At 32.2% G+C, this 144,179-nt stretch overlaps 8 protein-coding genes and 2 pseudogenes across 9 annotated transcripts in view; 4 read left to right on the forward strand and 6 right to left on the reverse strand.

The window, feature by feature from the left end:
* The first annotated feature begins 6,779 nt into the window (after positions 1–6,779).
* Positions 6,780–7,742, forward strand: LOC128158532 (forkhead box protein I1c-like). The gene has a single exon (XM_052821408.1). It carries the CDS (start codon positions 6,780–6,782, stop codon positions 7,740–7,742), a length of 963 nt encoding a protein of 320 aa, XP_052677368.1.
* Positions 7,743–8,512: 770 nt separating this feature from the next.
* LOC128161599 (deoxyribonuclease-1-like) lies at positions 8,513–19,420 on the forward strand. Its single transcript, XM_052824913.1, has 9 exons — positions 8,513–8,636; positions 9,693–9,873; positions 10,241–10,329; positions 11,054–11,131; positions 17,180–17,298; positions 17,601–17,710; positions 17,874–18,028; positions 19,018–19,114; positions 19,302–19,420. The coding sequence occupies exons 2-9, from the start codon at positions 9,694–9,696 to the stop codon at positions 19,350–19,352; spliced, it is 879 nt and encodes a 292-aa protein (XP_052680873.1). The 5' UTR covers positions 8,513–8,636; position 9,693; the 3' UTR covers positions 19,353–19,420.
* A 3,730-nt stretch (positions 19,421–23,150) lies between these two features.
* LOC128161384 (ficolin-1-like) lies at positions 23,151–27,241 on the reverse strand. Its single transcript, XM_052824665.1, has 6 exons — positions 26,878–27,241; positions 25,979–26,042; positions 25,616–25,731; positions 24,458–24,554; positions 23,856–24,017; positions 23,151–23,478 (listed from the first exon to the last, which is right to left on the reverse strand). The coding sequence occupies exons 1-6, from the start codon at positions 27,178–27,180 to the stop codon at positions 23,222–23,224; spliced, it is 999 nt and encodes a 332-aa protein (XP_052680625.1). The 5' UTR covers positions 27,181–27,241; the 3' UTR covers positions 23,151–23,221.
* Positions 27,242–36,088: 8,847 nt separating this feature from the next.
* On the reverse strand, positions 36,089–51,443 carry LOC128159657 (tenascin-R-like). Of its 2 annotated transcripts, XM_052822829.1 has the most exons (6): positions 51,144–51,443; positions 48,960–49,023; positions 45,349–45,464; positions 41,176–41,272; positions 37,436–37,597; positions 36,089–36,358 (listed from the first exon to the last, which is right to left on the reverse strand). In XM_052822829.1, the coding sequence occupies exons 1-6, from the start codon at positions 51,441–51,443 to the stop codon at positions 36,105–36,107; spliced, it is 993 nt and encodes a 330-aa protein (XP_052678789.1). In that variant the 3' UTR covers positions 36,089–36,104. The 2 variants fall into 2 exon arrangements, with proteins under 2 accessions (XP_052678789.1, XP_052678790.1); XM_052822830.1 differs by lacking the exons at positions 48,960–49,023; positions 51,144–51,443 and adding an exon at positions 45,846–45,905.
* Positions 51,444–62,368: 10,925 nt separating this feature from the next.
* On the reverse strand, positions 62,369–64,166 carry LOC128159178 (tenascin-R-like; annotated as a pseudogene).
* A 4,649-nt stretch (positions 64,167–68,815) lies between these two features.
* Positions 68,816–90,726, reverse strand: LOC128159656 (microfibril-associated glycoprotein 4-like). Its single transcript, XM_052822828.1, has 6 exons — positions 90,427–90,726; positions 88,745–88,808; positions 88,470–88,585; positions 80,248–80,344; positions 70,233–70,394; positions 68,816–69,653 (listed from the first exon to the last, which is right to left on the reverse strand). Exons 1-6 carry the CDS (start codon positions 90,724–90,726, stop codon positions 69,400–69,402), a joined length of 993 nt encoding a protein of 330 aa, XP_052678788.1. The 3' UTR covers positions 68,816–69,399.
* An 11,066-nt stretch (positions 90,727–101,792) lies between these two features.
* Positions 101,793–102,982, forward strand: LOC128158225 (collagen alpha-2(VIII) chain-like). The gene is made up of 2 exons (XM_052820981.1): positions 101,793–101,976; positions 102,195–102,982. Exons 1-2 carry the CDS (start codon positions 101,808–101,810, stop codon positions 102,611–102,613), a joined length of 588 nt encoding a protein of 195 aa, XP_052676941.1. The 5' UTR covers positions 101,793–101,807; the 3' UTR covers positions 102,614–102,982.
* Positions 102,983–112,526: 9,544 nt separating this feature from the next.
* On the reverse strand, positions 112,527–113,956 carry LOC128159179 (uncharacterized; annotated as a pseudogene).
* Positions 113,957–122,740: 8,784 nt separating this feature from the next.
* On the forward strand, positions 122,741–126,471 carry LOC128161656 (hibernation-associated plasma protein HP-20-like). Its single transcript, XM_052824978.1, has 2 exons — positions 122,741–122,951; positions 124,875–126,471. The coding sequence occupies exons 1-2, from the start codon at positions 122,741–122,743 to the stop codon at positions 125,294–125,296; spliced, it is 633 nt and encodes a 210-aa protein (XP_052680938.1). The 3' UTR covers positions 125,297–126,471.
* Positions 126,472–132,309: 5,838 nt separating this feature from the next.
* LOC128161556 (uncharacterized) overlaps positions 132,310–144,179 on the reverse strand; it is a 29,697-nt gene continuing 17,827 nt past the window's right edge. The window contains exons 10-15 of the mRNA XM_052824866.1: positions 143,645–143,856; positions 140,058–140,217; positions 137,745–137,921; positions 136,036–136,221; positions 135,774–135,956; positions 132,310–134,911 (exon numbers count right to left, since the gene is read on the reverse strand). Coding sequence (XP_052680826.1) covers positions 134,601–134,911; positions 135,774–135,956; positions 136,036–136,221; positions 137,745–137,921; positions 140,058–140,217; positions 143,645–143,856 — 1,229 coding nt within the window. The 3' untranslated portion in view covers positions 132,310–134,600. The remainder of the gene's footprint in view (positions 134,912–135,773; positions 135,957–136,035; positions 136,222–137,744; positions 137,922–140,057; positions 140,218–143,644; positions 143,857–144,179) is intronic.

Below are 144,179 nucleotides of genomic sequence, written 5' to 3' on the forward strand. Positions count from 1 at the left end.
GTTTGTTTTGAAGAGAAAGAAAGAGAGAGAGAGAAAGAGAGAGGGAGAGACTAAGAGAGTTTATATGACAGGTCCTTTAACATCGATATCATATTAATCATTGGACCCATTTTGTGTGAAAAATCGAATGTATTATTATAGAGCATGCTTTTAATTTAAAAGTAAAAGAAAGTACAAAAAATCAAGCAATCAAAGTCAAAAGACCTTTGTTTCAATGTACCCGGTAGGTGCTACTCCTCGCTGATCAATGCCTCCAACACAAAAGGGAAAGACATATTTTCATTCATAGACATATATAAAAATTCGTTTTCATTTTTTTAAAATTAATTTGATTTTTAAGAAATAATAAAGAAATTGGTTGGTGTTAACCTTTTTAAATGGTTATTTCATCCACTGTATAAAATTTAACCCCACCGGGCATGTATTTTTGTATTTTAAATCCTACAAAGAAGGTGTTGCAGTTCCTGTGCTATTATCCATAAAGCTGTTGCAGATATCTTCATATCATTTTTATAAAACCATTTTATACGCGGATCCAGAAAAAAAAATTTTCGGGGGGGGGGGGGGATTGCAATATGTATACTGAAGTTTGCCGAAGGAGTGGGGGGGGGGGGGGGGGTTCGAGGCAAATTTTTGGTAATTTCATGGGAATTTAAGAAATTTGAATTTTTCTGGGACATGTGTGCTGATTTTCTTCAACGTTACCGACTTTGTTCACATTTTGATTATAAACATGAATTGTAATCATTTGCTGCTGAACGAGGGGTTTTAAACCAAAGTAACGCATTAATCGATAAATTAATGTATCTTTTTGTAAAATATGTCGTTTTCAAAATATATGTACATATTGTTCGCATCGTTAAAAGCAAGCCGTGCAAAAATTTATGAATCAGCAAAATACGGATAAGTTTGTTCCAAGCGCCACGGTTTATATCGTTGCTATTAAAATTATTTTAAATAACAATCAAGAACAAAGTAACTTAATTTAAACGTTTTTGAATAGACAGAATTAGATTAGTTAATTACATGTAAGCTCCGAGGAATTACAAGTATATTTTAAACACGATAGCAAGTAGAAATCAAATTGTTCTATGTTAATATCAAGATACATAAAATGATCTACCTAACTGTATGTGCGGATCTAGAAGCAGAGGGGGGGGGGGGGTATTAAATTTCTACACAAAGTACAATCATTTTTTGAAATTTGTTTTACTTTTAAAATTTAACGCGTACTCTAATAAAAATTCATTCGATTTATCACACATCGATGTATCAAGAACAGAGAAACTCTCTCTCTCTCTCCCTCTCTCTCTCTCTCTCTCTCTCTCTCTCTCTCTCTCTCTCTCTCTCTCTCTCTCTCTCTCTCTCTCTCTCTCTCTCTCTCTCTCTCTCTCTTCAAAACAAACGACAAGTTGACCAGGAAATGTGCATCGTCACAATGAACGCGGCATCTTTTTAAAAATAAAACTGGACCTCCTCCCCATTAAAACTTTTCAGCGAGAACCAGTTTACAACCTCATCATAAAGAGTTACGACTGCATACAAAGAAGTTACCACTTAATATAATGCAATGATTGCATCATGTAAAGAACTGACCTCATAATATAATGACTCAACATAGCATATTATAAAATTGTCACATCATAGAAAGAATTTACAGTTGCATGTAAAGCTTTCACCACAATACATAAAGGTTTTACCACCATACATAATGGTTTTAATATACCATAACATGATGTTAGTACTGCATATAATGAACTTATCACCTAATGTCAAGAAGTTGCACTGCATAAAAGGATTTTGCAACTGCACATGAAGAGTGTACCATATAACATAACGATTGAACAATAGTTCATTATGAGTTTAGCTAGACCTTAATTTCTGATCTGATCCTTTATATCAAAGTGTAGCAATAATATACATACTTTTAAACTTTCATATTTTCCAACCCTTTCCAGTATGACTATGTCTGTACTGAGTTTACCTCTGACGATTTGTGTTTTTGTTTATTATGTATATTTATTCCTCCTGTACCAAATTATTGGTTTTAATTGATAAATTGAACTTGAAATAAAGTGTTTATACTAAATAAACTGTCTGTAGTCAGCATGATATTTTTTCTCCTCACTACTTTGACTTATCATTAAGTATGACCTAATAATCAATTACGTATTACGTTTTTTCTTTTGATTAGATCATGTCTCCCTAATTACATGTACTTGATACCCCAAACTTAGCTAGGAGGGGTAGGAGGCATATTTAAGATGTATATTTTAAATATTTGAAGTTTCCGGGACGGGGGGGGGGGGGTTAACACCCTCCCCTTCTCGACCCCACCCTCTACTGAATTGTTTCCTTGTATTATGGATATGTACTGTTCTATAGAAGTTGTTTTTTAATTCAGACTTCCCTCGGGATATGCGGTTCACAAGTCCAATACTTAACCATGGAGCTATGATAAGACTAATGTAAAAATGACAATAACAAACGGTCAATCGTTAGTAAAAATTTAACAAACATTAAAATCCCCATCTTGTGACGTAGTGTCTTAAAAAATATGTCTTGATGTAGTGAGGTATCTAAACGCACTATGACAACATGTTTCAATAGACAACCTTTGATTTACAAGTCATGTATAAATAGTTTCTGAAGACAGTTCTAGTTCTTGTCATTGGATTTGGCATTTGTTCTTGGCTGTGTTTTACAAAAGAACTTACGACTTACGACCAAATTAATGAGTGCTAATTAATCACAAACTAATCAATGTTTTATTCTCATGGCTGTAGAGTATTATTATGGCCATCAGAGGAGTTTATGAAAAGAGTTCTGTCTAAGTTCTGTATATATCATTTCTTGAGACTGAAAATATTTAATTATGACTTTGTCGTAAGTTCTTTTGTAAAACGCAGCCCTTGTTCTTATATCGCTTACCTTCGAAACTTAAAGAAAATTGTAATTTTTTACATCGGTTAATGCATAGGTGGTTTAAGAAGAAAAAACCCCGCTATGTGTTAATTGTGATTGTATTGATATGTGCATGCAATCTGTATTGATTGTCGACTGCATTGATTATCACAATGCATGCAGTTAATTAGGGAAATAATCTAGGAGACTACGAAAATCCCTTAACAGTACGCTCAATTCGCACAAAATGATTACTATTTTAAGTTTCTAAAACATGACAAACCACATAGAAAGACAATAAGTGTCAATCAAACGTTTAATTTGTTAAAGGGACGTGATTTCTGATATCAATAAACTTGTTTGTATACAAATATACATATGTAGTCATGTGCAGTTAAACAGTCCTGGGAGTATAGAGTTAAAAACATAACAGAGAAATATAATTTATTAATGATAGGTACTATAGTTGATTCAAATTATCATTATATCGAAGGAAAAACTTGTGCATATTAAGAAAATGCTATTTGAAATGAATGAAAAAGAGTGAACAGTTATATAATGATAAGAACAAACCAAATGGTAACAAATTAAGAACATATGGATTGTATAAAATAGTCTACTGGCACGTGTTTCTAAGCTGATAATGTACGTTGTACTACATCCAAAGTCAGTTAAAGTGCCCCAAAAATTTTCAAAAAACGGCTCAGAACAGATATCGCAAGAAATGTATAAATTTGGATAGAGCAATATCTAAATGACCAGAAAACACATATATGAGCTCTGGAAAATCAGATATTATATTTTTCAGACATATTTAACAAATCAAGTGTAAATTTAGAAGTGAATTACGTAACTTCATGGAATACTATACAAAATGTAAAATAAATTTTTATTGTAGCATTCAAAATAGTGTTTTGAGTAATAATACTTGATGCAGATAGAGTAACTATCCAATTAAAAACCATAGTTCAATGGAAAATTGACTATCAATTCTAAAATAGTCCATTTACCACATAGTATCTGTAAGGTAAAAAGTAAAAAAATGTTGTCTTATAAGAAACTTATTTTATTTATTCTTTTTTAAAACTTACATACTAAATTCAACAGAGAATTATGCATCTGCTTTCATTTGTATACCTTTTACGAAGAGATTTTTAAGTTTTTGTTATGTTGAAACTCAGAGGAAATATTTTTTTTAGACATTTTTTTTTTGGTCTTCTTTGTAACGTAATTCACATTAATTCTTTGAAGTGCAAATCAATACGTTTTTTTATGATTAAACAGCAGTATTTTTACAAATGAAACTATGGGAAATAAAAAAAAATATATTGCAATACCTATGCAAATGATAAAATATATCTCCAAAGTGTTATGATTGTTTCAAATCAGATTATGGCACATTTCACATATCTTGTTAAATATCAGGGAAATTCAAAAGCTGCATGTTCTTAAAGAACATAATAACTACTTACTTACAGATAATAAAGCAATATTTTCTTGTGTCCATATAAATTTGATGGGAATGGGCAATGAATTATATTTCAAAATAAGTCTGTAGAATAAAACAAGCAACGTAACGTAATTCACAAACGAAGTTGTAAGAGTCAATATGGAAATAAAAATAAAAAGTAAATAAAGTTAACTTATTGAAGGGATTTTAATAGTTAATCACACAAACTTTGAACTTTTCTTCATATATTTCAGAAAATTTAAGCATATTTCTAGTCTCTTCCTGCTATACTGGGTCGTTCAAAGAGCAAAGAATATCACTATTTCTCTGTACTAGGAATCCAAGTTTTGTCTGTCTGTTCGGGCATTTAAAGGACTTTTCCCCACCTATCATAAATGTGATATGATATCCCTGGTCTTATTCGATAATTATTTCAACATACAGTGTACTATAAACCATCGTACACGGTGGCAACATGCACGCATCTACTTGATACTTGCGTTCACCTAATCACCAACAATATAATTATATGTTCCAGTGCTTGCTTTCTGTAAAACTGTTGGTAGGGGTGTTACCCTCACTGCCTTGCCAAGGAACAGAGCTCATACAACAAGTTACCCACTCTTTGCAAGCCACATGGTACCAAATTGACGTTTTTGAAACTTGCGTCCCAGAAACATGATCTGCACGGCTATTACAACTCACACCCACCCCCCTCCCCCACCCCGTGAAATAACAGCATAATAACCTCTTTTTTGCGATAGTTTTCTCTAACCTTTGGTCTTTTTTGTTCCCAGGATTTCTTTTAAAGCTTTGCATATTTCATTCTAGTCATTATATTAAATTAAAACAGTAGTTATGTTTGTTCGTGAATTACGTTACACTGTTGTAAATTACGTTACACTCTAATATAGACTTATACCTCATTTAAACACCAAACGAATCAATGTTTCATATTTATGATATCAAAGTTTAACCTTTATTCTTCATTCTCAATATAAAATTCCAATAACATCATTAAAAACCAAAAAGTTTTCTTCAGTCACAAATAAGCATAATCACACTTCTGACGATTGCGTACACAACTGTAGTAGTCAAAATGGTTACCGCATGTAAACTTTCTTTCTACAAGTGCGTGTATGTTAAGCGGTGTCAATGAATAAAGATTCATGGTGATTTTGCCCCCCTTTAGGATTATTTTACAATATAAAGTAAATAGGTCATAACGTAATTCACTGTAACGTAGTTCACAGTCTTGACTTTTAATCAGAATACGAAATAAAACTGTGGCAGTTAGAAGCATTGTGTATGTAGTAACAATGATAGGCATCGGTGTGTACATCAGTCTGGATAGTTGAAGTTTGTAGCATTCAGGAACTGTTTGCAAGATTGCGTAACGTAATTCACAATTTAATGTAAATATGGAAATTTTTCGAAATTTGTTATTATTTTTTCAAAAATGGTATCTTTTGTTAGTGAGTCATAATTTTTTTCATATCTTTGTAACTTTGTGATCAGTTTTATCCATTTAACCTCACGGTAAACGCCTATTACAATTTCATTATTGATGCAAGAAAATCGTAACGTAATTCACAGCATTAAATGGGACACTCAAATTTTGGATTGTATTTTTTTCTTCGGCCAACAGGGAGAAATTTATGGACAAAAAATGTAAAGTCTATCCCCTGATCATTATAATATTCATCACTTTGCTTCCTATATTGGTGCTTTTAGATTATTTTTTTGTACCTAAATACGACCACTCTCGTTTGTGACATTTGGTTTTGATCAAATTTGGCTTATAAATTCTTTATTTTAGTACAGTAAATGGGATTAATACATCGTAATATCTTAATTCATAAGTCAGTCATACCTAGATATTAAATTTAATCCCCTTAACAATTAAAGATGGAGAATTTTGTTTTCAAAAATCGCTTGTGACAACGAAAACTGGTTTTGGGGCACTTTAACTGACTTTGGATGTGTAGAAAGAAGTATACGATCAAACTTTTGCAATGGTTCATTACCTTTAGAGATAGAAAACGGCAGATATACAAAGCCAGTAACTCCATTAGATCTTAGAACATGTAAATATTGTGCAGATAATATTTTAGAGGATGAATTTACTTTTTTTTTAATACATTGTGAGTTTTATAATGATTTGTGCTTTGATATTTATGCACAGTTCAAAACATTGAGGTAAACTTTAGAGATTTTAATGAATATGATAAGTTATACTTTTAATGATTGAATAAATCAAATGTAGAAGATGAATAAATATATTTTGGCCAAAACATTTTTATCAATCATTTACAGTATTTGCACATAACAAATAAAGATCCTATCAATGTCAAATTATGTTTTGTCTCACTAAGATTCGGTTTTGTTCTTTGTACCTAACTTCCCTTTCTTTGACCTTCAGATCATGTCATCCAGAGAAGCCACCCTCCCTCCCTACACCATGTCTTCCATGGTCATCTACGCCATCCAGTGCTCTCCGCAGAAAGCCTTGACCTTGTCAGAGATCTGCATGTCCCTAGAGGCCATGTTTCACGTCTATGGCGGCAACGACCAAGCTTGGTACAACAAGGTCCGTAACGTCCTCTCCAAGAACAACCACTTCGTCAAGATGAGGCATCCCAACAACAGCCGCAAGTGCTTGTGGACCGTCGACCTGTCCCTGGTTCCCCTCAGTTCGTTCCGGAAGCAGACGACACGTAAAGAAAGTCACAGCACCTGGCCTAACCTTCTTCATCATTACCTTGGAGTTCCGGAAATCGAGCTTCGCAGCGTCGTGTCATCGAGTGTAACTTCCGGAAGTGAATCCCCGAGTGTTGCGTCATCTCAGCTCAGCTTCGGCATTGACCGTATCCTCAGCATGTCTCCTAGGACGACGAGGACCCCGAAGACTCACACAGCAGACGATTCGGTTTTTCATGAAGATACCTGTTCCGGATGTGACTCATTTTGCAGTGTGTTCGATTCCACATACGACGACAGTGATTCAGTTCATAGCATTTGTTATTCCTCCATGGAAAGATTCCGAGGTTGTTCCGATGTGTCATCCTCCAAAGATATCCAAGAGTTTGGTCATTCCACCCGCATCTTCTCGGATTCTAGTTTTGTTTCCCTAGACGCTCCTTGTTCACCCATTGAGCCAGAGCTATCACAGGAAGACATTTTCGCGGGTGTTGAAGAACTCCAGTCCCTTTTGGAACCCGACGACGTCATCGACTTTGCCCCTTCAGACGATTCCGTCAACATTTCACCGGCCGACAGTTACAGTCTTTCGGCCCTTGATACTATCGCCGACTTTGTCATCTCTACACAATGCCCGGGAGATTTCTTCATGGAGTTTGAGCCTTACCTGCGGGACCTCAGTGACTGATGTGTGTGCTATACTTGTTGTATGACAATAGACATACCTCACTGGACTGGTATTTGATTTATCGTTTTGTTATGCATTTTTTTTGTATATATTCATTTCATGGCAATGAAATTATTTATAATTTATTCTTTTTTTGATTTTTTTTTCATATTTTTACAATTCTGATACACCCATTATGCCGACGTAAAATGATGTAAACGAATACCATACAATATAAGTAGCAAATCGGAATTTTACAAGAAAGAGGAAGAGTATTTTGTCATGTGCTACCTGTGAGTGGGCGGGGCCATAACGCCATTATTAGATATGCATCACTGATGAACTTGAATCTAATAACTTGTAAAAATACAGTAAAATGTAAAATGTACTTGCAACGATCGCTAAATCTTAATTTTCCGGAATTGTTGACATTTTGACCTAGTGAGTTGATAACAATATAAATAGAATGTTTCCTGGGTCAAAGAAGTTGTAAACACATTATCTTGACGTAAAATGATGTAAACGAATACCATACAATATAAGTAGCAAATCGGAATTTTACAAGACAGAGGAAGAGTATTTTGTCATGTGCTACCTGTGAGTGGGCGGGGCCATAACGCCATTATTAGATATGCATCACTGATGAACTTGAATCTAATAACTTGTAAAAATACAGTAAAATGTAAAATGTACTTGCAACGATCGCTAAATCTTAATTTTCCGGAATTGTTGACATTTTGACCTAGTGAGTTGATAACAATATAAATAGAATGTTTAGTGTTTTATTGGTCCTGGGTCAAAGAAGTTGTAAACACAAGGATTTGGGAACAAACCAGATGATTGTATTGGGTGATATAAACTACTGTACGATCATGACTTGTTCAGATCCTCTTAAGGAACACACACCACATTCAGGTATGTATGTTCGGTCAAAAGTTGTCCTAAATACATGTATAACATCAGTGTAATAATGCGATTCTAAAATGACATAAAATTCAATTGAGTTATATATTTTTAAAGCTATATTTTAAGAGTTACGCAAGTATTATTGTCTGGTACAAATCCAGAATTTAAAATGCAAGTATGATAATGTTATGTTTGATATAAACTTTAAACTAGAAATTGTTGCTGCAAACGTCAAACGTGAATATGTTTAGGTCACATGCAAAGATTTCTCGATATTTTACGAATTTCCCAATTCTTTACAAAAACTAAACCCAATAAGGCGACACAATTTAGAAGATATACTATTTTATTTGTTTATTTGTAAAAAAATTTATATGCATTTTAAATCATCAAAATCAATTATGAAAATTTATAAAAAAAATGAAATTTGATGTCAGTGGAAAAATTTCAGATTGAGACATACTGTACACAGGGATATATTTGCCCCTGTTTTATTTTCACCCTTTTGCCCTTGTCGGCGGGCGAATTTAAAGGGGCATGGTCACGATTTTTGTCAAATTCTATTTCTATCATTTATTATTTACAATGCTTTAGAAATGCATTTCGAATGATTAAAAATGTCAACAAACGGTTTGTTTACAAAGCAAAGAATTTCAAGCTCTGTAACTCGCTTAAAACTCAACAAATGACACTCAAATTTCGGTTGCATATCAAAAATGCCTTTCTGAAGCATTGTAATATTAAAATCGGAAAAATAATTGTTGACCAAAATCGTGACCATGTCCTTTTAAGACTGAACGAATTCCACTATCTTAAACAAAACATTGCCTGCGCGAAATGGAAACGTTTGTTGCAAAAGAAGAAGGGCAAAAATTACAGGGGGCGAAAATAACCCTGTATAGAGTAAATATAAAATATTTTTAATCAAAGTTTCCCTCATTAATGGAAGTTGTCTTGGGCATTAACAGTCTTCGTTGATTCAAAAGCGTCAATTACTTTATGTGTATTCAACTAAAACAGCTCACAAAATTCTTTCGAAGCTTCGTTTCATTTGTTTCATCTTAGGATGAGTTGGGTTGGGTATCTGGGCCTGCTGTCCGTTTTGGCTCTGACTGCTGTGTATTCAGCATCCGTATCCGGCAGAGCAACTAAAGCCAAGCGTGAGTTGTTGATCTGTGCCTTCAACATCAAGACATTTGGCAAGGCAAAAATGTCGGACGCTGAGATAGCGGAGTACATCAAGCAGGTATATCTAGGGAAAAAAATTCCTCAAAAAAGCAACATAAAACACGTAAAAACACTGACACACACATAAACTTAAACACATTAATTTATAATGCACACACACTCGTGCACAAAAAATTAACATTCATGTACAATTGTCTTTATTTCTCCTTTAAGAACCATTGATCAACTAATGGAAGTATTAATTGAAAGGTTTATATATGATTTAAAAAAACCGGTTCATAATGATATTAAAAATGGATATCAAAACTAAATATAACATTGTTTAAAGCTATATTATTTCAAAATTATTTTAAAGTCTATAAATGTTATCTTTAATTTGTTATCCATTTTTTCGCTGCACATTTGCTTTTTATTTTCAAAAACAGATTGTTTTGCGATATGACGTCATTTTGATTCAAGAGATCCGTGACATCAGCGGAGAGGCAATCCAGCAGCTATGGACCATGGTCAACGCGTGAGTCGCTACTGTATAAGATTATCACTGTTTATCAATGCGTTTGTCGGTTCTATATATCGAATATCACCTTTGGTCAACATGCAACTCGTTACTTTTCCAAGTATAACGACTGGTCAACACGTTAGTTTTTTTTAAATATCGAGTCAACGTTAGTTTATATATATATATATATATATATATATATATATATATATATATATATATATCTCGACTTGCACATGTCAATGCGTGGGTCATTACTTTATAACGAGTAACCACTGGTCAATGTGCGAATCGTTATTAGATAACAGCATCATCACTGCTGAACGCGTCATCAGGTCTTTACTGTATCAAGAACCACCATTTGTCAACGCGCGAGCAATTTCCATCCATCGAGTACTTCAAACATCAGTCAGTTGTACTTTCTAGTTTCACAATCGGTCAACGCGTTTATGACTGTTTATGGTGGCCTAATTCAAAGGGAGTTATACAATTAGCCACCAATTTAGTTCTGATAATGAATAAAAGAATAAACGTTTATCAAAGAGTACCCAATTTGTCGTCAATAAGCCAATCGGAGTATAAAAGAAACCAAAACGGTTATGGAGAACCTCACTGTAGAGATGAAAAATGGCTTACAAAAATGAAACGATTGGTCGCAAGTTTTAACCTAATAAAGGTAGATTTCAATTACTTACACATATTATGACTGTATTGATGCATTTCATACACCTGTGTACAGCACCCGACCATACGGAATGACGATCAGTGAACGACTCGGGCGCTCATCATACAAAGAACAGTACGCCTACTTCTACAGGTAAATGTGAACACTAATGTAAGAGGATTGGGTGGGCATGGCCATCTTAGACTGAATAAATCTCCTGGAGATGAAGAGGTCTTTATACACGTAAATGCATTGGAAACTACATGTACATGTATTTGACTTTTATAGTTAAAATATTCCGAATTGTCCTTTACTTAATAATTATTATAATTTACATGCAGATAAAAAAATCAAACCTAAAATCTGAGGGTATATTAAGAGCCATTCTCTTTAAGCATTTTAACACTTGTATAGGTGGTTCGTAGCTGCAGATCTGTAGCTCTCTGGTTGAAAAAATTCGGATAGACAAACCAGAGAGCTACAGTTCCAAGCGTTGTAAAAACCTCCGATTTACGCCGCCGTTTTTGTGTCGCTCGCTTCGGGAATTAAATCCGACTTAAAAAGCATTCAACCGCCTAAAAAATTGGATTTATTAATTAAACATATAGTTTACCCTAACTCTGCTAACCTTGTTTTCCTTTCAATGGTTCACAACGGCCATCCTTCGCCTTGGAATGTCATCGTTTTAAAAAAACTCGCCTTATGACAACCATGTTTACCTAGTAGCGAGATCTCGGGTGCGTCGATTTACCCAAATGGACCCAAATGGACCCAAATTCAAGCGGAAAACAATTATAATAAAATCCTCATAATTTAGGGAAATTTGGAAAAATAAAAGCCGAAGGTCCAAAACAATAATTAAAATTATTTCAGTATATCTTTAAAAATTGTTTTTGAAAAATAAAGATGAGCATTTTATCTCGATTTGTAAAAGTATATAATGTATGTAATTATATTCAAATAATATAAATACATATATGATATATTATATAGAAATAAAACAACTTTTTAAAAATAATTTTAATTATTGTTATGGACCTTTGGCTTTTATTTTTCCAAATTTCCCTAAATTATTAGGATTTTATTATAATTGTTTTCCGCTTGAATTTGGGTCCATTTGGGTCCATTTGGGTAAATCGACGCACCCGAGATCTCGCTACTAGGTAAACATGGTTGTCATAAGGCGAGTTTTTTAAAACGATGACATTCCAAGGCGAAGGATGGCCGTTGTGAACCATTGAAAGGAAAACAAAGTTAGCAGAGTTAGGGTAAACTATATGTTTAATTAATAAATCCAATTTTTTAGGCGGTTGAATGCTTTTAAAGTCGGATATAATTCCCGAAGCGAGCGACACAAAAACGGCGGCGTAAATCGGAGGTTTTTACAACGCTTGGAACTGTAGCTCTCTGGTTTGTCTATCCGAATTTTTTCAACCAGAGAGCTACAGATCTGCAGCTAAGGTGGTTCGGCAATCATAGTCACCGATTTTCCTCAAATTTTCATATGATGCATATTATCATATACCTATCATAAAAACACCAAAAGTTGGTTGCTAGGCAACTCCGTTACCATGGATACACATACCCATCATTCTTAGCAAAAAATGGTCTTGATTTTTACTGAAGAACACACTTTTCCAGCGTAAATTTTTATTTCAATTAGATTAGTTTGTGATAAATCTTCATCAAACTCTCAAAGCATCACATCTTAACTATTGAATAATACATTAATCAAATTAAATTATTTATTTTTCTTTATTGTACCAGGGGCTTAAAAGTACTTGGTTAACAACTTTGTAAAAAACCTAGAAATGAGGCATTTTTGGTGATGCCCTGTAAATTCTTGCGGACTGGTTGATGCAAACCGACACCAATCCTGAATTGACTGGGTCTTCTGTTATCAGAAACAATCAAAACATGATGGGGAAGTAACCTCAAAATTGTTGTTTCCATGGAAACAAAAGTGTACATTTTACAACTTTCAAACTTCATAAAACCCGTACTACGGTTCATAAATATGTGTAAATTATTTCCTTTTGAGAAAAAAAATGTGAATATGCAAATATGCAATACATTGAGGGTGTTTGTAATATTGGTTTACAAATTATCGAATCTAGGTAAGATATATAAACAATCGTTACCATGGAAACATGATAAACAATTTCTTTCAATTCTATGTATAATAGACAGTTTATGTCTTTGTATCTCATTTCATTATGTAACGATTATCAAATTTTGATGAAAAAAGGAGAGCATATTTTATCAAACTTATGTTTCTAGCTCATCTGAGCTAAAAGCTTTTTGGAGGCCATCCGTCTCTGTCTGTCCGTCCATCTGAAAACTTTCCACATTTTAGCTTTTTCTCCAGAACCACTAAGCTAATTCTAATCAAACTTAGCACAAATCATCCAGAAGTTTAAGGGGGTTCAAATTTGTTAGAATAAGGGCAACACCCTCTTTCAGGGGGAAGTGATAAAGGACTAAACATCTACTATGATCTTAACATTTGACCTTTAAATTGGTTCAAGGTCACTGCACACTTTTTACATAAAAAGTTCTGTTTATGAAAAGTAAGAGCAAGACGGAGCTTAAAGAAGGGTGTAAATGCTTAGAATTGTTTTTAAAGTAATTTGATATGACCTTCATTAGATGGACAGATGTTTGGATGGATGAATGTACAGACAAACAGATCACTATACGTCACATTCAGAGCACGACCCTTATTTATAATTATTAAAAAATTGTTGGCATTCTTTTAAAAATCTTCTCAAAAATCATTTGGCCAAAAAAGCTTAAACTTGTGTGGAAGCATCCTTGGGTAGCGTAGACTCAAGTCTGTTCAAATTATGATTCCTAGGAGTAGGGTGAGCCCACAATCAGAGGGGGTGAATTTTTACATAGAAATAAAAAGAAAAAAATCAAAATGTTCTTCTCAAAGAAAGAAAAATTTGACGTTTAAAATGAGAATATGCGCAGAAAATTTTAAAGATCTTTTCTAAACAAAAATTACTTTACTAACTTGTCAAGATACAGTGTTCTGATTTCATCAGAGTTTTGGCTACAGTTGATGAGGTGAGCCATGAGGCCTTCAGGCCTCTTGTTTGCATAAGTGATTGCTTTGGTAAAATTTTATTATATTGTAAGAAAGATCATAATGCCACATATACATGTATTCATTTAGTGCGAAAATTTTCATTCAAATAATTTAATGATTAAGGTATCATCATGGTAATTATTACTCATACCAGTTATAAATAGTATTCTAATATAAATTATCATGACATCCTTTGCCATCTTCTTTTTCAATCCCTCAAGTGATTGTTGCAGCACTAATACAATCATACATCTGTATTTTATTTATAATTATAACTTTAATGAATTAAAAAAAATGCATAAAGATGAGAATGCTGAAATTAATAAAAATTTTAAAATCAAGTGTACATATATGTAAAAATATAATCATGCAAATGTACTTGTAGGAAATGATCCATGTGTTGATTAAGTATAATTATACTATGTTTATGAATGCTTGCATTTTTCTTAGCTGCAAAATAAGAATAAAAGTACTTCTAATTATAAATATGCTGGTCAGAATCCCAATTGTTGTAGTTTCCATTTCTCCATTGCTTAAAATCCCAATTCACTCACTCAAACAACTTGAATTTTTAATTCATGGATGAACCCAAATGCTCATAACCATGCAGTTTGAAGAAAAGTTTAAAGAATTCTTTAAAATTTATCTGGAAACTGTTACTCGGCATACAAGGTTATTTTTCAGTTACCAGCTAATGGCAGATATACACTTTTAATACCAAATAAGTCCTTGTAATAGAACTGTATTTGAAATACTCTATTCCCCTTCGATCAAAGTATTTGCATGGCTGCTTATTTCATTCCATATTTCCTGTTTAACTGTAATCAAGGATCAAGAAATTTCAAATTATCTTCTTTAAAACTTCACAATCTATATTATACAAGTACCCGATATGATGTTATAACTATTAATTTACATGCATTATTTACAAAAATACAATTCCTGCAATTTACCAATGCAGAGAATTTTTAAACATGTTCATCCAAATAGCAAGTTTGTAATTAAAGTTATGTTTACATTCTTAATGCATAATATTTCATTCCTTTCATTGTTTCATACCAATTAACAGTTTTGGCTGAATCAGAATGGCTCATTTTTATAGAACTCAGCATAGGAGTTATGCATGAAATATATAATTTCTCAGCAGAAAAAAATATTACTTTCATCAAATAAGGTATAAATTCATTACTTATCCCAAATGTCATAAAATGTGATGCTGATTTCAAAAGTTTATAATAATTATAAATTTTAAGGTATGTGAATTAACTTCAATAGATAATAAAAGTAAATTAAGGTAACTCCTATCATAATACAATGGACCCCACAATACATTTTTATAAACATGATTTTTAAGTGTTTTTCTGGGTAGGCCGGATTCAGATTCATTTTTTAGTTCTCTTTTGTAATTCTAAATACTACAGGGGAAGTGACCCTGACTCCCGACACCCCTATAGATCAGTGTGTGTAATGGCAAATTATTTATACTCAAATTTTTGAAGAAATAAAAAGTTAAAAGATCTGCAAATCTGATATTTACAGTCCTATTCCTATATCCCAATGACAATTACTGGCATAAAGACCAGTAAACACAAGCCAATTTAAAACAATACCTTTCAATACATTATACCTACATGCATTTTTATTAATTGATGTGAGTATGCTTGGAAAAATAATCCCCTCAAACAGTATAACATTTGGTAACATTTTTCAACTTTCTTAACAGCTAGCAGGAAACTTAGAAGAAAGTAACAAAATTCTCTACTCCAAAAATTTAGAAACTACATGTACCTCTGACTGTTGATTGTATCCCCTACATATACATGACATGTATAAATGCATTCTACATAAATGTACATGCAACAAACAGTTGTAATACATGTATTTTAAAATGAATACATGTACATATAAGCATATGTGAAAAGTGTTTGGTTTTAACAATCAATTTTCTAACTTTCAAATGATACATATGTGATTTTGTGTGTATTTTCGAAGCTTTTATGGTGAGGGAGGGGATATTTTTCATATTGATAATAGAATACCAGAATATGTATGATAAAAGCTATATCTTTGCACACATTTTTTTTTTGCTTACAGATTTAATTAGTTTGGTTTTCTTGTGTGTATTGATTTTCTTGTTTGTTTTCATGCAGGATTGAAGGTACTAAAGGGGAAACAACTCATATATTTTAGATTGAAAGAAACATTAATAACACATGAATGTAAAATAAGTTCTAGTGGTATTGTAATTAATATAACTGGTATTTTTGATTTGTAATTTATGTTTTTTCTCAGTACCGGGTAATTCATATGAATAACATACCTGAAGAAACAAAGATCCATTAAATCCAACTGCACTACATTTACATGATAAGGCATTGGATGGGATTTCAGAAATACTAAAAGAGGTTCATGTTAGATGTGTAGTACAATATCTATGGGTCTTAACAAAAATAAGGATAAAATCTTCAAGATTTTGGGAAAAAACCACTTTGTTGACATGCTGTTTCAATGATTCTCTTTTTGAACTCTCAGCACAAAAGAGTTCTAAATTGCAAAGGGAGATAATTCATTTTCCAAAAATGTAATCATTTTGGAACTTATTATTTCACAACAATTAATAAGGATAGCTTCCCCATCATGTTTTTACATTTTTAGATAGATGAAGGATTGATGATTTTAATTCTATGCTTGTTAAACATTGAGCTTGCCGCATTTTTTTTATAACACTGCAGTAAAAATGGCCTATTTCGATAAAAAATGAAGTTAGGGTCGAGTTTCCATGGAAACTGGTCAGTATATAGACAATTTGGCATGTGCATTTTAGATAGTTTAATAAGGTCTACATTCTGGAAACTTTTCGACAAAAACCGTTTCTATGTGTGCCGAAAAAGTTTAAATGCTTACAGAGAATGGCTCTTAAACTGAAAGCCAAGGGTAATTTGTGGACTATACCGCCATCTTTACAACTCTTCAAAATATATCATTCACACAGTTGAAAATAAAATCTTTACCTTGATTTTTAAAAGGGAAACAAGAACTAGCTAATCAATATATGCAACCTCTTGTCATGGTCTCTAGAATTAAAACAGAGCGATCTCCCTGTATAGGTTGTCGAGCCTACAGTTGGTGGGGACCCACCAGTATGACGACGGCCCGGATGATTACACGGATATCTTTGAGAGGGAGCCGTACAGCGTGCTGCTGCAACCAATAGGCGGATCAATCGGTAACCCTCCATGGAGTGGCGTCATGTAGAGATCTATATAGGCCTTCATTTTAATGATGCCAGATGTTATGGCCGTGTTAACACTTCATTGTTGTGGCTGACTTGATAAATTCAGTGTTATGATTTTGTTCGCATCGTAACATTCTTTTTCTCTGGTACAGTAACAATTTCATGTGGGTTTTTGTTGGTTTTATGATAGTAAACGTAAGGAATAATTCATAGTGCCAAATGAAGGTTCATGAGGTTTTAAAAGACTTATTTAAAGTTTATTATGAAATGTCATATATCCATGTATTAATTAGGTGACGCCTTCGCTCTGACGGGCATCCACGCCAAACCCGATGACGCCGTGGCAGAAATAGGTCACCTCGAGACCGTGTACTATGATGTCTACAACCACTGGAGAATCCCGGTAATGTCGGCGAACGAAAAAAAAGGCAAACAAATTCGTTGAACTCATTTTTTGAATTGTCATATGCAGGCACGAAAGAACAGGGGGGGGGGTGCTATCAATTTTATTAAATGAATTGCTTTTCTATATACCATACAAGTTAATGTGACTTCATTCCACATAGAATATAATAGTGCTGGGTGACTTCAATGCCGACTGCTCCTACGCCTCGGAGGCCGAACTGTCCACCAAGGCTTTCTATACAAACCCGATGTATCAGTGGCTCATTGATAGCAATGCCGACACCACCACATCTACAACAGACTGCGCCTACGACAGGTCTCTGTCTGTCTGTCTGTCTCTATCTCTCTGTCTCTCTCTGTGTTTTGTGTAACCGATTTCTTGAATGTACATGCAAACTTAAACTATATCTTCTTCAAACTTAAAATATGTCTGCTATGATATTCTATTACAAGTAATGGTTGAAGAAGAAAAAGAAGCCAAAGGGCCACATCACTCACCTGCACTCAATAGCCACAACTGATAAGATCAGCATTACATTAATAAATTTCTAAACCATATAGAGCAGTAGATCTTGCTTACAAAGTAAATGATATCGTTAGAGCTTTATCCCTTTTGTATTTTCACTATTAAAGAGAATAATGGTTTTCAAAATGAAGATTTAAAGACCTTTACTCCTATACGAAAATTCAACCAATGTGGCCCACCCTACTCACCAGGGATAATGATTTGAAAAATACACGGAGATGCTTCAATACAAGCTACATGTTTTATGATCAATTATGTATAGTTTTGAAGAAGTTTAATTCTTTTTTTAAATTCTAGCAAATTTACAATGTTCCTTATTATTTCCCCTTTAAAGAGGGCCCGGGGTAGTCTTTTATTCAGAAAACTTGAATCCTCTTCAATTAAGAAAGCTTTGTACTAAGTTTAGTTGAACGCGACCCCATAGTTCTGGAACAGAAATCGATAATGTAAGAAGTTAATTATAGAGTCAGATGGACGCCGGCAAAAAGGGATCAGAATAGCCCACAAATAGTTAACGAAGAAATTCCACACACTTTCTCATTAAATAGTTATACACCAGGTGCCTTTCTTTGGAGTCTCATACTGTAACTACATTTGAAACTTTTAAAATACATTTAATAAAAACACAGCTATATTTTTAGAAGCTATGGGATGGGATTTAGAAATGAAAATATAAATTTCAATCAAATTTACCAAATCTTCCATTATGTAAACATTGCATTTCTACGACCTACACAAGTAAATCGAAGTCAATGGTTTCTTTTTCTTATGTATCAAAGGATTGTGGTGACCGGAAATAGAATGGTGACGTCAGTGATTCCTGGGACAGCAGAAGTTTATCGCTTTGATCAAGTCTTCAGCCTGAGCTATGACCGGGTAAGGGCCTTGCCTCTATAACTACCAAGAACTCGCTAACGTGCTCGAGGGGAGCTGGTATCTTACTGACTCCCTCAATGGCATACTTTAATTGTATAATGTTGCAGGTGAAACGTATCATTTATAAAATTCAATGATATTATAAGATTCAATAATGTTTAATAAGCAGTTATTATCTGGTTGACAGGCGTACGATCTCAGCGACCATTACCCCGTGGAGGTGACCTTGAGTTGGTGAGGTCAGCATAAATGTAAATCAACAACGCACTTATAATGTAGCGACATTAAAGCATTGGTGTCCTTGAACTCTGTAGTTGTTATTGTCCTATGATTAAAAGTAGACACTTAGCATTGAGTTTACCTCCCACCACAATACCTTCCATGACAATAAATACTTGAATCTTTGCGGTCAAACATTGATATTCTCGTTTGAACTAGGCATAATATAACAACAGAATATAGTAAGTTACATTTTACACGTGATTGATGTAGTTCAATAGAATTCAAACCACGTGACTCTGTTATGTATATATATATATTCCCTTTGTCTACGCATATATATATATAATATAATATAATATTCTAATAGAATAACACTATATACTCAATACAACACTTACAGTAACATAAAAATATCAGATTTTTATGACCCGAAATAGAAGATTTGGGGGTGTAATGTTAGTCACGTTATTCATTCCGTTACCAACCATAACTTTGCATAATACATATGAAGGAGATAAGTTTACATAACTGTATATTTGGTGAATAGAGGCATTGAAAAAAAATATTATTTTCAACGATGATTTATTTCTTCAAACTACAATATTTTCCACGATGATATATTTCTTCAATTTTGATGAGAAAAGCTTAACATGTTCTCATAGAATTTGCATAAAATGTACAAGTCTCTAGCTTAGTTTTTATGGAGATGCGTAGACAAAGGGAATTCTTAGATATGATTGAATGCAAATAGACATTCACATAAGACATAATCATTCCATGGAGACATGGACCAATGGCCACTAAATTATAGGTGATAACAAAGAAGAAGAATAAATAGAGCAAATCTTGCTGCAAAGCAAAGAGTGGGTCTTCTGTTGGTGTTGAAAGTTCCAGTTGGAAAAACAAAATTTTAAAATCAATGTCTAACAGGTATTTAAAAAAACAAAAACAAAAACCCGCTCAATTCTTGTAACAACTCAACAAATACGAAAAGCATCAGGTACGATTTAGGGAATAAATTGATAAAAACATGCTCGCCCACACAAACAGGTCCAAATGGTACAAGTACTTTTTCCAATAATTTCGATCCATTTTAGGGATGCGTAACTTTTACGATGCACTTTAAACTATTTTATGAACCACTGCTGCAACGTAAAATATAGCACAATTACATTTCATGATTGTCCGCCAATTTCGAGGAATGTGCATTTTTATTGCACCTAAACTAGTTTGAAACGCAAGGCTAATAAAATATAAAACAGAATGACTGAACATTATGGTAAATAATGACGACGTGGGTTATTTTAAAGGACAAGACAATAAATGTCTTTTTATCAATACAATGTCTAATGATTTTTTCCCCCAAAAATTAAGTTCAGTGTATAATTATAAAAACTCACTCATGTCTATAAATATGCAATTTTTATTGAACCTTACAGATTAAAAAGAACTTTAAAACACCAGAATAAATGCAGAACGAACGAAAAGGGACTGTGCACGTCATTAAAACAACTTAATAGGAAGTAAACAGAATAATTCCAATCACCGAACAATATTATAATTTGCATAACAAAAATGATATTGTTCTTGATAAATGACACAATCTGTTGTTAAATATCTTATAGGACGTCAAAATGCATGTGACGTTGGGAGACACTGCTATTAGAGTGACGTCATGGAAACGTCAATGATATGTTAATGTTTAAAAGTCAGTCAAGATAAACCAGTCAAAGTGTACAGACGTGTTTTCGTTTCTATCTGACTCAAAGAGTTTAACCACTATACAATCACGACATAATCACATATTAAGCTAAGAATACAAACTTGTTCGGTATGAACACAGTTCTTGGTGCAATCTTGATTCTGCAGCTATTGATTTTTACTCAACACTTTCGAAAATATGCTTATATTATAGATAAAATGTAATTTAAATATATTTATTTAAGTTTGAAAACATCATTACGTTTTTAGAATTTTAAACAAAATATTTGATAAAAATTATAAAGTTTGTTTCAAGAGTTGTATGCATTTTCGATGAACGTCTGGAGGCAATGACTGCTAGACAAGAACTTAAACACAATGTGAAACGTTTCAAATCTTTTCGGATGATCAGAGATAAACATTCAAACAACTTCGACCATGCAGGTATTAATGTATGACATTTTCAGACAAAACGTCTGTTTATTTTACACATTGAAAAGGTTCAGGTAAACAAACACCATTGACCTTTTACAAACTAACTTAAGTCAATATACGTTGGAACCCTTTGAAAGAATGAGATGTGATTTAGTGAAATCAACAGTCTGCATAAGTACATTCTTACTAGTGTTAAAATCTATTATTGATTTTGATGAAGATTAATCAAAATATATTTGAAAGTTTATCATGTTTTTGATCGTTTTGCAAATACAGATTAAAACCGAATTGTAGAAGTATTTTTTTCTAGGAAAATCATAATGGTCTTAAATCTAATTCTGCGATACTATTTTCTCAGAATATTCTCCAGTTACTCTGATTTCAATCGCTTTGTTTTAAAAATTCCAACCGCTCTGTCACTATCAACTTCAACGGAAAGAGCAATATTTCGACGAACTTGTATCGTTTTATTCAAATTTACGAGCGCATTTTCTTTAAAGATGTTGCCTTATTAAAAGAAGTGTTATATTTATTGATTATATTAGTCAAATACTTGCAACTGTGTTTTACTAAATTTTTTTTATCATCATTTTGATCGAAGCGGCTTTCCCGGTCAGCATGAAAAGAAAGTATAGAGCGATGTTATTGTTATACTTTGCCTCAAATGTAAATATGAGATAAGTTATCAGTTATAGAAGTTTATTAGAATATATATACGGGTTGGTTCAATGTACCTGGTCTAATCATCTATAGAGACCTTTAGGTTTCAAATTTGATTACATGACCATCCAGGGGGTCCAACATTGGGTTAGAAAATCAAACATTTATTTATAAAAAAAAAGATTGATAAAACCAAGATTCGTGGACCTGTAATTGGGACCAAAAAGGATAAAAATACGTATCACTCACAAAATCGCACATTTTTTAAATGAAAATTATATAATGTTTTTTTGTGTGCAGTTACAATATTATATTTACAGGGAATTGCTTCTTTATTTTGTTTTGTCAATTTTGTTTTACATTTTGATTTACGTAAAAGAATAAAATAAAAATAAAAAATAGGAATGGGTACCAAACAGGCTTATAGGACTCTTTAATTCATATTTAACTTAGAGATTGATATACCTTATACCAAAAAAAAAAATCAATAACCATTGATTTAACCTTTATTATAGTTACATAATCTACGAGCTTAAAGTACATGTTTGTGAAACAATTCAGATGTGGTTCAACAGATATTGTTGTAACATTTACAGAAGAAATTGTTCAAATATTTACTCTCTGTTATCTGAAGTAAAGTTAAAACGAAAACTGATTTTAAAAATTTTTCATTGCACATCTAGGAATGAAAAAATCAAAAAATGAAATGTAATAATCATTTATGGTCAGACGACACGTTATTTGGAAAATTATTATTTTTTAAACTTTTAATGGCCTGATAATATACCAAATAACATCATTATTTATTATCATTAACAGTAATAATTAGTAAATGTAGAACTACTATTTTTAAGTGGAGAGTGAAATAAATACTCAAACTTTGTTTATACTTCAAATAATACACTAATCACTAATAGGTAAGAATATTGTGCTATTTTGGTTAAGTTTACAACTTCGTAAACATGAGAGAGAGAGAGAGAGAGAGAGAGAGAGAGAGAGAGAGAGAGAGAGAGAGAGAGAGAGAGAGAGAGTGAGAGAGAGAGAGAGAGATATGAATTATATCTTAACAAAATCGTAACAAAAAAACGTTCAGTTTAAGCGAACCATCATTCTGACACCAGATAGTGAAACTGTCCACCCTTTGTAAGGGGTCCAAGTAACCCCCTGTCCGTGGTTGACATTTCCGTACTCCCCATTAAGGTTAGACATGTGACCAGTGTGGTACCACCAGGCCCCGAGCCAATTTGCGGCGTTATTTTGTGTTGGCGACCCGTCATTGTCATTGTCGAAGGTAGAAAAAGGAGCATTGTTGTTGCAAAACTGAGTTGAACACGATATGCCATCACCTAGAATAGCAAACTATAATTATCAATTTTTGGCAATAAAGTTATTTCTTTCGTATCATTAAACACTCTTTAACGCAATTCTCATATGGTAGTTTATAAAAGCGATGCACATATACCATGACTAATTATATCAATCATGGTTTTAAAATGTTATATCTTATCATAAAGAAGGTAAATTATAATAAAAACAAAATGAAAACTACGAAGCATGTTTAATTGTATTTGCATAAAACAAACCTAAGTAATTTTATTAATATGGGTACGGTCTTTCTTGAATAGCTTTATTGCTAACTTGTCGCTCACATACTTTTAAATGCTTGAAAATCTTTTATAAGTCATATCCTCACTACATGCAGCAGCTGTGTGTTTACATGTACCTGCAGTCCCGGAGTAACCATGTACAAGTATTCTATAGTTGTCCTCCTCCCCCGCAATGGAGAAACTGTTGTACTCAGCAAAAGCAGACGCCATTCCGTCCTCTAGTTCCACGCGCAAGACAGTATAGCCACTCTGAACGAGTCGGCGGATATTGTCAAGTCCTGTAGGAAATATTTACGAAAGAGTTTGATTTTTTTTAAAATTTCGGAAAAAGTACAATTTTCAATCCAGTCTGTGTCATAGGAGGGCGACCGTTCAGAAATGAATTGATATTGTGCAAAGATAATAATCATTTTATTTATTGATATGAGTCCTCTTATTTTTTCTTTGAATTTACAATAAGCTATTTCAGTGCAACCCGTCATATTAATCATCAAAGGAAAATATACTTTTAAATAACAGGGAATTATTTTTGCAAATTAAAACTTGTAATGTTTATTGTGATTTTATTGCTTGTCTCTGTAAAACTGAAAAAATGAAACTGTGCATTTAAAAATTTAAATGGTTGTCGTTCTTCACCGACCAAAGAGCATTTGACTAAAGTCCATGTTTTCGAATGAAATATTTGTAGAAAGCAAGCGACAAAAAAAAAACCACCTACCGATCCAAAACTCAGAATCAACGTCACCAAATCCATTTTTGTAATCATTCCACCCTCTGTAGAAGTTAACCGAACCATCCATCCTTCTCTGTATCATCTTAAAGAAGCACACAAACCATATAAAGCTTGGTAATATTCTAGACAAACTTTCTTTGATAAATGAGTAGTTCAATGTTCTATTAGAAACTGTAATTCCTTGAACATTTAATCTAATGAATCAATTAAAACAAAACGCAGATATACACTAAAATTAATATTTAAGGCTATTTGTTTCATAAGGAATTCTTCTATACATAATTCTGTTATCCTTCCCCCCCCCCCTTGCAAGCAAAACCTAAACTGAAATATTTTCACATACAATAGCCTTTCTGTTCGTAGCAGGGTTATAGAAGGTTATGTGTTCTGCTTCTTTGTATGATAACTTTTGAACTAATGATAGGACTCTCTTCTTGACCCCTGGAATCATTTATTTAATAAAAGTTAAACTTTTATGAACCAACTTAACAGCCCTTATCTCAAGGATGCTTTATGCCATGTTTGGTTAAAATTTGCCAAGTGTTTTGGAGAAGTTTCACCCCCCCCCCCCCCCCAAAAAAAAAAACACCAACCACCAAACAAAAAAAAACAAAAAAAAAACAAACAAAAACAAAACAAAATCAATCCCTATGTTAATTTGTTCCTTACAATATCTATTACAAAGAAGACAGGACCCGTCAATGAAACAAAAATATAAACCCTTTTTTACAAGTGTCTTTTATACCAAGTTTGGGTAAACACTTGAGTCAGTGGTGATGGTGAAGAACATGATAAAATGTTTACAAAAAAGAATACAAATCCGACAATTTGTCAATAAAGCTCTCTTGAACCTTTGAGATAAAAAGAGCAGAGAAAATGAACAGATAGTGTTGTTTGATGAATACCACATTTTTTCATTATTCAAATCTATGGATAAATTTTTGTAAAATTTCCTCTTCACCTCAACGTTTCCACATACATACTTTCAAGATGCATGCTTATAAAGTGAAAACACCATATAAAAATTTGATAAAATTTCATGTTTTAAATATCAGTTATAAATGTGTAGTTAAATCTAGACGAAATAAAAAGGATTTTTTTTTCACGATAAATACATGTATTTCATAAATATGTGTAACCTACCGTCCATACATGTCCACTTGTATTAATACAGTTCGTTAAGAACGTTTGTCCGTCGATGGTCACTGATTTTGATAAAACTTCTCCACTAGGTAGTACGGCGGCATCGCAATCACAGTCTTAAAGAAAATAAATAAAGAAGAAATGAAATTAATATTTTAGGGATTTTTCCGGTCGAATAAATGGAGAAACCTAAATAAATGAAAATTGAGCTTTTTTCTAAGATAGACATATACTCAGCATGTTATTATGAACCACATGTACCTGCAAGGCGTTTTGAGTTTATATATGCAGACAACCAGTTGAATAAATGTCTTATAATTAAGTAGTATATTACAATTATTTAACCTGTTCATGTGTACTAACCTATTGCGCATTGACATTTATTGGTCCGTCGATTGTAGAAAGAACCAACGTCACAATCATCTTTCTGTTAGGAAATAAAAAAATACCCTAACTGAATTATGAAGAACGTAATGTTATTTAAGAATATCAAACAAGGTTTAAAGTACGTATGTCTTGAAACTGTTGTTAAACTGTACATGCGGTTGAAAAAGCAATAAATATAGAATATATAATATATATATATATATATATATATATATATATATATATATATATATATATATATATATATATATATATATATATATATATATATATATATATATATTAGATAAGGATCCGGTTGAATATGAATTTTGAACATGCGTTTTCTTTTCGATAAGCCCGCCCCACGCCCCTTCCTCCCAATCAAATGCTGGCACCCCCATGTATCATTTTTTATAGCATCATGTACTGTCATTGCATTATTATATAACGGTCAAGATATTTACACGGTGTTTGTGTTGTCTTCATTATTATTTTACAAAAAAAATGACAAATCCAAACTGTCGACCATCTTATAAATCGATAAAACAAAGTACAAATTCAAAGCAAAGCAACACAGACCTCTAAAAAGATAGAGGTAGGATCTAACAATTAGTATGACAAACGTCAGTCAGTATGCGACCAAATGGAAGATTTCAATATCAAAATGTCACAGTAAAAGTATTTGTTCAGTAGCTGTTCAGATTTTCTTTAAAAAATCAGCAAATAGAAAAACCATAGTTTTAAATTCTTAGTTCAGATCTTTTAATTTTATATTAAGGAAAACTGAATTATATTTTCAAAAGATTATCAAAGCAAAAATTATTTCCAATATGTAACGATATTACTTTCAAGATTTAAATTTGCCGTTTACAACAAAGTTTTACAGAACATACCAATTCATGACGTGAACAAGTGCCCTGCCCAATTACAGTGGATGAGCTGATGCTTCTACTAAGTCGACAAACATGTTTTGTTGGAAAAGAACACAATTCCACAGCATTACAGTCTACGTTTTTGTAGCACTCTGAAGCACAATATCGTAGAGATACATCGTCAGGTCCAGTTTCTGATATCAACAGGGAGACATCAGAATAAGCTACATTCCCTCGATATTCGAATTCTCCACTGTGGCTGTTAGCAATAATGTGATTTAAAAATGTTAATAATAAGAATAAAATCAAAATACAAAAATTCATATTTCAGCTATTATTGTTAAATATTATTAAACTAACAATAATTGCGGCTTAACGTTTATCTCTAAACGCTAGATAGAGATAATTAAATCTCTGACGACACAGATTTATAAATTAACCAGAAAGTCCATTGGTAAATCATTGAACCCAAAATCAATTCTAACCTTTGTGGATGATATACAGACGTGACACGACTCTAACATTGTCTATCTGCTGTTTGTCAAGGTAATGAACTGACATTGAGTAAACACTCTATTGATTGGTAAGTTAACGATGCTTATGAACATTTTCGAAGTCTTTTCTAAAACCGTAACATTTAACCGTCTTGGAAAACTAACTTGAATAACCAAATAGCACAATTAATTATGTTAAGCATAAGAACTAGGAGCAACACAACTTTTTTAAAATCAATTTCATACCCCCTAAAAACATAATATATGACCTTGTCGGATCTTTTATTCAATGCAATTTAATTTCCAAGAATGTTGACTTTTTCGATGCCAATGACCCCTTGTTTTAACTGCAGGTTTTATGTTTTCTTCCATTATTCATCTATTACAAACAGTTTTAAAGAACAAAGAATTTTATGCGATAAGGTCTAATTTCTGCCCCGTGATTTATAAATTTAAAAAAAATCATATCATAAAGATATTTTGATAAAAACATAAAACTGAATATGCTAGTTATAGAATTTTTTAAAGAGTTTTACACCATCGAGTATTCCTTATTATGCTTCAATGACGTCACGTAAATAGGCCATTGCCCGCATTTTCTCAAAAGCTAGAAACTTTCATCAATTCTACTTTATATTCAAGAGTAGGAGGTATAGAGCGCAAGGTTGTCCCCCAAACCAATTTTACATGCATTCTTGTTCATATTATTTTGCACATCATATTAAAAATGGCTTTCTTAATAACTTTGAACTTTGGGGCATAAAAACACTTTACCCCGCACATAGTCCTTTTAACAGGATAAATTTGTGCCATTTATTCAACTTTAAATCAAACAATAAACACAAATATATATATAGGGGAGTTTAATACAAGTGAATAATCCATATAGCCATCATTGTATTATATGAAGAGTCAGAAAATAGCTCGGTCATCTGATTAGGAGTGGGCGTTCAATGATATTTACCGATGAGTGATGTTCAAATACAATAAAAAATGGTCGATAAAACTATTGATGCATTCACCAAAATAAACTACATCAAAAGTACAAAGTTTATGAAATACTATAAATCCTATAAGATACATATCAATGAGACAAAATGTCCATGTGGTATAGATGTAAAAAGAAGTCTATTAAGAGCTTTAGTGGTTTATATTAGAGCAAACAGCTCTGTAGAAAAAAGGCGGCATTATGATTTACAAACTCTAGTTCTAACGTATGCATATACCTTACACTTTAATGTTTCACTTTAATTTAAACATTTAACTCATACTAAAATTGATGAAGAAATATTTTCCATCAGATGTTGCCGTTTTTTGTTTCTTTAAATTGAAAAGATACTGCTTAACTCTTCCAGGCAAATACTTCGATAATGTAAATTCTTAAGTTTCAAAGGATCGTTTCCAAAAAGATATGTATCTGCAGCTTCTAAACCTAAATTGATTAATTCACAGAAAAATAATATTTTTTGAATACAGTGTTATTTGTAGCCCCTAAAAATCCTTATGTATATAATATATCTATTTTACTAAGTAGAAATACCCAGAGAAAAATTATATTACGGTAGATCACTTATTTTACGCGAGTACTTAATTCCCCGATCCATTCGTTTTCCAGCAAATCGAGAGAACATAAAATCGCAAATGCCGAATATTTATCAAAGTTTCATGTAGTTTTTGCATATCCGAAAAATAAAGGCGAGATATTAAAATCCATTTTTGTACTCATTCCAACCCCTAGAGAAGTTGATCAAGCTTCTTATCTAAATCTTCCAGAAGAATCATTACAATATAATTGCCATAAACCTAAGAGCATGCCCATAGGTATCCAATGCATATCTATGGAAGTAAGATTTTTACTAGGATTTTTTTCTCCGAGGTGGTTGTTTGAGAGGGTATGTAAGACTTATTAAAAGAAAACATAAGCTTTCACTGTCAATGTGGTCAAATTACTTTTTTTTTCAAATTTTCATTTTCCCGTGTATAAAACGTATTTATCGATATGTCTAAAAAATTACCTCAAACATACACCACATTCTCTGGTTAATGTAGTTTCTACGATAGAGGAAGTTCTTTGTACATTTAATTAAGTAGGAAATAATTTCAAAGACAGGAAAATGTAACAGCAGTTTGACTTCCGCCTGGTTCCCCAACTTTCACTCAACTTTTAAAAATGTCAGAAATACAATTTAAATTCTGATATAATAAAGAAACATTTATAAATGCAATGGTACATTGTTCAAATTATGAACACGGATGTATTTAAGTAATAAAAAAGAAAAATCTGACTTGAGAATGGATATCCCTTGATTTGATATTTACGCGATGGGGTTCTCTGAAAAATAAATATTGACCAAGCATCTTGCTGCTATTTATAAAAATTAAAACGCGTTCGCTCGAGTACAATAAATAACAAGATGAATTAAGAGCACGTGTCTTTGATAAAATCTAACGTCATTTCCATTAAACATATTCATTTTAAAATGATATAATAAACAATGCATTGTATTAAAGAGTGAAAACTTGTTTTCATCAAATTTCATATACATTGATTTTTCTTACTCTATATTTCATAGACTTCGCTTATTGAAACTTTCAACCAACGCTCTTAGCACATATGCAATAGTTATATGACTATTGTATTACGCCAACATTTTTAAACATATATTTCATTACAAAATGCATATAATAAAGATTTCCAATATGTCTTTAAATGCATTAAATACATCGTCCTATATGTATGTGTAATAAGCTTTGAATATACGTCAGAGCTGAATGATTAGTTCTTAGGAAAAATTGGTAGAAATATAAAGATACAGTATGTAACTTAATGTGTAAAAAGAAAACTGCTTATATATGAAGTATGATGAAATTAATCGATAAAATGACCTAATAACGACCTAGAATTTTTTATTGTACGTACCCTAAACAGGGTAATGGATAGGGGTTGTGGTCCTAAAACTGAATAGACTAAATGAATAATCCGAATGTATTTATCAACTTGTCGAGGAAAATAAAATTTTAAATTTCCTATCCAAACTTATTCGTGAATTTGTTTTCAATCGATACCAAACCAATGACGACCGATACATTTGCAAAAATTATTCATCTTGAAACAAACGCAAAGGACTGATCTTTTGTTGAGAGTTATTGTTAAATCTAATTTATGAAAAATTTGAGAATTTAGGCCAAAAAAAATTAATCAATAGTTTCTCGGGCCAAAATTTTGAAATATTGATGAGGCAGGCAGGTTTTTTTTTTTTTTTTTTTTTTTTTTTTTTTTTTTTTCTTTTTCCAAGGACAAAATTTACAGTGACAGTAACCCATATTTTATGATTTATTCATCAAGCTGATACATTGGCTAAGTTTAAATATTTCTTTTTATTTGTTCTTTAGTTTAAACTGTCTCTGTTTCCTTGCAGATGAACAAACAATGACAAATGGTTTGTGCCCCTGCTTCATTTTGCAGCCCATCCCCCCCCCCTCCCAGTAATAACACAAGTCTGAACTGAAATAGTGAAATAGGGGACTTCTTATGGCATTTCACTAGTTGAATTTGCCATATAAAAATTTATCAAATAAAGCATTCTTATTAATCTTCATTGCCTTGAGGTGAGAAATCAAGGAAAAGTAAATAAGTCATCAAAAAATTCTCAAACAATAGAATTGTCCTTTATTCCTGCTACTAGGCAATATCACAGAGTTTCAATATCTGAAGATAACAGAGAAATTTCAGTGGTAGTGTTAACAGGGACCAACATAGGGCAAATTTAGTTTAGGGAGACTTCACTTCTGAAATTTTCCCTCACAGAAAGATAGGGAGAAGTTTGAGAAATCAGGTGGACTTCCATTCTTTGACAATGGCATAATGCTAATACACAGATTCAACCTTAATTTAAATTGGATTAGAAGCAAGTCAATTAAGTATAAAAATAACTCCTAAAAAATCATATCCAATCTTTTAAATTGAATTTATTAGGTGTATTCATACATTTTGTAGATGAAATGTTTCGTAATTGTGTTGGCTAAATGACAAATAAAATCAGTCTATGTGTTTCAGTGTATTTTGGAGGTATTAGTCCAACCCTTTGACCCAATTACAACCGTCATATAGTTGGATCTTTTTAATTTTAAAGATAACTGTAGACAAACGGTTTTATGATTATTTTAGCATTAACTTGGCAAAGTTATTAACTAATTACAAGTTACCAACAAATTATAATATCAGCACCCAAAGTTATAAATTTGGTTGTAATTTTCAGTGCACAGTAAGCACATGGTTGCATCACACGTATTTATAACCTCTAAAGATAAGACAGTCGGCTAGTTATTAATTACAATAGGGATAAACATAGGCTATGAAAATGTCTTTTGAATTAGATGATTATCATTTTATTACATTTGGGGTTAATTTTCACGATCGTGAAATCAGAATACAGGGCAACTTCAACCTCACTTTCTGAGGAAATTCTGGCGAAGTTACCGACCACAAAGTATAGTACTTATATTTACATAAACTTGTATTTAGCCCAAGTAGCCCCCTAGGTTTGTCACTGGGTATATGTGACAAATAAAATAACGTTTTCACTGACAGAAACAAGCATTTATTCTCAGCGTTTGTTTACATTGATTCCATAATAGAGAAAACCGATAATGATAAGATATGAAAAATCCGGAAAAATAGCGATAAAAAAGTTTGATGCGGCGATAATTTTACTGATGCGGCGGTGCCTGAGAAACAAATCATTAATTTTTTTGGCCTTATCACTGATTTATTTTTTCCACTTATGTTTAATATTTAGTTCACTTTTAATCCCATTATTTTCTTAAAATATCTATTCTTTGTCATTTGCGGTCAATACATATCCAATAATATCAATGCAGTTCATGTAATTAATATCTGTTATATGTCAGTGTTCAAAGTCATTGGCAAAACTCCTCCAATACAGGGGGTGGGGGTTTCGACGTAACAGTCGAAATATTAAAGAAAGGGGAAAATATGTCAATTACATTAAAAATTGCAAAACAAAATTAACAATATCAAAAAAATACTTCATCATTATGAATATCTAATTACAAACTGATATCACACGCATTGTAAATGAGTGTCAATCACGGACATAATTCTAATGCTACGAACATTTCTAGGATACTGACTTGTCGTACATTGACGTTTAGCTGTTCTTCCGTTAAAGAAACACCAACCATCACAAGATGTGATTGTTGAGATACATTGCACAGGTACTTAGGCAGTGTCAAAAACTAAAGACAGATTTAATTGTGCAACTCATCATAGTTGCATCTTTATTGACATTTTGTGTTACCTGTATTATTCTTAAACTTTTGTTTACCTAATTAAAGTTTTGTAAAGAGAGAACAGGTTTACGATTTGGTGTTTTGTTAATCGAAACAATGCGTTATTTGCAGTTTTCGAAGTCATTCCTTCCGACTAATTAATTTTTAAAGATTTTGCTTTTGTCCTTTGATTTTTTTTCAGACTTAAAGAATATGTAAAAGAAAAGAAAATGCCATGGTTTCGTTTTCACACTATTAAGACCAACGAATGAAGCTCCAGACCAATAAATGCATAATCAGAACGAGGCTTAATGACACTGCGCACACTAATCTTCAGTGCTCTTAAGTCGGCACAGTGCTCGTAGTCGGCACATCGCTTATAAGTCGGTACATCGCTTGTAAGTTGGTACAGCGCTCATTGGTCACCTTTCCAGACCGACCATTAGGTCAATATTCAGCTTTCTGAATGGCCATCCTGTGAACTACAAAAACCACTAAAGTATGGAAAGGGCAAATCATTATTTGAGGAGACTATTACTCTCTCTGAATCATCAAGCGCTTTCTAGCCAAGACGGTTCTCCATAGCCGTAAAAGAAGCAAGTGCACGCAATCAAAGGTCCTAAAGTATGCATTATGATACTAGTATTGATCCTTGCACGGCAAGACATCACATGTAAGCCATACAACAGTTGGATTTGTTTTTTCCAAATGGTTACATTTTTTATTCAACGAAAGCAATTTAATTATTGAGTTTCTTGTGATCGGCTTCGGCCGATCACTATTGTGTCCATATGAGGCATCCGGCAAATGCTTCCACGTGCGCACACATTCCGCTTGCATTAGTAGTTCTTATAAAAACTTGAAGCTTTGGTTTAGTATTTATATAACATTTTACTCAGTTTTATTTCAATTCATTTACCTTAAGAGATGCAAACATACATTAAATACAGTTCGACCTGTTAATTCAAGAATGCACATTTTGTCTCACGCGTAAGAATTTTGATCGAAAGATTCATTCTGAATCAGTAATGCAGTTGACCTCGATGAACTGACCTCGATCATAAGATGCTCCATGAAATTACCTCGATCTATTGATGTTGCATAATAGTAGCTAGGAAGACGGCTTGATTATAAACAAGGTTACGTTATATTGCGACCTCAATAAGCAAGTTATGATGACATTCAATGTTTTTCAGTCGCATCAAATTATTTAAATACAACTCTTTCTTTGTATACTTGTTAATTTAATGCTCTTTGATGAGCCCTACTCAGTATTCTGAAGAAGAAGAAGATACATTAACATTTAATAATTACGTTAAAAATATAAAACTAGACAAAGAGTTTACGAACGGCTTTCCCCAAATTTATTTCAAAATTAAATTTGTTGACGGTTTATAATGATGAAATTATGGTGTAAAGATTCAAAATATTCTATATTTTGTAAAAATACAGTACTTTATTAAATTATTTTACATTAAACTGATCATGTTGATTGCTTCTAGCTATCTATATATCATTATTGCTGATCATACCTTTAAACGGAATACTTGTTTTCAGTTATGTTATTGTCATCTTAGATGACACAGTATTTTTTTTTTCAATTTTTTACCATAAAGGTTATGCTATCATCAAAACCAAAATCAATTACCAAGCTTTGTTGATGGTGTACAGACGTAACACGGCTCATACATCTCCTGTTTGTACAGTTAATTAACTAACACTGAGCAAACTCTCTAGTGCTATTGATTTGAAAATTTTTAGCGTTATGTAAATTTTAAAGCTCGTTACAAAACTATTACATTTGACCTTTGGGGATAACTAAATTGATAAAACAAATATCATAAAGTCTTGAAGCGAGACAACGTTTAAAAAAAATATTTATTATTTTTTTAAAATATTTCAATTGCCGCTTTGTCGGATCACTAGTTTATGGTAATATTATAGAAAAAGTGTGGGTTTTTTCAGAGAAATTTTAGGATCCTTCAATGTAGATGGCTCCTTAAGTATATCATCTTTGAATCTTCTAAACTTAATGCTGCTTTACATATTAATGTTATCCAAATAAGGAAGACATCATAACGTCGATGATACCAATTAAAGACCACGTCCACATCGCTACCTGTTCTGAAGGTGTATTCCGTTACATTTTATGCTCTTATATCTACATGTTCAGTGTCTTTGCGATAACACTCCGTATCGATTTGATACATTCTGTTCACTTAATTCCAATGGTGTGTTATTTGGGCGCAGGCGGGGGTTGCGCTAAACAAAACAATCCTGTTACAATCGTTTATAATAAATATTCCAACACACAAACAACAAGGAGATTTTTGGAATAAACATAAAGTTTATATGGTATTGGAAACCTACAAAAACTGCAGAAAAAAACCAACAACACTTAAAACGATGTTTGTATTTCAAAATTTTTATGTCCATCATTATTCATTTCTTATTACTTATCCAGAAAAATAAAATATCTGATATATTGACTCGCATTATGTTTTTTGCATAAATAAATCCAGAAACTGTAAATCCAGCTGGTATTTGATTTAAAAAAAAAATCTAAAATACATGTACAGTGTAGCTATCGCATTATTTATGACGGATCTTTGTTAATATACTAGCATTATTAGGTTAATAATATTTTCCCATAAATTCAATCGAAAAAGCCAACATTGTCTATTGTATGTTTGTTTTAAATTAGATTGAATACTTTGAACCATTATTTTTAGATAACCATTTTTAGATTTTTAAATAAAGACACAAATTACCCCTTCTTGTAATAATAGTAATAATAGTTAGGCTCGTGGAAAAAGAAAATATATACAACATTCAGTGTACATGCCCTCAAAATTAACGTTCTAAATAAAACTTTTAGTTTTTTTTAAAGAAAGATTCAACAATATAAACGAAAAAGGTAGTTTTTTCCCAAAAAATCCACTAAAATCTCATCAAAATATAAATACATGTGTACCATCTTGGTGTGTATACAGTACCAAATTAGTATGTATTTTTATTCTGTTCAAAAGATAAAAATGACTTTAGCATAATGTCATATTTCTAAGATGAAGTAAAAGTGATAAAAAATGCATTTTTAAATATTTGTAGGAACCACTTTAAAACACAGCAAAATATGACTAAACTGTACTTAGCTCTTCAAATATATACATGAAAAAATTAATTGTCTGATTGATGTCCTCAAAATATCAGTTATATTAATATTGATTGATAAAAGCAATATAGAACAAAAAAACAAAAACAAAACAAAACACAAAAAAACCCCACCAACCCCCCCCCCCTCCAAAAAAACAAAACAAAACAAAAAACCCCATATATATATATATATATATATATATATATATATATATATATATATATATATATATATATATATATATATATATATATATATAAATATATATATATATATATATATGTTTATTTATTGTAAACATCAACTGTTTATCCTAAACGAAGCATCATTCTTGTCCCTGACAGTGAATCGGCCCATCCCTTGAAATAGTACCAGCTGATTCCTTCTCCGTGGTTGTTGTTCCCGTACTCGCCATTCAGGCTAGACCGGTGTCCGTCATTGTACCACCACCCACCGCGCCACCTCAAAGCTTCATTTGTTGAGACCAAGTCATTGTCATTGTCGTGGGTGGAGAACTGAGCGTCGTTATTGCAGTGCATAGTAGTACACGATATGCCATCACCTGCAATATCAAATAATTAATTTTTAGTGTGCTGGTTTGTTTACTACAAAATTAAAGATACTTATTCGAGGACCTTTCCTAAATCACAGTAAGTCTAACGTCAAAAAAATCAATCCGTTTGATGTACTTTTGAATTTTGTACCATTAATTGTCATTTTTAAGGTAAATTGACTGTTTTTCCCGACAATATTAGAGCACAAACGTAAATTATAAAAAATGAATTCAATAGCTATCCAAATTATACTTATAAATTGGGTTGAGTCAGTTTAGTTTTTTTCAAATCACCTCTCGATGGCTGATATTCAATATTAATAAATAACAATTACCTGGGTGCTAATGAATGCATTCCTCAAATAAATATCTTCAACGTAATTCACTTTGTTTTTAAGGAGGCTCGTTACATTTTTCCTTGATATCAAGTCTTTTCGGTTGTTTACGTAAAATCTTATTGTTAATGAGGCATGGTGACACACAATCCCATGTTTCACCAAATACTGAGTCTTTACGCGATTTTCACATCTTATGTACCATATGAAATGGTAAAAAACTTACGATGTTCTAGAGTAAATAAATCAAACTTCAAAGAGGAGAAGAATTATATACTCGTTAAACCAAAACAAAGATTATAGTTTTTATTCCACTCTATAGCCACGCATGCGCATTAGAATGTTTATACTACAACCTGGCATATATTATGAGCGAGCGGCCTAATCTCTTCAAGAACTTTATATCTATTACTCTTTGTGAATGCATATTTCTTAAAACAAACATCGATTAACCCCAATCTCTAATACATTTTTTTTAGTGCTTCAGTCCGAATGATACTATTTTTTGACAGCAGCTGCAATCACGTAACATTCAAATCAATGCCCATAACCTCGGTTTGTTTATGTGTGTAAATATAAATATTAAGCTTTAATGACTAGTAAACTATTCTATAATAGGGGGAGGGGGACCATTCCGTGTGCTAAAATTTTGTATGCGTCTTGTATTTTCCGTTGTCATTAACATAATTTTGGTGACCGTGGCACATACTGAAATTTAATGTCACTACTAGTGCAAAAATTTTATGTTTACCAGCTGTCCCAGTATATCCAGACACGTGTATTCTATATTTGTCTGCCTCCCCCGCAATGTAAAAACTGCTGTACTCAGCAAAAGCAGTCTCGGCCCCTTCCTCTAATTCCACACGTAGGACAGTATAACCATTCTGAACGAGAACGCGTATGTTGTCGAGTCCTGAAAGAATGGTCCAAATATAGAATACTATCTTTTTCAAACAGTGTCATTAGTCACAAGGATGACTGGTACTTTATTTTGATATTATCAAACGTTAAATTGAAAGAAAGATAATCGATCATATCCGTACAATCATACTGTCAAAAAAAAGAAGAAGAAATTTGGTCACTTTATATTTAGTTGTCTAATTACCATGTATATGTTTGTACATATTTTTTACCGATTGAAATGAATGTTTCTGCCGAGAGGACCTTAATATGGTAAGGATGACATCAACATATGCACATAGTAAGTATATTTTCGAACGAAACATTAAGCTCTTTGGGATTTTATCTGTATTTCTTTCGGTCGGTTATAATCATGTAAAGATTATCTTATTGTCACAATCATGTTCCCAACATACTCTCATACTATTTGGTTGGTTTTTGAATTTAAATTTTGTTCAAAATGTATTTCCATACTTTTGTGGACAGGTTTGTATTCTCGCTGTGTGATCTTGGATGTTTCCAATGTAGACATCCCAGTGAGCGGTCTTACATTGATAATGACACGACATCGTGGTTAGTTACAAGGATAATGACACAATTTGTGGGTACACAACCAAGGACTCTTGAGTTGAAATGATGTGGGTATACTTATATACCAAGATAATGTTTAGCAGGAAGTCTTCTATTTAAAGTGTGTAGGGGGGGGGGGCTGTTTTACATATAGGTATGTCAGGTATATGTTATACGTAATATGTCATGCTTTAACTAGCTCTATTTCTAGTATCTTGATTCCATCGTACGGCAGAATGTACAATTTGCAATGAATGAAAAATAATGACAATAACAAACCGTCAACCATCTCAAAAATCTATAAAACGAAATACAAATTCAAAGCAGAGCAACACGGACCTCCACATAGATAGAGGTAGGGTCAGGGGCTCGTAACATTAAACATGCTAAGATTTTGACTTAACGAGGCCGGGTCTAATTTGTTCTGCCCTAGATTTTTTAATGACATTTTTTACATGAATTTCTGCTGATATAATTATTATTTTAAGATTAAAAAATTATAAAATTACCACACCGTTTGTTCAGGGGGTCATCTCAAAGTTTGTTAATTTTTAACATAGGACACTATGGGATTTTGCTTGAAATGTATCAATTTTACACATCTTTTACATTTTTGTTTAAACTTCTGCCCTAGGGATTTCTTTTTCTGTTCTACATATTAAAGTTATTGCTAAAAGGCATCAAATGGTCAAATAAATAAAAACCTTTTACCTCCTGGTTTGTTCCAGGGGTCTTATCAAAGTTGATTTTTGTATGCTCTATTTCCCAGATTTGTCAGATATTTGACAAAGGCGGAAATGGTGATCTTTATAGTATTATTAGTAGGGCTGGGACGATACTGTACTGAGCCGATTCGGTACATATCACGATACATGAGATGCGATACGATACATATCACGATACATTGCAATTAAATGAAAACATGAATAAAAGTTTAAAATTTATCCAACCTGCCGATGTATTACCGCATGTCCAAAGTTATTTTGTTATATTCATAATGAGCGTTGCACAATTTACAAATTACTTTAGTCTCGTGTACACTAGTTTTTCATAAACAAGTACTCCAAAAGTTTTCCACACTCCATATTTAGCTTCTTAACAGTTTTGACAACTTGACGAGGTTTTCCGCCATCTTTGTACTTTCATATTAGGCGCACGGACTAAAAATAGCCGATATATGAAGCTCGGATATTTTTGAAAAATTAAAAAAAGTTCGGTAAGGTATCGTTGTATTAATGGTAAATGTATCGATCCAAATATCGTCAAATTAAATACTGCGATGCACCGGTGCATCGGTGGATCGTCCCATCACTAATTATTAGAACATTCAGACATATTTAAGTAATAAATAAATATATAACATCACATATTAACATAAAATACATGGTTACTGTCTTGAAATATTTTATACTTCGAGACATTTATGTTTATTCCACAATATAACATCAATTTTACGCATCAAACGAGTTATTTTCAACAAATTTCGCTGAAAATCTGCAGTTGAAACTATCACGCCATGGCGTCAAACAAGCAAAAAGATGACGTCACAATACAAATGTAACGCTGCGCGAAAGCGTGCGTACTCGTTCTGTACTCGGCCTCGTTAAATAGGGTCATAAGGCGGAATCTTAAAACCTACATAAGTCCCACTAAAGTATGTCTTATACCGTAACATAAAGCAAACTTAGCAATGTTTTAGCAAAGTTATGCTTATGTTAAAATGTAAAAAAAGTATTTTTCATTTGTTTTGTTGAATTTGAATGTATTGGTAATAAAATTGTTATCTAAGGTTAATATATTGTTTATCTATAGATAAAATGTACACGTGCATGACATCTTCGATATGAGATGGGGGTAGATGTAAATGTACAGACACAAAATTCAAGGTGGTATGAGTATACAATACATACATATGTACCTAATAATTTATTAAAAGTTCAAAGCGATAGATCTCGGTCGATGTATTCAGTCTATTGCTGTTACTTCATTGTTTTGACGAATATTCACTATTTTAGTCGTTCTCGAAGAGTGTCTGTGGCATAATATAACGATGCCGTTAGATCCTGATATTATCAAATTGTGGATTTCTTTTTATCTTTTGTTCTACATCTTACCTCACCAATAAATTTACTTACTCTTAGTATAATTTCTTCATTAAGGTAATCGTCGATGTCTTTAAACAACACTGATGGTTTTTTATCTTCAAACATCCTTTTTTAATTTCTCAACTTCGCGAGTTTATATATAGAGTTACTTCTTGTAAACTGACCATTACGTGTTTACAACCTATTTAGCCGCCCACTTGCATACTACCGGTATATAGAAAATGTTACAGATCATTACGAACACTGTTAAAATTAATATCAATCATATAAAAGCTTTTACATTGGTGAATATTGATTCTGTATCTGATTAATACTCTGTAATCAAATGCTGAATTGAAATAATTAAAAAATTAATGAAATTTCTAAATGTGTGAAAACAATACTTAAGACATATTTAAGTCACCTCTGACGGCCGCCCAAGTTTTGGGTCAATTGTCCTATAGCTAAGCACCCTTCTAGTTACGGACTTAAATCTAAGAATGTACATAAGTCCTACTTAAGCACCGTCTTAGACTTAAGTACCCTTCATGTTACGAGCCCCAGGTGCCTAGGAGGAGTAAGCATCCTCTGCTGACCGGTCACACCCGAATGTATTTAGAAGAGAACAATTTTGTTTTCAATTACATTTCATTCTTTTGACATTTAGTTCAATAAAATATGTTCAAATCATTGTCTTGTATAAACAACTTAGGAACTTAGTGTTTGATATCTGTAGTATTAAAAATTAAAATATGCGGATTATGTTCATATGAGTAACTGTACGTTATCCATACATACCATCTTTAAAATCGTATTAAACGAAACCCAATAAGTCGTTGATCTTAACTTAAATTCATTAAACATGTACTCTTTGTTTCAATGGAAATGTTTCAGCTGAAAAAGAGAAGGGCATGCTACATTCCGAGGGGAAACATACCAATCCAGAACTCAGAGACAACGTCACCAAATCCATTCTTGTACTCTGTCCATCCCCTGTTGAAGTCAACAGAACCATCAGTCCTCCTCTGAATCATCTAGAAGAAGCATTATAATACAATTCATTTACCCTTATGTTACATGTGAACAGGTAGGTATATTTGCATACCCATTGTTCTTTCCCACTGTAAGTCCATACGGAGGAACTGCAATTATTTTTCTATAATCGCAATTGCTCTGTCTGTATACTATGACGTCATAAAGGCGTGACGTCATATGTTTTTCCATGACATTATAGATTTTAAAAACCACTATACGATACATCATGTGTTTTTCTTCAACTTCCTAAAATTGATGTGTTTAATTAAAACATGGCTTGTAATAACATTTTAAAGGAATTACTGTTATAACATATCATTAGTTCTGTAAACAAATCTATGTGAATTAAAAAGATACATTACAGTCTGAATGTTTATTTTTGATGCAATAGCTAAATGTCAAGATCTAGGCTAGTACAGGGTATTTGCGAGTGGTAAAATGCAAATATAAGTAATAAATAACAAGTATTTAGTGAACATGGCGTTATGAATAGCAACTGCTCTGCTGGCATATTTTCAATGATGCGCTAGCATAGGAATATGCCAACAGAGCAATTGCTATTCATAACGCCATGTTCACTAAATAACGTTGTTTATTTCTTAAATAATAGAACTGTAGTGTAAGAGTTTATTTTGATCGGAATGTCAGCAACTAATAGGGTAGGGATTTCAAAAGTTTAGTCATTTTTGTATACATTGACATATTCATTTTTACAATAATACATTGTATACAAAAACACTCAGTTTTGTATAAAAGTTCCTCTTCCATTGTAACTTCGAATATCAAATATAAAAATTATTTTTTTTGCCATGTGTTTCAGAATATCGTTTTGCATCGTTTACGTTTGCCAAATATTAAATATGTAACCAACGAAATCTTTAAATCAATGGTTAATGCAATAGTACGTGATGACTTAAGAATGACTAAGGCTAAGAATAGTTTCATAAGTGAATTCAAACAAAAAATTATATAAGACATATTCTCAATTTAGATAAATGAACCAGTTAACAAATAACTCATATTTTGTTGTATTTCCTTCACAAGTGCAACGATATGTCGAATTCCATTTATTTTTATTGCGACTCGGAATATAATGACAAAGGTATTAAACTGAATATGATGAGTTTTTTTAGCAAAATCATAATTGATTGCTTTTCGCCTTTTCAAAATCTTGACCCCAGCGTTTTGTTACTTTATGGAAAAAAATAAATAAAATGCATTCATACGAGTACAAATGAAGTAATTTTTTCTCCACAATCCTTAAATTATTCAAATTTTTAAAATGCAGTCCTACTTTGTTTACACCCCCCCCCCCCCAAAAAAAAAAACAAATCTCCGGGCGTTTTAAGAGCGCGTGTCTTTCATAATATGTTATGTTAGTTCAGTTTACCAATTTCAATTCAAAATGATGTAATAAATCATATCGATGTTACGAAGAATGAAAACCAATTTTCATCACGCTTCAAATACTAGTACATCACTTTGTAGTCTACATTTCAGAGTTTAATCAGTGAAACGTCCTACCAATATCATTAGCACTTATGCATAAAACATAACAACTATTTAAAGCAATAGTTCCATATATATTTTTAAAATTCATGGCAAAGATTTAAAGTAACAGTATAGATTTGTCCTGTCATTTCTAAGCAAGAATGAAAGAACGTTTTTATAAAAGCCGATCTGGTTTTGCGCATAACTTACAACAACAAATCTCTTTATTTTAAACCATACCAATGTAAAATGATTTGAATCGTGTTAAAATGTATAAATGTTTGGATCTGAAGACAAATGCAACAAAAAATGTTTCTTAGTACTGAACATGTAATTGAAGTAATTGAATTTTACATGACGGTGTCACTGCCTAGGTAAGAAAGTAGTGCGATTGAGGTGTGTCGTGCGCTGATAGTGAAATCTAGGCTGGATGTCTCATGTGGACAAAACAGTGATCGACCAAAACCGATCAAAATAAAAAACAATAAATTGTTAAGCATTAAAGTTTCTCTTCAGTAACAAGCACAATAGTGCATTTAAAACGGTTTATACAAAAAAATGCAAGTTGAGAACATATTCATTTACTTAAATTAACAATATATACGTTCTATTTCTAGCTTTGTTTTGTTGTGCTCCATTATTCTCATTCACTACTTTCATAAAATTAGTGTTGACAAAGAAATTATATTGTAAAAGTCACTTTACCGATTTTGTGTTGATGTTTTCATCGAAAAATGAATAATCGATGACAATTATGCTGAAGTAGAAGTTAGTATGTTTGCATAAGTTATTCACTCTAAAACGCTAACATTAATTTTGATATGTGCAGGAAATATTTTTTAATTCACCTGAGCCAAAGGCTCAAGTGAGCTTTTCTGATCACAATTTGTCCGTTGTCTGTCGTTGGCGTTGTCGTCGTTGTTGTTGTCGTCGTCGTTGTTGTAAACTTTTCACATTTTCATCTTCTTCTCAAGAACCACTGGGCAGATTTCAACCAAATTTGGCACAAAGCACCACTAGGTGAAGTGAAGGGGATTCAAGTTTGTTCAAATGAAGTGCCACGCCCTCTTTAAAGGGGAGATAATTGAGAATTATTGAAAATTTGTTGGTATTTTTCAAAAATCTTCTTCTCAAAAACTATTCGGCCTGAAAAGCTTAATCTTGTGTGGAGGCATCATCAGATAGTGTAGATTCAGGTTTGTTCAAATCATGGTCCCCGGGGGTAGGGAGGGGCCACAAGAGAGGGATCAAGTTTTACATAGGAATATATAGAGAAAATCTTTAAAAATCTTCTTCTCAAAAACTATTAGGCCAGAAAAGCTCAAATTGAAATGGGAGCATCCTCAGGTAGTGTAAATTCAAGTTTGTTCAAATCATGGTCCCCGGGGGTAGGGTGGGGCCACAATTGTGGGATAAATTTTTATATAGGAATATATAGAGAAAATCTTTAAAAATCTTCTTCTCAATAATTATCAGGCCAGAAAAGCTCAAGTTAAGATGGAAGCATCCTCAGGTAGTGTAGATTCAAGTTTGTTCAAATGATGATCCCCAGGGGTAGGGTGGGGCCACAATTGGGGGATCAAGTTTTACTTAGGAATATAAAGAGAAAATCTTAAATTACTTCTTCTCAAAAACTATTAGGCCAGGAAAGCTCAACTTTGAGTAGAAGCATCTTCAGATAGTGTAGATTCAAGTTTGTTCAAATCATGGTCCCCAGGGTTAGGGTGGGGCCACAATTGTGGGATAAATTTTTATATAGGAATATATAGAGAAAATCTGTTAAAAAATTTCTTTTAAAAACTATTAGGCCAAGAAAGCTCAAATTGGCGTGTAACTATCCTCAGGTAATGTAGATTCAAGTTTGTTCAAATCATGGTCCCTGGGGGTAGGGCGGGCCACAATGGGGGATAAATTTTTATATATAGAGAAAATCTTTAAAAGTCTTCTTCTCAAAACTATTAGGCCAGGAAAGCCCAAATTTGAGTGGAAGCATCCCCAGATCATATAGATTCAAGTTTGTTTAAATAATAGTCCAGTGGTAGGGTGAGGCCACAATGGGGGCTGAATTTTTACTTAGGAATATATAGAGAAAATCTTTAAAAATATTCTGGGAAAGTTTTCGGTCCAAAACCCAGTACTTAGTGTGAAAGCACGGGTTATGCAGATTTAAGTTTGATGAAACTATGATTCCCTAGAGAAAAGTGGGGCCACGAAATAGGGGTATATAGGAATAGAGAAAAATCTTCTTACAGGTACAACAACAAAAGGGGCTTGGTATTTACCAAAAAATAAGAGGTGGAAAATTGGCAGATTTTCATTTTTTTTTAGCAAGATCTACTGTACTTAGTTGTCAAGATATTTTGATACTCTAATGCTAATTTGATCAGAATTAAGGCAATTGTTGCACAGGTGAGCGATGTGGCCCCTGGGCCTCTTGTTTAAATATTTACATAAAATGGTTTTCATCAAATGCTGAACAAGTATTGAATTATATATTTAATTCATGTATACTATTTTGATTTTATGTGATTCAAAGATGATTTTAACTATTGACTTAAAGATTGAATAATCCATTTTATCTTACCGTCCACACGTGTCCACCTGTGTTGATGCAGTTGGTTAGAATCTCATAACCACCTAAGTTCACAGTCTTTGATAAAACTCCTCCGCTAGGTGGTGTTACCGCCTCACAGTTACAGTCTCAAAGGAATAAAAAAATTATTTAAAAAATGTAAATTTTAATAGACTTAACACACAGCAAGCTTATTTTAACCCATGAAAACTATATAAATATGCAAGCCTTTTATTAAAATTTTATATTTATTATCATGTCATACACAATGTTATTTTCGCCACATGTTTCTTCGTCTTTTAAACGTAGAAATGGTTTTGCACTTGCATTTATTCTCGTAATGGTTTTCAAAATAGATATAATTTGAGAAACATAAAATCTCTAAGTCTGAAATTGGCAGGCTGACGACAATAACAAAAGGGGCAAACAAATCAAAACGTTGGAAATACTTTCCTGCTTACAGAAACTTTGAATAAATTTGACATTTGTAAGATTTGTAGTTTACTGACCTACTACACATTGGCATTCAGCTGTTCGTCTATTAAAGAACCACCCATCACCACATTCATGTTTCTGTTGAAATGAATACAACATACATGTAGCTGTGTTAATTCTAGACAACACGTATTAAGAAGAAAGACTATCTTTCAAGCAAACTACAACATGTTTATTTTAAAGAAAAAAAATGTTAAGGATTACGTTTACTCAGGGTTTGAGATTTAAAAAAATATTTTTACAAAGTTCAATATCTGAAGTCCTAAGTTGGTTTAAAAACACAAAATAACACCGTTATTAACAAATATCGATATTGATATCCATGATTTGTTTATTTCAGGAAGATATACTCCGACAAAGGTAGATTAAAATTGAAACAGAGGAAATTCGGACTATTTTTTTCATTTTTCTTATTTTCTCTTAAAAACTTTCTGTTGCAGTGTAATTGCAAAAGTTGCAGTTTCTATGTGTTTTTATATCATTTTACACATTTTATGGTTGTATTTACTCGTCTATAAATTTATATTACTGGCTGGCACGCGATTGGAAAAAAAAAAATATATCTTGAAATTTTGATCATTGACCTTATATAATGTTAATGTCAAAATAATACAGACAACTAGACACGATCTCGTTGCGAGCAACGAGGAGGTCTTCCGTCCGATTTTTAGAATATGCAATGACCTTACTCTTGACCTTCATCAACGAAACGTAATCGGAAAAGGAGGCGGGATCTATGAGTAATGGGTGAAAGACTATCTATCCCTTTGGTGTCCCTTATTTGAGGGATCAGCTCCTTTTCATTCATTTTAGTCAAAAGGTATTTTTGTGTACCACTAATAAGTATTTAGAAATTGGTTACCGTTTTTGAGATATCTGGGAAAAATCGTTTTGATATCCGGTCCTAAAACTCCTTTTAGGGTCCAGATAAAAACAATATATATGGTTGTACATTGTTAAGCTCAATATTTTGAGCATCTTTTGTTAAATATTGCTTTCCAAAGTTTTCCTCTATTTTGAGATATTAAACATCAAAGCTTTAGACCTCTGGTCCCTTAAAATCCCTAATTACGTAACATAAGTGTAAATGATTGCCATGTACAGGTACATAACATTAGAATGAACATAATTGCTTCTATAACGTATCACCAAATATTTAACAGTAAAAAGTTATCATTAATAGACTTAAGAGCCCCCTCAGCCCCTTATTAGAAGGGCCAGCACCTTTTTCATGATTTCAAATGAAAGCTATTGTCAATTCTAACACTTTTTGTTCAACAAGTAATTACAAATTTTGTACCGTTCTCGAGATATCTTGAGAGGGTCGTGTTAGGGGCCAGCCCTGTATCTCCTTTTAGGGACCGCATAACAAAAAAATTATAGTTGATTATTGTTAAGCTCTATATTTTGAGCATCTTTTGTTAAATATTTCTTATCGAAATGTTTCTTCATTTTGAGATATTATGCATTAAAGTTTTGGACTTCTGGCCCCTTAAAAATTACTAATTACGTAACATAGGAGTAAATGATTGCCATGCCATGTAAATAACCTTAGAATGAACATAATTGCTTCTATAACGCACCACAAAATATTTCACGGTAAAAGGTTATCATTTAAAGACTTCAGAGCTCCCTCAGCCCCTAATTTGAAGGGCCAGCCCCTTTTTCTTGATTTCAAATGAAAGCTTTTGTCAATTCAAACACATTTTGTTCAAAATGTGTTTACAAATTATGTACCGTTCTCGAGATATCTTGAGAGGGTCGTTTTAGGGGCCGACCCTGTAACTCCTTTTAGGGACCGCATAACAAGGAAATTATGGTTTCAGGTTGTTAAGCTCTATATTTTAAGCATCTTTTGTTAAATATTGCTTATCCAAATGTTTCTTCATTTTGAGATATTGAGCATCAAAGTTTTGGACTTCTGGCCCCTTAAAATCCCTAATTACGTAACATAGAAGTAAATGATTGCCATGTATAGGTAAATAACCTAAGAATAAACATAATTGCTTTTATAACGCATCACAAAATATTTCATGGTAAAAAGTTATTATTAAAATACTTTAGAGCCCCCTCAGCCCCTTATTTGAAGGGCCAGCCCCTTTTTCATGATCTCAAATGAAAGCTCTTGATTGAATTAAGTTTTTTTGTTCTACATGTTTTAACAAAATGTTTTCATGAAAAGAGATATTCAAAGAAACCCAAGAAAAATCACGACGCCTTTTTTATCCTAATTTTCAAGCTCGGGCGAGCTTCGGCGCTCTTTGAGATAAAGATGATTAATGACCATTAGACACTATTTCAGTCTTTCGTCTATCAGCCCTGAAAAGTTCAACATCATATCTTAAATGGTAAAAGAGGAGTTCTCGTGACAAAATACCCCTATAAAAACCGATAAATCCATGATATCTCAAGACAGGAAGTGACGTCATAAACAAAAAAAAATTTCCAACAAGGTTCAGATCAATACCTATCAGAACTGAAAATTTGACGTAAATCAGTTGAGCCGTTTCCGAGAAATCGCGTGCACAAAATCGGTAAGAAAAAAAAAAATAATAATAATAATAGGGAAAAAGAAACCTAAGAAAAACAATAAGGTCTTCCGTTGGAAACGGAAGACCTTAATAAAAACAGTTTTAGGCAATCAATCGTTTGGAGCTCCTGTTAGTCAGTTTTTTGTAAAACTCGATCAAAAATGGGTAAAATTTTGGAAATTGATAGAGGAAATTCAGACTAAATTAAATTTAATATATGAGCTTAAAACGATTTATTCAACTATAAAATTAGTAAAGCTATTCGTATTTTATCATTTCCCAACCTTCAAATTGAAAACTATATAAATATGCAAGCCTTTTATTAAAATTTTATATTTATTATCATGTCATACACAATGTTATTTTCGCCACATGTTTCTTCGTCTTTTAAACGTAGAAATGGTTTTGCACTTGCATTTATTCTCGTAATGGTTTTCAAAATAGATATAATTTGAGAAACATAAAATCTCTAAGTCTGAAATTGGCAGGCTGACGACAATAACAAAAGGGGCAAACAAATCAAAACGTTGGAAATACTTTCCTGCTTACAGAAACTTTGAATAAATTTGACATTTGTAAGATTTGTAGTTTACTGACCTACTACACATTGGCATTCAGCTGTTCGTCTATTAAAGAACCACCCATCACCACATTCATGTTTCTGTTGAAATGAATACAACATACATGTAGCTGTGTTAATTCTAGACAACACGTATTAAGAAGAAAGACTATCTTTCAAGCAAACTACAACATGTTTATTTTAAAGAAAAAAAATGTTAAGGATTACGTTTACTCAGGGTTTGAGATTTAAAAAAATATTTTTACAAAGTTCAATATCTGAAGTCCTAAGTTGGTTTAAAAACACAAAATAACACCGTTATTAACAAATATCGATATTGATATCCATGATTTGTTTATTTCAGGAAGATATACTCCGACAAAGGTAGATTAAAATTGAAACAGAGGAAATTCGGACTATTTTTTTCATTTTTCTTATTTTCTCTTAAAAACTTTCTGTTGCAGTGTAATTGCAAAAGTTGCAGTTTCTATGTGTTTTATTATCATTTTACACATTTTATGGTTGTATTTACTCGTCTATAAATTTATATTACTGGCTGGCACGCGATTGGAAAAAAAAAAAATATCTTGAAATTTTGATCATTGACCTTATATAATGTTAATGTCAAAATAATACAGACAATAAAAACAGTTTTAGGCAATCAATCGTTTGGAGCTCCTGTTAGTCAGTTTTTTGTAAAACTCGATCAAAAATGGGTAAAATTTTGGAAATTGATAGAGGAAATTCAGACTAAATTAAATTTAATATATGAGCTTAAAACGATTTATTCAACTATAAAATTAGTAAAGCTATTCGTATTTTATCATTTCCCAACCTTCAAATTGTTTTAATATTCTTGATAATTAAAAAATATAGAAAACTTTGAAAATGGTGTAAAATTTTGACATTTATTTCAAAAAACATTTAAAGGTCAATAGCAGAAAAAGTAGGTAATTGACCTAGTTATTTGAAAGTGAAAATAGCACCACAAAAGTGGGGCTACAATGAACAAGAAGTAATTTTAAAAAAAACCCGGATGCTATAGGGAAAATTCAGCCTGCGCATGAGCTAGCCTGGTTCCTGTACGTAGCTCAGGGAACCAGGCTAGCACAAGTTTATCTGAATCGGGATCGGGATTCCGTGCCATATGACACATATAAGTTCAAAGGCGCTGTTATTGTAAAGTTGTCGGTAAACGGTACAGACAAGGTATTCCTTTTAAAGAAATGATTGGCATGTGATATGAACTATTAGTATTATGAAATAAGTTAATGTTATGCCGAAACTACAAACATGCATCAAAAAGCATAATTTGCAATGTTTTGTTGTTTTCCGAATACACATGTAACTTAACTTTACATTTATAGTAGGCGAGGCTAGAGAACTTCCCGATTAAATTTTTTAAGCATTAAAGTATGATTGAATAATTATGTCACTATAAAAGTTTAACTCTCAAGAAAAATGCATCAAATTATGAAATTTTTTAATTTACACAAAGCTGTCACTGCATAGTTAATTAAGTAAAGCGAATCGTAATGTGTGTACAAATAGCAGAATGCCTGATACCATACATGCAAACTTCATTCATAGATAAATCATAATTATTTTAGAAGTATGAATCCTTTAAATTCTGAGATAAAAAGGCAGGGCTATACATGCATGTATACGCAATACAACGTACAAATTAAGTGGTTAAAAGCAGAGGGCTTGATTCTGTGGAATCTCTGATAATTTTAAGGCTTTCACGTGTTCGTTGGAAACACATGCAAATGGTCCACGTATTGTAGTCCTTTTTTAAAGGACAGCAACTTGTCGTTCCTATTAGTGGATTTTTTTTCGCCCCGAGGAAACGTAATCCTTAAGGCTTATTTGTGGTGGTGGTTTTCTGATAAACTGGTTATCTTCTAGTATCATATACTGAGTCAGACAGAAAGTACATATTTGACATTCCAGTGCATATTAAAATGTTATTCCCCTTCATAATTCATTCTTTGCCATCTTTTAAAAAAAGTAATAATATTCTCCGTCAACACTTTCAATAACAACATGCTACATTGATATCTTAGTTTTCTTTTGCTCTGTTGACAATCGGAATTAAACTTGTTATTATTTGTATGAAATTAAACTATGATGCAGTTATGATTACATTAAACATATCAAAGTAAGCTTATGTTAAAGATGAAATTCACAGACAGTAAAGCATATCTGTGATAAGATCTTACGATTTCATAGCGAGAACAAGTCCCTTGTCCTGACAACAGATTTGTGGTAATATTTATACTCAGTCGACACACATTGTTGATAGAAAATGAACAGATCTCCACGGCATTACAGTCTACGTTTTTGTAGCACTCTACAGCACAGTAACGTAGAGACACATCGTCAGGTCCGATTTCTGATATCAACAGGGAAACATCAGAATAAGAAACATTCCCTCTGTATATGAACTTTCCACTTTGACTGCTACCAATGATAAACTTAAAATATGTTAATAACTCTAAGAGGATCACAACGCGATTCATTTCAGCACAATGGTTTTAAACTACCATAACACTTATAGTCTAGTTTCTAACTGATCATATTTTAACATGCAACCTATATATATATATACATATATACGTGTGTGTGTATGTGTGTGTTAACAAGCTGAGCGGGTTTCACATCTAAGGAAATCAATTTAAATAAAAAATTGACTTGAAAACTTAATTAATGCGCTTAGCGCATTATATTCATCAAGTGAAGTATCATTGTTCAAAAATGTAAATAATGTAAATGAAGCGGCTTGCATGAATACAAAACAAGAACAGCAACAATATTCAAAACGGATTCGTCTTCATTTAATGCAGGGCTATTGAGCTGAATTTGATGCATTAATTAAACACAAATAAAAAGTTGAAATCTGAACCGCTGAAATAAATCAAAGTACTTACAGTACTGAAAGACGGGGTCTTGAAAGTTTGAATTTGTAATTGTCCACGTTTTCCTCGAATATGCTTCCAAAAATTATGAGTTTAATTAGGTGTTTCAATCTATGTTAAAATTCAGTTTTTTTGCAATTGCCTGATACTTTTTCAGAATTTTACTAAATTCCGGCCGGGAATGTCCTTCATAATTTTAGAACATTTGCACAACTTTATTTATATAAAATAAGACCCCAAATCTTGGTTGACAGAGCAATGTTTATTGTATGATATTTGTAATTTGTTAATTTTAGCTATTAATTCAGAATTATTTGATTTTAAAATTTCTAATATATGCAAAGTTAACGCTTTTAACAAATGTTGTAAGAAATTGTCATTTCAGTGATCTGTATCCTTCAATACACTCTCGTCTATTAAGGGCAAATTTCCATGCGTTTGTATGAAAAAATAAACTTAATTTCGAAAGCCATTTAATTTGAATTTCTTTGAACAGCTTCAACAAAGGATTTGTAAATAAGATTTTGAAACTACGATATGAACTTTCTTTGAGTTTTTATCTTCTTAAAATCGAGATAAGTACTATATTTCTATTTACATCTACAGTACTGTTCAGACCCAACCTAACACCAAAGTAAACCCCAACTAAACCCCTGGTTTACTATTGGGGTTTACTTGGGGTTTGCTCTGGGTTTACTTTTTGAAAACTTGGGTCCAGTTTGGGTTAACTTTGGGTTTACTCGGGGTTTACTTTGGGTTTACTTGGAAATTGCATTTGAGGTCATCTGTACGCAAATGTGAAACAGACCTGTCTTTTAACTTACCATCCTACTGCCTGTAATTTCTTCCCCATGTATATTCCGAATACACACTTAAGCGTCTACTTTCAGGGGTATATTTCTGACCGGGTTTACTCTCTGTGTCTATTCTGGGTTTACTTTGGGTTTACTCTTGGTCCACTCTAGTAAACCCGGAGTAAACCCAGGGTTTAATTGGGGTTTACTTTCTTTTAGGTTGGGTCTGATCGGTACTGTACTGCACACGGTAAATTAAAAATTAAAAAAATAACCATGCATTATAAATGAATTCATATGTCTAATATTGGTATAAGGTATTTACCGATTGGAGAAAGATCAGCTAGGTTTCTGATGATAGACATTAAGATATTGATGAAGAATTTTTTTAAAATCATGAATGTGACTGGTTTTGTCCGTTATAAAGTATAGAAAAAAAGAGTAAAGTTATGTCTCATAACATTTATTTCACAAAAAATTACGTTCCTCGATCGATAAGATTGTTTATATTGTTTGATGCATTAGTCATCCAAAATGTTTCATCTATATAGATTTTGCTCAGAATGCATTGTTCAAAATTTGAATCCAGTTTAACTAACTAAAGAGTCGATGAACGAGAAGGCAAATTCAGACTTGTTTTTATTTTCTATGTACAAAATTCCTTTAGAGATGAACAGCAGTCATACTGCAAGTAGACTGGAAGCCAATAAAACACCTATTTAATACATATATGTAAGAGAGCTATCATGTATAATCCGTCCAGATTTTAACTTCGGCTTGGGCATGAAGTTTGGTAGTATTCAGGTGATAGATTGTTAAAAATGGCACATTGCGTTTAGGAACTTCACTTTCGATTCGATCGAACTACAACCTTTTCTAATGTTTCATTAGCTCGTCCACCGGCTGAATCGTCAACGTGGTTGTGCATTCAGTTACGTAACTCATCCCACGAATCGGTACAACTATTGAATCTGAGCAAGAATATTTTAATCAATAAAACTATTTGTTTATTTTCTTTATAGAATTTGGTTTATACATAGAGGACTTAAAAGATTTATTGCCTGTTTTTATAATATATATTTACTGAAATGCACGAAAACTTTCTGCACTATTTTCTTACGCGTAGACTCATTTCATGTGTTCTACGCGTGCCTTCCGGTTTGAGAATTCGGCTGACATCAGTAAACTAATAGACGGGGTCACGTGACCCCGTCTAAAAACGGAAGGAAAATACATGCAATGATATCATATACCATTCCTTTGAAAAGAACACTACTTGTTTCTACATTGGACTAAAAAAAAACCGTAAATTTTAAATATGTTACAATTCGTTATAATTATGTCTTTTGTCCCAAAAAAATTGCGTTTCTAAATACGTTCGTTTACGGATTCAAAATAATAATAAAAAATGATAAATTTTAATTATAATACAATGATAATTAAGTGTTCTCGATTTATCAATTGATATGTCTATGAATTCGTCAATAAATTATATAACAAAACAAATTATTGCTGTTTTTTGCGATCAATACGATGATAAATTTATCATGTAAGTACTATATTCTGCAGCATAATTCGATAAATCAGTGTCAGGTCGATACGTGTTATAATAAACGATTGATAAAATGTGAATTTTTATCTCTGTATGGAATCACTATATAGATCGAATTATTCCCGATTTAGGGCGATCAATACATGCACTTGTATTTATTCTCGGTAAATATTATAAACTTAAAGCAGACTTTAATCGATTATTTATGAACCCTTCTGGAATCATTTGTTATTTATTTTTGGTTTTTGTTTTAACAGTGCATTTTCAATTTAGATCTATTCCAAGCCTTCTACAAATTTACACAGGTGGCTATTTCTCACACCTAGTTTCGGTCACCCTATCGGAGTTTCTTTTTATCCTAGATATTTTTTTAGACGTAGACGAACACAATGAAGGCGACATTGAATATAACTTTTTAGTATGAACCCCAATCAGTAAAGACATAATCACTGGACAATGTTACTGGATTGAAGTCAAAGACAATATTCGTGTCTTTAGATGCTAAATGTATATGTAGTCGCTCGCCATATTACCGCATAGGTCTTATTAAAATGAGAGAGAGAGAGAGAGAGAGAGAGAGAGAGAGAGAGAGAGAGAGAGAGAGAGAGAGAGAGAGAGAGAGAGAGAGCGACGATATATGTATTACTTTAATCTAAGGTATTAATTGTACAGCAGGCCAAGACATCTGTGTAAAATCTAGTAGAGCATTAAATATGCTGCTGAATTCTCAAGTGAAATAGTTATGTATAAAGAATTAATATAGTCTTTCGTCAACTTATGTTTATGATTTCAGTAATTTTAAAGTTAATATCAATATATGACAATCAAAATCTTAAAACAGGTGCATGCATCCGTTGTGTGCACAATAAGTAATGTAGAAGTAACACATTTAGTTATTCTTCAAGACTCTTGGACCTGGCTTTAGTAAAAACTTAAAAAGGTTTCACAGGTTTTATTTTCTATCAAACGAAATGTATTGTTTGTTTTAAAGATAATGGCTATTGAAATTCTTTCGACCTCTCAATACTCATGAATGTACATGCAAACGAACCTATATGAATACGGTTTGTTGATGCAGCGGCCTCTGAGAAAAGACTTTGTCATTTAGGTAGCTAAACACAGTTTCGTATAATTCCAGGGGTTTTTCTCTGGGGAAAAGCATGATGGGTAGGGATTTTCCTGCTATTTTTATGCGGTATACATGAAAATCAAATTTTTAAACTCTCAGTTGCATAATATAGTGAATTATCTTTCGAATACATGAAAGAAGTATGTAGAAACATTTTAAAAATTAATTTTGTGAGACTCTAAAATAAAGGGCGGTAACTCCAAAAACATCCGGATCTTACACATGCAGATTTTCATGACTTTTTTAGCGGGTAACATAGCTCTTTAAAAAACTGGCGAATGTACCCTGAAAATACTATGAAATGATGCCTCAGGACTTGTTCTTGAAAATGTACAGAAATAAAAATGGCTGATTTGGTTGCATTCTGCTTTTAGGGGGAGCCTAAAATACATGGGTGTACTGCATTTAGAGGCATCCTTTTGTCTATTTTCCGCATGTTTTGAGTGCCAAATAAATTCTAGCATTAAGTTACATGTGCATCATTCTTAAATATTTAAAAAATTCACAATTTTATCTTTCTATTGATATATAGATATATATGTAACATGTTTTAACAATTTATTTTTATAGGGGTCAGTTTTGCTTGCCCCTCATCTGAAAACGTCCTTATAACGTTACATATAAAACTGTGTTTTGCACCCTTAATTAAGGGAACACATACTATAACGTTGATCCGTCTTTTTCTTACAAAATTGCTGCGTTAGCATTTTTGTTCAGTCAGTAGAGTTTTAGTTTGACCCTCAAGCATCAAATAAATGTATAACATGCTTTGTGCATGTTTCATTTCTCACTTTATGACATTGGGTATATGGTTGTGTATTTTGACGTGTTGTTTAACATTGTGATGCATTAGCATTGTGACATGTTTAAGTGTGACATCATGTCAACAAAGCCGCTCCGATCATGAGTTCATAACTTTTAGTTCCAATAATAGAATAGAGAGAATATGATACACTTATTTTATGTGTATGTGTATTTTATTATGTGTTAAAATGAGTATCCGGTTATGGACTTTTGAGCCGCTCTATTAATTCAACAAAATTTCATATGAAATGATTACACATGTGTGCATAATTCAAATAGACAATTGTGTAAAGTATCCGAAATTGTATTTGACGGGAGTGGGGGTGGTATTATTTTTTTTAAATTTGTTTGTCATCAGTATCAAATGCGCAGTACCAGTGGTTATGTTCAATTCATTAAATAAAGTAGAATTAGTAAGTGGAAAGTCAGTTTTGAATCTTGAACTGCGCAGTCGTGTTCGAAAGGTCTATCTTTGTATTTGACACATCCTACCTAAATGACAATAGCTCGGCCATTTTTTCACTAAATTCAACTTTGTGTACACCAAAATGTTTGTAATATTCTCCTCTTTGCATCAAAGCATTAAAAAGTGGCATACAAAAATATTTTAGTTCCTTTAATGTCACTTTAAATTAGACACAAATGCAGTAATTGAACGTTTTACTATCCGCTCTCTGTCGTCAAGTATTTTCTAGAATGTAAAAGATTGGGGAATTGAGTTTAACTGAGTTTGTAAAATATTGAAAACTGGTGAATTTACAGTTTCTCTTCGACTTTTTATAAACATTTATTTGTGGTTACCTATCCTTGTCTTTCTGTAAACATATGTTTGTGGCTATCTGTCCTTGTCTTTTTGTAATCACATTTTTGTGGCTGTCGTCGCCTTTTTGTTACATTTATGTGGCTACCTGTCCTAGGCTTTTTAGCCGGGCCCTGCTGAAAGCTAATGTTACTATAAATAGCACAAAACTGTTGTTTATAGCTGCTTACAAAATTTGGTCGCTCTCTTACGCTTTGTCGACATTTAAAGCATAAGAGAGAGAGAGAGAGAAAGAGAGAGAGAGAAAGAGAGAGAGAGAGAGAGAGAGAGAGAGATTTCAGTCTTTACTACACAATATGCATAAAGATAACAAAAAAATCCCTGTTTTCAGTACTTCAATACTTTGATTGTAAACTTTTATTTGTGGCTACCTGTCCATGTCTTTTTGTAAACATATTTTTGTAACTATCTACCCTTGTCTTTTAGTGAACATATTTTTTGTGGCCGTCGTCGACTGTCTGTAAACATTTATGTGGCTACTTGTCGTGACTAACGTCTTTAAGCGCTTTGGAGCTCAAAGGTGCTGTAGCTCCTTCTGGTTCCGGAGGCTCAAGATTATTTAATCAACAACTTTCCACTATAAGCCAGAAGCAAAGCGTTTCAGATCGACAATTAAATAATCAATTTTTTCCAGTAACTAGCAAATTTCTCTTCTATATCAAACAACAACTATTGGAACCTTAATATCTGGTGACATGAATATCGGTGAAGACATGCAGAAAGAAAGAATTAATAATAAATGACTCGTTTTTCTCGCTATCCTCTCATCTTGAATTAGTTTTCTTATCCATTCTCCAGGGAAATCCTCTTCAAGCATATTATTACAAAGCTATTATGCTTCATTAACATTAACAAGTTTCCCAACCAGTTGGAGAAGGATTATACTATAACTATATGTACATGTACTCTATCTTGCGATAATCAAATTCATGAAAATACCGAGATTATTGTGATGAAAGGATAAGTTTTTTTTTCAAAACTCGAATTCTGAAATTCAAGGCTATGAAGTTTTTAAAAGATGGATATAAATGAATATTAATTATTCAAAAGATATAAACAGCAATCGATATTTTTAATGTAGAAATAGATAAGAATTAAAAATTGGTTTCTAGCATTTTTCCACCGATTTTTCTAACATGTATTTGGGAATATGTCCATATCAAATTTTACCCAGCTGGCTGGTCAATAGATAGGGTCGTTGGTAAAAAAAAAACCGATTGCGAAAAAGTGTACTTTTTCATACATTGAGAATATAAGCCTAAACCTGAACTTTGAGTTCATTTTCAACAAACGAAATTTATTTAAATTTCAAAACAAATAATGATGATACAGCTTTTAAAAGTAGGTCAAATTATTTGTGTATTTATCTTCGATATTGCAATATTGCATTAGAATCGATCACAGTCAGAATTTTGGATGTTTATGGATCTTCGCGGATTAATGTTTAAAGCCTCGGATTAATTTCAACCTTATACGGTAGTGATGTTACAGGAACACAGAAAATGGCACATCATTTTAAAGAGAGCTTACAATCGACATAACCCAGTAATGTTTTCATTCCACTGACTAATAATTGACTGCAGCTGTCAAGGTTTTTAATGGATTTGTTCAAAATCGATTTCTAGCTATAGCTCAGCTTGTTTTTTTGGTTAGATAATATTTTAGTTCTCATTTAGACCTGGCACGGATAAAACGTAATAACGCCTGCATTACGTCAGACGTTGTTTTGTGACGTATGGATAATTACTTTGAAGATAAGATCCCATAAAAAAGATATACAACTTGCATGTTAACATAATTATCTTGCATGTTAATATGGTTTTCCTGCCTGTTGACATTATCTATCATGCAAATATGGGGCTGAAATGTATGCCATTGTGATTTAACTATCATTTAGCGAGACTAGTAGAATATAAAGTTGAGGGAGTGAATTCAATATTTCTTGGTCTTTTATGATAAAAAGTGGTTATGAACATTTTAAAGTGTCTTTAAATAATACAATATTTCTTAAAATAATATAAAATTTAATTTTACAAAATAATTGTTTCCCCTTTATTTTGACCATCAAGAAATATAACCAGTGTCTCATCACATATTGATGTCTACATCGCCTTACTAATCTGATAATGCCATATCCTTAACAATGATAATACCATTAAAAATATATGTTTATAGGAAAACACCACTTTTGTCTCTCAGTCGATATGTTACCCAGGGGCATGCTTAATGTATGAACCATTCCTAAAACGAGGCAAGGTACTAACAAACAGGTCGATAAAACAAGATAATCAACAGTCTCCAATGAATCATCATTTCGTAAGTTCTATGGTCGATACAACGACCTTGTCAGCAAAAAATAAACTTTTACTTGATCGAATTTTTCATATTTATTTTTAGCCCATAATTATTCACCGAACTGTCTACGGATTTCCCGTTTTCCGATAACGACAGAGAGCACACGGCGGGTGTGACCGGTCAACAGAGGTCAACAGAGGATGCTCCCTCCTCCATGGCGTCTGATTCTACCTCTATTTTTTGTAATGGTCCGTGTTTGTTTTGCTCCTTATTTGCATTTTTTGAGGGCTTTTGAATTTGAACACTGCTTGTTATCATTTTTAGGCCTGCATTCCAATAAGTCTTCCTTTATACGTTCTTAAGCTCCTACTTGTACAAGTATGACAGAACGTGGTTATAAAGTTGAATTATTTTGAAAAACAAAAGCGTAAAAGATTGAAATTGTTGATGTTAAGAAATAAACTCCTGTAATTTCCTTGAATGGTATTTATATGGCCTTGCATTATGCCGCATAATATCGTATATACACATCGTCAGGTCTAGATCTGATATTAACAGGGAAACATAAAAAAGAAAGACACGCTCCCTCTGTATTTAAACTTTCAATCTCGAGTGTTAGCGATAAGATGCTCGCAAATTATTGATAGTACAAAAAACTTCATTTCAAGAAAATTATTCTTAAATTTTCAAAACTGTAATATAAATGATTGCCAAATAGCGGTATATTGATCGTCGTTGTCAAATATTCCCAAAGCCTAGATATGAACCCATTTGCAGACAAACATCGATTATATCCTTTAAGTTCATAAAAGGAACAGATAGTTTTTTTTTTTTTAAATCGAATTTTAAATTTGTGTTAACCTGAGTCTCCGCTTGTCAATTATAACGACACTTTTTTTGTCAGCCATTTTAAAATCTTAATCATCTACGCTTTTGTTTTCTAGGACAATTTTAAATTTTATAGACATATTTAATCACACTTGTAGTGTGTAAGTACACAAGGCCCATAAAACAGTGGAACATATTGGAGTTCACCATAATTCTTTGAATTGTGGAACCATTTTTATTTACTGTAGTTCTTATCATATATAGAAGCATTATTTATTCTCTTTTTAAAGTTATGACAGCCTGATAAAAAAATATATTAATCTATATAAATGCAGACCAGAGTTGCGTTTTACAAAAGAACTATCGACTTACGATTAAATTATTGAATGCTAATTAATCACCAACTAATTAACGATTTATTGTTATGGCTGGAAAATATAACTACGGGAACTGTAATATTTGTAAACAAAAGGTTTTATGTCAATTTTGTTCTCTAAATATCGTTTTACGGGACTGTAAATATTTACGACTTTGTCGTAAGTTCTTTTGTAAAATGCAGTCCAGAACATAAAAAAAATTATCCTGTTAGTTCAAGAGTAAAAAATTAAAATTTTTGTTGTTTCTAAAGAGTAAAAAATTAAAATTTTTGTTGTTTCTAAGGACTAGATTACTTGTAAACAAAAAAAATGTAAACATAACAACGAATTTTGTATCTCGCTTGTATATCGACCGTGACATTTAATGTTTGTGATTATAGGTCCTGAGTATTTATTTGTTATTTTATAGTCAACACACTCAATAAAATACATTCTATACCGATTGATCTAAACCTACAACATATTGAACCTATCCGTTGACACGATGACCAAATTGAATTTCTATTTAATTGTACTTTTTTAGATTCCAAACCAGGTCTGATATTTTCAATATATCGTAGCTGTTTCTTTTTTAAAGATATCATTATAATCAGTAATCGATTGTTCGGTAGGGACAGTTCCCAACGGATTTGAGTTTTTTTTTTTAAATTTTATCGAAAAAGCCAATTCCGTGCACTCAATTGTATGGTTGTTTTTCTATTAGATTCGACATTTCAAACAGTTTTTTTTTAAATCCCTGTTTGTAACAGAAGTCTAAAGTATATCTGAAGTGAATAAAATAAGGTGAATGTGCATTATATTAAATGTGTTTTATGCCTAAAACTTTGAGTTTTGAATAGCGCTTTAGAAATTTGCTAAAAGTTAGATTTAATCAAATACAATAATTCATGTCTTTTACGTGGCAGACACATTGTACTACGATTTATGTCCTCAAAAAAGATTTGTTGTGTTAACAGTAATCAGACTTTAGAAACCTTTTTATTTTCCTGTGTTGTGCGTTATTGTTCAAATACCATTTTTCAGTATGATTTGCAAAATGAAATAAACAATATTTTAAAAACGTTTATTAAAATCTTAAGAAAGGGTGAGAAATGGTTAAATTTTGTAACTTCATAGATGCATTAAAACTAAATTTTCATTTTGTAGAGTGCTGAAAATAACATTTAATTATTTTTATTAATTTTAACTATAATATCAGGTTAGTAGGATGTATTAAGTACTTTGATTTAAAAGAACGCAGAATAAGATTTGATCAAATTTGGAGAACTAAGTAAGATTGTACAAAATTATACATTTGAAAAAATATAAAAATCGTACAGAAATAATTAGTTTTTTATACAGTTTTTGGAAAAAAAAATCAGTGAAGTCATAAAAACAGTTGAGTGTTTTTTTAAAGGAAAATATTTTTTCTATCCTTTTGTATAGTTGAATGGGAAATTTAAGATATTAGAGACTAATAAGTACACAGCTGCTGTTGTATTATTTAACGACAAAACTAGGGCGAACGCACGATTATCTTCAAACTTTTAAAATGTTTACCCATAAATGATCGGCAAATACGGTTCAGGTAAAATGTTTGAAAAACTCTCTTTATATTTACACAAACTACAAAATAAATGCACACGTTCGTGAACATCTATAAAATACAAATAGAAACATGCAACTGAAATACTGAAATTCAATATATTGTCATTGAAAAGTATTTTTACAGCTTTTATCCTATTGGTTGTTGTAAAATATTGGTTTACGTAATACTACGCCGTATAGTAACATGAAAGATCGTAATACCAAGCTAAATGAAAGTATAAAATATTTAAAAGCCCCCATGTAATTTATTACTGTAGCAATAAAGTATATTTTTAATAAATCTAACCTCTGAATACTACATGTACTTCGAGTTATAATCTATGATGTATTAAATAGCAATCTGTTATTCCAGGTGAAGCATCATTCTGGCACAAGAAAGTGAATTGGTCCATCTCTTGAAATAGTACCAGCTGATTCCTTCTCCGTGGTTGTTATTCCCGTACTCGCCATTCAGGCTAGATCGTCCCTCATAGTCCCTCATTGTACCACCACCCACCGCGCCACCTCAAAGCTTCATTTGTTGAGACAAAGTCTTTGTCATTATCATGGGTGGAGAACTTAGCGTCGTTGTTGCAGTGAATATTAGTACACGATCAACCATTACCAGGAATATTTAATAACGTATAATCAGATTACATGTAGGTAAGTTCTATGATTCTCATCACTGAATAAGTAACAATTATTTACATTGTTCTTTTAATTACTGTGGTTCTTACCTGAAGCAGTTATCAACCTTTTCAAGCTACCATAGTTAATCATACGACGTGTAACATTTAGTGGTATGAAACAGAGATAACATATTACACTATTTATCAAACATAATAGACCTCTTTAACATTAAGTATAACAAGGCACAATTTTTTGGCACATTCTCTTAATTCTTTCTTTATATTATTATATATTTGTTTACACTCAGAATTCCACTTTAACATATATATATTTATGCATTAAGGATAGCCTGCTGTCCCGGAATAACCAGACAAGTGGATTTTATATTTGTCTTCCTCCCCCGCAATGTAGAAACTGCTATACTCAGCAAAAGCAGTCTCATCCCCTGCCTTAAGTTCCACACGCAGGACAGTATAACCATTCTGAACGATTTGGCAGATATTGTGATGTCCTGAAAGAATGGGTCACAAAGTAAAGATGGAGATAGTTCTTTCTTTGAGAAGGAAGGGAACAATAAATTTATAATTAGAATTGTACACATATAATGTATTTTTATCAGTTTTTATTGGATGGCTTATCTTCCATATTGGAAACATGTCACTTATTAACAAAAAGAACAAAAACTAGAAAATATATCGAGCCATCATTGCGAAATCTTGTGGACAAAAACCGGAAAAAATGGGTACCCAATTTTCGAGCAATAGTGAGCTCTAAAGAAAGGCGCCACTGGCGTAACACTTCATATTCATATCTCTGATAGTTTTCGAGATCAAGCGTAAACAAAATGGGAGGTAAAAGTTACAAAATCAGCTATAAATATATACCGGAAGTGACGACGGCAAAAATATCAAAAAGCAAAATAAATTCATATCACTTCCAATCATCTGTGAAAAAATGGTTGAAATCGGTTAGATAGTTACCTGGAAATCGCGTATACAAAATTGGTGGAAAAAAAATAAGAAGACACAGTACGACAGGTCTTCCGTTGGAAACGGAAGACCTTAATGAAACATGGACCCATTGCTAAATGCGTAGAGCAGTATATTTTTTAAAGATGCAATTGAATGTAAAGCAAATACTGAACCTTTAAAATGAGATAACAAATCGCAATACAAAATGGTAAGTCTTACAAACGATTTCCTTTTAACAGGAAATTAAATCACTATAAAGAAATATCATTTAGTGTAGTCCTAACAACATTAGTAATACGTATCAGAACATATTAGTTATACGCTAGTATTTATTAAAGGATTATCAAGAACTGAACAAATCAAATCCTCTACGTGTTTGATCTTAATTAAAATTTACTTGAAATAATTTGCACAGTTTCAACGTATGAAAAGAAAAACAGGGTATATTCCAAAAACCTACGGATCCAGAGTAATGAAGCAACGTTTAACGTTACCTAATTCATTTTTGTACTCATTTCACGCTCTATAGAAGCTGACAGAACCAACTAATCTTTTTTGCATCACCTAGAAGAAACATTAGGATAGAATTGCAATTAACTTACAAGTTATCATTGTTTAATAATGGAAGAAAGTACTTATATATAGTCTTTAGGGTTTGTTATTTAATGATGGTTTTAAAGGTCAAACCTTTATATTCCAATGATGATAACAATTGTATATTATTATTTAGTAATTCGATATTTTAAGTTTAAAAAAAGAAAAAAATAAAGAAATTAAAGGTAAACACCTTCCCTCAATAATTATTTATTGCTTGTACTAAGCCAAAGATATGGGGAGATTTTTTTTTTGCGTGGTGTATTATGTCATATCTATGTCGGGTCTAGTGATGAAATACATAGTTTATATTGGAATACACGATTGCCTAAAAAGTGACACAGAAAGAAATTGAAATGCAGCTTAATTTATGTCCTTGAGTAAAAATACGATGTTGTTGATTTCTATAGATCTTTATTCCATGTTGTTCAGCGTTTAAAGACAGAAATGCTAAAATACATATCATTTTTAGATAAGTACGATTATGTGCCAATAAAAAGCATTGGTCGTGATTTGCTGCAATATCAAATTGACAATAGGCTTTAAGTCAACTTCTTTTTTGTTAAATATGTGCCATATTGCCAATTTGATTCTTTTAACATTTTATTTGTTTAATCTAAATAGATGCAAACCTGCGACGTTTCTAATGATTTCTTAACGTTTTGATTAAAATCTAAAATTAAGTCTTTACCAAAAACAAAATAGCACTGAGGTTCTATTCACACAGTGAAAACCCACGGGATCATACTGGGCAGTTTAGTCAACTGAACGATTACTAAAAGCTAGCAAACAAGAGACTGAATGGTACAGCCTCATTAGTCACCTTTCAAGACTTCATGTATCAGGTCAATATACAATTGTTGGAATGACCCTCATCCTTTCAGATATAAAGACCATTTGAGTAAATAGAGGTCAAATTAACATTTATGAAAACCAGCACTCTTTACGAAGCACCATGGGTGCTCAAGTCAGGGTGGTTCTCTCGACCCAGAAAGTAGACCAGTACATTCCATCAAAAGTCCGAAAGGATGCACTGTTTTGGCAGTATAATACGAGCAAGACGTGGCGTCACATGGAAACGGAATTAAAATACAGCAATATATCTGATACATTGGATTGTTCTTTTCAATGTCAATGACACTAAATTAAATGCTCTTTTTACAGTCATGATACTGGGAACTATACAGAAGATCAGCTAAGATTGCACAAATTTTTAAAATTATTTACCATAAAGTTCATTGCTTAATCACGAAAACCAGAATTAATTCTAGATACTTGTATTGTTGATAATGCAATTCACAAGAATAATACGCCTCATATTGCTGTCAAATTAATAAACTGAGATTGAGTAAACTCTCTATTCATTGGTAAATTATAATGTTAACTGATTTTTGCAAAACCCTTTTTAAAAACCATTACAATTCACTATTTTTGATATCTACTTTGATAAAACAGATAACAGAAAGAATATTTTCTTACGTCAAAACTCGTTGTAAGACAACACCTATTAATATCCGTCTAGAGTTTTCTAAAACGTTTCAATTACTTATTTGTCGGATCAAAAAGAAGGTACAGTCTATTTCAATATTTGCCCTTAAATTCAAAAGTTGTTTAAATCTTATGAAAATGCACATTTGCCAACTTGAATATATATGTATATAAAGTACTAAGTTATACACTTTAATCTTGTTTCAAAAATGATAATGACTTTAATATTTTGACATATTTCTAAGATTTAGTCAAATATGATGTAAAATGGCACAGTTTCTTGTAGTTTTTGAAGTGGAAAATGTGTCTGCAGCCGTCGCCCAGAACGAAAATGATATGTGATATCACATGATAAAGCTATAATGTGAGTTTCATCGTGGGCGACAGTTGCAGACATAGTTTTCTAATGACAAAAACACTGAGGAAATTACGGTAAAATGCACTGTTTATGACGTCCCAGATACCCTTGTGAAAAGTCTAATCAGGTGACTATTCATAGGCTGACTCTTAGTTTTTGGGTATTCTGTGTAAATAAATGTTGCATTTCCATTTTTTGTGATATTTTTAAAACTCACTCTTAAACAGGGCAAAATATGACTGAAACTGTATCTAGTTCTTTAATTTTATACCAAAAAATGGTTTTGCAAGGAGATTTTTACGATGCTGCCAGTTGTTGCTCAGAAAATCCATTCAAAGTCGATGGTTCTTTGTTTGGCCTGCAGGCTTTGAGTTCTTCCTCTTTGACTCTACTACATGCAGTTTTATATCTTATTCTTATCGAAATAGGTTAGGCCTCCTAGTGTTCATTAAAATCAATTAAAGTTCTATTCCCACATTACAACCTTGCTAAAGGTTAAGTTTATTACATTTTATACCCTTTTGCCGTCTTCCTATAATGAAACAATCTTGTTACGAGGGGATATAATAAAATGTCGACACACAACATCATTTGTTATTTGAATGAACTGGAAAATAAAGGGACCTAGATACGATTTGAACTCAAAATTTTTAATCTGATTTTTCCATTTGTAATGTTGAGAATGGTTAATATGGACATATGTTATACTTTGTTCAAATATGAAAGTCAAGTATTAAGTTATAAAAAGAATACAACAGGATACAGACTTTGAAATTCTTTGTTTTGTAAAGAAAGCTAGAGTCCTGTTATAGTTTACATACTGTGGAATCATTATATTTCGTTGTGGCTCAATTTTCGTGGAATTTGTGTGTACCTCTCATCCTCGAAATAACATCCTCCACGAATTAATAAATTAGGGTAATAAAGTCATATTTCCTTTGTAGGTTTTAGAGAATACACGAAATTACGTCCCCATGAACCTGTAAAATTTAAGCAATCCACGAAAATTGGCCCCCACGAAATTTAATGATTCCCCAGTATGTGTTACATTGGTACGAGTTTCCATCAAATGTTGCTGTCTTTTTTATTTTAATTATGAACACACTGAATTCGTTTGTACTTTGTTTGCCAAGAGTTAATTTCTCAAAGAAATGATAATTCCATACATATATATCTTACAACATTTGTAAATAAATATAAGACTACAACAAATTGATATAAATAAAATCAGAAATAGCAATCGCATTGTAGATGATAAATCTTTGTTAATATACTAACATTAATAAAGTTATATCATTTTTCGATGAATTTTGTCTGTTTTAAATTAGGTTGAATATTTTAAACGTTTGTTTAAGTAACTGTTAAGAAATAAACAGTGCGTTGACCCCTTCTTTGTAAAATATGTCAATAAAGATGGATAAAATGCATGATTAAGTGTTTTATAACTTAGAAATTGAAGAAGTGGCCTAACCGTCACTAATATTTTATAAAGCAGTCCTCAACCCAAATTCATAAAAGAAAAATGCATATATCTGAGATCAAATCTCAAACTTGAAGCTGAGTATCCCCAAGTACCCAAACTCTGTCACCATAAGCAGAAAACGTCCCGCGTTTCTCTGTAAATTATTTTTTGTGGTTTTTATCATTTGCAATCACTAAATATAATCTGAAACAATATAATTTATAAAATTATTAACAAAAATATTTTTATGTTTATTCAAATAAGCCCTCTGAATACGACGTTTATCACGCGTGCTTATTATATCTTATGAACCTAACTCCGTCACCCACATGCTCTATGATATGGCAGGGAATGAAGACACATTAACAATTTAGTTAAAACTCCATTTGTATCTAGTCCAAGTTATAATAAGTAAAAATGGTGCACACAATTTAATTGTATTTAATTTCACCGAAATGAAATGATCGCCAGAATAAAATATGGGTCCATGTAACAACAATCACAATGGCCTTTACAGAATGTATGGATGCCGTTCGATTTATGTCCTTACTTATTTCAAATATTTTACATCATTAATTAATATATTACCTATTATATTATTTATTTATTACATTTTTAGAAATGTATCATATTCTAAATAGCGATATACCGGATATATCTATACCCTGTATAAGGCAAAAGTTACGGCATGAGCGATTTGACGTTATCATCAAGAATAGTGCATAAAGGCTATTGCAGATTGAAAAAAATGTGTATTACCTTAATCAAAAATGTATTACATGTGATATGTTTCATTTTGACATCTCTAAAAATGGCTGACCACCGTAAATGATCGAATGGGCCCGCATGTCAGAAATATCGATATTTTAGTGCACCCATGAAAAAGTTTTAGCTGATTTCACACAATTATTGGTGCATAAAATGAACAAGGTTTAATTCTGTTATTTTTTGACACATTCTTAAATTTAACCGTTGCAATTTGTTGACATTTGATTAAAGATTTTTGACATGTAAAACATGACGTCATAATCGTACTTGATTTCAAACGGCGAGGAGTTTCCCGAAAGTGACGGAGTTAGGGTAGTGACGGAGTTAGGGGGCTATGCGATAATGACTTGAAGAAAGTTGGTGACTTTGGGGCCTGATCAGACGTTTAGAAATTTGAGAAAAATGTACAATATAAGTAAGGTAAATATAAGATTATATGTTATATATTACAACAATTATTAACAACAATATCAACATTATGATGTATTATAAATGATCTTATTTCACAATAGTTAGGCATTAAAACAAAACCTGGGCGTTTTCTATGCTTTATTAAAAAGAAACATTAAGTGCATGATTAAAATAAAATGAATAATAATTCATGTAAAAAAGGTTAGGGACGGTCTTGTGCTCTATAGTTTCTTCTAATCAATTCATAGGGTGGAAATCTTTTCATGTTTTAAGGAAAGTGTGGGTAATGGTCTATTTATGTGACGTCATGAAACCATGTAAAATGAACAATGTTGTCAAACCTCTATCTCATTAAATTATTTGTATGATAAAATACTTTGGTAAAAAAGGCTGCAGAAATTAAACAAGTTGTTACAAAGTACATTTGCCAATATGCATTACAATCATGTAGAATAGTAGCATGTCAAACTTTTGTTTAAACATTTTAAAATAAATGAAGGAAAATATGTCATTATATTTTGAGTTAACATTTTTCTGTGGGAAGTTTAAATACTAGAGACTACGTTATTAAAGTACACATTTTAGATGTAAGATTTTACTTGTAAGTAATACAGTGCAAGATTCATTTAGTGTACAATAAATTGATTCGAATTCTAGAAGTAACGTCTTAATACGACGCCAAATAATAACATGCAGGATCGTAAAAGTCAACATCATCCTAAACGAAGCATCATTCTTGCACCAGACAGTGAATTGGCCCAGCCCTTGAAAAAATACCAATTGATCCCTTGTCCATGGTTGCTATTTCCGTATTCTCCATTTAGGTGAGACATGTGTCCATCATTGTACCACCAGGCGCCGCGCCACCTAGAGGCTTCATTTGTTGATACCGCGTCATTGTCATTGTCGTAAGTGGAGAACTGAGCGTTGTTGTTGCAGTACACATAAGGGCAGGAAATGCCATCACCTGGAAAAACAAATGTAACAAATATTTTTTATAAAATGAAAGTAATAAAATAAGGGTCAACATATTAGCATTATTGCAATAAACGGATTCGTTTCGGCATTTGTGCATGTTTACAAATGAAAAATAAAACATTTATTACAGTCGACATTTTTAAGTGTAATTTAAAACTACAAATGCTAGTTGGGAGCAGTTAATTTGAAAACCTGGGAAAATTCTGGTTCTGTAGGTACATGTTTTGTTAAACAATAAGATCTCATATTTTTATTTAATACATGTACAGACTATTTTCAAATGATATTAAAAATCAATTTGTTCAAGTTGATTTTTTTTTTAATTTATTACTACATATATAATAAATATAATAATTGATACCCTTTTTCCATATCACAACCTGTATAAGCCCTCGACTTATATCATCCCTCAGGCCTTCGGCCCTCGGGCTGATATTAGAGTCTCGGGCTGATTCTGGCTGTGATATGGAAAAGAGTATGTATTATTCCATAGTCTAAGAGAGTTTGTTAACATACTGAAAATAAATTTTAATGTCATTATTCTGGTGAATCAATTATATATGTTTACCGGCTGTCCCAGAATATCCAGACACGTGTATTCTATATTTGTCCGCCTCCCCCGCAATGTAGAAACTGCTGTACTCAGCAAAAGCAGAGTCCGTCCCTTCCTCTAATTCCACACGCAAGATAGTATAACCATTCTGAACGAGTCGGTGTATGTTGTCAAGTCCTGAAAGATTTTTAGCACAAAAAATTAAAGTTTTTGGGATTTTTATCTGAATTCAAATTTCTATTGCGTTAGTCGGCATTAGGTCAATATTATCTTATTCAATTTGAAAAAAAAAGAAATTTTTCCCACAACTAAATCTGGTACTGATGATTGTAAAATAATCCCTGTGCAAATTTACTTGTGTATGGAAGTTGACTGAAGTGAGTAGTATTCAAATCCAAAGTAAGATACAATTATTAGATTAAGTAATTTTCATGTTTATATCATAACGGGAATTCTATAGAAATTGGTTAAAGTACATGCGTTAGATAGATACCGTATGTTTATTTATGTTCATGGAGAAATGTGTTATTAAGTCCAGTGATGAGCCTGTCGACGCCGGGTCAGAAATCTAAATAAAACTCTACTACTGACCACGGTGCGTCAGATCATTAGTATGCACTTGATCGCATTTACTTATTAGGAGGAGAATGTTGTAGCGCAGTGTCCGTGCGTATAAAATTGGGGTGCGGGAAACACGGCTCTCCAGTAGTCATCTGGAAGCTGTATTTCTGCCTCCTCTTTTATACAGGTAAGATAAATTATAACGCTTGCGCGCATTCTCAAAAGTAAAGTTAATAGATTCAGAGGGTTCAACTAATATTTTATTTTCAGAGATTTTTGTAATAAATATTAATGTTGATAAATTTCATTGTAATTAATATTGATATTTATTGTTAAAATGTCATATTAAATTAATAAAAGAGTAGTCATCTGGAAGCTGTATTTCTGCCTCCTCTTTTATACAGACTGGGACACGGGCTACTCCCCATGTAGAGGAGGAGACATTCCGGAAACACCTTGGCTAGGGCACCCGCCAAGTGTGGGGATGTTGGAACAAAGATCTCGAGGATCTAAATAAATTAATTATCATAACAGTCCATATAACCCCAAGTCGACTTTTATAAAATAGACTGGAGGAATTATGATATAGAAATGGACGTTATGATATAGTGGTGGAATCCGGGTTTCCAACTTGTCCTAGCCACACCACGGAAAAGCCATCAACTACCCAACGAACAAGATCGGGCCACGAACGTAGAGCAACACCGCCTCCACAGCACTGTCTGATCATTCCCAGGACGCAAACGACGCCCGGGATCCTTTTCAAACACCCGGGACCGAAGCGATTCCCTGGACGTAATCAACGCCTACAGCAAATCAACGCGGACAAATACATCGCTCCGGATGCACCCCGAGTCCCAGACATTAAAAACGCACTGGAAAACCTCTCTCGCATCAGCTAGGAATATGTATCTATGGGAACTATGAACAGTACAAACACCAGGTAGAAACTGTTTTGTCTACCTTAATTTTAAAATGTCTTCAATTATCAAGTTAGAAAAATTTAAAGGAGATTGTACTCAAGATGTCAAAGCATGGTTACAAAGTTTTACGCAGTGGGCCAAATTTCATGATTTACCTGATTCCAAGAAAGTTAATGCGTTTCCGTTTTATTTAGAAAGTCATGCCAAAGTATGGTATGATTCCTTACCGTATGAACATAAAATTAACCCAACGTTACTAACATCTCTTTTTCAGGAAAGATTTGGAGAATTAGAGCATTTTTTGGATTTGTCAATATTACAATTAAAACAAGATAAAACAGAACCTGTTGAAGATTTTTTAACAAGACTTATTCAAAAAGGAACTATTAACAATATTCCAGACAATATTTTACTTTCGGTCGCAATGAATGGTTTAAGATCTGAGATAAGAACGTATGTTGTTACCCAAAATCCTAATTCAATTGAACGATTGAGGAAAATTGCTCTTTTAGCTGAAAAATTTCAACCAAGTCAGATTATAACGTTGGAAAATTACGAACATTTGTTAACAGAAATTCAAAGTTTGAAAGAGAAAATTAAGACGCAATCACAAATCAATGATCTAAAATGTTTTGAATCCCAAGAACAAAATCAATCTCAATATTTTGCATCGCAATACTGTGAAGAATTACCACCCGTAGAAAATCACAGGGTTAGATTTCAAGAAACACCTAATTATATGCCAAGACGTCACAATCGGTCAAAAATGGCTAGGTACGAACTGCCCAAGGTCAATGTAACACCTACTGCACAGCAGCAGCAGCTAACACAACACCCCCGCATGATCGCTCCGCAGTGTTATTTTTGTTTAGGCATGTGCATGGATAGGTCTAGATGTCCAGCTTTGAATGCCTTGTGTTATAATTGCAACAACGTTGGTCATTATTCAAGGGCATGCAAACAATCATGTTTTGTTCAACAAAAGAGATTTGCCCCTATCTCCAGAAAGTGCCTTTCAAAAACTCAAAATTTAAAAGCAAATCAACAATCTAATCGCAAACAAAATATAAATCAAAATAATTCAATAGAGTTGCAAGAGATGGAATCTCGTGATGCTTTAGTTTCTTTTAAAGAAAAATGTTCTATTCCAGTGTTTGTACAAACTGCTAGGTTAAACGCTCTTTTAGATACAGGATCAGCAATTTCAGCCATTAATTCAGAAACCTTGAACAAAATCAAAATTCATGAAGATAAACTTCAAAATTCAGAAATTTCGTTTATCACCGGTGCTGGGGGAACGGCACATACAGTGGATGGAAAAATTGAATTGGAATTGAAAATAGGAGGTCTTAAATTTAAGCAAATCTTTTATGTCATTCAAGACTTGTGCAAATCGTTAATTTTGGGAACTGATTTTATGGAAAAACAAAAAGCATGCATTGATTGGGGTACGAAAACATTGTATTTACAAGAGTTTTCTACTTATGTTAATATAATTAACGTAAGTAATGGTTTGGCCAGAGTCTCAAAAACAATTACCGTACAACCGAACGGATTTGCAAATATTCCAATAAAACTCTCGCGCACTCAGAAAAACCATACCGTGTTATTAGAACCGACTGGCAATATACAAAAGCAGCTCGCAATTGCAAAGTGTCTTGTAATTAATCGGCCGAAGCACGTGTTTATACAAGTAGCCAATGCATCCAATAAGAACGTATGCTTGACCGCGGGCACGATAATAGCTACAGTGAGTACGATCCGAACACAAGCTATTTATTCCATAGACGAAAATAACACAACTATAAAATCAAAATATAAACATGTACCGTTAGACTTAACATCAACTGTGTTATCAGATCAGCAAAAGCAAATATTTCAAGAATTTATCAATCAAAACAGTGATGTCTTTGCAAATGATTTATCAGAATTAGGTAAATGCAACAATTATTATCATTCCATTATAACAGAAACGGAAAAACCTATTCAATCGCAGCCCTATAGAACATCGCCAAAAGCAAAGTTGGAAATTGAAAAACAAGTTAAACAAATGTTGAAATACGATATAATTGAAGAAAGCATTTCTGCGTATGCTTCTCCGGTTGTCTTAGTTAAAAAGCCAAATAATGAATATAGATTTGCAATTGATTATAGAAAATTGAATGCGGTAACTCAACTTCAAACTTTTCCATCTATGCGTTTAGATGATGTATTTGATGCGGTAGGTCAAACCAAAGCTCAGATATTTTCAACTCTAGATTTGGCTTCGGGTTATTGGCAAATTGCCTTGGATGAACAAACAAAACATAAAACTGCTTTTATTACGCATGATAATTTATATCAGTTTAAACGAATGCCTTTTGGATTAGTTAATGCACCTGCGACTTTTCAAATGCTCATGAATATGATTCTAAAAGGTCTTACGTGGAAACATTGTTTGGTTTACATTGATGACATCATTGTATGGTCATATAATTTTGAAAATCATTTAAAACATCTTTCTTTAATTTTTCAAAGATTACGAGACGCAAATTTGACATTAAAACCACTCAAATGTTCATTTGCAAAATCAGAAGTAAATTATTTGGGACATATTATAGCAAAAGACGGAATAAAAGTAAATCCATCCAAAATTGACGCGGTAAAATCTTATCCTTTACCCAAAAATCAGCATGATGTTCGCAGTTTTCTGGGTCTTGCAAATTATTATCGGAAATTTGTCAAAGGTTATTCCAAAATTGCGATGCCTTTAAATAGATTATTGACAAAGAACACGCTGTTTAAATGGACACAAGATTGTCAAACTGCTTTTGATTCATTAAAACAAGCGTTAACGAATACTCCCATCTTGGCGTATCCAGATTTTCAAAAACAATTTATTGTATCGTGCGATGCATCTGGAATGGCAATAGGTTATGTTCTGTCACAAATTGGGGATGATAATAAGGAACATGTAATCGCATATGGGGGAAGAGCGCTTAGCAATACAGAAAAATCATATTCTGTTACGGAACAGGAAATGCTAGCATTAATATCAGCTATTGATCATTTTCGCGTTTATTTAATTAACAATAAATTCATTGTTAATACCGACCACAAGGCGCTTACCTGGTTAAAAACGATAAAACATACAAATGCAAGATTAATTAGATGGGCTTTAAAATTGCAAGAATATACATTTGATATTAAACATCGACCAGGAATAAAACATCAAAATTGTGATGCTCTTTCAAGAAGGCCATACCCAGATCAAGACATGTCTCAAAACACAAACGAGTTCTCCCAAGATGATGATTTGTTACCGTCAGAAAAAACAGAAATAACATTAATCTATGTAAATGAAAATTATGAAGAAATTTTAAAAATGGCTGAGAAGAAAACAGAATGTCAAAACACAACAATAAATGTACTATCGGATCAAACTCAAATTAAAAATGAACAACAAAATTGTCCATATTTTAAGCATATTTATGAGTATATACAACAGGGACTTCTTCCATCCGATAAAAATCGTGCAAAAGCAATTCCGTATGAAGCAAATCAGTATGAAATTATAAATGATGTATTGTTTCATATATTCCAACCAAGAACTAAAAATAAGGCAAAAACGGAAGTAATTTTAAAACAATTGGCTGTTCCGGAAAAACTAAGAAATGATGTGATAAGGTCATATCATGATTCGATTGCAGGCGGTTGTCATTTAGGCGTTCAAAGGACATATGTGGCGATAAAACAAAAATACTTTTGGCCTAAAATGTATCAAAATATCTACGATTATGTAACGTCATGTGACATCTGTCAAAGGGTCAAACGAGATACGTCAGCTCGAAATGCACCATTGCATCCCTTGCCAGTCCAAGGTACCTTTGATAGATGGCATATGGACATTTTGGCAGGGTTACCAAAAACAAAACAAGGCTTTCAATACATTCTATTGGTTACAGATTCCTTGTCGCATTGGTCAGAAGCTTTGCCAATGAAAACTCAGGAGGCTACTGAAGTTGCTAATCTATTATACAAAGAAATTTTTACTAGGTATGGGGCTCCTAGGACTTTAGTCAGTGATAGGGGACAAAATTTTATGTCAAAAATAGTGCAGGTCTTGTGTAAAATTTTTCAAGTTACACGACATGTCACAAGTTCCTATCACCCACAAAGTAATGTAGCTTGTGAAAGAATTAATTCCACGCTTGCGCAATCTTTACGGGCTTATTGTCAAAAAGAACAAACACAATGGGATGAAATTTTGCCCAGTATTTTGATGGCATTTAGAATGAGTCCCTCAACGCAATCAACGGGGTTTTCGCCATACTATATGGTATTTGGAAAAGAAATGTCCTTACCGTTGGATATTGCGTTATTACCAACTGAAGAGTTGAGGAAAGCACCAAAACAATATGTAGAAGAGTTGGTACACAAAGTCAAAATTATTCAGGAAATCGCGAAGCAAAACGTTCAAAAAGTACAAAAGGTTACAAAGCAAAGATATGACAGAAAAACAAAGGTACCTCAGTTTCAAATACGAGATCTGGTTTTACTTAAAATCATGAAGCGTACCCCAGGAAAGAAACATAAACTTGAACCTAAATGGGAAGGGCCTTATTACATAACTAAGGTAAACCCGAATCATTCATTTAGGTTGAGAAAATGTGACAATCACATAGAATTGAAATCATCGGTTCATGCAAATCGCTTAAAGTTTTATAAGGATCCGCGAGATTTCAGACCACCACCTGTTCATGCAAACGATGGTGAAGTACAAAACAAGATTCAAAATGATGTAACTCGAGATGAGGTAAATAAGCAAAACTGTCAGAGTAATGTGAATGACAGAGCTAATCAAGATAAAAATAAAAACAAGCCAAATGGACAATGGCATGAAGTTGAAAAGTTGTTGAAATCGAAATACATGAATAATAAAAGACATTATTTAGTGAAATGGGCTGATGGATCAAAACCCACGTGGGAACCATCAAATAATGTATCACAGTTTTTAAAACAATTATACCATTCGTCAGTAAAGCGAAGAAAAAGAAAACGGTATTGAAAAACGTATAATGACAAAATTGTCAGGCGATAATAAGAAAAGAACAATGTGTTAAAATTGATACAATAAAATCGAATACAAAAATGTATAGGATATATAAAGGTCATAAAAAAGGAATATGATCAAGTGCATAAAAAAGGGATATCGTTTATTTAGGCTGATTTCAATAAATTTGTGCTCATTCATTTTCATTCTTCATCATTTGTTTCTTCTATCAGGGCCCGCTTTCTTATCGTTCTATTTTCATTTTATTACATATTATTGAGCACTTTTTGATTGATTTGTCTTCCTTATTTCTGCGAGAGTAATACCTTTTGTAATGCAATATGAGCATCAACTCATTTATGGTGTAAAGTTTCAGGGCAGATTATTGTAAAGTAATTGAGTCCATTCTGAACACACCCCATCAACTAGGGATATAATACGTAGTTTGATGAATGAAATAATTATTGAGTGTTTAAATGCATGTAATTATTTACTTTTATAGGAAATATAAAGGAGAACTAATAGAGAACAAATGCTATTACATGTACAATGTATAATTACAAAATAACATTGATTTTTGAAAAGTGATGTGTTTACCAAATTTTCATATATATTTAATACTAACGAGGAGATTACTAACACAGAAGCATGTGTTGTTTATCACTTCAGTTCAGTTATCATTTAATCTTCCTTCCTGTTTATTATATGGCACGTGCAACCACCGACTCTTATAGATAACATCAATTCTGAGGTCAGTTCGTCCTAGACTAATGGTTCATTAGCAAAACTGCTTTCATAAACAAGCTAGCATCAGCGTCTGTACAAATACCTTGGTTAATTAGCATCACTGATAACTTAAGATAATAGATTAAAACAAATAATAAAATGTTCATATTGTCTATACTTTGTGTTAACTTTAACCATTCTTTCACATTACAATTTCAAATGAGATAAGCTTCTATATAACTTGAACCACTTTTATAAAAATTGTTGTATTTGGACGTGTTCAATGAATTGGTTGAAATGATTTATAACATTTGGCTTACCATTTTGGTCAAATTTACAGATTAATTCAAATGAAAAATAACAACATACTAAAACTTTCATTAAATTAATTTCTTTTTAACAATAATTTTTTTTTTTTATAATTCTAACAGGTTTTGTTTTGAATTTGTTTAAATTTTTTGAATCAGTGCAATATACGTGTGCTTTGATTTTGGATATATCATCCTGAATTAGTTATCATTATTTATGTAACACACAAATCAATGGTTTATAATATGTTATATTTATATCATCAATGTTTACAAATCACATTTATAACTGTTGGTGCACAGATTGTTTTGGTAAAATTAAAACCATATTTATTTTTGTCTATAGTCTCTTGTGCTTAATAATGAAAAGCATACTGAGCTTCATGTACATTTTTCGATGATATTATTATTTTGCCAATATGGTTACTTGCTGACAAACAAATAGTAAAACTATAGTAAAATTAATAATTTTTGTCAAAAAAATATTTATTTTGACAAGGTGCTCTTTTCTACGCATATAATATACAAGCGTTGGACTTTCTTTTTAAACCTTGAATCATTATGTGCTTACGACAAATAAAAAAAAATTGTATGTGGTCAAATAATTATTATCAGTTTTACTTTATCATGTATTACTTAACACTAAACTAGAGATTGTCAATACATTACAATAGTGTGGTCCTTATGATATAAGTATTTTATTGTGTGTTGTAATCCTTTATTATTATTTGTGTATGTGTTACGATTTTATAGATATGTTTTTGCAAGATTTTAATTCTCTTTTTCTCGTTGTAGATATGTATGTACGAGCCACCTGAATCACATCAAAGATCCGAATAAATTCAAAATTATATTGAATGTTCTTAATCTTGAGGACAAGATTTTTTGTTAGTAGGGGGAATTTATCATAACGGGAATTCTATAGAAATTGGTTAAAGTACATGCGTTAGATAGATACCGTATGTTTATTTATGTTCATGGAGAAATGTGTTATTAAGTCCAGTGATGAGCCTGTCGACGCCGGGTCAGAAATCTAAATAAAACTCTACTACTGACCACGGTGCGTCAGATCATTAGTATGCACTTGATCGCATTTACTTATTAGGAGGAGAATGTTGTAGCGCAGTGTCCGTGCGTATAAAATTGGGGTGCGGGAAACACGGCTCTCCAGTAGTCATCTGGAAGCTGTATTTCTGCCTCCTCTTTTATACAGGTAAGATAAATTATAACGCTTGCGCGCATTCTCAAAAGTAAAGTTAATAGATTCAGAGGGTTCAACTAATATTTTATTTTCAGAGATTTTTGTAATAAATATTAATGTTGATAAATTTCATTGTAATTAATATTGATATTTATTGTTAAAATGTCATATTAAATTAATAAAAGAGTAGTCATCTGGAAGCTGTATTTCTGCCTCCTCTTTTATACAGACTGGGACACGGGCTACTCCCCATGTAGAGGAGGAGACATTCCGGAAACACCTTGGCTAGGGCACCCGCCAAGTGTGGGGATGTTGGAACAAAGATCTCGAGGATCTAAATAAATTAATTATCATAACAGTCCATATAACCCCAAGTCGACTTTTATAAAATAGACTGGAGGAATTATGATATAGAAATGGACGTTATGATATTTACATTTTCTTTTAGGGCAGGCAATTTGAAAATTGAAGAATCGTTTATAATTTTATATGCTTAAAACAGAATGGAAACAAGCCTTCTTAGGAATTTAAAAGAGACAATTTTGGTTTTTTAAAATAAATTTTGATTGCACATTTGTCTTTAGTTATGCTCAGAAAGTGAAAATGTCCAGTCTGCTTTAAAAGCGGATAACTATGATTCTCTATATATGAAACATGGTACGTACATGTAATATCATTTTTAGGAGCCGTTTAGTGTTATTTTCTTTTTCACTGTCCAGTTATAAACGTCTTCATTGTTTAAAGATCAAGATATGATAGACATCTTACATGTATAACGCTTATGTACTTAGAAGTATCCTTTTATGCTTATGCAGCAACCGTATGGTTGACAGAAGCTAAACTATTACAAAAACGGAACTGCTTTAGTAACAAAAAAATCTTGGAAATTGCTGAATACATTAATAGCGATATCCAAGCTCATTATATGCATAACTCCTAAAAACTAACTTCCTACTCTATCTAACCGTATACTAGATTGAGTGATATCATACAATAGCTCATTGTGTATGAGCAGGCCGTTGCAGTTACAAGATTCTATCTTTCAAAAGATAATGATTCAATGCTTTAATGATTTAGCACTTACAGTTCACATAATTATGCAGCTTTTGTATGTATGTATTCATGACTTTATTGTAATGTTCATACTTTATGTCCTTAGAATTGCATTGAAAAGCTTATCATAAGATTTGATTTAAACTCATCTGAAACATTTTCTTTTCATCAAATAAAATTGTTTCAGCAAATAAAGACAAGACATGCTATATTCCTCAGGACGTACCGATCCAGAACTCAGAGTCAATGCTACCAAATCCATTCTTGTACTCATTCCATCCCCTGTAGAAATTAACAGAGCCATCCATCCTCCTTTGAATCATCTAGAGAAAACATTTAAATAGATTTCAATTGGTCATAATTAACAAAACATGGAGACTGAAGTGTATCTTGATCAGGATGTCATCGAACTTTAATGTGGTCATTTGGTGAGAATCGTAAATGTATTAATCAATTTTGTTTAATCAATTATTTCGTTTTCACAATTTTTAATAGAAGCTAGACACGACACATCTTGTTGCATAAAGTTTCACCTTCTATTGGAATATTCTATTCGAATGCCCCAGTATTGAATTAAGATGGAATGACACACTACAGTACTTCTTAGATAGCTCGTTATAGAATCTTTTTCGAATTACATGCATCATTTCACAAGAAAAGGTCAGTATCGATTACTATCTTTTCTATTTTTTTTAATATATATTTTAACGGAAGCCGAAAAACTTGATTTGACTGCTTTAAATTGATATTTCTAAGCAAAAATTTAGTATCAATTGACGCACTATACAATTATCTACAAATACATGCCAACTAAGGCCTAATAAACCTTATAATTTTTTTTTTGAATTTAAAAATCTTTAAAAAATATTTAATTGTATATTTCTTAAATCCATGGATAAAATCTACTAACTGTCACTTGTAAGTATAAATAAATAATTGCCGTACAATCATATTTTAGTTAGAAATTGAAAAGAAATACCGAAATTCAAGTAAAATTAGAAGAGCTTAAATTCGAACTGATCCTGATTGTTTTTAAAGTAGCTCACTACACCTCAACTTTTACTTTTTTAAGAGATAACGTCAGAAAATGGTGATTTAAATGTTTTGTTAAATTGTTTTGGTTGTTTATCGTCATAGCTCAGTGGTTTAGGTATCGGGCAAAAAATATGTTCGAATCCGCATGTGGCTTTTATTTGTTTTCACTGAATAAATTTTTTAAAATATAATTTTTCATCTAAAATTGTATTTATCCATAATTGATAATTTTCAAAATAGACGATTACTGCATATAGCATTATTTCTCACTCATGAAATAATTAACCTCTATCCGCTCGAAATTGAACCACCTGAGCCCTTCATCTTTGTACAGTAAAGCATCACATAACAAATAAGTATGTTGCACTCTGCCACTTTTGTGACTTTATTGTTTAACCAAATTTGGTTTGAAATAATCAGGAAAATGACAATAGATGATTATACAACAATAATTAATAAGTTCATAAAATTAATTATAAAATTATGAATATTTCATTCTTTATGCCATAATATTTTACATTTAAAATATTCCATAAATTCCTTTACCGATGTAATCAATGATGTGATTGATAAGATAATTTATGCAAAACATAATCCTTGTGGTCTGAAAGCGCCATGCTTAATAAAGAAAAAAGAAAATACACAAGAATGTTTCGTTTTTTATAAACATGTTCATGAAAAAGGAAGGTGGAGGGGTGGAGGTGGTTTATAGATCGCTTTGAACATTTTGAATGCTTAGCCCACGCTTTTAAAATGACGCTCCCACGATTTTACCGCGGAATAAATTCATCGGTTACCTCCGGCGACGTTGATTTTGTGTCCATATATGAAGATGCTGTATAACTTTGACAATACCGCAAGAAAGATAACTCTCGCGAACTTTACAGAAATTATCAATATGCATTAAATATTTTAAGAAATCAAAAAAATCATATTTTTGCGTATTTGACATATACTTTTTATCCTTCGTGTTATTTACCATTATTATGCATCATGTCAGTGTTTCGCTATATATTCAATACTCATCTATTTTCGCAAAGTATACAAAGGGTTTATTCAGCGAAAGCATACTATGCCGAAAATGAGCATGGCAAATGTTTACAACGGAAACTTTATAAGCGCCGATAGCGGGTTTCGAACTCTTGACCCTAAAATCATTTCGTCTTGCAGCCCAACACGTTACCGTTTAGCTACATATGCTGATGGTGTATCTGACGGTATATATATATATATATATATATATATATATATATATATATATATATATATATATATATATATATATATAATAAAAAAATTTAAAACACTGTTTCAAAATATTTCGACCGTGTTTATTGTCTATAGCAACACAACGTAGAACATATACTATGACGTCACAATATGAAAACAGTCAGGCAAGTGACGTCATACAACAATATTGCGCCAAAAAGATATGAAATATAGGTGAGAGTCTATAGAAAGCACATTGATAGGCGTAATTAGTACATAAACAAGTAATTTATGAAAAATGTATAGATAACGGGACATAAAATAAAGGAAATGTCTATACAAACTAGTGATAATGTAGTCTAAAGACAATAATGTTTCATACCAGGGAGATATATTGGTGAAAATACTAGACTGATATATGATCTTATGCAATATACAGAGGAAAATGACATCCCTGGTGTATTGTTAATGATTGATTTTGAAAAAGCCTTTGATACTGTTTCCTGGAAATTTATTCACAAATGTTTAGATTTTTTAAACTTTGGAGTATCCATTCAATCTTGGATATCTACTTTTTAATGTAATATAGAATCATCGGTCACACAAGCTGGATATCTTTCAAAATTTTTCAAACCTAGCAGAGGATGTCGCCAAGGCGACCCAATCTCTCCCTATTTATTCCTACTGTGTGCAGAAATTTTGGCCTATAGGATAAAAAGTAATAAGAATATACAAGGAATAGTAATAGATGATACTGAATATCTTATATCTCAATATGCTGATGACACTGTACTAATTTTAAATGGCTCAGAAAAATCCCTCAAAACAACTATTGATGAATTGAATAATTTTAATACAATCTCTGGACTCAAGATAAATTTATCAAAAACACAATTAGTCTGGATAGGCAGCAAAAAATATTCTACTGAAAAATTATGTCATGAAATGAATTTTCATTGGACAACACAATTTAAATTACTAGGCATCCAATTTGACGTAGATCTAGAAAATATTCCAAAACTCAATTATGATAAAAAGTTAGTTAAAATTAAAGAAATCATCAATCAGTGGAACAAAAGACATACAACTCCTATTGGTAGGATTACTTTGATCAAATCTCTTATCATATCACAAATGAATCATTTGTTTATTTCACTTCCAACACCATCAAGTAAATTTATTAAAGACTTTATTTATTTATTACACAACCCATATGGTACAATAAGAACATTACAATGGGGGGGGGGGGGGGGGAATCAATTTTCTTTATTGATTGGTTCAATAAGAATATTGTTTATATCAATGATTTGCTGGATGAAAATGGGTCCTTTTTAAGTTTACAAGACCTTCATAGTAAGTTTGATGTCAAGTCAAACTTCCTTACTTATCTTGGTTTACAGAAATCTATTTTAACTAGTTTACATTATCATGGAATCTCAAAAGAAGATGATAACCCAAGGCCTTTTATACCTTTCCACATTAAATTATTTTACTCACCTCGAAAAGGATCTAAGATCATGTATAATATTCTAAACATGGAAAATGTCACATCTTTCAATAAATCAAAATGGGGATTATTTTTTATGTTGTCAGACTTACAGTGGAAAACCATATACCAGTTACCTTTTGTCAACATTAAAAGTACCAAATTACAATGGCTGCAATTTAGAATTAATCACCACATTCTAACAACTAATAAATATCTATTTAAAATAGGAAAGGAATGTAGTAAGTTGTGTAACTTTTGTAAACAACATGATGAGACAATTTTTCATGTACTATGGGAGTGTCCTAATGTTCAAGAACTCTTTCAGCAATTTTTTGAATTCTGTCAATCAAAGAGAATTACAATCCAAAGAGATCCTTTAATTTTTATATTCGGGCTACACTCTGACCCTATCTCTACAGACATTTATTCTATCTTTGGTTATGAAATCCTATATCTATAGGAAAAGATGTCTTAATGAAGCACTAACAATTCATGAATTACTTATAGATATTAAAACACATATATCAACTCTAAGATATATAGCTACCCTAAATTGCAGATTAGATGATTTTTATAAAAGATGGGAAACTTGGCTTTTTCTTCTTAATAGACTTCACTGAACAATTATAGCAGACTCTGACTGTATAGAGATGATATAAAACTATAAATCAATTACTTAATCATGTTCAACAACCAATTCTCTCTCTCTCTCTCTCTCTCTCTCTTCCAAGGAAAAATTTTGTTTTGAAGTAAATATTCTCAAAGCTGTTATCACTTTATTGTATACAAATGCATTTGATTGTTCAACTTCAAATAAAAGAAAAATAGAAAAAAAAAATAAAAAAAAAAAAAAATAATGTTCCCTTTTGTTTATACCAAAAGGCATATAAGTATTTGATTTTTTCTTCCACAAATTTTCTCTGAATTTTCTGTAAGTTTCATCTTTGTACAATTTTTCAATACCTATTACAGAATAATCCTCAACTGTGTGTTCGTCAGTATAAAAATGCATTGCTACAGGGTCGTTAGTTTCTCTCCTGATCAGTGACAAATTTAAAACATGTCTTTGATATAAAGTCACCCCCCGTTTCCCCAACATATACAATTTTGTTACACTTTTTACAAAACATCCCATAAACAACATTACTTGACTTGCAATCGATATGATTTTTAACTTGATACGTTTTGCCCTTAGAATCTTGAAATTGGCCAGAACAAATAATATATTTACACAAAACACATTTTTTTGCACAACACGGCTCGCATAGGTTTTTTTTTTTTTAAAAAGAGGTTATTATGTTTCTTATGGACCATATGTCTTTCAAGTTTTTGTCTCTCCTGAATGTCACTATAGGTGTGTTATGAAACGCAAGTTTAAGGCGGTCGGAATTTTCGAGAATTTTTTGACGCTTCTTTAATATTTGATGAATATTTGGTAGTCCTCTGGAATAGTTTAACACAAACGGAACACGGTTACACTTTTTGTTATTTTTTCTGTAGTTCAATAAATCCGAGCGGTTGAGTTTATCTTCCTTCGCCAGCTGATCCTCGACCTCCATGTTGGAATATCCACATTTGCGTAAATTAGTTTTAATTTTCTCCCGTTGTTTGAAATATCCCTCATCTGTTGTGCAGATTCGGCGCTCACGGATACCCAGTCCAAAATGGTCCAAATGGATATTCCAACAAGGAGGTCGAGGATCAGTTATTTAATCAACAAGTTATTGTGCAATAAAAAATCAACAAAGGTTTATGTTCTTTTCAAGAAATGACAGACATTTCATCTTACCGAGAAAACTCGAAAAGTTTAGCAGACGAAATCTCATTAATTTTTCTTGTAATTGCTCGATGTCAATTGTATAATATATATATATATATATATATATATATATATATATATATATATATATATATATATATATATATATATATATATATATACAAAGTCTCTCTTTCAATGAATAATAAAAAACTGTTAAAACACTGTTTCAAAACAATTAACTTGATACGAAGTTTTGTTCTTGTAATTAAGTTATCTTTCTGCTTGTAAAACAACAAGATAAAATGTCTGTTTAAATGTGATTTGCTAAGCCATGCGCCAGATAACAGGTATGTAAGCCTCATAGTTTATTCAATAATTCATTGTAAAGCTAATTACGTTGGTCCCATTCACTGCGTAAACTGATGTATTATTGTTCCTGAACTACTAGTATGTGGCGGTACATGAACTACTGACGGTTCAATCCCCGAACAGCTACTCGCAAAACTAAACACCTAATTATTTTAGGCAATTATTGGGTGCTCTTAAGGGAAACAACTTAATTTCCTCCCATCTGTCTCTTTTTAAAAAATTCAAACACATGCAGTACTGTTCAAAAACACGTAATATATATATTGCTATAATTTAGCTTTTTTATGTAGGGATGGCTCAAGTATACCAATTAATTTATCGTTTATAATCAACATGAATATTTAGTCTATTTAATATACATGTACATTGTATAATAAATTTAGCAAGTGGTGAAATAGCTAAGTTTAAGAAATCATGTCATATAGTATTCCTTTTAACTTGTTACAATAAAATAAATCCAACATATGATAAAAGAAATATCAAATAATCAACTCTTGTACTAACCAGGAGAACATAAATAAACTTTTAAACACAATTTTTACCTTACAAAGTGAAAAAGGAAAAAAAATGGTTTCCAAGAAAAGGAAATACAATGTGATCTGAGAAGGTGGTGTATAGTCTTGTTTTCAGTTGAATGAGGATTGAAACGTATGTGTAAACTGTTATCAATATGCTAAAGATGCAGGACAAACCAAACCATTTTTATGATCGATATCTTTTTGTAACAAGATTTCACAAATTGGTTTTTAATTATTTATATCAGTTTTGGTATTTTTTTGCAAAGCTACATAATTGGATTTTTTCATCTTCTTTTTAAAGCTGCGAATAGAATATTTTAGAGCTTTAAAATTGGCATAAGTTAATGTCGTTTTATCTTCTGTAAAATAATGTCCAAGCTTGTTCCCTCTTTTATAAAATTAAAATGCATTCGTTCGAGTACAAAATTAAAACTACTCGTAACATCCATCAATTAAGTAAACAATTTCACTTTAGGTCACAACATAAATCAATAAATCCACAGTGTTTTACGATCACATGTCTTTGATGACATCTAATGTAAGTTCGATTTACCAATATCATTTAAAAATGACAAATAGATCATACCGTTGAAATAAAGAAACACAAAAACAATTCTAATAACGCATCAAACAAATCACCCTTTGTAATCTATCTTTCAAAAAGTTTGATCAGTGGAACTTTTTATCACAAGCACTTAAGCATCAAGCATATGCAAATATATTAAGAGCAACATTTTTTGAATACATCTTTAATATGCATAGTATAGATTATTACCGACATTATGTTTGTGTAATGTAATTTCTAAACAAGAATAAAAAAAAATGAAATGATTTAGAGTGTAATGGAATATGATTAGAAGTCAATGCTCAGTGATTTGTTTTAAGGTTGTTTATAAAATCAAGGGTAAAGTTATTAAGCGTGCATTTATATATTTAAAAAACCCACATACGTTATTTAAGAACAATACAATATTTCTAAATTTGTTTATGGAAAAGAAGTTAAGTTTTTCCTAATAAGCGAAATATTAAAGGGGCATGGTCACGATTTTGGTCAAAAACTATTTGTCCGATTTTAATGTATACGATGCTTCAGGAAAGCATTTTCAATTGGCAACCAAAATTTGAGTGCCATTTGTTGAGTCATAAGCGAGTTACAGAGTTTACAATTCTTTGCTATGTAAAGAAAGCTTTTGTTTACATTTTGAATGTTGAAGTGAAAATTCCCGTTTTAGACCTACAATGAATGTGTTAATCGTTAGGAACTGTTTATTTCTGCTTAAGGGGGCTGGGGGGTGGCTGCCAGTTTAGACAATATTGATCTCCTTTAAAAGAAGAGCTCCATATAAAGATAATGGAAAATGATAAAATCTTATAATAAAAATGAAATTTTTCTTAATCAAATAGAAGTTGATAGCTTCAGAAATCGCATATAAAATTTTCAAATAAATCTGATGGTTTTATATCATATTATATTTTGACCCCCAGCCTCCTTAAAATGAATAAGAAAATAGACAAATCAGCTTAAAAAAGATTTTTTACTGGTATATTGAACCTATGTAAACAAAAACAGGGCACGAGCCTTGTTTACATTACAAAGAATTTAGATCACTGTATCTTGCTTAAAACTCATCGACTTGCACTTAAATTTCATTTGATCATTAGGAATGCATTTCTAAAGCATTCTAAATAATAAAAACAGAAAAACAAAATCTGACCAAACTCGTGACCATGCCCCTTTCAACTTGATGGTAGTTTAAAAATTACTAAGAAAATAAGATGCAAGTGAGTACGAATGCATTTACATTAATTCGTTGTTAAGAACAATAAATCTTTGGTGTCCAACATCCTCAGTTTGTTGTGCTTATTTGTCACTTTTTATTTCTTTGAATAAATGTGTAAAGAAAATTACACTGTGGAAAAACCATGGATCATCCATGTCAATTCTCTGTTTTTGAATGATAACATAAACTCAATATATTTGACTCCTGTATATTTCTTTGATTTTGTGTAATTGAAAGATAATCCTTATTATGAACCTTCTGATTTTATAATTTATTGTAACTTACCGTCCACACGTGTCCACCTGTATTGATGCAGTTGGTAAGAATCACGTGACTGTCAATTTTTACAGTCTTTGGCAAAATTCCTCCGCTAGGGGGCATGACGGCGTCACAGTCACAATCTCAAAATTGTTGCAAAACTAAAAAAATAAATAAATAAAAGACTTATTGATCACAAAGCATTAACATTTCAGAACTTAACTCACATTCATATACATGCAAGCCTATACCATTATTGATATGATTATGAGTGACATATGTTTTTTTTGTAAAATACTGACCTATTGCACATTGACATTTAGCTGTTCGTCTGTTGAAAAAAGAGTCGTCATCACAAGCATGCACCTGTTAAAACATTACTTAGCTGTGTTAATAGTAGACAAAATTTAGAAGAAGTTATCTAATTTTAAAACGAACTAATACATATTTGTGTGTTTATGAAATCTTAATGACACTTTTTATTAATAATGCATTATTTTATAATCAACTTCGGCCGATCACAGTTGTGTCCATATGAGGCATCCTGAAAATTTCACTATTTGCGCAAGCACTGCTCCTTGCACTGCTTTATTAGTCCCCTGCCAGTTTCACCGGAGGGGACTATAGCTTTCCTCTGCGTCCGTCAGTCTGTCTGTCTGTCCGTCCGATTGTCTGTCCTACTTCAGTTTTCCACATTTTTTTTTCTTTATGCGTTTTAGGAATAATATGAAATTTGCCGAACAGCTTCGAAATGTCAAACTTCAAGTCAAGTTTACACTTTTGTAGCGTCTGGTTGACATATTTTCAAGAAAATTAATTTCTTATATTCCAAATGGGTGTGTATTGAATAAACGAGGAAAGTATGTAGTCAGAAATAATATCGTGCATTACCTGTACCATTCCTTTTATTGTTTCTAACAAACAAATATGTTCTCTTAAATAGTGTCAAGCATTGTGTTGTAAATTTAATCAACAGGGTGTTTTGTATTATTACAATCGGGTTTGTTATCGGGTTGGCCTGTTGATTCGGGGTACAGAAGACAGTAAGAAATGATATTCTGCATAACAGGGCATTGTACTAAATGGACTTGGCGAAATTACAGGAGATAAAATAAAGAGTATTATTTTACTCATTTTTTATTCAATTTCTATATCAACTATGCAGTTTGAATTTCCTCTGTTCTTTTATCTTTGATTCATAACATCTCGTTTATAAATAGTTTTGAAATAGATGTATGCTTTGAAGCTTTCATAGAATAATACAAACCGGTAGGGGACGTGTATTGCTTATGCAATACTCTCAGAATGCTTGTTTACTATGCAACGACAACCTCATTTGAATCATTTTATTACACGCGTAGATAACTTAAAACGTTACTTTTATCCGTTTGCCTTGAAAATAAATTTTTTTTTACTGTTACATATATAATGATTTAAATCATATTTTTCTTCACATGTGCGTAAGACTTTTATCGCAAGTTTAATTTGCCTATTAAAAGTTAAGCTTATTCACGCCTTGCTATTTCAAAATTCAACCAAAAGGTGTTATATATAGTTATTTTAAGGAAGCGTATTGCCTACGTATTACATCAACACAGCTGACCAGTGATATCACATGCCGATCATTTATTTGTTTATAATTCAATTGTCTATAATATATTAGGTAAACATTTGAAATTCCAGTAAAAACATTGCATTGTCATTCTTATTTATAACTAATCTTTGCTTTTTTAATCAGTGATCCTTTTCATCAAACCTTTTGCTAATGATATGCCAAGGTGATCTAAATGTACTTTCTTATTTCATGCTTTTCATTAAAGTGGACTTTAAACTGTTTCATTTGATTAGAATTGAACAATGGTACACGCCATCCGGGGATGCACTAAAATAATATATTTACTATTTCACCCCCCCCCCCCAAAAAAAAATTTTAGCCAAAAAATAAATAAAGATAATGTTAATTAAGTTTGTAATGAAATCTTACAATTTCATGACGAGAACAAGTTTCCTGTCCAGTAATCAAAGCTGTGGTGATGCTTCTATTTAGACGACAAACTTGTTTTGTAGGAAAAGAACACAATTCCACGGCATTACAGTCTACGTTTTTGTAGCACTCTGCAGCACAATATCGTAGAGATACATCGTCAGGTCCAGTTTCTGATATCAACAGGGAGACATCATAATTAGACACGTTTCCTCTATATACAAACTCTCCACTTTGACTGCTGGCAATGATAATTTTGATTACTGTTGAAAATACAAAGAAAAATAGAGACCGATTCATTTTAAAAAAATGATTTTAAACTGGTACAAAACTTATTGCAAAATAACGGTACATTGATTTTTGAGCTCAAATCCCAGAAACAGAGCTTTAAAAAGTTTTAAAAATTAACCATCTCATACAAAAATCAATTAAATTCCTTGTATGTGAATATGTGAAGCTAATATCAACTCAAACAAACCAATTATTTGAGCCTTTGTTTATTAAATTAGAATGCTTTGTTGATGATACTGTGTTTACGTTTCGATGATTTGTTAATCATACCGTCCAGTAACTGGTTTGTTTATAAGATGAATCCTTAATCTTTTAAGCTTTTGTTTCCCAACAAAACATCCATTTTATTGACTTTTTTTGTAATATTAGCATTTGAAACATTATGCAAACAAATTGGAAATGATTATTAAAAATCATATCAGAACTACCGTATTGTAATTCTTATCAATTGCAGTATGTCAGAAGTCACCAACATTACAGTATCTAATGCACGATCTGTCAATAATTTTACGTTTATATTTGTTCATTATTGGGAAAAAGTAAAATATACGTCATTTTTTAAAGACTTTTCTTTTCAACGGAAAACCTTCATGCTATTACTTTGTTTCTTTTCCCTTATTATTCTTTTTTCTTTTCTTTTTTTTTTGTGGACGCGATTTTTCAAAAACTGCTCTGCTGATTTTTATAAAACTTTAAGAACTAATAGCTATTGATATGAACCTTACTGGAATACCAAAAATTGTTTATATGACAGAAGTTACGAGCTAGAAAAATGGTAAAAACAGCGTCGTGATTTTGCATGCTTTACTTTGAATATCTGTTTTATAAAAAGTATTTTGATAAGAAATGTAGAACATAAAATTTTGATAAATTCAAGAGCTTTTGATACCAAGAAGAGCAACTGACAGTTCAAATTATGGGCCGAAGGGGCTTCAAAGCCCGTTAATGATAACTTTTTACTTTGAAATATTTTGTAATACCTTATAGAAGCGATCATAGAAACGTTTTTGAACGATACTTCACAAATCAAAAAAAAAATGTGCTTAACAATATGTGACCATAATTTCTTCGTTATCCGGTCATAAGAAGGAGTTATAGGGTCGACCCTAAAATGATCTTTTCCATATATTTTGAGAACGGCACATAATAAAAAATTTACAAACTTTTTAAAAAAAATTGAAAAGCAATGTTTAACAAAGAGTGCTCAAAATAACATGGTTAGCGATCTACAACCATGATTTGTTATATGGCCCTTACGAGGAGTTATAAGATCGGCTTATAAAACGATCAGTCCGAAATATTTCAAAAACGGTAACGAATTTCTGAAGACTCTTTACACAAAATGTAATTAAAATTAATTCCTCAAATTATGTACCGAGAGAGGTCTATAGTTTTCTATTCATAGCTCCATCAGATCCCAACCCCATTTCCAGATATGTTTCGTTTCATTCTAAAAATCGAATGGAAGACCTCCTCGTTGCTCACAGCGAGATTGTGTCTAGTTGTGATTACAATGTAGCAATTAAACAAATGTTAGTGTTTAGTTTTATTTGAACATTTTTAAACTTTTAAATAAAACCCTTTTTAAAAAATACTGTATAAGGTTTCCTATAATGTCAGGTATTATTATAATAAGTTTCAAACTCCTTATAAACTATTTAGTGAAAAACCTACCAATAGGCGCCAAAGTATGGTAACGTTTTAACTCTAACTCCAGCAATGAGACTAGCTGGTTATGCATTCAACCACTACGTACTCTTCAGAAGGGATTGTCTTTGTATGGATGTTAAAATATGGTATTTAAGCATGTTTTTAGAAAGATATTTGTCCTTTTATGTATGATGTAAACAGGTAAAAGTAGTGCATATTCGTTATTTAATATTGTCGCCGATGATGAACTCATGTATCAAATAATAGACAGTATAATAAAAATCTTAAAAGTATTTGCTGTTTTGAAATAAGCTGAGTTCTCTTGTTGATCTCTCGTTTTCTGATTAAAACTGTATCACACTAAACAGAATACTTAGAACTAGGGTTATCCCAAGTGTCATTTCATAGCCTAGATGTGTTGATTTAAATCATTTAATGTCGACCTAAACGACAAAAAAAGTACTAACATAATTTTAATGATTTATACTTGTTACCTTTAGAGAGAATATATTATTTTGCATGTGATATAGGGGACATTGGCCTACCCTGGCAACGTAACTAATGAATTCCTGACGTTACAATTGAAATCTAAATGTCAGTTTTATGTTGTTTTAAATAAAGTGACTGAAAAGTAGCGTAAAAATCAAAGAGTCTGAAAAGTGGTGTAAAGGTGATATATATTTCATTTCTTTACATTGCCGGACCAATCAGGCAATGTTCAGCTGATTTTTATGTGACCAGTAAAGATCAAGATTAATAATAGAGAGAGAGAAAGGGTAAACCATGATATTATGATACAATCTCTCTCTCTCTCTCTCTCTCTCTCTCTCTCTCTCTCTCTCTCTCTCTCTCTCTCTCTCTCTCTAAAGCTTCTTGCGTCAATTTCTGGTCTCAGAGATTTTCCATCACCGTAAAGGAAACTATGCTATCAGTTACCCCGGTAGGTATACTCCAATCAAGTGTTTGTAAGGTCATTGGTGTTGATAGCACCAGGCTCTTGCCATTCAAAATAATATGACTCATTAACAGTCGTCGGTGTCATTATCTAAAATGCTAAATTATGCATCGTCATGGCAATATTGAACCATGGCGTTACCGGGATACGGAATGAAAATAAAGCAAAATACATTGAATATTGTATTTAAAGAAAACTAACATTTTAATTTAATAAAATCAAATTTAATTGTGATTTCAATCCTGAATTCCATAATACCCAGACACGTGTATCTTATATTTGTTCCTCTGTTGCTATGAAGTAGCATTAGCAAAGTCAAGCCTATCTTGCAGTTTGTAAGAATGTGGGTTTTATACCCTGATGAAGTTACAGAAAGTAAGATAGCAAGAAAAAAATTCTTACAGAGTATTTAATAACAAATTTAAGAACACATAAAGAAAATTTAACAAAAAGAAATTATTCAAAATAAATTGTATATAAAGCAAAAGAACCTGGGGGAACAAGCCGAGGTATATGCTTACAAGTGGCCACAGCCCTATCACTGGAACGTTTCAAATGACAATCACGCATTTAGTATAATAAGTATATTAACTTCAAATATTTGTTTTCTTTATTTTATGCTTACATGTATATTTCCAGAGAATTTATTACATGCTTGTACATAGAATAAAGAATTCATATTTTAACAAAGCAAATATCCAAGATATATCAAGTCATATAAATAGCTTATGTACTTATAAAAGAGGTTGAAAATACATCTATAATGAACTTATTAAGAAGGACGAGAGCAATCCATATCTTTATGTATATGACTACAAAGAGGCTTTAATTTAACAACAAAAACCGGAGCAAAATATTCAACCTTCCTTATAAAACAACGAACAAGTCAAAACTTCTATGGCTAGAATTTCAAATTTTAAGTAAAATAATACTCAGAAATGATGGAAATTGTGAGGAGTGGTTGCTAAGGAAATTTGAAATACAAAGGACATTTGACAAACGCTCATTTCTATTTAGATTAGGGATGGCAATCGATTGCAGAATTGCAGAATTGCTAATGGTTTAGGCGTAATTCGTTCTGACCAATTTACCGGTTACTCGCATCAAAACACCGAGAATTTTTAAAAACGTTATTAATATTTTTCATCTTAAAAATAACAGAGAAAGCTCAATAGGAATATGCTGTTCATGTATAAATCAAACGATAATATAAAAATTGTGTGATGAAAAAGTTTTATTGCCCACATGTCGCAATTTCACAGGAAAGTAAGATCAACTTCTCAAATCAAAGTCTGGTTTTGACAAGTAAATATATATTTCTATTTTAAAATACTAGATATTATATATTTGGATCGTAGTAACATATATGTGCCCGCTTTAGACAATTGCATTCCTGTAATAAATTGATGTTCCTCCACTTTTGTTTTTACGCCAGTTTACTTCATTTACCATTTCACCGTTTAACGCCGATCAATTGATCGGCGCATTTCGTCGTACGCCGATATGGGACAAATGAAGTCCGCCCCATCTAATTTGTTCCCCAAAACATGAAATTTGTTATCACAAATTGGATGAAAATATGTTATAACCGATTTTTAAAAACCGATTACGAATTACTGCTTTGAAATAACGAATTCAAGAATTCGTTTTTCCAAAAATTTGTTAAAACAGATTTTAAAATTTGAAATAAAGAATTAAGCTAATTTGTTATAACAGATTAAATTTGTTATAACGAATTCATTCCTAAAATTTGATATAACAAATTTAATTCGTTATAACGGATTACACAATTCGTTATAACGATTTAAATTCATTTTAACCAATTCAGGATTCGTTATATCAAATTCAAAAATATTTTTTGATAGGTCGAAATGGGCTTCCGTACAAACTTTATATATATATATATATATATATATATATATATATATATATATATATATATATATATATATATATATATATATATACACACATTTTTTGTGTATATTTGTTTCAGTCGCTATTAGTTCATGTGTATAGTGATTTCCACACAAAAGGTATATAACAGCATGTCATAGGGGTTTTCAGACCTCTTAAGACAAAAGATAACCTTTAAATTGCAAACTACTTCGTCTAACCGTACAACAGCCTCCCCCTTTTCTATCTTACAGAAGGGGTTTCTTGATAAATGAGTGTCTTCAATCAAAATATTCTCTTTTTAACATCGTTGTGTGTGTGTGTGTGAGAGAGAGAGAGAGAGAGAGAGAGAGAGAGAGAGAGAGAGAGAGAGCGTTTTAGGCGTAATTTACGTACATTAATTTGAAATATACTATATTATGTTTATAAAATTTGTATCCTCAAAAGAATGTAGTGCATTGTGATAGAATCCAGCATGCAGTTTTAGTCCGAGTCAACGTGCTACCCCTGTCAATCAAATCAACGCGCGTATAGCACCGCGTGTTCCTTCCAAGATAAGGGGAAACAAGTTTCGTTCTAATAGTTCTCATTTCAAGTAAGAAGAAAAGAAGTATGCCTAACAATAAAGTATTCTACACTGTTTGTGATGTTTGATTTCAATTAAGGAGAAAAGAAACATGCCTAACAATGTACTATCCTACACTGTTTCTGATGCTTGATTCCAAGTAAAGAGAAAAGATGTATGCCTAACAATGAAGTATTCTACACTGTTTGTAATGTTATATTTCAAGTAAAGAGAAAGGAAGCATGCCTAACAATGCAGTATTCTACACTGTTTGTGATGTTATATTTCAAGAAAAGAGAAAGGAAGCATGCCTAACAATGAAGTACATGTATCGTCCACTGTGTCTGATGTTTGATTTCAAATAAAGAGAAAAGAAGTATGCCTAACAATGAAGTAGTCTAAACTGTTTGTGATGTTTTATTTAAAGATTGATATACTGTGTTTGTGAAGTTTAATTTGTATACTTCTTTTCTTTAAACAGAAAACTCTCTCTTTCTCTCTCTCTTAATCCGCTGATTTTCTGCGTTAAACAGTAATCTCTCTCTCTCTTCTCTCTCTCTCTCTCTCTCTCTCTCTCTCTCTCTCTCTCTCTCTCTCTCTCTCTCTCTCTCTCTCTCTCTCCGTTGACTTTCTGCGGAGAGGAACATGCTTTTGTGATTTTTTTGCGGAGAGGAACATCTGAAACACTTTAACAGTTTCGAAACGTATATAGTAAATGAAACAGTTCCTCACTGCATTTGTTACTGTTAGTCAAATCGTTTGATGTATAATTATGAATTTCTTACGATCTTTCGTTACACGGACCGTCCAACTGTCTCATACCTGTGTAATCGGTGCGTTCAAGCGTTAAGTTATTTCCTCCTGTCTATGCGATGGTATGACACCGTTGTGTAAAGCAATTGGGACTTAAGTCAAATACAGTATACTTAACAGTCCTAGAACGTTGAAGATAGGGAAGGTGGGAGTGGTCGCGAAAAACGTTGCGCAACTGATATAACATATTTGTAGTAGCTTCATATTCAACACATATAAAATGTTATCAATATTATGTAGTATTTTAAATTTTCATTTTATGCAATTGATCATAATTTAAACGTTCCCCGTGTAACATGTGCTTGAAACGGACTAGGTTGACTCTCTTGAGCATTAAGAGACTGTGACGTAAACATCCTACAAATTGATATGGGGTCGGAAATGTTTAAATTCTGGATGTTTAATCACTGTTTCATTATCGTTATAATGGGCATGTTATGCATGTCAAAACACTTTATGATAATATTAAAAACGGAAGTAATCTAAGAAGCAAAGAAAAAAGCATGGTTAACGAAAACATACCACATACTACGATCACTGTTGAAAGTATTTAGGGGAATTTGGATTTATATTATTCAAGCTTCGCAGATAATCACACAAATTGCAGTGGTGTAGCAGGTTTGATACTGGGGTTGCAGCTGTAAATAAAGATACGTCTACGCGGGAGATTAATTGACAATTCACGAACAATATATGACAGAGACAAAAAAGTAGACCATGTTTATTCATTGAATCTTATAATTATTCATTACATGTATTTCGTCCACCACCAGATAGTGCTTAAGGAATCCTCATTATTTGACGTCACAGGCAAGACAATCACAATATACGGAGGCTGTTATACAGCCTACGTCTAAAAATGACAGCAATACTAACGCTAAGTTTTATTTGAAAATTTTTACAACTTTTAAAGTAGGTTTCAAACTCCTTATAACACTATGTTGTGAACAAACCGTACCAATAGGCGCCAAAGGATGACAAATCCCGTTTTAACTATATCTCAGGCAATGAGACTCGATAGTTACGTATTGGGCCTCTATGTACTTTTCAGAAGAATATGTCATTGTATGCATTTTAATATATGGTATTTTAGTATGTTCTAGAAAGATATTTGTCCTTTTATCAGGTAAAAGTAGTGTTTGCTCGTTACTTAATATTGTCGCTGATGATGAACGCCTGTATCAAATAATAGACAATATAATGAAATTCTTGAAAGTATCGATCTCTCGTTTTCTGAATAAAACTGTATCACACGAAACAGAATACTTGGTACAAGGGTTATCCCAAGTGTCATTTCATAGCCTAAATGTGTTGATTTAAATCACTAAATGTCTATCTAAACGACAAAAATAGTACTTACAGAATTTAAATGCTTTATACTAACTACCTTTAGAGAGAAAATATTCTTTTGCATGTGATTTAGGGGACCTTGACTTACCCTGGCAACGGAACTAATGAATTCTTGACGTAACTACTGAAATCTAAATGTCAGTCTTCAAATCAAGGTCGCTTGGCGGTAAACATATATTCTTTTTTGAAGACTCACAGGATGAAACTTTTGCATTATTTTAAAATCAAAGAGTCTGAAAAAGTGGTGTAAAGGTGATATATATTTCATTTCTTTACTGTGCCAAATTATTCAGGCAATGTTCAGCTGAATTTTTTGTGACCAGTAAAGAACAAGACCGATGAGAGAGAGAAAGGGTAAACCATGAAATAAGGATACAATCTCTCTCTCTCTCTCTCTCTCTCTCTCTCTCTCTCTCTTTTAAGCTTCATGCGTCAATTTCTGGTCAGAGAGATTCTCCATCATTGAAAAGGAAACCAATGCTATCAGTTACCCCTGTAGCGCCGTAGGTATACTCCGTTCAAGTGTTTGTAGGGTCATTGGTGTTGATAGCACCAGGCTCCTGCCATTCAAAGACAATATGACTCATTAACGGTCGTCGGTGTCATTATCTAAAATGCTAAATTATGAATCGTCATGGTAGTATTGATCCATGGCGTTACCGGGATACGGAATGACAATGAAGCGAGATACATTGAATATTAAATTTAAAGAAAACAAATATTATAATTAAATGAAATCAAATGTGATTGAGATTTCAACCCTTCTATTCCATAATACCCGGACACGTGTATCTTATATTTGTTCCTCTGTTGCTATGTAGAAACCGCTGTACTTGGCATTAGCAAAGTCAAGCACATCTTCCAGTTTGTAAGGATGTTGGTTATATACCCTGATGAAGTAACAGAAATTAAGATAAAAAAAATTCTTATAAAGTATTTAATAACAAATTTAAGAACATATGAAGAAAATTTAACAAAAAGAAATTATTCAAAATAAATTTTACATAAAGCAAAAGAACCTGGGGGAACAAGCCGAGGTATATGCTTACAAGTGGCCACAGCCCTATCACTAGTATTTTTCAAGTGACATTTAGTTTAATATGTGTATCAACTTCAAATATTTGTATTCTTTATTTAATGCTTACATGTATATTTCCAGAGAATTTATTATGTGCTTGAACATAGAATAAAAAATTCCTATTTTAACAAAGCAAATATCCAAGAAATATCAAGTCATATAAATAGCTTATGAACTTATAAAAAAGGTTGAAAACAGTTCTATAATGAACTTATTAAGAAGGAAGAGAACAATCCATATCTTTATGTAAATGGCTACAAAGAGGCTTTAATTTAACAACAAAAACCGGAGCAAAATATTCAACCTTGCTTATAAAACAACGAACAAGTCAAAACTTCTATGGCTACAATTTCAAATTTTAAGTAGAATAATACTAAAAAATGATGGAAATTGTGAGGAGTGGTTGCGAAGGAAGTTTGAAATACAAAGGACATTTGACAAACGCTCATTTCTATTTAGATTAGGGATGGCAATCGATTGCAGAATTGCTAATATGTTAGTCGTAATTCGTTCTGACCAATTTACCGGTTACTCGTATCAAAATACCGAAAACATTTTAAGATGATATAAATATTTTTTAACTTATAAATAACAGAAAAAGCTCGATAAAAATATGCTGTCAATGTATACGTAGAAATCAAAATATTATATAAAAATTGTATTATATATATTCAAAAGAAATCTTGTACAATAATCGAGAGCAAACAGTGATAAAAAAGTTTTACTGCCCACAATTTTACAGTAGTCAGATCAACTTCTCAAATCAAAGTCTGTTTTTGACAAATAAATATATATTTCCATTTACAATACTGGAAATTAGATTTTCGGATCGTAGCAACATGTATTTGCCCGCTTTAGACAATTGCATTTCTGTAATAAATTGATGTCGCGTGTAAAAGGAAAAACATGAATTAAACACATCGTAGGTACAATAGTAATATTTGTAACGGTACTCATCGGGGATATTAGTATCGTTCATTTATAATTTTTGAAAAGCTAAGTAGATAAGGCAGAGATATATTGTTTTAATTATAATATTAATAAACACATATTGACCAATTTTCCTCCAAGAGCTTATCCTTGAGGTCTTAATGGTTTATAATTTAACTTGATTAGATAATAGTTTCGAAAGACAACAAATAAAATTTAGTTTGAAATTGTGTTAAAAATATATATACATTACATAATTTTAATCGCCTAACTGAGAAAACCGGTTAGTGATTGCCATCCTTAGTTTGGATATAATATAATGTGACTTATTAATATATAATGTGACTTATTATCAAGACATATTAGTTTTTTGTTTTACCTTGTAGGTAATATTATATAAAAAGTGCCTGCTTGGGAGTGTAAGAGTTGAATTTGACACCCCGAGAAAAGCATAGTCAACCGACGCGAAGCGGAGGTTGACAATGGTTTTCGAAGGGTGTTAATTTCAAACAGGCACTATTAATTTTATGATACTGAATGTCTTAATTTCAAAGAAAACTTTACTGCTTTCATATAGGAATGACGTGAATTCTATGGCGTGTTACCCGGTGCCTAATGTGTTGCTAAAGCTGAGGGTAATAGAACGGATTATCAATTGTATCTAAACTAATCAGATTTCAGTATTTAACATGAAAGTATAATAATATATAAATAGTGCCTATTTGGGAGGGTAACAGTTGAAATTGACACCCCGAGGAAACCATTCAAGCGACGGTTGACAATGATTTTTGAGGGGTTTCAATTTCAACAAAAGTTACCCTCCCAAACAGGCACTATTTATTTTATTATACTGAATGTCTTAATTTCAGAGAATTTTTTACTGCTTTTATATAAAAATGACGTGAATTCTAAGGTGAACCGTACGCGCATAATTTACGCGCATGTAACAATTTGTTGTGTTACCCGTTGCTAGGTGTGTTGTTAACGCTGAGGGTAATAGAACGGATTATCTCCGTCTCAATGTTTGTGCTGAGATAATAAACTTTTTGCTCGTCTTATTGCTCTGCGAAAATAATCACTTGATGCTTTACATTCTTGACCTGATTTAGCTTTGACATGATGACACACACTTAACAAAACGTGTTCATCGTAATAAGTATAACGAATTAAAAAAATGTGACAATTTCAACATGTCGCAACAGATATGTCTTCTAATCGATAGATTAGATTAAATAAAATAATACCAATTAAACTCAATTACCCGGGACGACCGTAAAAAAAAATATTGGTATTTTTCTTTTCGTGATTAATATTAGTCTTTAGAAATGCTATAAAAAAAACCTACAAACAATTGCCAAAATGACCCTTGATAAAAAAAACAGAACCGTTGGAATACTGGGGTCCTGATTTGTTTTCTACGACAGGTTGTACTCACTTTATACTTGCTGTTCATTGTTTTAAATGTTAAGTAATCCAAGGATAAATTATTTACAATTATTTTCTCTAAAAAGTGTACCGTCATTGTAATCAGCAGTATAAAACCATCCGAAAGCTTTGGGCGAAATTCAATTAAACCGGAAGTGCTCGTAATAATCAAGACAATTACATCAATTGTAACTTTTTTAAAGTTTAGGGGAATCAGTAACCTCGACGACAAATCAAAAATCTGTTTTTTTGTATAATGAAAACATTATACTAAGTAAACACTTAAAACGTTGGTTCAGTGCATAATATTTGCTACAAGGATATAATAAACATTCTTCATGCGTATGAGACCGCTTATGCTATTATGTCATCTTAAGCACAACGAAACAGTTAAATATTTATTCCCATTTTTGTTTTATTTCGCAAACATGATTAAACGTACAATCATCGGAATCTTCGTTTTAAGGATCATATTTTTGGGGCTTCACTTGGACTGTTGTTGGGGACAAGTTCTTTACAAATCCGACCATTGCTGCTATGAATGTTATCAGAAAAACACTGCAGGTACATCATCTGTTGCTGACGGTCATCAAGGAGGTAAATGTATATTTAAAAAAAAGATAAATACTAACTGCATTTAGTACAAAAGAAATGCATGTTTTTATTTTGATTCCTTAACTTCTTTTAGAATTTCCGAAAAAAACCTTCTATTTCACTAGTTTTGCATAAAAACAATTAAAATAGATTTAATTTCCCCTTTTGACATTTATTAAACATGCTAATTATGCTATTCGAAACTTTCTTATTGGTTTTAGAAACTTCAAGTAAGATTGCATTTAGTGCAAATTTTTATGCATCTTCACAACACCTAAACAATACCAATCAGATCGTGGTTTTCAAAGATGTCCTTGTCAACCATGGCTCTGGATACAATGCCAAATCTGGAATATTCACAACACCAGAAGCTGGAACATATGCATTCTTCTTCTCTGTCCAAGTTCCAAAGAACGTGCGTTTGTCCACCTTGCTGGTGTTCAATGGGAAACCAGTTAGCGAGAGCTTGGCAGGCAGAATACCAGTCATCAATACTGGAGGCAATATGGCTGTCCTTCCGTTACAGAAAGGAGATAAAGTTTGGGTACAGACTCACTTTAAATTGGACTGGATTAATTGGTCTGGTGAAGTCATACTGATGTATTCGGGAAACAGTTTTTCTGGTTTTCTACTATTCTAAGCATAGACTAGTCAAAAAATTCCATTTCGTTATTCTAAATTGCATAATTTTAAGCCAAATAGCTCTAAAGATCATGTTTATGATAGATCAAGAAAAACGCTACGACAACGCATGTTTAAGAACTCACATGTCATCACTTATTCTGCTTTCTTTATTTTGTAACTTGTAAATACAAATCTTTTCTTTGTGCATTTAAAAGACTATATAAAGAATTAATAATGTTTTGAACAAACCTCACAAATGCGCATAGTATTACCAGAATAGGTAGCTGTACAGAATATAAGAAAATATATCAATTATAGTTTATCATAAAGTATATCACGAAGGCGCAAACGGATATCTACGCTAATAAACTTATTAGGACTAGGTTGCACGAGCATCAGTTAATTAAATTCTGATATTACTTGAAGGTAAAAAATCTTTTGTAATTGCAATAAAAAGATGGTATATGTTGCCTCAGTTTGGATTTTTATAAAAAGTGATTATTTAATTTAATTTAAGTATAATTAATAACAGAGAAAGAGAGAGAGAGAAAGGGGGATGGAGAGAGAGACAGAGAAACAGAAAGAGAGAGAGATAAGTTCTGTTAAAGTTTATCCTACTGTTCTTCAAGCAAACATAATATTGGTAAGATAGTATTTATGCCTTTCATTTTATCTACAACACTTTTTTGCGAGTCTTTTCGATTAAACCAATCTACTTATTACTAAATAGCAAGTAATACAATTATGTATACAAAAAACTAAACTTTACAAGCTTTTTCTCCAACCAATAATCTTTATCTTAAAATCGTTATAAAGATAATAATAAAAACAAGTAAAACTGTGTTACTCGCAAGCTTATACTTTATATATAACTTATAAATATATGTTTTTGAAATTGTATATAAAACTGTTTTATATATGTGTGCTATTATATACAATGCAGGCTTGGGGCGAATTACACGGTAAAGTAATGCATTACATTACCATTACTTCATGCATTTGGGCATTAAATTACCATTACTATTACTTAATTTTCTTGAAGTAATGCATTACATTACTATTACTTGAGTAAAGTAATGCATTACCATTACCATTCCTTTGTGAGAAGTAGACAAGAAGTTTTAAAAAACTAATTTTAAAGCTGATTAAAAAGTTTTTGCAAATTTTTAAATAAAAAACACGCTTAAACATATTTACAGGTTTATGTTCACTATTAGGTTCAATTTAAATGACTTATATAAGATTGCTGTTGCATCTTATAATCAGCGCAGAGAGAGAGAGAGAGAGAGAGAGAGAGAGAGAGAGAGAGAGAGAGAGAGAGAGAGAGAGAGAGAGAGAGAGAGAGACAGAGAGAGAGATTATTTTCAAATGGGTTACAAAACTGGAAGTAATTTTTAAGCTTTAAGAGATCATGGTTGCACATCATTCTTTATCGTGCATACTTTTTTTTGCTTTTAAGGGTGTATATCTATTCTCTATTCTAAAGGAACACAGTTAAGAGAAGGGTGGGGATTGGAGTGTTTAGCACTTCTTAAAACAATAGATTGTTTGATACTTAGATTATCCTTGGGGCATTGTGTGTTGTTGACACATTCTTCACAGTAAAGAATCCATTGAATGCACGACTAATTAGAGTAAATTTTTCAAACAATATAAAATTCTTAACAAAAACATTCTTAAAATATTATGAAATTGTGTTGTTATAGCTAGATATATTGACAATTTAAGAATGGATTTTTTTTATTTATTTTTTAATTATACAACTAAAATATCTTTATCTCAGGAATTATTTTTTCTTCTTTAAAACAATTTTTAATTAAATACAATTTCAATTATTATTCAGTTCATCACAATTTTAAAAATGAACATATGTAGAAAAGCATAGTAATGCAAAGTAATGCCATGTAATGCTAGTATTATACTGAATTTTTTAAAGTAATGCATTACATTGCCATAACTTGTAATGCTAAGTTTGTTGCATTACACATTACTAGCATTACTTTGAAAACATGTAATGCATTGCAATGCATTATCATTACATTTAGCATTACCCCACGCCTGGTACAATACCACTGCGATAATAAACCCTCTGATGTGTAAATAATGTCTTTATTGAGATCACATACGTTAGCTTTGCACTTGATGACATGTTGCATTCACTGCAAGGAAAGTTTTTATATCCCCCTTCAATGAAATTTACATCATAAAGTCTCTCAGCTTTTTTCAATTCAGTATTATTAAAATATTGTGGCAGTGAGAAAAAACATTTTCTATGCACATGAAATTTATTATGCTATTTTGTCATCTTTAACAAAACTAAATAGTTGATATATAGTGTTTTATTCCCCCTTATGGATCATTAATCAACTTTCCGATGCAGTTACTCAGGCAAACCGGAAGAAAAAAACAATGTTTGTACTTAATCACAAATAAAAACAGCTGACAACACCTCGATGTAATGCATTCTAAAGCATTGTTTTCAAGGAAACTTACTTGTAAATGCCTCTAAGATAGTCAGATTTCAAATGGTGCTAACAATTTAGATTTTTTTTTGCAGTTGTATGCATTTATTTGCTAAAACGTTCAGCTGTCTCCGTTAATTTCCGACAAGCAAGAGTTGAACGTGATCAGTATTGCTTGGATCCATACAATTTCTCAGAAATATTTTGATTATTGATACGTAGTTTATTGGAAATAATTCTATTCTTGAAAATTACACAACATGATTTATATAGGGCTTTCTCAAAATTCTCGTCGGAGAAGTTCGAGAATTCATAGTATCAAAATGTACGTAATTCAAATATGTATAAGAAACTACTTGCCAAGCAAAATAACATATTGTTGATTTTAAAATAAATGATAATCGAAAAAATCGACTCCCGTCAGTAATTCAGTACGTTGATTATATTTTGCAAGCATGATCAAAAACACAATTATCAAATTTTTAAGGACTACATTTCCGATTCTCCACTTTGAATTTTTCGCAGAAATTTTCTCTACTTATTAGATAGTTGCTTCTATGAATGTCAAATATATTGAATATATATGACAAAACTGGATGACATCATGCAAAATATATTGTAAAGTAATGCATTACATTATCATTTCTTCATGAATTGAAATAGCATTTCCTTTGCGAACTTATCCAAAAGTAATTCAAAACAATTCCGGTTACTTTGCGAAAAGTCAGTCATATGTTTTTAAAATTGTGGCTAACTGAATTGTTTCGCAAATGTTAAAAGGAGCATGGGCACGATTTGTCAAAAGTTATTTTTCCCTTTTTAAGATTACAATGCTGCAATAAGGCATTTATAAAAGTCAATCAAAATTTGAGTGTCAATGGTCGGGGTATTAGCGTGAAAAAAAGCTCTCAATTCTTTGTTATATAAAGAATGTTTTTGTTTACATTTCGAATATTAGAATAAAGCTTCATGTTTAGATCTAAAAAAAAAATATGACAGTCGCTAGGGACTGCTTATCAAAACGATAATGTTCAAAACGAATTAGCAGATAGAAAAAAATCAAAGAATTGTAAGCTCTGAATCTTAGATAAAACTCTACCACTGACACTCAAATTTTGATTGATCATTAGCAATGCTTTACTTAAGCATCGTTCACAAAAAAATAGAAAAATTAAAATTTGACGAAAGTCGTGAGCATGCACCTTTATTATATGAAACACACTTTAACATATCTACAGGTCTATGTTCACCAACAGGTTCAAATTTAATACAAGACAACTGTTGCAATTTTATGATCATCAAAATCTCATAAGTTTCATCTTTTAACTGCATCATGTCAGGTTTGAAAATCTTACCATCTGTTCTAAATAAACATTTTACAGTCACATTTACCTTTGTTATAATAAATTATTGAACCTTTTTAAATCTTTTAATTTATATAACGAGGTGTTGAACATGATCTGGAAATCAATACAGAACCTGGGCAAAACCTTTCAACAGTAAAAATTTAAGGCGTTATTATTATTAGTTTTTTCATATAAGAATTATTAAAAACTTAATCAGTTGGTAAAATTTGAACTTATGAGGATATATAGTTCTTTTACAGCCCCATAATCCTCTGTTTCCGGTTACACAGGCAATGTTCACCTGATTTGTTTGTGACCAGCAAAGATCAAGACCAATGAGAGAGAAAGGGTTATTATATATATATATATATATATAACAATGATATAAAGATACAATATATCTCTCTCTCATTCTCTCATTCTCTCTCTCTCTCTCCAAAGTTTCATGCGTCAATTTCTGGCCAGTGAGAATCTCCATCACCGAAAAGGAAAGCAAAGAATGGTATCAGTTACCCCTGTATACGTAGCGCCGTATTCTCCATTTAAGTGTGCGTAGGGTCAATGGTGTTTAAATAGCACTGACCTCTTTGACATACAATGGCAAATATGATATCATACATTGTCATCGGTGTCATTATTAAAAGTGTTAAATTGTGCATTTGCATACATTATGGCAGTACGAAACCAAGCACACCATGGCGTTACATGAATATTGAAATACATGTAAAATGAAGGAAGGAAAAAATTGAATTTTCGTACTAAAAAAAGTATTTTTAATAAAATGGTATCAAATAAATTGTGTTTTCAACCTACTATTCCTAAGTACCCTTACTCGGGTTTTTTTCAAATTTGTCCTCATCTGGGGCCATGTAGCAACAACTGTTTTCATTATATGCAAAGTCAGGGCCATTTTGCCATTAAACACGCAAAATAGTATATCAATGAAAAATGAGTGAACGGATATAATTAAGACCTATAATAAAAGAGGAAGAGTAATCCGAAATAAAGAAATTTTATATGTTATAATGAAAGTTTGACACACTTCTTTTTCTTTTATCTTTTCATTTAGAAATATTTAGTCGCCGAATTCTTTTTATTCGAATCTCAGATGCAACTTTAATTTATACATGTTGAAATATTAGTAGTGAGAAATATTCCTAAATATTATCCAAGAATTTTTTATTGCTTATTTGCTGTTTCATTTATTAATATCATAATTATTAACATTTGTATTGTTGTATAATATTCATTTTAGAAGATAAAACGTATTCACTCATCCGAAACTGATATCGATGTCCCTAAATCCAGTTTTGTACTCATTCCAGCATTTGGGGAAGTAAACCGACTTACAATGTACTTACTCTGAATAGTATCAACCATAACTTACCCAATAATACATTAACGAAAATTTGTGAAAACAGTGATAAATCAAAATACATTTTACCATAACATTTTACACAGCAGTCAACATATACCAATTGAAACTAACTATAATTGTGCTGCATTGTATAAACATTTGGTTACAGACATATTTCCATCATAATGAACTGTACGGATGAATTCAACACCGACCTGGATCTTTGTCTTAATACAGTCACAATAAACTTCTTAATATGTTAGTCCCATCACAAAGTTTAATTTTTTTGTACATCTGATAATTAATGATTTCGAAAAAAAAATCACTCAACATAACACACCAACATGTGTGAGGAGAATAAAAGAATAAAACTTTAAGAAAAGGTGTGATTGCATTTATAATGACGATACATCAGTGTAATTAAATTAGATGTGAGTATTTCAAATAGAGCAAACAGTACCATTGCTTACTATTTTGGTTATCACAAAGACGAGCTATGATAAAGTATTTACATTTTCAAATGTCTTTGTCTGTGACAACATTACAAATCAATTTGAACACTTAAACCCAATAACTTCATAAAATATGACTGACCAAAATGGGCGAGTCTTATAGCATATCGAAAAACGGCATTGGGTGTGCCGCGTACTAATACATAGTATGTGTTATATTTTAAAATAGTGTTTTAAAATAATGTTGTTTTAAAGTGTACAGATTGGAAATAATATAAATATAAGTAATAAGGAATCATTCTTTGAAAATTTCGGTCGGAGCGTGGTCAAATCTATCATAAACCCTTCGGGCTTTATTGGATTTGAACACGCCCCTACCCAAATTATCACCTCTTATGATTTCTTATTCTTTAACTATATTTAGTGAGCAAAAGCAATATTTGTCGTAGTCATGGGTGTTATTTTATGTTATTTTTAGATATTTTTTCTTCAATTACTAAATATTACACAATTCTTTTTTTTTAATCGTATTGAGTTCAGATACATATATTTGATCTGTTATTAATTCCGCAGGATGTGCATTCCCATATAGACTATGAACAAAGCGAGATAACTTTGGGAAAAAAATATTGTAATGCAGAAATTTATTGATAAGCCTAAACAAAAAACCCCATAAAAATATGGTAATGCATTGTAATATTAACATAATATGTTTTACAGTGCGAACTTTAACCATAATCATAACCGCTGCAGCGCCTTTGAACAAGGTCATATATGCTGACATTGTATTAAGTTGAACTTTGACCTTGAATCTTGCCTCTCACAGAAACAATGTCACATTGCAGTCATATGTTCAATCTACAGTTGTTGTTGTTGTTTTTTTTTAATTATGCTTTATTTCACTTCAACAACAATACCCATTTACAAAAGCCAGATATCCCGGGTATTAGGAAAATTGGCATCATTATAATAATAATGAGAATAACAGAACAAAAGTAATTTATAACAGGTTTGTCAAACGCTTTACCATATTTTTAAACAAATTCAGGTTTGAAAAATCTAGCATGATATCTATATCCTTAAATAAAGAATTTTTAACAAATTGTTTTGATTTTAAACTATCTTGACACTCGTTTTTATTCTACATCCCATTTTGAATTTGTATATCTTAAAAGCTATATAAGATATAATTGTATTATAAAACAATACTTTTGGGTTAGTTTCAACATAAAAACCAATTACAACATGTTTCCATTTAACAGTAAAATTTAAAGCATTGTTCAAATTATGCCATATCTGTTTTACATTATCACAATCAAAAATAGGATGTTTAATATCTTCATTTGAGATGTCACAATAGTCACATTTTGCATTTTGTCTTATTTTACATTTTTGCAAAAAAGAATTGGTACATAAGATATTGTTAAGCAGGTTGTAATTGAATTCACTTAAACGCTTGTCATACATGTTCTTTATCTTATTTGCATAGATGCTTGGCCAATACTCTTTATTTACACAATAATTTCTGCTTAAATAAGATTGATGGCAAGGAGGTTTAAACTTTCTTGACAACATATTTTCGTAGTAAAATTACATTTTTTCTCTAAGATACAATGAGCACTGTTATGAAAATTGAATGTATTTACAAAGTCTGTTCTAGTAAAAACACAGCATTTCATATCAAACAAAATACTGTTTTTCTTAATTACATTTCGAATTATATTATATTCACACAACCAATTGTATTTATTTGACAGAATATCTGAAAATTCCTGTAATGATTTAAACACACCATTTTCATTAAATACATCTTTTACATACAAAATATTACTCGCTATTCAATTCTGAAAACATAATGTTTTGCCCTTGTATTGAAACAAATTGTTATTCCACAATGGCTGTCGTGCAAACTTGATGTCTGATAAATTAGATACATCTATTGTCTTTTTACATTCATTAAAGTAACTAAATATTTCTTTATAAAAAATGGGCAATTTAGATATTATTGTAAAATTTTCGGTTTTTGTTTCAGACAGTGTGAGCATATAATTCAAATCTATTTTCATTACATTCAAGTAGCTGTTTACAATGTTATTAATGACATTGGATTCATCAATCAATCGTTTAACCCATGATGCCTTAATAGCCTTTAGTTTTAGCTCTATATCTACTAAACCTAAACCACCATTTTCTTGTTTTCCTATTACTGTTTCTCTCTTAATTCTATCACGTTTATTCCATATAAAGTTAAAAATACTATTTTTCATTTTTTTCATTAAATCTTTTTCTGGAATAGGTAAGATTGAACTAACGTATATTAATTTTGATACGGCTAAGGAGTTAACAACACATGTTTTTCCAAAAATCGTTAACTTTCTTTTCTTCCATGATTCAAATAATTTCTCCATATCTTCATAGATTTTTAACCAATTAAAATTATAACATTGTTCTTTGTTATGACCAATAAAGATACCTAAACAACGAACAGCATTGTTGGTAACACTAATATCACAAACTTCTGTGTACCTGTCTTTGAGATTCCCTAAAAGTATGCACTGCGTTTTTTTCTTATCAATTTTTGATCCAGCATGATTGCAAAAATTTTCAACGGTTTCGATTGCCTTTTCTAGTGACTTTATATTTCTCAAAGCTAGAGTTACATCATCTGCGTGTTGTAATTTTTTTTATTTCTGTGAATGAGTTATTAAGTTGAATGCCTTTAATTTGATTTTTGTTTTTTAGTTTCAAAGATAATATTTCTGCTACGAATAAATACAACAAAGCTGAAATAGGACAACCCTGTCTTATTCCTCTAGACATCGAGCAAGTTTTTGAAATCCAACCATTATTTTTAATTCTAAAGATTGGATTTGTGTACAAAATGTTTACCCAGGTAATAAAATTATCCCCAAAATTAATTTTTTTAAGAACGTGAAATACGAAAATCCATTCCACCGAATCGAACGCTTTTTCAAAATCTATAAATAAAAGGATACCATCATGTGCATGTTCCATGCAATATTCATAAATATCTAAGACAACTCTAGCATTTATTCCAATAAATCGCCCTTTGCTGTATGCTGATTGCTCTTTACTAATTAATTTATCAATAACTTTTTGTAATCGTCTTGCAAATATGAAGGCAATTATTTTATAATCTGTATTTGTCAAACTTAACGGTCTATAGTTTTTTAAATCGGTTTTATCTCCTTTCTTGAATAAAAGGGTAATAAGAGATAGGCGTTGTGAAAAGGACATTTCCTGATTAGAAATACGGATAATAATACTTCATAAAACAAGGGGCCAATATGACTCCAAAAACATTTATAGAACTCGCACGGTATTCCATCTAAACCTGGAGACTTATTATTTTTCATGTTAAAAACCGCTCCTTTACATTCGTCTATTGATGGTATTGTATCAAGATTTTGTTTTTCATTTTCATCTAGTGTTGGGCAATGTATATCATTTAAATAGTTTGATATGTTATTGTCTTCGATTGACGTACTTTTATTAAGTTTTTCATAAAAATTACACATTTCGTTCAAGATTTCAGAGTTGGAAGAAAACGTCCCATTATCATTATTTATTTCATATATTGTATTGTTTATCTGATTTTTCTTTTCCATACTGAGGAAAAAATTTGTATTTCTTTCACCTTGTCCTATCCACTGAGCTTTCGACCTAATTTGTGCACCTTTTGCTATTTGATTGTACATATCATCTAATTCTTTTTCAAGAGTTTTTTTTTCATTCATTTTAATTAGGGCACTTGGAAGATTTTCAATTTCTTCAATTTTATCTTCAGTAAGCTTAATCCTTAGTTTATATTATTTTTTGATTGTTTAGCGTAATTTATTGAAAAGTCTCGGATTTTTACTTTAAAAAGTTCCCATCTTGAGATTGAATCTAATGATTTATCTAAATCCTTAAATATATCAATGATTCCTTTTTTGTATTCATCGTGTTCAAGGTGAGAAATGTTTAATTTACAATACCCCGAACCCCGTTCTAATTTGTTAAGATCAACACAAGCTTTTAGATATCTATGGTCGTCATTCTCGTGTTTTTGTTATGTGTACCTGGAATGCGTCTGATAATCATATTTTTCGTCAAATCTAAAATTTCGTTACTAACAAATATGTAATCTATTCTGCTCTTAGGGCAGTTATCTGCATCACACCACGTAAAACCATTTTTATCAGGATATTTTTGTTTCCAAATATCAACAAGATCTAATTTATGTAAGATTTCAGATAAGCGTTTCTGTGATTTATCATTTTTCTTTTCAAAACTACAATTAAATCACCACACAAAAACACTTTACTCCCCAGAATTGTATGCCTAGAAGTAAAAGACCTAAGTCTATTAAAAAATTCTATTCTCGCATTTTCCATGTTTGGTGCATACACATTAATAAACGTAATTAAAGTATCGTCTATTTTTGCATTTACTAAAAGTTTTCTTGCATCTTCAGATTTATGCACGTTGAGGATATCTACATTACGTTCTTTACGAAAAAGAATAGAGACTCCTCTACTATATGGAGAGTCAGAAAATGCATGTATACAGTTACCATTCCATCTGGAATCATAATTATCTTTATATTTTTCTATAAAATGAGTTTCCTGCAACAATACTACATCAAATCTATTCTGTTCTAACCATATATAAAACTTATTTCTTTTTACATATAAGTTCAACCCTCTGACATTTACAGATATAATATTTAAGTTATGCATAGGTAAGTTCAATTAATCAAAGTACATTTGTTTATGTAATAATGACATAACTATATGATACCATACCTATTATACAGTCTAGGTATTTTTAATATGCTGAAGTCACTTAAGGAAGACCGCAACAGTTTATTTCTCTTCCTCAGAGCTCTCAGAATCAGGGTTGCATCCCGAGACGTCGCTGTCGGATGCAGTTCTGAGTTCCTTCAACATCTGCACAATGTTACGCTGTCGTGATTGTTCACGGTTGTTTTGTTTCTGCTTGCGGTTTGCGCTGTCGCTTAGTTTTCGTTTTCTAACTTTTTTTGAAATTTTTTTCAAAAGAACTCCAAGGGTATTTGATCCAGGCCAGTGTTCTGGTTTCGTATTTTGACCTGACCCCCATTCGTTGTTAAATGTCGCCTCAACAAAGGTTGTGGATTGTTTGGCGGTCCGCAGTTTTTCCTGGAATACTTGTACTTGGACGCACTTATTTTTAAGGATTTCTTCCATAACCGCAGTTTTGGTCGACTCCCATTGTTCATTCGTTTTTATTTTTTTTTCCATGTCGAAGGGCTGAGAGTGCGTCAGTTGCGTCTTTAATGATGTTTGCGGATTCAAGATCCCCACATCGCACAGCTTTTGTGTACTAAAAAGCGTGTTCAGCAGACTTGTGCTTAATACCACAGAAATCCAGCTCACATGGAAAAAAATTGGACAACACGTCCTCTACTCCACAGAAAGGGGTTAACAGTTTCTGTGGTTCATAATGAGGACATGTTTTATCACCAGGGTTATGTCCTGGTTGTTTACAGACTTTGCAACAAGTCTCGGATGTGCATCTTGATCTGGTGTGGTTAGTTTTTCTAGCAGTTGGTGCAGATCAAGTTTTCTGTTTTTTAGGTTGACCATAATGAAAAACTTTGCATTGAACACCTGCACAATGGTTAATTCTAGGTAAATATTTACCGTCGGCCAAGGGTTCAACAAACATAAATCGAGTGCCATTGAGAATGCTGGTCATTCTTTTTGTCTCAGGATGTCGTATTTTTTCGTATAAGATCTTGCTCACTAATTTAACTCCTAGTTTTTCAAGCATTTCAAGGACTGCTGTGTCGGCTACTGACAACGGAAGACCGCATACACGTATTTTCAGTGTTTTCTGGTCAGCGGTTTTGGCACCGGAAGTGTATGGATTGGTATCATAAAACTGATAAGAGATATTACTAATTTCTATTCCCTGCACAAGTAGTTTATTTCTGTTTTCTGTGTTTTTCAAATAAACACGCCAAAGATTTCTGTCCAGTTGTACACACAGCAGGTCATCACCAATGACCCGTTTGATTGGTTCGATCAAATCATAATCAGTAAACTGTTTCCCTCCAATTGACCACAAGTCATTGTTCTTGAGGTATAACGGTTTACATGTCCTGTCAACCGTGAGTGAGTTAAAACCCTCAACGTCGCTTTCCGTCATGATTTGATTAGTACCGTTATTACAGTCAGCACTAGTAGCACAGGTAAGCGGGTGAGAATTAATCACCAGGTAAACAGATAAACTCTTTATATACACTATTTACAAAGTACTATTTACAAAACCAAAATCATAAGAATTCATACACTTACTGTTTTGGAAACACATAAGAAATCCAATAGAAACACTTCTTTCATCTGAAAATGTCCCGAATTGGAAAAATTGTCAAAAAACACAGAGCGAAAAATAGCGCGACTAGCTTGCTCCGTGTCACGTGACCAAATCATTTACAGTTGTTGTTGTTTGAAACTTGGGCCTTGACCGCTGCACATCCCAGGGTCAAGGTCACATTTGCTTACATTGTATTATGATTTGAATTTTGAACAAACGTTGTATTTGACTTCAAAATTCAAAAAAATACACATTTATGTATATATCAGCCGTGCCTATTTTCGCCAATAAATAAGTTACAAAAACCTTTTTTGTTTTCCTTGCAATCTCTGAGACAATATGTTTTACGGTGAGACCTATAAGAGAAAACGATGATGAACTATGTATGTACGTACATGTACCATATGGGTAATTTAAAGGGGAAGGAAAGTCAAAAACATAATTTATTTATTTTAATAAAGTGGTGTAAATTATCACATGTGGTCATGCTGTTTTGAAAATAAAATACGTAATTAAGCTTTAATGAACGTTTGAAGTTGGAGAAATCGTATTTACTGGAGGCTGACATGATGTAGAACTCTTTTGTATTAAAAACCAAATTTTTTTTATTATTTTGACGTCACACCATCTATTCCGGTTTGGTTTACATATACAAATGAATGTAGTGCTCTGAATATAATTAACGCTGGTTTATACCTTTCTGTTACTCAAATAATCGACTAAACAAAATTGATAATGTTTGAGTTCACACGTCAATCTAAAGAATAAATACATGTATTATTGTATGCATAAATATATGCATTTTTATAAGTAAATGACAGCTGTTAATCTGCTATCATTCAAAGTTGAAAACGACCTCGATTAAATTTTTCATTCCAAGTCAAGTTCTTTGCTAACTGAATAAATGTTATAATTGTAATCGGGATGTTTAAAATTCATTCTTTAAAGTCGGAATTACCATGTCGAAATAATGACGGCAGACATTTTCTATGATACTTGGCATCTGTTGACAATTTCCACATTTACGCGGAGATTTCTCCGACACTAACTTCCGCTTTTAGATTTCAACGAACATGCTCCATTTGACGTTAGTTTGTAGTTTGCAAAGGTAAAAGAACGGTCTCAAATCAATATTGTTTCAAATTTTCCAGAACTTGTCATTTAGAGCGAATATCATGATGTAATGTTGATAAGACAAACCGGAATAGATCTCCCGTGGCGGCGGGAAATTTAAATTAAGCGATCGATTTTCTTGATTTATTCAGTGTTCCGGGGTTTTTAATGAAAATAAATACGATTTACAATTATAGAAGATGATACTTAATTGATTTATTGTACAACATATTTTTAGTTTCCTTCCCCTTTATTACAAAATGAGCATGGTTATTTAAATGGATGCAAGAAGAACGTAAATTGTTTTGAATTAAAAATAAAAACCAATATACTTTCTTATTTATCATTCATAACTTCACGCAACAGGTAGATCATGAGTTTTTATTGATTTTTTTATGATGCTGTCAAATAGTAACGATGATAAGATAAGGTCCAATGCATCGTCTTTCCCTTTTCAAAAGTAATTGTAACATCAGTGGCGTTTTATGCTATATAAAATTGCCTTGTAAGATTGATTTTAAGAAAACTTCCTTGAGAACCAAGGGTCACAAATACCCGAAATTTGCAGCAATCATATGTATCCTTCCAAAATCTATTAAATGTGAGATTTCAATTCAGTTAAGTACAGTTATGTCCTATTTCTGAAGAAATGCCCCCATTCGTTAGCGTTTCAAGACTTTGAGAGAACTTTGTTAATGCAAGCAGATTTTTAAATTCAATTTTCAGTCATTACAGTCACAGTTCACGTCGATGTAGTGTCGTCTGGCTTTTTAAAAAGTACACTGAGAATTAAAAGAAGTATATCATTTAAACCTAAACCTAAACCTTACGTAAAATAGCTTGACGTTCTTGATTTATTTCGGTTCTCAAAAACTTTACTTTGATTCCTACGTGAAAACGCCATATGCAATTTTTATTGTATTTTGATTGAAAGTGTGCCGAGGTTATAAGTTGGGTGTAGTATATCCTTGAATATTGTGTCAGCAGTATATTCACATAGCCATTAGTTATCATTATCTTTATTTTGATTTTTTGTGAGAGCGTGACAATGGAAATCGCATTTATAGAGAACTGCCTATCTGACAGTGATTAACTGACGCCAAAAAAATCCAAAGGTTTAATTTGCAGTTCGGTTAAATTATTTTCGTTGCACAAGCCTTGCCGGTACAGCATGCTTCGCGCCAGGGAGCTGTGCTGGCTACAATATATTGAAATAGTTTATCATGTATATAAAATTTTTAAAAATGCGCTTGTAAATATTGACACTGTAAAAATAATGACATTACATGATCTTAAAATCTAGAAAATAAACTTTTGTTGGCTTATTGAGATTTTTTTTTTAAATATAACTTTCTTTCTTTTTTTAAATGTGACAACAATACGGTTTGGTCAGCAATGATCTTTCTAGACTTCCGTAAAATATATATCGACATCAAAATTGCCTACGTCATTTTTTATTTGAAAATAATTAAGATTAAGTAATATAATTTACGGAAGGATTTTTCTTTAATGGACATCGATTATTTAATCTGTTTTACTACCAGTGGCATAACATCCATGCCTTTTAGATTACATGTATCTACAACACCTGTCTATGTGAGTTTTTGTGATCGGTTTCGGCCGATCACAGTTGTGTCCATATGAGGCATCCTGCAAATTTAACTATTTGCGCACGCATTGCGGCTTGCACTATTTTATTTATTAACCTTATTTAAATCTTTAATTAGACGTAGATTACTAAAACGGTAACATTATCCGTTTACCCTGAAAATAAAACATTTATAGAGTTACATACATAATGATTTAAATCTCGTTTTTTTTTCCAAATATGCGTAGGAATATTAGTCGGAAGTATGATTCGCCTACTAAATGTAAAGCTCATTCATGCCTTGCCATTTCCGAAATCAATAAAACGGTGCTATATATAGTTTACTGCATGTTGCGTATATTATATAAACAGAGCTGACCAATGATATATCATGCCGATCATTCCACAGGTGCTTGTGGACTGGACCGTGCACTACCACCCCCCCCCCCCTTTCTATGTTTTTTTTTTCAATTGTTTTTTTTATTTCTTTTATTAATTATCGTTAACAACCCCTTATATATGTCTCCAGTCGAAAAATAAAAGAAATATCACGACTCGGTATATAGTAGCATTTTACAATCACACTCGTTTCCCCTATATATATAAAGAGAGAAGGTAAGCAACTCCCGTTTTTTTACATTGAGGTACCACCTGGGAAATTCAAACGATTACTATATCAAAAAGCGCTATACCTTTAGTGTCATCTATTTTTCTCACTTCCACACATATCCTTCTATCTGAAAACTTATATAGTTTAGCACGCTGAACCGTAATCTATCCAATTAATAAACATTTGTCACTCGCGACCACGATATTTTGAAACGTTCCAAGTAGAAGCTACGGAAGTTAGCTGCACAGCGACATCTATGCTAAGAACGATAACTCTTCCCGTGTTCCGAATGTCATTGACTTAATGGTAACGCACGAGAGGCCCGAAAAAAAGTTCGGGAAAAGTTTTAGCACAATATTTAAGAAAATGGATGTAGATCAATTGTTTACCTTTCAAGCAGCAATTAATGGCCATAACTTGGTCAACACTGGCCAAGCTGGGACAGGAAAAACACATATAATAAAAGAAATTGCAAAACACATTAGGTATACAAAAAAAAAAGAAGTATCAATAGTATGCTCTACAGGCATTGCAGCAACACATTACCAGGATTTGAAAGCCCAGACACTTCATAGGTGGGCTGGCATTGAAGACGGCAGGCATTCAAATGCTGAAATTTTGCATTTAATTAATCATGATGAAAGATTTCAAACAGCTAAGAAAAACATACAATCAGTAGAAACACTAATTATAGATGAAGTTTCCATGATAAGTTCCAAAAGTTTACAACAGGTCCAATAGTGAATATTAAGTGAAAATGTGCGAAAATCAAACAACATTTTTGGCGGCATACAAGTAATTTTAGTAGGCGATTTTTATCACCTTTCACCTGTTTCAAATGAATTATATGGCGATCCAGGCAAACATTGTTTCATGCTGCCTTATGGTTTGATGAATTTTTTACCCATAAAATTTATTTAAATATAATCCATCGCCAAGACGAACCAAATCTTATAAAATGTGTAAATGAATTAGAAATTGGTACACCATCAGATGAAACAGTGGCGTTTTTGAACTCTTTAGACAGACCTTTGGAAAATGAAGATGACTGTGTACATTTATTTGCAAGAAATTTTGATGTGGACATGTTTAATTATACAAAACTGCAAATCAACGAAATCAGCTGCTGTTCCATATTCTAAATTGTTAATTAAATATATCATTATTTGTGTGTGCTCTGTGGAGTTCATATCGGACGTCTTTTTGCCTAAATCTTCTGGATTGAATTTTTGCCGATTTGTATATTGAGCCAAAACTTTTCCCGAACTTTTTTTCGGGCCTCTCGTGCGTTAAGTCAATGACATTCGGAACACGGGAAGAGTTATTGTTCTTAGCATAGATGTCGCTGTGCAGCTAACTTCCGTAGCTTCTACTTGGAACGTTTCAAAATATCGTGGTCGCGAGTGACAAATGTTTATTAATTGGATAGATTACGGTTCAGCGTGCTAAACTATATAAGTTTCAGATAGAAGGATATGTGTGGAAGTGAGAAAAATAGATGACACCAAAGGTATAGCGCTTTTTGATATAGTAATCGTTTGAATTTCCCAGGTGGTACCTCAATGTAAACAAACGGGAGTTGCTTACCTTCTCTCTTTATATATATAGGGGAAACGAGTGTGATTGTAAAATGCTACCGAGTCGTGATATTTCTTTTATTTTTCGACTGGAGACATATATAAGGGGTTGTTAACGATAATTAATAAAAGAAATCAAAAAAAAAAATTGAAAAAAAAAATAGAACGGGGGGGGGTGGTAGTGCACGGTCCAGTCCACAAGCACCTGTGGATCATTCCTTTAAAAGGATTACTTGTTTCGATTTAACCGATATACTTAATAGCAAGATGTATAATTACATGTATGTATGCAAAACTACAGAATATATAATTCTTATTTCCAATCAATGATATTCATTTTAAACCTTGAAATACAATGATGATGATGAAGATGATAATAAAATGTAATATGTAAAAGCTGTTTTTTTACGTGTATCATGTATTTAGGAGGCTGCCACCTGAGATGCAATTGGTGTCAATCATCCGTAAACCATTTAGAAATAAAGATGGCGGCTTAAAATGTTCATTTATTATTTTTATTTGTGACCCATATCACATGTCATTCTTTAAGATTTAGGCTTAAACAGAAATGATAATTTTCCTGAAATTCGTGTTAAAATATGATATTGAAATATATGAACAAATCAAACATATAATTACAAATAACATAAATCTAACGCTTCGTGTAACATAAACAATGTCATCTTCGCTAGCCAAGGATTTTCGGTCCACTTTGCTCCCCGTAAACGTTTATGGGGAGCAAAGCGGACCGAAAACCCTTGGCTAGCGAAGATGAAACAATGTAGGTGTTACATTTAACAAATGTAAGATATGTCATCAAATATTTTAGGATAAAAGAATTTACTTTTTCATGACTTTAATAAAATATGAGCTAAATATACCAAAATATATCGATAGAAATAGAAATAAAAATGTTCAAAATGTTTTAGGATCAACATTAAAATATAATTCTAATGCACAAACGTTAACTATCTGGATGTTAGGTCTGTACTGAAAATTAGGAAGCTAAAGTAATAGTACTCAAACTTTTGAGAAATAAAAAAAATATTTATTTGCTTCTTGAAAATATAGTCCCTTACTTAACCATGTAACATTGTAATTTTTAAAAATCTTTTTATTCAATATAGTTTATTTGGCATTGTAAAATATAAATATACAAGGATAAAAATAACATGATGCAGAATGTTCAGAATATAAGTGACTCAAAATGGTTATCATGGGAGAGAGAAAGAGAGAGAGATAGAGCGATAGAGGGAGAGAAAGAGAGAGAGAGAATTTGTAAGAACCTCTTAAGTTGTAAGAACTTGTGTTCGGACCTTATGTGTATGTTTATGTAATAAAATATGTTCAAACCAGAGAGAGGAATTAACATCTATAAATAAAAAACTTTCATACTTGTATTAATCCTTTCTATAGACACATTTTATATGTAACAATTATAATATCATAATATTTTAAATACCAATAAGAAAATAAACCTTGTACTCGGCTGTCTTCTTTCTGTAAATATCCACTTGATTTAGATCATAGACCCTACTTAATGACGCTTTACAGTAGCGTTGTGGAGGTGTCCAATGCACTCGCTTCTAACCGCTGCGACCCGACTATGATCCCCGTGATCGACAGTGGTTGTATGTGATAGAGTACGGCGGTCGCCCGCTCGGGCACGTGTGTTTTCTCCGGTTACTCCGGCTTCTTTCAACAACAATTACTCCCTCGCGCTCATATCTGTGCCAACGAGAGATATTAATTTAAGTTGTAGAACTTGTTTATCAATTGTTGTAAAATAAATAAAGTTCAGGTTCAGGTTCAGGACTCTTTACACTTGATACATATAGCATAATTGTATTATATTTACATCTACAAATGACGAGTGCACTTCTACGTAAATATTGAAAAAAAAATGAAGATTCAAATTTAGCATAATTGTTTACCTAACATCACCTATTAATATCTTATCCATAAGAATCAGCAAATTCTAGCGCTGAATTTACTGTAAATAAAAAGCATGAAGCTTAACAACATAGTAAAGGTCGGCCGACATTTGTGGTTTTGTATAGTAAATCGAGGACGTGCATTCTTTTCAAGCCTTTGTTAACTATCAGCCTAACCGAGTACACACTTGTGGAAAAGACAAAATATGCATTATGCATTTAAAAAACTCCTGTGAAAATAAGAAGTTTGTAATACATTAGGCTGGTACCTAAAAATGGAAAACGTATGAAAATATCAAGTTTTTCCAATAGCAAGTGCGTGACTCATGTCTGAACCCATGCATGGAATAATCGCATGGGTTCTATACAGGTAGACGTTTGTCAAATGTGCTCACCGTAGAACATTGACATGTTTTAAATCAACTATATATGGCAAGGAATGTTTGTTTGATCACTATGGTAATATGCTATTTCAAAGCTTTATTCGATTTGTTCCTGTTTATCGATTGGTCTTAACCTACAGCGACCTAGAAAAAACCCCGAATGCACGAAATAGTCATGACGATGTCAGACTCAAAGTCGTACAGCAGACGATTTGGCTGTTTCTTTTAGCTTACGAGCATACGTTTAGTGAATTTTACCTACTTTTCATGATTTATCAATAAGCTAAAAGGAAGATGGTAATATAAACAATAAAATGTTCTCTTTGATGATCCATGCGGGTTATGAAGGCAATCATTGCAGAAAAAAATTACAAAACCCGCAAACGCGGGTTAAGTATTTTTCTGCAATGTCGTTACCTTGATATCCCAAAGAAAGCATGTTATTTAAGTGAGAAAACATGCTTCATGCGCAGGAAAGCTCTTATGCTAATGTCATTAAAAATGTTATAACAGCTATATACATGTAGTGTTTTATTCCCAATTTTATTTTACATTTGCAAACATGATGAAACACACAATCATCGGAATCTTCGTTTTATGGACCATATTTATGGGGCTTCACTTGGGTTGTTGTTGTGGACAAGTTCTCGACAAATCAGCAATCATTGCAGAATTTTTTTTACATAACCCGCTAACGCAGTTTAAGTATTTTCTGCAATGTCGCTACCTTCATATCCCGTATGTATTACCAAAGAAAGCATGTTATTGTTTAAACATTTAATACACGGGTATGATAAACTTTCATATCATAAAGTATCTCTGCTCTTGTCGAGGAAATATTGTTCACGGATTGTGGCAATGCGTTTCCTTTTTTCACAATTTTAAGTGAGAAAACATGCTTCATGCGCAGGAAAGCTGATATGCTAATGTCATTAAAAATGTTTTAACAGCTTTATACATGTCCTGTTTTATTCCCAATTTTATTTTACATTTTGCAAACATGATTAACCACACAATCATCGGAATCTTCGTTTTATGGACCATATTTATGGGACCTTGCTTAGACTGTTGTCGGGGACAAGTTCTCTACAAATCAGATAACTGCTGCTATGAATGTTATCTGAAAAAAACTGCAGGCACATCATCTGTTACCGACGGCCATCAAGAAGGTATGCGTACATGTTGATAGACTATATAATATCAAAGTCAAAATTTCAAACGCCCGATGCAAGTTTTTTTTTATTGTTTTGTTCTTAAGGATGTTGTTTACTCACAGTTTGAATTTGGTTTGGATTATTATAAAGTTCGTTGTCAAAAGTAAAATTTGTTCTTAACACAAAACATGAATTAGTATCGACATAACATTCGATATTTCACTATGTTATGAAATAAACTTCAAACAAAAATTGAGTTATCGCAAAACACAAAAAATTGGAAATTATTTTTCAGATTTTGTTTTCCGCTAAAATGTTTTAGAAGTACTTTGATAATAAAAGTTAAAATTTTATTTGTTAGTGACTATAATTTTGCATATTTCTGTTGGTTTTATCTCATTTTATAAATTGTATCGCAAAAATTGGATTTTTGTAAAGCAAAAATTATGAAAAATGCTTAAAAACGATAATTTTATGCCAACAGAATAAGGTTAATATACATGTAAGTAGTTAATAACTAAAATATTTTAGCGTTACCATTATTCAGTTATTTTGTTAAATCAAATAAAAAATCGGTAGGAATTTGTAAAATAAGATAGGAAGTTCGGACTGGAATATTTCTAAAAATTCTAAAATTGTTTCTCAAAACTTAAAGCCTTGTATCAATATAGTGACACTGCCATTTAGTATTTCATTTATAAAAGGATTTAATTATTATATTTTTATTATTCACTATTAAGAAAATCTCAATAATAGTGTAACATTTTGAGGGATTTTTCATAAGTTTTCAAGAAATATTCAATGATATTTAACTCAAAAAGTAGGTCATTTATCTAGCTTTTTGAAAATGAAAAATAACAGTACAATCAAAGTTCTATAACACACAATATATTGTTTTTCATTATCAACAGTGGATTGATTTTTTAATTCTGAGTAAATTAATATTTAAATTTGTTTGTCTATGACTATGATTAAGAATAAAAGATAAAGAATATAGAGTAACAGAGCATTTTATTTAAAACTCAATAATAAAAGCTTTATTTAAGCGCCCTGTCAAAAACATCAAGAAGGTATTGGGAATCCTCCGATGTACAAATCACAGTTCCCTATTCGCAGGTTTAACGCCAAAACATCTGCCCTTTTTATAGTTCACTTGGATAATAGTACTTGGATAAAAACCTTAAAAAATTGTGAAAAAGATCTAGCTCTAGTTCTGCACAACTCTTGTTCTGAAACGCTGCTGTCCATCTCGTCCCATGCATACAGGTCTCACATGTGTTTCAACAGTGACCGATGCAGTTGCGCGACCGTGCTGTTCAGTTTTTATCCCAAAGGTTGATGTAGCGGCCGTTACATGACGTTTTAGCCTTTGAGGTTGTTTAACATTTTCAGTTGCATTCAATTTCCGGAATGGTTTAGAATTATTTTGTGGTGTATGTATAAAACTCTAAAAAAAAAACTGTGATGAATATTATGAATTAAGAATGTATCTTTTATTGTTTTGAACTTCGCCCTGTATTGAGCTGCATTTGCAAATGTTTTGGGTAGACATGAGCCGCATTTTACTCAACTGGGTAATTTTTTTTTTTATTAAAGGCAGGGAACCGATTGAATTGAGTCGTTTTGAAAACAAAAACACATTTAAGAAACATTTCGAACTCGTGCTCCACTCTTCACTTATGGTCGAGTAAATACTTACTCGTTTCCAATTCATCACATGGACAGTTGTACATTTTAAAAAGCAGACGATATTGACAACGGCTTTAAAGCCGATGTTAAAGGTTTCTTTAATTGTAAAATGTTAAAAGTGGCCAGTTTACTAAACGAATTTAGTGTAAAGTAAAGACATAGGTATTAAATTTCTAATAAATTTAATTTAAAATTTAATCAATTTTATGTGCGATTTATTAGACTTTAAGACTTTTTTATTTGTTTCAGGAACTGCAAGAAAAATTGCATTTAGTGTCGACTTTAACGGATTTTCTCAACGCCTCAACAACATCAATCAAATATTGGTATATAAAAATGTCCTTATCAACCATGGCTCTGGATATAATGCCAACACTGGTATATTCACAACACCCGAAGCTGGAACTTATGCATTCTTCTTCTCCGTTCAAGTTCAGGTGAACGTGCGTTTGTTATGCGTTCTGATGTTGAATGGGAAAACAGTTAGCGAGAGCTTGGCAGGCCAAATACTAGACTTCAATACTGGAAGCAACATGGTTATCCTTCCGTTAGAGAAAGGAGATAAAGTTTGGGTGCAGACCCATTCCACAATCCGAGACTGGATCAACTGGTCTGGTGAAGTCATTGTGGAGTATTCTGGAAACAGTTTTTCTGGTTTTCTGATATTCTAGGATAAGAATATTTAAAACAATTGATCAGCTATGTTTGACTATTATTGCTCTCTTTTATATTTCACCGCTTCATTTGCAATATCAAATCGCCGCTCACTGAAACAAAAATCATATACAGAAAAATCTATCACATCTTTATTTTTGTTAAATTGTATGAATTTCAATATCAAATAGGTAGGTAATATTTGATGAAAAATATTGGTGTTTCTTTTACAATTGACACATTACTGACAGTTTTTAATAGAGAATCAAATAAAAAAATAAAAAAACCAAAACCTTCCTCACTGTGAAAAAAGACATTTATTAACAGTTTTGTACTTTGAGTTAACACAATACCCACTTATAGGGGCATGGTCACGATTTTGGTCAAATCTTATTTTTATTTTTTTATTATTTGCAATGCTTTATGAATGCATTTCTAATGATCAAATAAAATATAGGTGTCAGTCGTTAAGTTTTAAACAAGATGCAGAGCTCACAATTCTTCGTCATGTAAACAAGGCTCGTGCCCTCTTTTTGTTTACATGTGTTCAATATACCAGTAAAAATCTTTTTAAAGCTGGTTTGTTTATCTTATTATTAATTTTAAGCATAAATAAACAGTTCCTAACGATCAACACATTTATTTAAGATCTAAAACTGGAATTTTCACTTCAACATTCGAAATGTAAACAAACGCTTTGTTTACATTACGAAGAATTGTGAGCTATGTAACTCGCTTATACCTCATCAAATGACACTCAAATTTTGGTTGCTTATTGAAAATGCCTTACTTTACCATTGTAAACATTAAAATCGAAATTTTTGACCAAAATCGTGACCATGCCCCTTTAAATGGAAGAACATTTGATAACTTAATGATTTTTTACTGATGTAAAGTTCAAAATGTTTTTGTCTCTAGTCCATTAGTTTTTCATGACAAAAAAAATATATTTAATAGAACACTTTATTTTGTATATTTATATGCGCTCTGATTAAAGGCGGATACTAGTATGTAAGGCTTAAAAAAATACATGTATAACACCAGTGAATACATCTGCATCTACACTCTCATAAAAAATACATGCCTTTTGTATTCTTCTGTTACAAAGAATCATTTACTCATTTGCTTCCTTGTTTATTATACAAAGATTTTAATTTAAATATACTTTTGATCTCACAATATGCAATCATTAATGTCAAAGATTATTAAATTCTATTATTCAAGATTTGGTTTTGGTAAATTTTGCAAAGTTTATGTCGTTTAGATTTGTATCGTACTAAGTACTAAGATTTCGCCCAATACAATATTTAAGTTAATTTGATCCTCGGGACCATATTCGTCCTTGACCAGACACCTGGCGTTGCCCGTGCCACGTTATATAACCCAGAATTATCTCCTCCTCTACCTGGGGAGTAGCCCCTTTTCTGTACGAAAAGAGGAGGCAAAAGACAGCTTCTAGATGATAACTCTTTTATTTAGATTTAATATTTCAATATTACATTTTAACAATAAATATCAATATAAATGACAATGAAAATTATCAACATCAATATTTATTAAAAAATCTCTGAGTATAAGATATCATTTAAACCCTCTCAATATATTAACTTTACTTTTGAGAATGCGCGCAAGCGTTATAATTTATCTAACCTGTACAAAAAGAGGAGGCAGAACGACAGCTTCCAGATGACTACTTGAGAGCTGTGTTTCCAGCACGCCCATTTTTTACGCACGGACAATGCGCTACAACATTCTCCTCCTAATAAGTAAATGCGATCAAGTGCATACTAATGATCTGACTCACCGTGGTCAATAGTAGCATTTTATTTATAGGTTTCTGACCCGGCGTCGACAGGCTCATTAGTGGACTTTTCTCCAAAATCAGACATAAACATACGCTATCAATAAAACGCATGTTCTTCTAAATGTATGTTTTGTTTCCAAATTTGCATGTTGAGTTTAAATACCAGGAAGAAAAATTGTGAATGATTCTAATTAACTTGTGCAAAATAATTGGTGGTGATTTACCTATCTCAATGAAACTGGCACAGACGACGGATGGATGACGTATTGCAGTATAGAATTAATTGATACAGATAGTGAACTATTCCCCCGTTTACAATATACCAGTTCTATATATAACTATATAACTAACGTGATACCGATGGTGAACTATTCACCAGTATACTTCTATACCCCAGTGCCACTTCTATATTAAAATGTTGCATTGATTGAATGATGTCTGAAGTACAAGACGTATACAATTTGTGATATTTTTGCTATATAGTCAATAAGTGGGTCTGATTGAGATCAAAGAGAATTCTCAGGTAAATCATAAAAGTTTGATTAATTACAAATCAAGCTAATGTTGAAGAAAACTATTAGTAACAGGTTAGTTAGAGAGGATTGATGAAGTAAAATGTTACCGTAAGATAAATGAAAAAGAGAGTATTACTGATAAATCTGGAGGCTTTATAAAGCAGAATGTTAATATAAGGTTATGGAATAAGTTCATTTGTGAACTTATGAAAAATACATCTTGAAATAAATTTAAGCAACAGTGGCTAATCATATCAATTGTTTCTACATGTTAATGGCTTGGAATGACGTTAACAGTATCCTAGAATATCTATTCAAACACAAGTGTGTTTTTAACAAACAAGAGGCCCATGGGCCACATCGCTCACCTGAACAGCAGTTCCTTGTAACATTACATTTCTTGAGAAGAACATTTTTAAACATTTTTCATATGTAGTTCTATGTTAAACTTTAAACCCCGCCTGGGGCCCCAGTTTTGGTCCGAGGGTCACTATTTTTACAATTTAGAATCTTCACTATATATAAAAGCTTTTGTGTAAATATTGGCATTTCTGGTGCAGTGGTTCTTAAGAAAAAGATTTTTTAAACACTTTCCTATGTATTTCTATGTTAAACTTTGAACCCCGCCTGGGGCCCCAGTTTTGGTCCGAGGGTCACGATTTCTATAATTTAGAATCTTCATTATACATACAAGCTTTTGTATAAATATTGGCATTTCTGGTGCAGTGGTTCTTGAGAAGAAGATTTTTTAAACATTTTCCTATGTATTTCTATGTTAAACTTTGAACCCCGCCTGGGGTCCCAGTTTTGGTCCGAGGGTCACGATTTCTACAATTTAGAATCTTCATTATACATACAAGCTTTTGTGTTAATATTGGCATTTCTGGTGCAGTGGTTCTTGAGAAGAAGATTTTTTAAACATTTTCCTAAGGTATTTCTATGTTAAACTTTGAACCCCGCCTGGGGCCCCAGTTTTGGTCCGAGGGTCACGATTTTTACAATTTAGAATCTTCACTATATATACTAGCTTTGGTGTAAATATTGGCATTTCTGGTGCAGTGGTTCTTGAGAAGAAGATTTTTTAAACATTTTCCTATGTATTTCTATGTTAAACTTTGAACCCCGCCTGGGGTCCCAGTTTTGGTCCGAGGGTCACGATTTCTACAATTTAGAATCTTCATTATACATACAAGCTTTTGTGTTAATATTGGCATTTCTGGTGCAGTGGTTCTTGAGAAGAAGATTTTTAAAACATTTTCCTATGTATTTCTATGGTAAAATTTGAACCCCGCCTGGGGCCCCAGTTTTGGTCCGAGGGTCACGATTTTTACAATTTAGAATCTTCACTATATATACAAGTTTTTTTGTAAATATTGGCATTTTTCTGGTGCAGTGGTTCTTGAGAAGAAGATTTTTTAAACATTTTCCATATGTAGTTCTATGTTAAACTTTGAACCCCGCCTGGGGCCCCAGTTTTGGTCCGAGGGTCACGATTTTTACAATTTAGAATCTTCACTATATATAAAAGCTTTTGTGTAAATTTTGGCATTTCTGGTGCAGTGGTTCTTGAGAAGAAGATTTTTTAAACATTTTCCTATGTATTTCTATGTTAAACTTTGAACCCCGCCTGGGGCCCCAGTTTTGGTCCAAGGGTCACGATTTTTACAATTTAGAATCTTCACTATATATAAAAGCTTTTGTGTAAATATTGGCATTTCTGGCGCAGTGGTTCTTGAGAAGAAGATTTTTAAAAACATGCACCCTATACTTACTGTTTCGCAATTATCTCCCTTTTGAAAAGGGCTGTGCCCTTTATTTTAACAATTTATAACCCCCTTTCCATAAGGATGCTTTGTACTAAATTTGGTTAAATTTGGCCCAGTGGTTTTTGAGAAGAAGTTGAAAATGTGAAAAGTTTACAGACGGACGGACAGACGGACGGACGGACGGACGGACGGACGACGGACAACGGGTGATCAGAAAAGCTCACTTGAACCTTCGGTTCAGGTGAGCTAAAAATGATAATTTTCTTTAAAGGCTTATACATTAGGTACATATTTATATGTATGGTTTGATAGTGTTTTATATTCATGAGGATTTGTGGTTATTGATACATACAACTTTTGTATAATGAAATTTTAAATATTGTCGAGTACTATCTCACGTTTCAAAACAAATGAAGATTATTAGATTCCACTTAAAAACACACACCCATATCTCAGAATTCAGTTTAGATCAAAGGGAAATTTACCACGACAAAAATATTAATTACAAATTGATCATGAAGTAATAACAAGGAAAAAAAAACAATCTTCAATTATAGTTGTGTGTGCTGTATGGATTGATCTCTTCTGAATAAATCACCGCTAATTAAGAATACGGAATTGATACCCTGCTGTTTTTCATTAGTAGCAGTGATTTTTACAGAAGTCGTTCTGTAAATAATTATACCACAAAAGGTATCTAACTGTAGTGCATCTGTGTTCGTGTTTCAACATTCTTTTTCTGGGTCTAACGACATTCGCAGAAAATCAATGTGTCTCAATAACATTTCTGTAAAAGGAAGAATTTCAACCAAATGGCTGCCGTTCTCTTGAGGCCGCACTAATGGTATTGTTTCTGTTCAGTAATGTCTGGCTCGACTTGATCGCATTTTATGTCATTAAGACAAAACAATTCTGTCAGTAATTTCTTTTTACTAATTGAAAGGAAAGATAGTATAAATGTCATCAGTTTTCTCTAATAGCGACTGATCACTGTTGCGTTATAACCTGTTCTCTCGGTCTCATTCCGTTTGCATCACTATGAACGGGAGTTCCACTGCGTTCAGTGTTTTAACATGGCTGCCGTCAACTGATCATGATGAGCATGGACACGAAGAGGACGATCACCACAATGACCTCCATTCCCATGGTCACTCACACGATCTCAATGATGACAACATTCAAAAATCAGCAGCCGAAGTCGCCATTGCTGTGTTTTTCTTGAGTAGCGTGTCTGTTTTCGGTACTGTGTTGAACACTCTACTGATCAGCGCAATACTCCTGACACGGAAGCTCCGGACGGCGGCCGGACTAGTCATCGTGTCCGTGTCGGTGAACGATCTGTTCCTGTGTCTCTTTGTCTACCCTATACTTGCATATGGAAATATAGAAGGCAAAATGGAATACAGTGAAAAATGGTGCACGGTGTCGGCCGCTTGCTTGCAAATATGCACTTACGTTCGTATCTGCGAATTTCCGATTGTAGCATATAAACGGCAGCGGTCTTTGACACGACGAGGGCCGGATAAGGGTAGGAAGACCTTAGTTTTTATGATGGTTATGTCATGGATTGTACCGATATGTGTTATTGTTTTACCGCTGCTTAATTTTGAAAACGTGCATATAGAGTATAGCAGAACATACGATGCCTGTATCATTCATGATTTGCTGGAATATTTCTCGGAGGTTCAGTTTTGTCTTTTTATTCTGTGTTTCTTTGTAACGTGTGTCCTTTACGTTAAAATTTTGAAGCATCTGAAATTTGAGGTCGTACCCAGAGACCGAGAGGCGCTACCGACGATGTTTCAAATTCAGAAAAGGAAGATCAGAACCCAATTTAATCGAATGATGGCGCTGGTATCTGCAGGGTTCTTTATATGCGTGTTCCCGTATTTGTGCTTCAGAATGGCTGACAAGCACCTGGATATGATGCCGTATATTGCACACAAGATATCACTAATTATGCTCGTTTTATGTAGCCTGTTCAACCCTGTAACTCTAATATTTTCAAACAAATGGCATAGACTTGTAATCCAAAACATGCTGAGTTTGAAATCGCCAAACAAAGTAATTCCGTTAAACGTCAATATACCTTAAGTTGTGTCACTTCTTATTAATAGATAAACGACAATTTAGCTTGTTTTACATTTGTTTACGATCGGCTAATGGCAATCTCTCTTAATCTTTAAAACCTCAGGCATTCTGATATTAATATTTAGGGCGCTATTTGCCTATTGAACGAGATATTTAGTAGAGCATCATTTCTTAATAAAAAAAAATGTGAGTGTATGAAAATGTATGAAAAATTCAAGGCCTAAAAGTAAAATAAATATTCAAAACGAAAGATGTTTCTGTAGCTAGATGTTGATTTAACATTACATGATATCACATATTTGAATTATAAAGCTTTTGAAATAAAAAGATATATTTATGTCTACGTAGATTAATTAAAACGTATATTACAAATTTTTGTAAACAGCATGTGCCGCTTGTTGACACCAATGCCCCTTTCCAAGAAAAAGGCATCGCTCTGTTCGCAAAATTTCCTTAAAAAAATGTTGACAAACATATTTGAACACGTCAATTTAATATGAAATTGATCTGTATAATAAAGCAGAGTTTTGCCTGATGGAAAGTACTGCTTTCTGTGAATTATTGTCACAGTAGAAAGGTTTGTGCTGACTAACCAGGTATTCCAATCGTTATTCTAGATTTAAAAAAAAACTCCTAATTAGATAGAAATGTCATGTCTGTTTGCATTACAGAAAAAGCATGGTGTATTTAATTTCATAAATGTATACTTGCTTTAATTCATATGCGTTCAATTTGTAAATGTACGTTGATAAAAACCAAATCTAACTGAAAAAAGATAACAATTCGGATATGATGCAGTGCACCGAAATATCCTTTCCAGTAATATTTGCTTAGTTTAATGTAATGTAGGCGATGCAATTCACTGTATTAGATATACATTAGTAATTAGAAGAGAGCGTCACGTTGCAAGCATTGATTTTTTTAAGAACCAACGGAATCAGAAAATTTAATGCGCCGGAATGAAATCGTCTTTCTATCAATTTAAACTAAACCAGACTTGGTTTATGGTTTTCCATTAGAGACCTACACAACAAGTTTTCATGCCTCAATGAACATGTTGGGAAAATAATTCTTAGGAGTCGTCGCACAATACATGCATTAAAACAAGATGTTTAAATAAGTAATACACCCAGCAATTTCAAACTTATTTAGATAACAACACCCGAAAGACATTTAATGGATTAAATTTACACAATTGGACAGTCTTTGTAAGAAACAAATATTCTTTTACTACCACCTAATTTTATGCAACACTAAAAATATTATATCTATTGAAAAGATAGATAGATAGATAGATAGATAGATAGATAGATAGATAGATAGATAGATAGATAGATAGACATTGGACTTTTATACAGACAATTTGTGCTAGTATTACCTTCAGTCACACATCTACATGTTTGGCGTTGTAGATCCATTGTTAATTACATTATATCCATTGTAGGCAAATTTGCAATAACTTTGTAAAATGCACGAATACTATCTACAAATTCCGTATTGTTTCATTTTATTTATAAAGTTTGAAAAACAACACTTGATGATGAAAAAATACTTTGAGGCTGAGGATCGGAGAACCATGAATATTAAAACCAAAAATTTATAATGTCAATTCTTTTTGTCATGCTAAAGAATGATAAGTATTCGTGCGACGGTTTTTTTTAAAAACATGTCCATTAACTGAACATCCATCCATCCATCCATCAAGCATAATTACAACGTACAGCGTATATCGAAAATATATCTCTTTCTTCCTTATATATTCTATACATTCTACTTTCAGTGAACAAATCTAAGCTATGAAAATAAACATATACGTGTAATATAGCTCTATATTTAATTTAGTTGTTGTTTAGTCCAAATCAAATAATTTTTATCAGCCTACAGTAGTCAACAGATGTGTACACTGATGTGCACAAATTGCAGTAAAAAGTGATCATAATTCTTTGATCCGAGTATATTGAATATCCAGTAATACTCTCGCTCTGATGTGAACAAATACAAACAAGAGGCCAATTGGCCTTATTTTGCCTGAAAATCTAGGCTAAAAATAAAAAAAAGGTCATTCAAGAGGAAGTCGGTGTCTAATCGGTACAAAATGAATACCACTAGAGTGTAATACTGGACAAAGAGTGTGTTTAAATTTCTTGCATTTGCGATTAATAAATGCCGAGAAAGTTTTGACGAAAATTTGTTTGACAAAATACGCTTCACATAAACAAAGTCGCCATTTAACAGGAAATTGAAGTCCGGCTGGTAAGAAATGAATCCAACCATATGGCATACCTTAATAAAAGAAGTTAAAATTTCATGCATCTGCGATTTATAGTTGCTGAAAATACATTTACGAAAAGATTTAAAAAATTTAGACTAAAAATAACAAAGTCGTCATTTAACAGGAAGATGACGTTCGATTGGTACAAAAATAAATTTTAGCATATGACATGGTGAAAAAAGGAGTGTATTAAAAGTTCAAGCTCCTTCAATAAATGTTTGCTCAGAAAAATGCAACAGAAATTTAGTAACAGACAGACACACACTGGTAAAAAAGTTATTCCTCTCTCTCCTTCGGAGCGGGGGTATAGAAAATACAAACTATCACTGATTGAGGATTGCCCAATTCAGGTCACAAATCTTACAATTATAAACTCTAACCAACACCGGATAAGTGTAATTTCAAAGTGGGAATGAACCAATACACAGATTTAAAATTCAGTCAGTAATCATGAATATAAATTAGCTGGCTTTCTATAGGAATCTCTAATTAAAATGAACCGAGAGAAGAAACAATTATTAAATATGAACAATTAATAATTCTTTTTTAAAGAATAAAATTATATTTATTTTCTGAAACAAATACTTATGGACATTCTTATTTAAAGACATGTACATGTGCAAGCAAGTGGATTTCGGTTTTTTTCCTTCATTTTTACTAATACGCTGTAAGTGATGATTTAGAATTGTATGTATTGAAAGAAAACCAATAATTAATACATGTATCTAGAAATAACAGAGATACTCGAGAGTCAAATAATTGCACAAATATTTAGTCAATAATGTAAAGTTTAATTTTTTTTTAATTTCTTATAGAATCAAGTAAGTACAAAACATATCACAGACAGTGCGTTAAATCAAAGTCAATGGTGCATCACTTGCGATGACGATACTTCTCGATCAATATCTGTATCACATAGTTATTTCGTAGGCTGAATATCATCATCGGGATATCTGGCACAATTACAGCTAACACGAGAAAGGTAACAATTCCAACCCCCAGAACGACCCCTACACCTGTGGCAGAGGGACGCTCGTCCTTGGCGCTAGTCCTTTTACGTATCGAACTTGACAGTGTCCGCGTGTTCAAGACAAGTTCTTGTTTTATTTGATCAATTTTAGCCTGAAGCTCAGCGTCAGTTAAGTTTTGAACTGGACGAACTCTGTCACAGGGACACTTACATTCTGAAGAGACAAAAGAATATATTTAGCATTGCATGTATTTCACACAGAAAACAGTGTTATACGTTTGGGCATTGCTTTAGTTTACCCACTTCAAACTTCAAACCGAACCATTCATAGAGAAATTCTATCACAAGTTTACACACTTAAAGCGTTTAAATTCTGAATTTTTGAATTTCCACGCATTTGGTTTACAAAATAAATCTAGATCATTAGTCGATTAAACGTCTTTGTTAGACAAGGGTGCCCCTAATTTAATCCAAATTACATGCATATGCACAGCGCAGTCATATATTACATGTAGTTCAAAAAAGCACATACTGACACTGTCATCCAGTCAACTAAGGTCTGGAATGGTGACTAGATGACAGAGCTATGCAACTCAGTCACTGAGTAGATACCTCTCAGTCACATAATGACAGAGCTAAACAAATAAGTCACCGAGTAGATACTTTTCATTCACATTGTAGTTGACTGAATAGTTCATCATGTAACTGTTTAAGATCTGGAAAGGAGATAAGGTTAGAATAACACATCATCACGAAATGGCCAACCTCTGATCGAAACGCCATTTAGTTTTGTTACAAGGAGTTAAAAGGGGCTGTAGCTGTTACTTTTTTTAAATATCCATATTTTATCCACAAACTGCAAATTTTTCGCTTATTTGACATATGTTCAGTTTATTTCTCATCATATCTTTCATAATCAAATAATTTAATAATTTACTGTTAATTGAAGTGACTTTGTCCAGGTGTGTTTTTCCACCTTAAATGGCGAGGTTTTAACTTTTAGTCTCATTACCAGACCTTTCGGTCTTTATTAATTTGACTGAATAGGTCAGTCCCATTCTGTGAACGTTTCTTACGGTTGCATGTTGGGAGGGGGGAACTCCATGCTCCAGTTGACAGGCATGTTCTATTTAGATCGCCCGACACGTGACGATATCCTGCCTTACAAGAGAGTGACATGTTGTCCATGGTGTTATATCCGTCCACATTGTTGACAGTTAAGACTGTGGTGTTAATGTTTTCAAGTGGGCAAAGAGGCACTGTTAATGAAAGAAATACATTAGAAAATAGAGATTTAAAAAGTAGCTGTCTGGATAAAAAAAATTAATGTTTCATTACCTGCGCATGTAGGTAAACTTGTCCAATTTCCATTTTCGAGGCACTGGCTTATTAAAACACTGGATTGTGAAACAAACCCGGGTAGACATTCATACTCGATGGTTGACATATATGGGAGGAATGGTGAAGTCACATTTGCAGTAATTAGTCTTGCATTCGTTACGTTACTAACAGGACATACGATCTCTGAAACATAGAATCTCACATAAACACAAGACTAGTTTGTAACGTCGATCAATCTCATGATATGTCCTGAATTCAGTGAATATATACACATTAAGGTGTCTCCAAAAAATACGGATGTGTCGAATATGGATGACGGAATTTCTTTTGTTTTTCTTTATTAAATATTTACATGAATATAAATATTTACATTTCTATGAATAAATCTTTGATTTTAAATTGGACCTTAAAGACAACTTCAAATATAAAATTATAAATGAAGTTTTTAATTTTGTTTGAAATTCTCAGAGCAGATACATGCTCTAGGATGTCAAGCAGAACAGTTTTATTTTCTGCTTTTAATCTTGGAACAAAAGCACAGCAAAGCGAAATAACCACCGGGTCAGGACTTTTTAGTGGAGTTTGTGTATGTCGTAAATAAAGATTAACCAATTTGTTTTTTGTAAATAAGGCTAGATGGTAAACAAATCATTTATTAGATCTACCTTAGATATATAAAGTGGTATTTAATGCAAAATAACAATTATCCATGTCTTTAAAATTTGAGTATTTTCCTAAAAAAATTTATACAGAGGTCCTCTTCTCGAAGACATTAATATAGTCTAAGAATGTCACCAACCATCCACCTTTTTTCATTCACATATAAAACTAGAGTAGAAATTTAATCACCATGCAATACATTCCTGAAATAAAGAAATTATTTAAGGAATAAGAATGATTTTGTCAGTAATCTGAAGTGATCAAGTACGGTCGGGGATGATCAAATCAAACAAAGCCCAAAGGGTTCTGTAAAAGACTTCATCACTTCCGATTGTATTTGATCACTCATGACATTCAAAGATTGATTCCTTATCACTTGTACTCAAATACAAAAAAATGTACTTGTTAGCAATTAAATGCGATTAAATATTTAAATAGTCATTGATGAACTATTGTTGGACCATACGATATAAAATCAATTTATAATGTTATCATAAACAAAAACATTGGAAAATGTATATATTGAGACATAAAAATATTGCAAGCGTTAGGTTTTTCTTAAATCTTACGCAAAAGAATTAGTTTATTGACACGCATCAATAGTTCACTTATAAAATGTAGGGAATTTAAAGGTTTGGCAAAAATAACTAGATAAATTTAATCATCAGTCTTTCATTTTCGCCTTAAGTAGGCTTAATTGTCAACTTACTCATCTAGCCTAATATTTCAGATATAATTTTATTCAGGTATAAACCCATATCATGAGTAGAAATATTCTAACTTTTCTTATTTCAAAATTTGAATAGTTTCCTACATCTAAAAATACCCAGAACGTTTCTTCTAAAGAAGGTTATTATACATGTAGATTAACACAATCTTATTAAAATTAGATCTTTGATCCGCTCGTAGCGATCTATTAGGAGCGGATCAAAGATCTAATTTTAATTAGATTGAGTATAACATTGACCACGATCATCTTGCCTTCTTTTAAACAATGAAACCATTTCTCTGTAAATGGTGCCCGAGCTGTCGTTGTAAGTAAGTACCTGTACAGTTTAATGGGTCTCCAATCCATGTCCCATTAAGGCTACAATACAGCACCGTGTTTCCGGAGTCTTCCTTAAAGCCTTCAACACACGCAAACTCCAGCGTATCGTTAAAATAATATGTGGTATTCATCAATGGGCTAGCGTTCACTCCACTTACCATTGGACAGATAATAGCTGTGTAGAAAAGAAAACTATACTAAATACACTGGGTTTTTTTTTTTAATATGTTTTCATGTTTTATTCGACGATCAGCATTTTATAGTACATTGATGCATATATTACAAAACATTTGCGTATCTCAATATTTACATTGTAATTGATTTTTTTTTTTAAATTTCTTATCTATATCGTCCATATGATATGAATTAGATAATTGTCTACAGCTTCCAATATGAAGCAGTAGTCGATATCCCCTTTTATGCCCCCCACCCCTCCCCTCCCCTTTCTTTGCAGAAAAGCATTACACTAAATATTAGTATTAACTTTTAATTAGATAACTTTCGAATCAACGACACAGGGGAGTCCTTCACATTTCACTTTCCACCAGTTCATTTAAGGGAAATACAATAAAAACAACCATTAAAGTAATATATGACGGCATTATAAATCTAGACAGCTAATCAACTACCTTGTTTTGGTTAATTATGAATCAACACTAACTAGAAAACTGACCAGTCAAGAAGGGCCCCGCTATGACAATTAATATAGAGAAGTGAAAAAAACTTTGAATTCCATCCTCTTTATATTAATAATGATGAAAAATAAATGCCCGACATAAGATGTAAAGAACTGCAACATTTATGGTCTCATGATTTGTAGTTGGATATGATTTTCATCCAACAATTAAAGTGTTAAACTGAGGGGTAAAAATATAAGGGTGCAACTCATGGAATGAGAGTTAAATTTGATTACATTTAAAAAAAATTTGAAAATTATAAGTAACAACTGTATTTTTTAAAATTTCAAGATAATTCCTGAATGTCCAAAAACTCTAAATAGTAACCTTGTATCTGCATAAAACAGGGATAACCTCATGTCTTATAAAAAACTAAATTAAATGTGTATTTAAAAAAGATTTAAACGGGTTTTTTAATAAAATGCAAGCCTTCAGTAAATGCAAATACATTGTATCACCCAGGGTTGACCTCAACTTCAAAACAAACATCAGATGCAGACAAAGGTGTTCATTAATCTTCATATGACAGATAGAGATAAGCCACTAAATTTTCTGCAGAAGGCAAGATAATCAATCCCAGGGGGTTAATTGTTCTGCTCTCTCATCCTTTTCTTCTAAATTTACAATAAGATTTTTTTTTCAGAAATGACAGAATGGGGTTATTATCTGATTACCTGTTAAAATTAACAGCATTAAGGCAGAAAAAAATATAATAAATAATTAGAAAATAAAATAGTGAAAAAGGATATCTTAATATATATCTTGATTTTAGAATTCAATAAAATTATCATAATTCATTGTGTACGGTATTTTAACCAAAATAAAGTATGAATACTATATTTTAAATCCATATTTCAAAGAATGTACACAATACTACACATCATTCAAACTTAACTTCAAAACAAAGTTCATTTGCAGACACAGGCAGTTCAGTAATTAATCTCAATGTGACAGATAAAGATAAAGCTTAGGATTTTCTTCCTGAGGAGGGTTAATTAATCCCAAAGGACAAATATTGCACAGCCTTCCAAGTATACAATGGTAACATTCTCAGAAGTTATCTCTCTTTGCCCATTCATTCTTATGCATAGTTAAGGAATCTACCCCACCACCCAAGCTCCAAACCAAAAGGCATAGAGAACCACACTTAGCATCAAAATATGTATTTCTGTCTACTGAACTACGTACGTACAATACCAAATTTGAACTTGATTGGGCAACCATAAAAAAAGTTACTAGAAAAAAACAGAAAATTTGTGGACGGAAGAGTGACAGACGGACAGACAGAAGGACGGACAGAGTGATTACTATAGGGCACCCGCAAATTCTTGCGGGGCCCTAATTATGTTGTGCAGACTGTCACACGTCGAATCTCTTTAAAAATAAGGAGCTAGGTTTGCGCGTTTAATAGCAGCAAAAATTCATGTCTAGCTTGATATGTCGTTGTATTTAGGTGTTAAACAAAACAGGGTGTTTCGCGAAATGGTTCATAATATTTTTCAAATCTTAAATTGCTTATTACTGATACAAACAGTTTTAATCGCCTACGCATGATTTTCTTTTATAACCTTAGATTATGTTAGGTGTAAACATACATATCAATTCCCTTCTTATTAATCGTTGTAAAAACCTACGTTCACATCCGCCATGCCATTCTAGGTCTTCAAGACACCGAAGGTTGGAAGATGATTTCTTGCTGTGAGTGCAGACGAAATCTCTTGAGGTAAATATATAGGTAGACCCTGGACTTGCAGTTGCGTTGGTTACGTTAGGTTCTTTACAATACGGTTGTAACTAGATTAAAAAGAAAGAAAAGTATCAACGGATGAACAAATTTAACCAACTGTGTCCATTAATATTAATTTACCATTGTTCTATATGACGATAATAGTGATTAGCGCACATAAAAAGGAACTAACTTAACCCGAGCAGTAGGTGTTTTAATTACTGCGCTACTTGGTTCTAAAAGGTAAATAAGGTTAAAACTTAACCTAACTAAAGCTTACAACATTAAACATACGTATACATTGTATACCTGAAATCGCAAAATAAGCAATGTAAATATTAACATATTCTTTATTCATATTTGTTTTCATTGATGTTGGTCAATTTGCTGGTATTTAATCCCAGTTGTACGTAAACGATCATCAAGTAATTATAAATTGATTCAATTTGAAAATATTCATTTCCACTTAACAATTAAAATCTATCTAATTACTAGTATTCTTCTTATAACATTCATTCGAACAAATTATTTAAACAAGAGGCCCAGGGGCCACATCGCTAACCTGAGCAACAATTGCCTTAATTCTGATCAAATTAGCATTACAGTATCAAAATATCTTGACAACTTAGTACAGTAGATTTTGCTAAAAAAAAATTAAAAATCTGCCAATTTTTATCCACCTCTTTTTTTTGGTAAATACCAAGCCCCATTTGTTGTTGTACCTGTAAGAAGATTTTTCTCTATTCCTATATACACCCCCCCCCCATTTCGTGGCCCCACTTTTCTCTAGGGAATCATGGTTTCATCAAACTTAAATCTGCATAACCTGTGCTTTCACACTAAGTACTGAGTTTTTGACCGAAAACTTTCCCAGAATAATTTTAAAGATTTTCTCTATAAATTCCTATGTAAAATTTCAAACCGCCATCACGGCCCCAGCCTACCAATAGGGACTGATTTTGCAAACTTGAATTTACACTACCGGAGGATGCCTCTACACAAGCTTTTCTTGCCAAATTGTCTATAAAAAGAAGATTTTTAAAGATTTTCTCTATATACTTCCTATGTAAAAATTCATCTCCCATTGTGGCCTCACCCTAACCCTGGACTATTATTTAAACAAACATGAATCTATACGATCTGGGGATGCTTCTACTCAAATTTGGGCTTCCCTGGCCTAATAGTTTTGAGAAGAAGATTCTTAAAGATGTTCTCTATATATAAAATTTTATCCCCCATTGTGGCCCCGCCCTACATTATCTGAGGATTGTTACATGTCAACTTGAGCTTTCTTGGCCAAATAGTTTTTAAAAGAAATTTTTTAAAGATTTTCTCTATATACTCCTGTATAAAAATATATCCCCCAATTGTGGCCCAAACCTACCCCAAGGGACCATGATTTGAACAAACTTGAATCTACACTACCTGAGGATGCTTCCACTCAAATTTGAGCTTACCTGGCCTAATAGTTTTTGAGAAGAAGATTTTTAAAGATTTTCTCGTTATATTCCTATGTAAAAATCCATTCCCCCATTGTGGCCCCACCATACCACCAGGGACTATGATTTGAACGAGCTTGAATCTACACTACCTGAGGATGCTTCCATTTCAATTTGAGCTTTTCTGGCCTAATAGTTTAGAGAAGAAGATTCTTAAAGATTTTCTCTATATATTCCTATGTAAAACTTGATCCCCCTATTGTGGCCCCACCCTACCCACAGAGACTATGATTTGAACAAACTTGAATCTACACTACCTGAGGATGCTTCCATTTTAATTTGAGCTTTCTTGGCCTAATAGTTTTTGAGAAGAAGATTTTTAAAGATTTTCTCTATATATTCCTATGAAAAAATCCGTTCCCCCATTGTGGCCCCACCATACCAACAGGGACAATGATTTGAAAAAACTTGAATTTACACTACCTGAGGATGCTTCCACTTTAATTTAATCTTTTTTAGCCTAATAGTTTTTGAGAAGAAGATTTTTAAAGATTTTCTCTATATATTCTTATGTAAAACTTGATCCCCCCATTGTGGCCCAAACCTACCCCAAGGGACTATTATTTGAACAAACTTGAATCTAAACTACCTGAGGCTGCTTCCATTTCAATTTGAGCTTTTCTGGCCTAATAGTTTTTGAGAAGAAGATTTTTAAAGATTTTCTCTATATATTCTTATGTAAAACTTGATCCCCCTATTGTGGCCACACCCTACCCACAGGGACATGAATTGAACAAACTTGAATCTAAACTACCTGAGGATGCTTCCATTTTAATTTGAGCTTTCCTGGCCTAATAATTTTTGAGAAGAAGATTTTTAAAGATTTTCTCGTTATATTCCTATGTAAAAATCCATTCCCCCATTGTGGCCCCACCATACCAACAGGGACTGTGATTTGAATAAACTTGAATCTACACTACCTGATGATGCTTCCACTTTAATTTGAGCTTTTCTGGCCTAACAGTTTTTGAGAAGAAGATTTTTAAAGATTTTCTCGTTATATTCCTATGTAAAACTTGATCCCCCAATTGTGGCCCCACCCTACCCCAGAGGACCATGATTTGAACAAACTTGAATCTACACTATCTGAGGATGCTTCCATTTTAATTTGAGCTTTTCTGGCCTGATACTTCTTGAGAAAAAGATTTTTAAAGATTTTCTCCAAATATTCCTATGTAAAACTTGATCCCCCTCTTGTGGCCCCTCCCTACCCCTGGGGACCATGATTTGAACGAACTTGAATCTACACTACCTGAGTATGCCTCCACACAAGTTTAAGCTTTTCAGGCCGAATATTTTTTGAGGAGAAGAGTTTTGAAAAATACCAACAAATTTTCAATAATTCTCAATTATCTCCCCTTTAAAGAGGGCGTGGCCCTTCATTTGAACAAACTTGAATCCCCTTCACCTAGTAGTGCTTTGTGCCAAATTTGGTTGAAATCTGCCAAGCGGTTCTTGAGAAGAAGATGAAAATGTGAAAAGTTTACAACGACGACGACGACAGCGACAGACAAGGGACAAATTGTGATCAGAAAAGCTCACTTGAGCCTTTGGCTCAGGTGAGCTAAAAATCACCAAATCAATTACGCTAATATATCTTGTCTTTAAAACTGACACTCTACAAGTCATGCAATTCTGAAATGTCCTTACATGTAACAACTTAAAACTTGGATGTAACTGATATGAACTCATGAAAAAATAATTACATTGTTAAATAATACATGTACAAAGCCAAGTGTTTGTTTTGCACTATTATCAAAAAGCTATGTGAATACATGACGAACATATAAATAATAGTTTTTTTAATAAAAATCAATAACAAAATTTTGATAAGCAAACAGTTAAAAAAAATACTAGAATTATATCCATTAAATCAATTGTCAGTACTTTTCTTTTACAGTGGTCATGGTTTCATTTTAAAAATATACTGCTAAACATGCAGTCACACAATGAAGAGCCGATAAGATAAGAAGAATCGTTTGGAACACGACAATACCTCGCAGATGTAGGGCAGGTGTTCTGAGCAAGGGATGTTCGTCCACCTGTAGGGAGGGTCTAGCTGCTGTGTTATACACCCGTTACTGTCCTCGTGCTGGGGGTATGAGCTATTCCAGTAAGTGAACACAGCCGCTGTTCCATTGATTATCCAACTATCAATAGAATACTCACCGGATATAAAGGCGTTTCCTGAAATCTTATTCCAGATTTCTACGGAGAAAAACAATATTTTGCACATGCCACGTATTTCAATTCACATTTATATAATTTTTTATATTTACTAACTTTTGTCTCGACTTAACAAATATATTGCAAACAAAACTACAAAACAACAAATTACCAAATTATACCATAGGACAATACATGTAAAAGGATTTACCTTCTTCAAATTTTTATATCCTTATTTCATGCAATAAGAAAACCTTACTGTTCCACTGAAACGTTAATATGTATCGTTCGAAATGTATGCCTATTAACTGATTAAGTATAATGCTAAAAAGCTAAAATCGTTGAATTGAATGGCAATGGGAAAG

The sequence above is a fragment of the Crassostrea angulata genome, chromosome 8 (assembly GCF_025612915.1).
Source record: "Crassostrea angulata isolate pt1a10 chromosome 8, ASM2561291v2, whole genome shotgun sequence".
Lineage (NCBI taxonomy): Eukaryota > Metazoa > Mollusca > Bivalvia > Ostreida > Ostreidae > Magallana > Magallana angulata.

What these genes read in the sequence shown, in the direction of transcription:
- LOC128159657 (XM_052822829.1), bottom strand. Translation starts at nt 51,443, where the DNA reads ATGAATCGCGTTGTGATCCTCTTAGAGTTATTAACATATTTTAAGTTT. An exon ending in CTTGTTCTCGCTATGAAATC is followed by an intron (nt 49,024 to 51,143) that starts GTAAGATCTTAT and finishes TCATTTCAACAG; the next exon opens with AAACATGAATGTGGTGATGG. An exon ending in CAGGTGGACACGTGTGGACG is followed by an intron (nt 41,273 to 45,348) that starts GTAAGATAAAAT and finishes TGCTTCTTCTAG; the next exon opens with ATGATTCAGAGGAGGACTGA.
- LOC128159656 (XM_052822828.1), bottom strand. Translation starts at nt 90,726, where the DNA reads ATGAATCGGTCTCTATTTTTCTTTGTATTTTCAACAGTAATCAAAATT. An exon ending in CTTGTTCTCGTCATGAAATT is followed by an intron (nt 88,809 to 90,426) that starts GTAAGATTTCAT and finishes ATGTTTTAACAG; the next exon opens with GTGCATGCTTGTGATGACGA. An exon ending in TGACTCTGAGTTCTGGATCG is followed by an intron (nt 70,395 to 80,247) that starts GTACGTCCTGAG and finishes AAAATCTTTCAG; the next exon opens with GACTTGACAACATACACCGA.
- LOC128161656 (XM_052824978.1), top strand. Translation starts at nt 122,741, where the DNA reads ATGTCCTGTTTTATTCCCAATTTTATTTTACATTTTGCAAACATGATT. An exon ending in TACCGACGGCCATCAAGAAG is followed by an intron (nt 122,952 to 124,874) that starts GTATGCGTACAT and finishes TATTTGTTTCAG; the next exon opens with GAACTGCAAGAAAAATTGCA.
- LOC128161384 (XM_052824665.1), bottom strand. Translation starts at nt 27,180, where the DNA reads ATGAATTTTTGTATTTTGATTTTATTCTTATTATTAACATTTTTAAAT. An exon ending in TAAATGTCAATGCGCAATAG is followed by an intron (nt 25,732 to 25,978) that starts GTTAGTACACAT and finishes ATTTTCTTTAAG; the next exon opens with ACTGTGATTGCGATGCCGCC. An exon ending in TGGTTACTCCGGGACTGCAG is followed by an intron (nt 23,479 to 23,855) that starts GTACATGTAAAC and finishes TTGCTATTCTAG; the next exon opens with GTGATGGCATATCGTGTTCA.
- LOC128158225 (XM_052820981.1), top strand. Translation starts at nt 101,808, where the DNA reads ATGATTAAACGTACAATCATCGGAATCTTCGTTTTAAGGATCATATTT. An exon ending in TGCTGACGGTCATCAAGGAG is followed by an intron (nt 101,977 to 102,194) that starts GTAAATGTATAT and finishes TATTGGTTTTAG; the next exon opens with AAACTTCAAGTAAGATTGCA.
- LOC128158532 (XM_052821408.1), top strand. Translation starts at nt 6,780, where the DNA reads ATGTCATCCAGAGAAGCCACCCTCCCTCCCTACACCATGTCTTCCATG.
- LOC128161599 (XM_052824913.1), top strand. Translation starts at nt 9,694, where the DNA reads ATGAGTTGGGTTGGGTATCTGGGCCTGCTGTCCGTTTTGGCTCTGACT. An exon ending in TAGCGGAGTACATCAAGCAG is followed by an intron (nt 9,874 to 10,240) that starts GTATATCTAGGG and finishes TTTCAAAAACAG; the next exon opens with ATTGTTTTGCGATATGACGT. An exon ending in CTATGGACCATGGTCAACGC is followed by an intron (nt 10,330 to 11,053) that starts GTGAGTCGCTAC and finishes ACCTGTGTACAG; the next exon opens with CACCCGACCATACGGAATGA.